Source organism: Podarcis pityusensis (genome assembly GCF_964106645.2).
Source record: "Podarcis pityusensis genome assembly, chromosome: 12".
In the NCBI taxonomy this organism is placed as follows: Eukaryota; Metazoa; Chordata; class Lepidosauria; order Squamata; family Lacertidae; genus Podarcis; species Podarcis pityusensis.
The window spans coordinates 42461220-42605398 of record NC_138037.1 but is presented as its reverse complement, the minus strand read 5'-3'; the positions used below and the strand labels follow the sequence as shown (position 1 = coordinate 42605398).

The following is a 144179-nucleotide window of genomic DNA, read 5'->3' as shown; positions in this document are numbered from 1 at the left end:
ACCTGGCTTGAGAGCAGTACATGTGAAAAGGATCTAGGAGTCTTGGTTGACCACAAACTTGACATGAGCCAACAGTGTGACGCGGCAGCTAAAAAAGCCAATGCAATTCTGGGCTGCATCAATAGGAGTATAGCATCTAGATCAAGGGAAGTAATAGTGCCACTGTATTCTGCTCTGGTCAGACCTCACCTGGAGTACTGTGTCCAGTTCTGGGCACCACAGTTCAAGAAGGACATTGACAAACTGGAACGTGTCCAGAGGAGGGCAACCAAAATGGTCAAAGGCCTGGAAATGATGCCTTATGAGGAACGGCTAAGAGAGCTGGGCATGTTTAGCCTGGAGAAGAGGAGGTTAAGGGGTGATATGATAGCCATGTTCAAATATATAAAAGGATGTCACATAGAGGTGGGAGAAAGGTTGTTTTCTGCTGCTCCGAGAAGCGGACACGGAGCAATGGATCCAAACTACAAGAAAGAAGATTCCACCTAAACATTAGGAAGAACTTCCTGACAGTAAGAGCTGTTCGACAGTGGAATTTGCTGCCAAGGAGTGTGGTGGAGTCTCCTTCTTTGGAGGTCTTTAAGCAGAGGCTTGACAACCATATGTCAGGAGTGCTCTGATGGTGTTTCCTGCTTGGCAGGGGGTTGGACTCGATGGCCCTTGTGGTCTCTTCCAACTCTATGATTCTATGATTCTATGATTCTATGACTTGTTTTTGAGAAATGCATGCTGGCTCTTAGTAATCACAGCATTTTCTATGTGCGCACAGACTGTTTAATTATCTGTTCTAGGATCTTTCCTGGTCTTGATGTCAAGTTCACTGATTGGTAGTTACCTGCTGGAACAGCCAGTGGCCCATCTAGACCAACATCCTGCTCTTAACTTGGCCAACTAGATTCTTGTTGGAAACCCTCAAGCAGACCCAAATACAAGAACATTCACCCCTCCTATAGTTTCCAGCAACTGAAATTCAGAGGCCCTGCTGCCTCCAAAGCCACTTCCGACCTTGGGAGGAGGTGGTGTTGCGGGATTGGCACCGGCCATTTGGTTTTTCACCTACCTCGTAGCAAATCATCACAACTTCTTCGGTTTTGGCAGTTAGGCATTGGTATGGGTATTGTTATGTAGATGGGTTGGGGGGTGAGAAGCGCCATCAGCTCCCCCAGATATTGAAGGGCAGTCCGGTAAAGGATTCCGGGTGTGTGTGGCCTCGTCCGAAGTCTATGGAGGCCAGGGCCTAAAGCACGCAATATTCAATTAAAATGCCTGCTGGAATTTTTAAAGAAAGTTTTCAGTAGCTGCTGGAAGTTCAGTGGCTGTGGTGGGAGCAAGGGGCTTGTCTGACCTCAACTGGAAGGCAGTTCCACGAAATTGGACCCACTATGCTAAACACAAGGTTCCTGATGGATACAAGCTGTGCATCTGAGCTACGGGGGACTCTCCTGAATACCTCAGTGATTGGGTAGGGATATAAGGGATTAGGCCATCCTAGAGGGTCTTCACAGAGAGCTCAGTTGATAGAGCATGAGACTCTTCATCTCAGGGTTGTGGATTCACATTGGCCAAAAAGATTCCTGCATTGCAGGAGGTTGGACTAGGTGACCCTCGTGGGTCTAAGATTCTGTGATTCTACATGTGCCCAGTTTGTTCCAATAAGACTCCCTGGAATCCTCCCACAGAATCCAAAATGTGTGTGGCTCTTTCTGCCAGTCAGCAGAGACCATATAAAACTGGTCCTGAAAGACCTACATTGGCTCCCAGTATGTTTCCAAGCACAATTCAAAGTGTTGGTGCTGACCTTCAAAGCCCTGAATGGCCTCGGCCCAGTATAACTGAAGGAGCGTCTCCACCCCCATCGTGCAGCCTGGACACTGAGGTCCAGATCTGAGGGCCTTCTGGCAGTTCCCTCACTGAGAAGTGAGGTTACAGTGAACCAGGCAGAAGGCCTTCTCGGTAGTGGCGCCCGCCCTGTGGAACGCCCTCCCATCAGATGTCAAGGAAATGAACAACTATCTGACTTTTAGAAGACATCTGAAGGCAGCCTTGTTTAGGAAAGCTTTTAATGTTTGATGTTTCATCGTGTTTTTAATATTCTGTTGGGAGCTGCCCAGAGTGGCTGGGGAAACCCAGCCAGACGGGTGGGGTATAAATAATAATAATAATAAACAACAACTATAAGAAGGACCCTAGACCTAACAAGCCATCATGGTTTCTAACAGATTATAATAAAAGTAGACATCCTTTCAGGGAAACCTTTTGCAGAAGTTGTGAATCACTGGCATTCACATTCAAACAAATTCTCACATCCTTATTCAGTAATGGCTCCTTTTTTTGTCACCACTCTAGCACCCGTTGTGAACATTCATACACATTCAGCAGGGTGGAGAAAAGCTCCTGCACCCCCCATCCCCGTGGAATAATTTCTCAGGATTTAAATGGCATAATATGAAGGGAAAGAAAACTGCATCACTTGAGTAACTTGCAAGCTCACTATCAAGGGCAGGTGGGATTCATGCAAAGGTTTTTAGACGCCTGAGGGTTTCTCCAAGTAGCAGACCTGTGGATCAAAAGTGCAGGCAGAGGGCAATGCAGCTGGTGTAAAAGGATTAGAACATATTCTTGGTGGTGTTAATAAGCATACAAGAAGCAAAGGGGAGATGAAAACCTGCTGAGAAGAAGTAGAAGAGAAGTATTAAAGATCAGAATGAAATATACACGAGCATCATGAAATAAACATGCCGTGAGGGCCTTCCCAGGCCTGATCCAAACACCTTTACAGTCAATTTTAAAAGCGCTATGGCTGATATTAGGCTGTGCTTGCATTACCAACTCTTCGGCCAAGCTGGCGTTAAAATGGAACCCTTCCACCGCTTGACAACTCAGTTATGTTTAGTTTTAAAATCCTGAACTTTTCTGTTCTGATTTAGTCAGCCCACCATCAATCCTGGTAGGTCAGGGCTGGGTGTGGCCCTCTGGGCCCCATGTTTTAGTGGCGTAGTGTGGGTTGCCAGCACCTGGGGCCACATGGAAGGAGGCAGGAAGGGAAACAGACGAAGTACACATACGCATTCAGCTGCCTAACAGTGTCTGAGTCACCTAGGAGATCGCGGCTGCAGAGATAAGAAAAGAAGAGTCGTTCCGTTGTCTGGAGGGGTCACTTCCTGGTTTGAATGGAGAAGCTGTTTTCAATGGAGCCCATCAACAGAAGCGCACAGCTGTACTGAGGTAGCACCGGGTGTTGGAATTTTGAGCCCCATTTTGTTCGCCGCAGCCATGGTCATACGAATGGTACACTCATCCAGTTTCCTACCGAGCTGCTTCAAACTGGATGAATCCCCGTAAAGACCTGTCCTGAAGCAGTTCTGGACAGCTGTGAGAGGACTGGCGCTCTGCTCCTCCATTTAACACCAGAAGATATCAGTGGTGGTTGGTGCCCATTGGAACTGTTAGGACACAAAGCCAGGAGACCAACGGTAGTTGGAGCCAAAGCCAATGGCACTCAGAGCCAACGAATTCTAGTTTTGCCCCCGTTCTCCTCCCTGCTTAGTTGCCCAAGGGTGACAGTGAGATCAAGGAGCTGTCAAGCCACCCTATGGAGTGGATGCAAGCACAAAGAAAAAGAAGAAGAGTTTGGATTTGATATCCCGCTTTATCACTACCCGAAGGAGTCTCAAAGCGGCTAACATTCTCCTTTCCCTTCATCCCCCACAACAAACACTCTGTGAGGTGAGTGGGGCTGAGAGACTTCAAAGATGTGCGACTGGCCGAAGGTCACCCAGCAGCTGCATATGGAGGAGCGGAGACGCGAACCTGGTTCACCAGATTACGAGTCTACCGCTCTTAACCACTACACCACACTGGCTCTCAGAGTGTGACCCATTTGCCCCAAGGAACCAGCTTCCACTGCTAGAGCTGCGTCTCTGCAAATACATCAAAAGTATAGAATGGCGCACAAAATGGAGAGGAAGACTTCGCTTCCTTTGAGTCCCCTCCACTTCTTCTCTTTATATGACAATGCTGCGGCTGGCTAAAAGGGAAGCTGCTAGCTGCTCCATTCTCTCACCTCTTTAGTCACCAAAAGAAGAAAGGAACCAGAAGTGGCCTGATGCTGCGCAGACAGTAATCACTTTGCCTTGCTGTTAGACTCGGCATCGGGCAAAACGGAAGGGAGCCTTTGTACAGGGAATGACTTCAGCAGGGATCCCCCGATGAGAATTTTTGTCTGACTTTCGCGGTTGCCTTGCTCTGAGCCACAGTTGCTTCCCCAATGAATGGGAGGCCCTTCTCCATTCTCCCGACATCAAAGTACAGACAAGCAGAGCAAGAGCAGAATTCTGAGTGCTTCTATTTAACGTATGTGCAAATGTTTGCATTATTATTATAATACCTCGGCCTGTGGCTAAGATAGAATTCCCAACAGCCTGGTGTTCGAGGCCTGTTGCTTTTGCTTGTTGTTCAGTTGTTGCTGAGATAGAGGACATTGGTGCAATGCTGAGTTTAGGAAGGGGTCCAATTCTGGTGAGTTTAGTAAATGCATTATTGCTGGACTAAAGGGACACTTTTTCTAATCCTGTTTAGCAGGACAGGAGGTCCTCAGGTGCTAGGTCAAGAGCAGCAAGGGTGGGAAGCTGTCCATAGTCTTATCACATGTATCCTGTTGGATTTATAACCCATAAAACTGAATGTGGCCTGTCAGCTGTGTATGGTGGCCCACTGGGGAATAGAAAGCAGCCTGGTTTTGCTGCCTTTCTGGAACCACAAAATATTGCAGACCCTCCAAGAGTCCTTATTTTCCAGGCACAGTCCCCAGTTTTACAGAAGCTGTCCCAGTTTCTGATCTGATCCCGCAATGTCCCGCTTTTCCTTAAAGGTAAAGGGACCCCTGACCATTAAGTCCCGTCGCGGACGACTCTGGGATTGTGGCGCTCATCTCGCTTTACTGGCCGAGGGAGCCGGTGTTTGTCCGCTGACAGCTTCCGGATCATGTGGCCAGCATGACTAAGCCGCTTCTGGTGAACCAGAGCAGCACACAGAAACACCGTTTACCTTCCCGCCGGAGCGGTACCTATTTATCTACTTGCACTTTGACGTGCTTTCGATCTACTAGGTGGGCAGGAGCTGGGACGGAACAACGGGAGCTCACCCCATTGCGGGGATTCAAACCGCCGACCTTCCGATCGGCAAGCCCATGGCTCTGTGATTTAGACCACAGTGCCACCCGCGTCCCGCATTTCCTTAGGACGCCCTTATTTTCACTGGAGAAATGTTGGAGGGTATGGAGTCATGCGACCTCCGAGCCAAGGAGATAAGTAACTATACAACCTTTGGAAGACATCTGAAGGCAGCCCTTAATAGGGAAGTTTTTTTTAATGTTTAATGTTTTATTCTGTTTTTATATATGTTGGAAGCCGCCCAGAGTGGCTGGGGCAACCCAGTCAGATGGGTGCGGTATTACTACTACTACTACTACTACTACTACTACTATTGAATAGGATGTCCCTATTTTCATCAGAGAAATGTTGACGGGTATGATATTATGTTGGGGCAGGGGAGATACCAAATACCTGGTGAACTGGTGGGGTGCATGCATCATGGTTGGATAACAAGTTATGCAAAGCCAAGCCATCCATCTACATCTCATTACATCCAAATGACTGAACAAATAATCTCTGGGTGCTATTTCCACTTCAGCAGGCAATTTGAAACAGATACAGGTGCTACCACTGTATTTGCCTGTTTAATTAGCATTTACTAATAATTGAAAGATTTTAAACAGACAGCAATGGGGCTAAGTTTATTGATGCTGCCTTCAATAATGAAGAAGGGGAAGCTCTTACATCCCTTAATAGTCACGTGCTGTGGAGTGACAATAGGACAGTTCTTCTTCTTCTTCTTCTTCTTCTTCTTCTTCTTCTTCTTCTTCTTCTTCTTCTTCTTCTTCTTCTTCGTGTGCTATATATTTAAGTCATTGGGCCAGGGCAGATATTTTGCTTGAAGAAACAAGTTCTCTTCATGCTGAGGCATTTGAGGATCTCTGCCACTGAACCGAAGGCTGAAACCATCAGTCCTTTCCACCTGCCTCCCAAAATGAAAACCCTCTTTCCCTATTAATAAATGAAACACCTTACCTTCTTGATATCTGAAACCTCAGCACAAAATAATGCTTTCTCACAGTGGTGGTGCAAAGCTTTTATAGCAGGTTATTTGGCAAAACTCTAATTCCTGCAGCCCATTCTGCACTGGTCTACGGATGTATTTATTCATCAATCATCTGCAAAACAAGCCATCTGTTATCACTCAAAATACTTCAGAGATATCCAACAATGTGATATCACTGCCGAAACACACATTCCGAGATGTCTATGCAGTTACAAAAAATTAACTTCCCTTCACATTTTAAAATTAAAAAGTAATTGTCAAACCTTGACTTGAAAAGATCAAATAATATCACAATGATTTAATTAAGTATTATGCAAAAAGATGAGCTGAGAATGAAACTAAGAAATAAACTGCCTAATGTCAGCTTCTCTGTTATTAATGATGCATACTCAATAGGCTTATAGAAATCCCAGAGGTAAATGATATAATCGTTTCATTCAGAATCGTGCCCTTGATAATTAAAGTAGATGTATAATATAAAAGCAAATGCAGAAAGAGCACTTGAATTTGGAAGGGCACGCTCCATTTGGATGAATGAACTCCATCTGATGAAAACAACAACAACTGGATTTTGCCTATGGTGGTATTAGCATCTCTGTAGGGTGGTCAGGGTTGATATTTGGAGACCAGATTTAATTCCTTTTCCAAGCAGTGGATGTCGTGGTAGGGCTCTACTGCTCACCTGGCCTCTCTTTGCCTGCACCACTGCTGTATAGGTGCTGTGGTCTAAACCACTGAGCCTCTTGGGCTTGCTAATCGGAAGGTTGGCGTTTCGAATCCCCACGATGGGGTGAGATCCCGTTGCTCTGTCCCAGCTCCTGCCAACCTAGCAGTTCGAAAACACGGCAGTGCAAGTAGATAAACAGGTACCACTGTGGCGGGAAGGTAAATGGTGTTTCCGTGCGCTCTGGTTTCTCTGTCCTTGTGGGAATGTTCAGGGAGGCAGGAGAGGATATATTTTTTAATTATATCCTTTCCAACTTGCATTAACAAGTTCTATAATTTAGCAGAGTAACATTCCCTTTTTAAACTTACATAGTGGATAGGTTTGCCAGGCTTGCGTAAGCCTCTAAAATAAGTTTCCTGGTGATTCCCCTTTATTCCCTCCTAAAAGGAATAGACATGACACAGTCTTGTATAAAAAGTATAAAATAGTTTACTCACACATCCTGTTCACAGATGGATCCCAGAAGGCAGACTTAGGTTACAAAATATATACACGTGGAATCTATCCCATAAGGATGCTTCTTTGACGAAAGCAAAATGGAGAAGAGGAGGTGTGGTGGCCAGCCCTGTGCTTTTGTTACCTGCACAGGTAAGGTCACGCCCACCTCTGGTCACATGTAGAGGCGGTTTGTCCCAGCTCGGGAGGAAACAGGAAGTTTATCTACTGGCTGGACAAACATCCCTCTTCATGTCTAAACATGTCCACTCTAGGAATGTTGTATTTGACTGCTCTGTGTTTCACACCCCACAGTCCTGTTGTGCCAGAAGCGGTTTAATCATGCTGGCCACATGACCCAGAAAACACCGGCTCCCTCGGCCTGAAAGCAAGATGAGCGCTGCAACCCCATAGTCGCCTTTGACTGGACTTAACCGTCCAGGGGTCCTTTACCGTTACTGGAATGGAGAGTAGCCGGGGGTGGGGTGGGGCAGGGCAGGCAGTGAGATCAGCACATTGCAAATGTGTTGGTGCATTTACACCACACCAACCTTGCTGCCTCCTTCATACCCTCTATCATTTCTCTGATGAAAATAGGGACGTCCCATTCCATAAATATAATTTTACTTTTTATACCACACACATCTGACTGGGTTGCCCCAGCCACTCTGGGCGTCCTTGTACTCATGGTGGAGTACGGTTCCTGTCTCAGTGCTAGGTAGCTGGCAAGTAGGATCCTGAATAAGTGTGGAGTTAGCACTGTTGTGGTGTGCAAACACTTCAATCCACTTTTGTACCCTGCTTCATTAAAAAAGGTGCATGTAATTCAACATAGCGCCAAGGAGATCATGCCATCAGTGCAAGGATTGCTGCTTACGCAGCAGAATAAGCTCCTCTCTCCTCTGCCTCCTCACACTGTTCTTGGAGGGGGGAGAAGGGTTCGCACAACTCTCTGCACAGATTTGGAAAAGGGGAAAGTCCTGTTGTGCTAGCAGGAGTCTTCGCACTGGCTTCCTCTAGTAGAATGTGTTCACTGAATCTGTCTCAAAGCGCTTTTTCCAGGGCATGGGTGACTTTGCAATGTTTGCAAACAGTGAATCCCATTCCCTGCTCTCTCTCTCTCTCTCTCTCTTTCTCATCACTGTTGTGCTGTTGTGAGAAGAACATCACACTCTTCCTCTGCCTCAATGATTTTAATCAAAGCCAAGTCATGCAGTCAGTTCTTTTTGAGCTCTTTCCACCGGCTCCCATTCCATTTCTGCTTCCAATGTAAAGTGTACATCGAGAAGATTGGGAATCTAGAGTTCAGGTATAAAGCACCAAAACTGCCTGCAGAGATGGGCGGAACGACTCTTTCCTGCTTGCAATAAGCTGTGGCAAAGGCCAGAATGTGACAGTATATATCCCAACCCTCGTTCACAACCAATCACAAGAGCGTCTATGTTTATTTTTAGAAACACTGCATCATGTCTGTATGAGCATTTGCTGGTTAACTGGCGATGCTGAAGGGGTCATTCTTGCTCATCGAATCTTTGCCTGGCAGAAACTCTTCGGCTCTTCTTATATTTTGATAAACCAATGATCCGATAAATCTGATAACTGTTGACGGGGATGAAATGTATTAGTCACCCCACTAAATATTGAGTTATCCTTGAGATGCCTCAGAGTAGCAAACACTTTTCAGAGTTGGACTGAGATGCACAAAACAATCCAAAATATTTACCTCACTTTTTCAGCAGTTAAGGACACAATGACTTCTTAAGCAGCAGCAGCAACAAAATTGCAGTTGATGTCTCACATTGGTTGCAGGATACCCTCCAACATTTATCCAATAAATATAGGGATGTCCTAGTCAATAAAATATAACAACAACAACAACAACAACAACAACAACAACAACACTACCCCACCCACTGGGTGGCCACAGCTACTCTGGGTGGCTTCCTACATATATAAAAACATATTAAAACATTATTATTATTTTTTAAAACTTCCCTATCAGGGCTGCCTTCAGATATCTTCTAAAGGTTGCATAGTTACTTAGCTTATCTCCTTGGCTAAGGGGTTGCATAACTCTATACCCTCCAATATTTCTCTGATGAAAACAGGGATGTCCTAAGCAAAAGCAGAACATTTCAGGATCAAATCAGAAGCCGGAACGGCTTCTGTAAATTTGGGAGTGTCCCTGGAAAATAGGGACACTTAGAGGATCTGATGTTTGCAGGCTGCAGCCCAGTTTCAGACCTTTGTGGCCTGATGCCATGCTGATGTTTTGTACTGTAACTAGGTATGGGGACAAAATTGATTCAGTGCGCATTTAAAAGCAAACTTACCAAATGTGCACTTTCTGAACTGAAACCCAGCCATCCTTCAAAACCCGCACATCTCCAGATTTTGCAGTGTGGCTTCTTCAGCCAAGTCACATGTACTAGGGAGAGGTCTGCAAATGAATGCATGTATCAGGTGCTCAAGGAAACCGTAGTCCGAAGGAGCTAGGGGGGAACAGGTTGTAGAAGGCTGTCACATTTCATGCACGTTGTCAGAAAGCTTAGAGAACCTTCAGTGAAAGCAACAAATGAAAGCACTAAGCATGGACATGCCCCCAGCAGAAGAGATTTGCCATTTTAGAATCAGAGCAGGTGAGCTTTTCATTGAACAGCCATTATAAGTTTATTGAATTTGTTCCTATTTCCATGATGGACAGGCCTTAATGGGAAACGTAGGGTGACTGCAAAGCTTCTTCCTCTATATATCCATGCTGGAAACAAAAGGTAAAGGTTAAATATGCAAGAAGGGTAGAAAAAGCAATGATCTGGTCCTGTGGGCAATTCTACACTTCATTTTGCCATTGACCAAAGCTTTCACCTGCTTATAAAGATACCACTTTCTCGTTCAGAAGGACTGGGTTTAAGATCACAGCAGCAGTCGCCAAATGGATGACAGCTGTCAAATTTCCATGCACACATAATTTTCACCCTTGTGAGAGCAGCATTCTCCCTGACTATAAAGCCAGCAGAGTAATAAAAGATGAATTCGCTCATGCAGAGAGCACTGCAATAATCGGGTACAGTGATGGCTAACTTCTGTATCTTCATGGCCAATCTGTCTTGCAGAGAGTGGTCTGGGAGATGGACATTTTCTTCGTGTGTCGTCAAGCCCAGTGAAGTAGGTGCCACCTAGCATTAATGGCTTCAGGGCTGTGGAGCACATGCATGTGGCTACTAAATACAATACACAGAGATGCCTTATCCAAAACTTGTCTTAAGGCACATAATCCTGTTCCACTGCTGAAGCTAAGCAGGCTGAGGTAAGGGTGTGTGCCGACCATGAGTTTTGCTTCAGATCCTGATACGGTGCTTTGGGATGCAGCCCACTGTGGTCCAAAGAGGTTGCCTGGTTCAGCTCATGATCCAGATCTGTTTCAGAAAAAAACTTTGTTCCTCCTACTCCCCATTCACTATTATGGAGAAGGGGAAATTGCTGCAACACTTTCCTTTTGGCAGAAGTTGGTGGAATTTACCGGTAAAGGAGCCCCCTTAGAGTACAGGTAAATAAGACCATGGGCTGCTGTGCTGAGCACCTTTAAAGTACATCACTAAGGAGTGGCCAGCAGGGAGAGTTATATCCTGCTTACAGCCACCCTGCTGGCACCACTGCCAAGTACCGGGACCATGGGGAGGAGGGACAGGACAGAGTTTCATGGATGACCATCTAAAGCTCTGAACTCACTGCCTCCCCGCCCCTGCATCATCCTGATAGGTGGCTGGGACATGAATGTCAGGAAGGCAGGGCAACCCACCTGTCAGGTTGCTGTCAGCGGCTCCTGGCAGGATGCCCAGGAAAATATAAAGACAAGGAAAGTTTCTTACAGTCCTCTTTTATTTCAAACTTAAAAGAGAGAGGCTATAGCACCCAGTCTCTTGGATAATGGTCTTGTCCTGAGTGAATCTCCATCCCCCGTCTCTCCCACTTCCTCATTCGTCATCATCATCACCTCCTCTACGGGTGCTGCTAACTGTCCTCTGTCTTCGAGTTCTTTGCTCTCCTGCTTTTAAGGCCCGCTGCATTCTGCGAGATGGTGGGTCTGGAATGCTTTCTAATGATGTGTCAGCCAGCTATTCTGGCTCTCCCATGATTTCTCAACTTTTCCCCTCATCTCCCTCAAATCCCTATTGTAAATCTATACAGTGGTACCTCGGGTTAAGTAGTTAATTCGTTCTGGAGGTCCGTTCTTAACCTGAAACTGTTCTTAACCTGAAGCACCACTTTAGCTAATAGGGCCTCCCACTGCCGCCGTGCAGCGGAGCACGATTTCTGTTCACATCCTGAAGCAAAGTTCTTAACCCAAGGTACTATTTCTGGGTTAGCGGAGTCTGTAACCTGAAGCGCATGTAACCTGAAGCGTATGTAACCCGAGGTACCACTGTACTGTCTTCTTCCTCCTCCTCCCTGGAAGGGTCAGGATGGGGAGGGAGTTTCCACCATTCCTTCTCTGCCCAGTCTCTGACACCACCCATCCACCAATTGTTCCCTCTATGCTGCTGGGCAGGGAGGCCACCTTAAGAATGTCAGAGAGCAGGGTTTGTGGTACGTTTGTGCATCTAACTACAGGTTACCTCTCTGATGTAACTGTTTTCTTCTGGAGTGAAACCATGGACGCAGTTGGCATCTCTGATTTCATTGCTTATTTGCTTGTTTGCTTGTTTGTTTAAGAATTGATTTCTGCAGTCCAGAAAAATGCTCGCGGGGAATCTCAAAATCAGAATATCGCTGAAGGCAACTTGGCTTACCAGATTAATTTAGTCTGCAACGGTTTGCCTCCCACTGATTTATAAGCAAAAAGGATGCGAATTCATGTGGTTAGAGATGCACTGGGAAAATCGTGGCATTAACACATATAAAGATAACATTGATAACTTTGTTATCACTGACGGTTATATTTGTTAATATGGCAGAACTGATGGGACGTTGTTATTTGAAACACAACCTGCAGCAGCACAAGGCTGCTTGTATGTTAAGATCCATATCTAAGGCCTTGCCCTCTGGCTCATCACTGAAAGATGCTAGACTGGTAGATACCAGGAGCAGGGCTTTCTTGGTGGTGTCTCCATACCTATAGACTCCACTCCCCCCTCACCTGAAAATATCATATCAATTTAGGCTGAAAACCTGTACCCACTTATCAGTCTGCATTTCATTAAGCCTTGTGCTTTGGATCAATTTGTATCATTCATTGAAACATAAAATTGTAGAATTGAAGAGTTGGAAGGGATGCCGAGGGTCATCTAGTCCAACCCCCTGAATTGCAGGAATCTCAACTAGATCATACATGAGATGTGTATCATGACTTTAACAGGTGCATTGGTTTATATGGGTGATGTACTGTATACAGTGTTACATTTTATTTTACAATTGCACATCACCTTGTGAGGGCTATTATTCCCAGAACACAGTTTAGAAACCTTTCAAAACAAATAGAATGATTTATTAACAACGAGTAGGGTTTTAAAAATAAATAAATAAAGGTACAAAATCATAAGTCATCGCCAGAACCAGCCCAAGGCATTTTGCCGCCTAAGTCGGAGCCTAATGGTGGCCTCTACTTATGTCAAGTCAGGATATATAGGATTCAAGACCAGCCAAGTTATTCTGGCACCTGAGGCAGAAAACCTTACAAACACCTCTCCCACTCCCTAGCAGTAAAAATACAAAAATAGGAAATTAAATAACTTCCCTGACATTGCAAGCTGGCTGCCTGAGGCAGCCTCCTAATGGTAGGGCTGGCTCTGTTCAACAGTTTAAAAAGATTTATCAGCAGCTGCAGTGTTTGAAAAAACAGGCGATGTGACCTGCCCAGTGCACGGATGTGGGTGCCACTGCTCTAGAGATAAGATGCATCCATCACCACCCACTAATTTCAGTGGGTGATGATGGCAGTTGGCACTCCATTGACAAGAGGCTATTGCTGTGGCTAGTGCAACCCTACTGGGCGACTGACTGCTGCAGAGATGTTGGGAAGGGAATTATACCCTGGAAAGTGATAATTTGTGCATTTGACACTAAACTGTTTTTTATACGTAGCTCAGGGCAAGATCCCTATTTGGCCATTCAGCCTCCTCACTTGTAAACAAGCGTGTTAGGAAAAGCACGGATGCATTGCCAAAGCCCTGCCAAATCTGCTGTCATCTGTATGCTGTTGAGAGCCATCCATGAGGTTGAAATAATAATAATAATAATAATAATAATAATAATAATAATAATAATTTATTTATACCCTGCCCATCTGGCTGGGTTTCCCCAGCCACTCTGGGGCAGCTTCCAACTAAATATTGAAAACAATACAGCATCAGACATTAAAAAGGTCCCTAAACAGGGCCTCCTTCAGTTGTCTTTTAAAAGTAAAATAGTTGTTTATTGAAGGTGAAGTCTGGAGCCTCTTCAAGCCTCCACCCTCTATTTAAAATTGAGGTTTTGCCAGACTCTAAATCTCTAAATTGGGTTAAACGACAGAGCCAAGGGCTTGCCGATCAGAAGGTCGGCGGTTCGAATCCCCGCGACGGGGTGAGCTCCCGTTGCTCGGTCCCTGCTCCTGCCAACCTAGCAGTTTGAAAGCATGTCAAAGTGCAAGTAGATAAATAGGTACCGCTTCGGCAGGAAGGTAAACGGCGTTTCCGTGCGCTGCTCTGGTTCACCAGAAGCAGCTTAGTCATGCTCACCACATGACCCGGAAGCTGTACTCGGCCAATAAAGCGAGATGAGCGCCGCAACCCCAGAGTCGGCCACGACTGGACCTAATGGTCAGGGGTCCCTTTACCCTTTACCTAAATATCTACACGGACCTTTCATCCCATGTCAGACCTCGCCCCTCAAACGCATGGATAGATGTCACACCAGAGGGGGCGGGGCTTACATGTGAGGTGACTGAACACCTGGAAAGGGTTTAAGTCAAGCCTTCACTGCTCCTTCTTTGCGGCCAGAGTATCTGGGTGCTACATATCAGCTGCTATTGAATGCAACATTCAGATAACACGGCTTGCACTCCTGTTAAGTTTTCCATAATGGGGCAAAAGGCAGCTGGGGAATCAGGGATCCACAGGGAAAGGGTTAATCCCATTGATCTGGGGGACATCTCCTAAATTTTTGCTCTCTTCTGCCTCTCTCTCACCATCTGAGAACAAGACAACAAGGGGGAAGGCTTTATTTGTTGAATTTTGGCCTGGCATACAGGAAAGATGCTGCAAAGTAAACATCCTCCTGACTTCAGGCAATATCTAATTTCTGCTCTTACCTTGAGCACTGAAAGTCTGCCCAAAAGAACAACAGAACAACAAGTGCTGTAAAAGTTGATCTGCAAGATTTTAAAGCACCTATCCACATCATATATTTAAAGCACTCTTATGCCATGTTAATCGTCATGGAGAATATTGGGAACTGTGCTTGGAATTGTAACTTTGTGAGATCAGCACCATTAACAAACTACAATTCCCATTATTCCTTGGGGGACTCTAAAAACAGTACAGTGGTACCTCGGGTTACAGACGCTTCAGGTTACAGACTCCGCTAACCCAGAAATATTACCTCGGGTTAAGAACTTTGCTTCAGGATGAGAACAGAAATTGTGCGGCGGCAGCAGGAGGCCTCATTACCTAAAGTGGTACCTCAGGTTAAGAACAGTTTCAGGTTAAGAACAGACCTCCAGAACAAATTAAGTTCTTAACCCGAGGTACCACTGTATAAGAGTGCTTGAGATATATGGTATTGATATGAGCAACTTATTGGTCCAATAAAAGGGATTTCTGTTGCAAAAAAAGCTTCTCCTTCCCTGTGACCATTAGAGATACTAGGATTCTGATCCATGCTACTTATAGTTCATTAAGCAATGATTGATGAGGACAGCGTAATAGATAAGTTGTTCTCCATTTCCTCCATCCCATCAATTTCCTTGCCTAGCATCTTCCCCGCCCTCTTCCCACACAAAAGTCCTAGCTACGAAAAAGGTGATCAGGACTGACCTCTGCCTTTTACCACTCTCTCAGTGCTCTGATACCTTAATCTAAATCACCTTGGAGTGAAAAGTTTGCATTGCAGTAATTATTCTTAGCCTTTATGCTTTAAATAAGGTATTAAGGTTGGTTACAATGGCATCTAATTTCCTGTTTATCATCTGCTTAAATGCTGTGACTTCCCCTGCTGTCCTTCAGTCAACTGGTAACTCATCTGTTTTTAATGAGTTGTCAAAAATGATTGATAACTGCCCTGTAATTGTCTCTGCCTGTTCTTTCAGAACCTTGGGGTGAATATTATGTATCAGGGTGATAACTTGCATTTAGTTCCTTTACAAAATCTTAATTCCTTTGCTTACCCCCTGTCATTTCCAGAAACTGCTTGACTTAAGAAGCTGCAAGGAACCCCAGTGCCTACATTTTCCATTTATTTTTTCTCTGACTTAGGATCGTTTCGCATCATTACTGAAAAAAGTCAACCTCCAAATGTTATGAAACAAATTTTGCAATGTAGCAATACACAAAACAGTTTGCAATTTTTTAGCCTCAGTTTTTGGGGTGTGGTGAGTTTTTGTTTGTGTTGTACTTAAGACAGATTTTGATTTTATGGTTTTATGTTTAATTTTATATTTAGATTGGGGGTTTTGTATCTATTGATTTATTGCAACCTGCCCAGAAATTTTTGTGTTATATATCAGCACACAAATGCCTGTATATCTATATCTCTCTCACTCTCTCTCACACTGTCACAGAGTGAAGCACAGTAAATCGCACAGTCCAGAGTTGGAGCAAAACCATGATCTTCACAGACTTGGCTGAGTGAGCACTGACTTGGCCTAATGAGCACAACAGCTCATTCCCCATAGGTCTTACTCCATGAAATCAGTTGCTGAGACTGAAAGCCCCTGCTTCCCCACAGCTGTCTACTCCTCCCCAGGGCTTTTTCCAAGCAATCAGAGACTGAGCCTATCTTGCCTGCCTTGGCTCCTCCCTTTTCATGCCTCTTCTGGTTCTGGGAGTCAGGGGGGAATGGGAGCTTGTCGCAGCAGGACTCTTCACCAGCCTGACTCATCGATGCCTCTTGGCTTCTTCCTTTCCTGTTTCAGCTTCTGCCTCTGATTCTGGGCTTCTCTCTGCCACAGACTCGCCCAGCTCACTAAGCCCTGTTACCTCTGCAGCTTTTCCCTCTGACCACTCATTGTCTCCCGCCACCATTGCCTGGGCTCTGAGTCTTCTTCCCTTGGTGGTTCCCCAGCTGGTTCCTCCCACCATTCCTCTGCATCCAACCAATCCAACACACACACACACACACACACACACACACACACACACACAGAATTAAACCCAGTTAAGGGTCTTATTCAAAGTCATTCAGCAATAATATTGGTGGAACAAGAAGCCGATGTGTGGTACTGAGTGATACAGCCCAAAATGAATGGATCCAGTCACTCCCAAAGCATTTGAGTGTACAAATTTCATGCTTCTGGTCTCTGCTAATTGTGTTCAGCTTTTGGCAGATTGCTGCTGTGACGATTCAGAGAAAACAGACTTTAGAAATGGCGGAGGGGGAGAGTAAATATTGCTTGAAAAGCGACTGTGTTGCTCTGAAAGGACAGCATGTTATTAAACTGTGTATGTGTGATTGAAGTGTTGTTAAACCCAAGCACTTTCTTCTTTAATTAAACATGCTCCTTTCTTTCTTTTAAGATGGAAATGTCAGCCTAGGAGCACAATGATAAAAAATTAATTATTCGGATTTGTCAACCAGGAGGTGATGCAATGGGAGGACAGGGAGGGAATATACTTTGGTTTTCGGTTTGTTTTTTTAATGCAGCTTATAGAAAACTAGTCAGTCCGTGACTTAGCTGGGGAGACCAAGAAGCAGTTGGGAAGAAGAAGAGGAAGAGGAAGAGGAAGAGGAAGAGGAAGAGGAAGAGGAAGAGGAAGAGGAAGAGGAAGAGGAAGAGGAAGAAGAAATTATTTATTTATAAAAGTATTTTTATACTGACCTCATGAAAAACATCAGGGTGGTGTACAATGACGTAAAAAAGACTTAAAAGCAATATGAAGCAATTGTCAAAATGACTAGCTATGCAAGGGACATTTTGAACAACTGCAAAGGCAAGCCAGCATAAAAAGCTCTTCAGGAGATGCTTGAAAGTGAAAAGTGAGGATGCTTCCTGAATCTCTGCTGGAGGAATGTTGCACAACATGGGACTAGTAACACTAAGTACCTGACTTCTAGTTGAGGACAACTGGGCCTTTGTAACACAGGTGGACAACTAGCAATGCTCCTCCACAAGTTCCCAGTGATCGAGCTGAATTAAGGTAGCCTAGACCCAAATTGTTCAGGGCTTTGTATATCCAGCACAAGAATCTTGACCGTGACCCAGGATTATGTGGGAAGCCAGTGCAGATGATTAGCAGAGATGCTACATGTTGTTGGTTGTCTGTCCCCATCACCAGTCTAGGCTCTGTGTTCTTCACCAGTGGGAGTTCTGAACCAGGTGCAAGGGCAGCTCTGCACAAATCCCATTGCGGTAGCCCAGCCTTGAGGTTATCAGTGCATGCTCTAAAGTGAGCAAATTATCCCAATCCAGGTACGGCTGTATTTGGCATACCAGGCAAAGATGGTAAAAGGCACTCCGAGCCACTGAGGACACGTGGTCCTCTATTGACAAAGATGTATTCAGGACATATGCAAGCTGTGCACCTGCTCCTTTAGAGGGAGTGCAACTCCATCAAGGACAGGCAACTGACCCAACTTCCAGACATGGGAAGAATCTAACAACAGAGCCTCCATCTTCCCAGGATTCAAACTCTGTTTATTGGTCCTCAGCTGGTCCACCACTGCATTAAGACACTGATCATGGCTTGCACAGCCTCTCCTGAGTCAGATGTTATGGAGAAGTAGAGTTGTGTGTGATCATGCTCCGAAACTCCTAGTGACTGTTCCCAGTGGCTTCATATAGAGTTGAATAGCACTGGAGACAAAATAGTGTCCCATGGACCCCGAATGCAACTCTCTGGACTTGGCCGTGCCATTAGGAAGGGAACCACTGTAATACAGTGCCTCTGATACCATGGTCAATGATATCAAAATCCCCTGAGAAACTGAGTAATACTAGCAAGCTCACATTCCCCCTGACCTTCTCCTGAGACAGGTCATCTGTCAGGGCAACCAAGGCTGATTCACTGTCAGGGACTGGGCAGAGGAGGAATAGTGGAGACCGCTTCCCCAGCCTGACCCTTCCAGAGATAAAGGAGACAGTTCAGAATTACAGCAGGGGGTTGAGGGAGATCACAACTCTGAGGCAGATGAGGGGGAAAGCTGGGAAATAATGGGAGAGGAGGAGGAGGAGGAAGAAACACCAGGGGAGAGAGAACTGACAGACTCAGTGTCTTTAGAAAGCATTCCAGACCCCCCGCATATGCTCAGAGACTTTGCGCTGTTCATTGGGGGAGATAGGAAGCCCAGAGCACTTGTTCTTTAGATGTCCCTTTTATGAAGAGGCACGTAGTAAGACCATTGATCCCCTACTGGTGAGGCTCGCTGACCTCCCGGAAAAGCAAAACTTCAACATTTTCCTGTTAGGCAAAGATCAGAAGATGACCCGGATGGTCGCTAGATTCTGTGTACAGATCTGTAGGCACAGACCATCTCCCAACTCAAACTAGTTTGCTAAGAAAATCCCGAAACTCAGTTCTATGGGTGACTCTGGGTCAGCTCCCTGCGGTAGTTTATTGTTGTACATTGTTTTTAAATTTATTGTTGTACATTGTTTTAATTGTTTGTTTTCCTTCTGTGACTGTACCCCCAAGTGTGTTTTATAAGCTGGTCTCCGACAGTAATAAATTATCTATCTATCTATCTATCTATCTATCTATCTATCATCATCCATCTATCATCTATCTATCAGACCCCCCCTCCCAGAACCTGGTGGGCATTGAAAGTAGGAGAGCAGAGAGCTCTGAGGCAGAAGGCACAGCTCAGCTACCGTAGGGATAACGCATAATGGGAGAGATGGAGGGGGTGGGGTTTCACTTGGAACAATGCCATTGCTCCAGGAGGCTGCATTTCTAAGCCTCTCTCTGTAAATATTGAATAAACAACATTGGTAAGAACTTTCCTTGTCTTATCGTTTCCTGGCAACCTACCCTGTGGAGGGTTGGAGCATCTGACGCCTGACATGCACTTTCAAAACCAGGCCTAAACCAAGACTGAAGTTTGAACCAGATGAGCTGTGTCATCCAAGAACACTTGCAGTTCCTTCTCCGTCATCCTCTCCAAGAATGAGGGGAGAGGTTCCATAGCTCAATGACAGAGTACATTCTGTGCACACAGAAGGTCCTGGTTTTGCTCCATGGTATTTCCAAGTTTTTTTTTAAAAAGGATCTCAAGATTGGGGGTGGAGAAGAAATTTGATTCAGTTCATATTTTAGGGCCAACCTATCTAATGCACACTGACATTGCTTTCACTAATGTATTCTTTCATATGCATGCTTTCTCCTAATGTATGCACTTTTGTACATCTTAGTTGCTGGTGAAGTGCATTGCAAAAATGGGAAATGTGCAAATTTCACCCAAATTTTTTTTTTGAGAATTTTTGAGATAAACTACAATAAGAATCAAACTAGTGCAAAATTTGGAAATGTGCAAAATTAAGAGAATAGCTATGTTTCGGTTAGCATATTGGCTTGGACTGTATGGATTAGGAAGCTTCTCATTAAAATACAGACAAAATCAGATTTCTCACCTGTCCCTGATGTCAGCCTAGATCCGCCATTCCTGCTAAGCCCTTCAGTTCATAGGGAGAGAAGATCTTAAAAAGGAGTGTGATGAAAAAGGTCAATTCAGGAAACGTGACAGTGAGGGCCAGTCATAGAGACAAACTGGAATCCGTTCCAGGGAAAGGAAACAGTGGAAGGGGGAAGGGTCTGAAAATACACTTGTCTATATGTAGAAAGACAGGTGTTGACTTTACTGGTGCAACTGGATGGAAACTGAGTAGCTATGCTAAGAATAGACGAGAACAAAAGGAAAACATTCAGCCTCTACACAAGCTAGGCTAGCTGCTCTGTTTCCAGGGAGTTTTGAACAACGTAACCCCATCAAAGTCTTTATTACCGAAGTGTTTGTGGCCGCTAAGCCTCTAAGCCAATGTGTCCATGTGAAGAAGAGACAAAAAGAGCCTTTGTGGTTGCAACATTAGCCAAGGCAAATGGGAGACCCCTTAGCGTTATAATTGGCAGTCTTCTAAACAGGTTGCGAGTTCATCCCAACGGCACATAGACTGAACATTTCAAATACATGATCTTGTGAAGACATGTGGCAGCATTGTTACAAGGAGTAAAGTGAATTTGCTTGTGTTGATGTTTTGCTTGAAGGCAGTGCTTCTGAAACCGCAGCTGTTGAAACAAGACATAGCAAGCAGGGTAATCCCCAAGCTGATGAGTGGTGGATCTGTCTGCAGCGATGATTGTTAAAAACTGCATGACCACACACAGGGCATCCCTGCGGGTTAAGCCTATCTGTGGTGGGCCTGAAATTACCCTCTGAATAGGGCAGAGGGTGTTCCAACAAACAGAATTCCCACTCCAGATGATGCAAGTTGATAGCCAATGGGATGCATCCTACTTGTTCTGGAGGAGATACTGGCTACCAGGGATGCACAAATCTGTCAATTGCTCTCTGTTACTCATTTTCCCAAGTCCTCCTGAAAATGCACCAGCATTTTAGTGCTAATTTCTCCTAATGCACACATTTTTGCAAAGCTATTTGCACTATTGCCTGATTACACATTTCCCCAAAGCTATTTTCCCTAACAGAATGCATTTTTGTATTATGGTTTCACTAATATATAGGCACACTTTACAACAGTATTTTGCATTTTTGCATACGTTACTTGGCTAGAGAACTGCTTTGCAAAATTCAGGTGTTGCAGGATGGCTGCTTGTGTCAGCTCGCGTATGGTTTCAGAAAGTGTCAGTCAGGTAGGTTTGCCTTTAAATATGAACTGAATCAAACCCTAACCTTAACCGCAATCTCCGAGTGACGTAAGATTCCTGGGGTTCCAGGGTTTGTGTTTCCTTTGGAATGAGGTACAGGAGAGACTGTGTTGTCTTTATGATATATGGTTTATTCACACAAATATACAACCTGAGCCTATGATGGAGGGGTTCACAGCATTAACACTCCAAGAGGGTCTTGCCACAGCCTTGGATTCCAGCAGAAATTAGGCATGGCTTTGTCACTCAGCTGCCCTGCTCAGCTTTGCTTCTAGCATCTTGCTCACATAACTCCACTCTCAACTCTGGCCTTTGTCCTTCTAACTACCAGCCAGTTGTGGGAAGGGTGCCCACTCATTATCTCACGAGGAAGCTAGCCTGGCTATTCCAGGAATTTAAAGGGTCTTCGGATACAACCTACCCACCCTCCAACTCATAACAGTAGCTTGGGAGGAACTGTATCTAGGTTGAGGAACCTTCTAGATTTTGGAATTGCTCACACTGCGTACAACCTGCGACTCTTTTTCTAAAAGTCAAGGGCCTTTATGCATATTACAAAACCAGCAGCTACAAGTCGATATACAGTATGTTGTATCTGTGATGTACGCTAGACATATGGAAGCACTGCCCATCTTCCCCTCCCCTTCACCACATGTTCACCATGTGCACATGCCAAAGAAAGCAATGATTCATTCAGAATAAATGCACCAAGCAACAACAATGAAGTTTTGCAGTCTCATTGTAGTGGGTGTCTGCAGGGTACAGATGATGTGGCTGCTAATTTCATAGTTTGGTTCAGCTGAGGTTTATTAATAGTCCACAGAGCTTCAAATACACCCCTCCCCTAAATGGTTCCATACAATCAGAGAGGAATAGACTAAATCAGGGGTCAGCAAACTTTTTCAGCAGGGGGCTGGTCCACTGTCCCTCAGACCTTGTGGGGGGCCGGACTATATTTGTGGGGGAATGAACAAATTCCTATGCCCCACAAATAACCCAGAGATGCATTTTAAATAAAAGTGCACATTCAACTCATGTAAAAACACCAGGCAGGCCCCACAAATAACCCAGAAATGCATTTTAAATAAAAGGACACATTCTACTCATGTAAAAACATGCTGATTCCCGGACCGTCCGTGGGCTGGATTCAGAAAGCGATTGGGCCGGATCTGGCCCCCGGGCCTTAGTTTGCCTACCCATGGACTAAATTCACAGGAAGACTCCCTAACAATGCATTTTAAATTATAAATCTGAAATTAAGGGTGGAGAATAACTTCATCTGGTCTATATTTTCCCATTGAACATACCTAATTTGGACCTCCCCTGCTAACATATGGCTCAGGGTGTAATTGTCTTTTGGATTTCACAATTTTTTGAATTTTATAATACAAGTTTCAATTTTTTAAAAAATACCAGAATGTAGGTATTCTAGGATCAAATACATTTGGAAATGTGTATGATGAGCTAAAACATGTATTTATGTATGAATTGTTGTGATAAAACACATATTTGAAAACAGATATTTATGTGGATTTTAAAGAAAATCAGGTTGATGGGAAAAGGAGACAGAACAGACTTATGAGCATGTGAGATCAACACAGACCAGAAATACACTGATCTGTCAATCCTACTCTGAATAGCAAATGCTGGGGACAAACAGCAAGGGAGGGCTATTTCCATCACACTCTGTTTGCAAGTATCCTAAAAAGTGTCTGGCTGACTACTCTTGGGAACAGATGGCTGGACCAGAGGAACGCCTGATCTGATATGTCAAACACTGCAGAGCTGTGCCTGTCCTTATCAAAGATGGCCATGTGAAATGGGGACCACCACACCGCATACTAAACAGGCAGCTTTCAAAGCAGCCAACCAATCATTTAATGAATCTAACACTAGACTGGCATCCCTTAGAATCTGTGTGACTCATGAAGAAGGCGACAGTGCAAGAACTGGCCCACGTGCTAAACTGTGCCAAACAGGAGGACAAAGTGCATTTCACGAAAGGCTCAGCATCAAATATGGCCCCAGAAAGATGTGGATACGATCCTCTACCACAATAATCACCTTTTGCCAAGTAAAGGTGGGCCAAAAACACAAGTTCTTTCACCTGCAAAATGGGGGTGTTGTGCCATTCATGGGGGGGGGGGCGTCCCTGGAATTTTGCTAACATTTTGGTGGTAGTGGTTGTCTACACTAATTATAATTATAATTTATTATTTATACCCCGCCCATCTGGCTGGGTTTCCCCAGTCACTCTGGGCTGCTTCCAACCAAATATTAAAAACAATACAGTGTCAGACATTAAAAACTTCCCTAAACAGGACCGCCTTCAGTTGTCTTTTAAAAGTAAAATAGTTGTTTATTGCCTTGACATCTGCTGGGAGGGTGTTCCACAGGGTGGGCACCACTACCGAGAAGGCCCTCTGCCTGGTGCCCTGTAACCTCACTTCTCTCAATGAGGGAACCACCAGAAGGCCCTCAAAGCTGGACCTCAGTGTCTGGACTGAATGATGGGAGTGGAGACGCTCCTTCTGGTATACAGAACGGAGGCCATTTAGGGCTTTAAAGGTCAGCACCAACACTTTGAATTGTGCTCGGAAATGTACTGGGCTTACTTAACTCCATAAGGTGACCAACTCCATAAGGCTGCTTTTCAAACTTAAATTTAAACTTTAACATCCACTTGTAGCATCACAGTGTCTCTCCAGGAATCTAGGTCAAAATACTCCTGGGAACTACGTTAAGTCATGACATAGCATGTCTCCCAGGGACATTCATATAGAATAATGTTACATGTCAATTAATATATCCCCATGCACTTCAAAAACCCTCCCCGTTTTCTCACTGCAATTACCCCTCCCAGTAGGGGCATGCCTTTCTCATGGGGTGCATTTTCCATTTCAGGGGCACTGAAAAATATTCCAGCAGCACAATCAGATGTTTCAGTGCTACTCTGCTAAGTCCTGCCTTCATCACCAGTTCTGTCCTTGTGGCATCATTCAAAGCGGTTGTCTCACTGAGAGATCTAGGAGACCACCTTTTCTCCCATGAACCTCCTTGCCACTTTAGGCCTCTTCTTTAGCCTTTGAAGTTTGGATTTATGACTATCAGAGAAAGGGCCTTTTCCGCAGCACTGTTGGGCTCCTGGAACTCTGCTCTGACATATTCAGCTGGTGTCAACTTTCTTATCTTCTAGGCAGCAGGCAAAGTCTATCTTGCACTTTTGTGCTTGTGACAGCTTTTGATGGTTTTTATGATCCATCTAAATTACCTTTCACATGGAGCGCTTCCATATGAGTTGTTTATTGAACATTCATCCTGATTTGTTCGCAAGATTAGACCATTTAAAGAGCATTCATTCTGATTTAATTGCAAGAGGTTAGATGATGCTGTGTTAGAGCAATTGATAGTCTACACTTTCCAGAACATCACTTTCCTTACTGCAAAAAGTCCAGAACCTCAATATTAACTATAACAGTGCAACCTGAATTTATTAAGTTTGTGGTTGAATCCCAACCCAAAATAGCAACAGCCAAGAAGTGCTTTTGCTGTCTTTTATCTTGATTGCTACTTGCTGGTTCTACTGATCTTTTTGGCTGATTGTGTAGGTGTATTTTAGTAGCTTTTCCAAGTGTGGTGAATTTTCAGGATTAGTGTACCAGGTTCACTGAGATAATGTGCTTCTATTTGCCTTCGTCCAAAGCACCTCTCTGTGACTTATTATTATTATTAATCCAGGCAGGTGAATTTCACCCCATAGCTGCATCTAAGTATACAAACAGAAAATGTGGAGTCGAGTTAGCATTTTTGCAAGCAAGAGGAGAAGAAGCTTTGCTTTTACGCATTAGGGAACAAGCCCATATTAGAATGAAAGCGCTGCTTTCCACTCTGGCAATTCCTAAGCCAATCCTACTGCAGAATCCTAATCTCCAAGAGCTGACATTTCATGCCTCAGTCAAGAGTAAAAGCTCTGCTTCCATTTGAGAACTTATCACAGAAAGCTGTTATGCACTGCTCACATATTCTATTTAAATATTGGGTACCCGCTGGATGAGGAAGCTCAGTTATCTGAGCTTTTTTTTTTTATAAGACAACCCACTTCCTTGCAATATTCATATTATAAAAACCATCATGTACATTTATCAATGGCTCCTTTGCTAAAGACTCAGAGTGCAGTTCATAAGGCATTGCTTCTCTTGGGTGGCCTACTTTACCACAGCCTTCTATTTGATGTTATTCTCTGCACGGGGCAGAGAATACATAGGGTTATGAGGTTTGAATCCAGCTTTCTCTCTTATTGAAGTCTTGTACTATTTCTAATCATATAAAACCATTGCAGATTCAAGTACCAAGGTAGCCCAGTCCTCCCAAATCTCATGCTTGTTTCTTACTCTCCTACGCATTGCTTTTTTAAAAATATGGGTTTATTTCTCCTCAAACTACAGGTTTTAGTTTTTATTTTATTTTTCATTTTTTAAAATGAATTTTCCACAAAAAATTTTTTGTAGACAAACAAAACAGATACACAAACAAACATAAATCATAACCTTATTAAAACTAATCCAATTAACATTATTAAGTGACTTTCTCGTATTCCCCTGGTGAATTTCAGTGTAAATCATTTTAACAGTTTTCCAAAACCTAAATTCTTAAAAAATTAACTTATTCACTTAACATCTTTCTTGCTTTGCAGTTCAACTTTGAGCATGTTATTTTGTCACCCTACATATTTAAATCCTAAGCCTATCTGGTTTTTGCAAGCTTTTCCCAGTTAAGTTAGTTTAACATATTTAACGAAATAGTCTTTATATTTCTTCCATTCTTCTTGGTGATCCTCCTCCTTCTGGTCACGGACTCTTCCAGTCAGGTCGGCTAGCTCCGAAAAGTCCATCATCTTCATTTGCCAATCTTCCTACAGGTTTTAGTTTTTAATTCCCACCCACCAATGGCTGAATTTTCAAAAGCCAACCTTTGATCACAGTGAATTCAAGGCAAGGTGCCCCCCCCCCCAATGCCTCCTTACTCAAAATGAGAAATGCATGTTAGGATTATTAGCTAGTGGGTGCCGAAGGGCCAACAGAGTTATAGACTGGTTGCGATTTCTGCCTCTGGCATCACCAGCTGCTTCAGTTTTTCTGCAGTTTATGCCACATTCATCTTGCTGTCCACTATTTAACGAAATTTCCGCAATGAGTTATGCAAGATACAAATAATCAACGTAATCTGTGGTGTGATTATTTCCACACCATAAATTCCAATGCAAAGGAAACAATTTATATAGCAGGGTGGGGTGGAGGAATGCAATCAGTTGTGTATTGTTAGCAGGCTGAAAACTACAGCAGAAGCAAATACGGTTTGGAGTCGCTGGATTGATTTCTATTCTGGACCGTAATGTGCCACGTGGTCGCCATTAGTCACGTCTAGGCAGGTGGTAAACAACAGGACTGAGGAATGAGTTGCCTTGCAGATGTTAGAATCACAGAATCATAAAGCTGGAAGGGACCATGCAGGTCATCTAGTCTAGCCCTCTGCAATGCAGGAATTATTTTGCACAAGGTGGGGCTGGAACCCACAACCCTGAGATTAAGAGTCTGATACTCTACCAATTGAGCTATCCCAGTTTTGCCAGACTACAGCTTCCATCCTCCTTGATTGACCATAGTGGCTGGGGCAGATGAGACTTTGAATCCAACAACATCTGGAGGGCCACATGTTTGTCAGGAGTTCAGCCTACACTCGAGTAGGACCCTGGCAAAGACACATGTTCCCTCCCTCCTGGTCTTTCATTCGGGAGCTTCAAAAGCTTTCTTCTGCCCGAACATCACAGCGACCGATGCCAACCGACACCGGCACACTTAGGGATCCGCAGAGTTTGCACACCTTGCGTGACAGACCTCAGCAACTCAGCGTTTTGGCTAATCTACTTTATTTACATATAAACACACACGGAGCGCTGCAACATGGCTCACTCTCTCTCTCTAGCCTCAGACAGCAAAGAGGAAAAAAACAAAACAAAGGACAATAGTCCCACTTCACGGAACACAGTAACACAAACATTCTGTCTCCGTCACTTCCCACTTTGTGGAGTCAAAACATATAACGTCATGTGAAAGACAAAAATCCCATGACTGCAATCATGGAGCAGGAATTCTAACATCGTTCCCCATCCCTGCAAAGACCAGACCTCTATTTCCGTAGGTTATTTACCACTGTATATTTCCTCTGCCTACACTTCTTAAATATTTTCCTCTCCCCCTTTTTTGGTGTTGCTCTCAGTGCTCCAAGTGATAGGGAAGAGAGCAAAAGTACCCACTTTGTGAGAGAGAAAGGGCCACTTCAGTCGGTGGCTGTTTTGCTCTGGGGCTGCCATTACACTTGTTTGTGTGTCTAGAGTCCTCCCTCTCATCCGATTTAAATTCAAAGCTTTCAAACAGGCACAGAATAGTTGCACAGACTGAACAGAAAGGGCGTAACAAGGCAATGCTTTAAGTTTCTTGCAAAGCTCGAGTTGTCTTGAAGAAAGTTGCTGCTCAGGCACTGAACCTTCAAACCTTTGTGTCTAATGCAAGGAAACAAGCGAGCTCTTTAAGCTGCGAAATCCATAACTTCCAGGCACCTGGAGGCAGAAATCTTTTCCCTGAAGCCTGCCCTCAGGCTCTGTGCTATAATAAACTAGGAGTCAATCTGCACTGTGCCTTCTCTGGTTGTACATTTGTCGTTTTCCAAGCAATCTCTTGCGGGCTTGTATTGTATAACCCGTTAACTTGATACACATACTTACCATGTGCATAACTGTAACACCTGATGGCAGTCCAAAAAAAGAGTACACTGCACATCAGTGAATATGCAAAGCATTCTAGGATCTTAGCCTTTGTGACATCATCATCGGCCCTGCTGCTTGACACTCATTTTAAAACAGAGGTTTGAACAGACCATGGGCTGAACGTCACATCCAGCCCACAATTATTATTATTTTTGTGAAACCCCCTAGCTCCCCCTAAAAAAATTGCTGACCCTTCCCAAAGGTTCCAAAGCTATTGTACTGTCATATCCAAATTTTTCTATGGTTCTTCGAAACAACAACAAATTTGCCTAGTTAATACGCTTTTACAAAATTAAACTAAAAAAAACCAAAGTTTCGTTAGTTGTGCCCAGAGATACACTTTATGTAATGCCAAAAAGTTTTTTGTGCCCCCCCATTGTCCATTTTTTAAAAAAAATAAAATTATATGTATGTTTCCTGCTGTGATTTGTTTTGATCCTCTCAAAATACCCTTTAAAAAAGACACCTACTTTTCACTTTTGACACACCCACTTTGACATGCCATGCCCTGCAGCCCCCCGAAGAGTTAACCACATATCTGTGTGTCCCTTGTCCCTTTCTGTCAAATGCTAGTCATCCCTGCTTTATTATATATGCAATATTTCTTGCCTGCCCTTCATCGTAATGTCCCAGTGCAAGTCAACAACCATAAAATATAGAGTTATAAAACCAGGTGTAATTATAAAAAAAACCCAAGTAAAATTGTACCAATGAAGGAAAAGACCCAGAATAAATTCAGCAAAAGAAGTGAGTACAACAAAATAAAACATCTTAACTGCTGAAGACCAGGGTAAAGAGGGGCGCCTTCCGCAAATGGGGAAAGCTATCCTGTACAGTGAAACTGGCAGACACAACTCTGTAGGGAGGGAGCTCCACAATTTTGGGACTGCCACAGGGAAAAGCCTCTCCTGTTTCCCACACTTCTGAGAATGGCAGAACTACCAAGAGAGCCCAATCTTAACACCCAAGAGGATGGTGTTTAAGGGTTTAAAACACTACTATGAATACCTTGAATTGCACCCAGAAACAAACAGGCAACTTGTGTAGCTGTTTTGAAGCAGGGTTTACATGAACTCTGAATGGAACCCAAAATTTTGAAACAAGTTTCCGAATCATCTTCGAGGGCAACCCCTTGTACAGCACATTGCAATTGTCCAATCTGGAGGCTACTATAGCAGGGTTTTTTTTTTTAAAAAAATGTTCCATTATATCCCTCCTTTTTCTCCAAAGAGCTCCAGGTGGTGTACATGGTAATGTCCCCCCCCCCCATTTAATCCCCACAACAACCCTGTGAGGTAAGTCACGCTGAAGAAGAAGAAGAAGAAGAAGAAGAAGAAGAAGAAGAAGAAGAGGAGGAGTTTGGATTTGATATCCCGCCTTTCACTCCTCTTCAGGAGTCTCAAAGCGGCTAACATTCTCCTTTCCCTTCCTCCCCCACAACAAACACTCTGTGAGGTGAGTGGGGCTGAGAGACTTGAAAGAAGTGTGACTGGCCCAAGGTCACCCAGCAGCTGCATGTGGAGGAGCGGAGACGCGAACCCGGTTCCCCAGATTACAAGACTACTGCTCTTAACCACTACACCACACTGGCTGAGAGGCAGAGACTGACCCAAGGTCACCCAGCGGGCTTCGTGGCCAAGTGGGAATTTGAGCCCTGGTTTCCCAAGTCCTAGTCCAAAACTCTAACCGTTACACCACAGTGACCAAGTGGCCTCTGTCTAAGGGGAGCTACAGCTGGCAAACCACTGGAGGTGATCTCCAATGACAGGACCTGTTCCTTCTTAGCGAGTGCTCAGCTCCATCAAAAACTGGCTGCCTCCCACCTCCTGAACTCAAGAACTCGGAATACATAACGCCTCTGCCTTTTCGGGATTCAGCAACAATTTATTGGCTCAGATCCAGCCCATCACCGCCTCTGCAATGATGTTTCCCTGCCCCAGGGGATGAGCAGCTGTTCTGTTTGTCAGCATCATTTGGCTGACCCCTTCTCAGCAATTAGAAAGCTGCGGACATTTCATATTGCTTCAGTTGAGCCAAAGGCTATGGAGGTTCACTGATAAGCAATGTGGAAGTCTCATTACTCTGGCCAGGTACAAACTTAGAAAACACACCTCCTCCTTGTTTGTTTTGAAAAATTAGAGGATTGATTGGTGACCTTTAGCTTTTAATTCCACTTAAGCGCCTTACATTTGTGAATGCCCAAAACTGCATATTTAACTAGCCACGGCGGCACAGATTGTACTACATTCATTATGCACAAGTGTTGGTTTTAAAAAAAATGCTGTTTAGACACTGTTCTCTGTCCCTTGTGGTATCTTCCATACACTCTCGAGACCAGAGGCTTAACTCATTTCCTCTCTTGTGTGATTGCTTGCAAATCATTGCTTGCGCTCAGCCTGTAGGCTCTTGGAGAAGATGAAAAACCACAATACAACAAGTGGTAAAACAGCAGGAAAACATATAAAACTCGTGATGGCCTGCCACCAGCACTAGCTCAAACAGGATCAGCACAGAAATAAACACAAGCTATTTCTGCAAAAGTCAGCTTGTTTCCCAAGCCAACCTGACTTTGGAAGTTAGTCACCCTCTTTCTCTCTCCAACCCAGCCACCTCAATTCTCCTAACATCCCATCAGCCTCTTGATTCTTCAAAGTCTTCCGCCACTTTGCTTTGAACCTGGAATAGACCCTCCAGATGTTGCTGAAATCCCATTGGCTCAAACCAGCATAGCCAGTGATGAGAGTTGCAGTCCAATAAAATTTGGAGGGCCAGAGGTTTCTTGCCCTATTCTAGGTGCCCGAGAACTATGCACAAACGCCATTCCTAAGTTTTTGGAAGTTAGGGAATGGGCCACCAAGCATTGTTCTACTTCCCACTCCAGACGTTCAGTATACACACAGGAGAAGAGGGATGTTTGAAGCTCCCTCGTTTCTCAAGAACTGCAGGGCACAAGGTCCCAACAGGTTGTGGCAGTCACTTGGCAGCAAGAGACAAGGGCAAGAGCCATTGTAATAAAGGACAGTGAGATATAAGGGGCAGTGGGAGCTGATGCTGCTGATGCAATTTACTGCAGGCTTCTTTCTCTCACCCACACCTAGAAGCTAAGCTCTGCTTCTGAGGCTGTTCTGTGTCCCCCTGAAGCAAGGCAATTGGTGAATGGTATAGGGTCTTTTTGGTGGTGGCACACCAGCTAAGTAAGGAACAGCAGCTCGCTGCTCAGAATGTTTCTGTTTCTGTTCTTACACTGCTTCTAATTGGCTCCAGCAAATCTCAAAAGCTCTTACAGGAACTGGATACCCCCAAACACAAAACAAGTTTTCATAAACACCCTCAAATAAGAACCGCAGATTAGTCTGAAACCGTTTTGAACTAACATAACTTGTGGCTGCTATAGAACACAGAATCTCTACACTGTAATAAACAAACAAAGAAACAATAATTTGAGCTAATTTTAGGGTCTTCCGGAGTAGCTGTTTATTGAGCATTCCTGCGGAGAGGCTTGCACAAATTCTCCGGAGAAGTTATACAACACTGCCTGTTTCCTGAGCACCCGCCCTGATACATTCATGCAGAGGCGATATGACATTGCCAGGTTTCACTGCAATTTCCCCATCACTTTTCACTCAGGCAAGTGACAGGATGGAGAGTTTAGGATAGCAATTTAGAAATATCAAGCAGCCCATATGGAAGTGCCCTTAGCCTCAGTTGCACCATATACCTGCTGTTCTAATGCTAAAGTTTCCAGGTTCAATCCTATCTCCTGCTGGAAAAAAAAATCAGGTAGGGGGTGCTGGGGTGGGGGAAAAATCTCCCTACCTGAGACCCTGCAGGGACGTGGTCTGTCAAAGTAGAGTATGTTGCACTAGACAGCACAAACGGTGCTTCTAGACTCTTGCTATTTTGGATGAGATCCAATCACATCCCAGGAAAAAAAGAGGCTATATTGATTAGGAGGTCTTCCACAAGAAAACTGCTTCCCTCAAAGAACAGACTTTTTGTGATAAGGAAAGTGATGAGGAAATGCACTTGAAAAAATAAACGAAAAAAATTAGGATAATCTACATCAGAAAGTTTACAGCCTGCATCAGAAATTTTTCAGATGTCTTAAGAGTCTGATCTCATTTAGCTTGTTTATTTTACTTGCATTTAGTAAACAAAGCTAAAAATCTTTTGAAACTGTCAAGCTTGCCTAATATCATATTTTCAATTGGCATCTGTTCATTGTTACTAATGAAGTTATGAAACGGGGGGGGGGGGGGGGCATGGAAAAATAAGGTACCAGAAAAATTTCCATCGCAGATCTTTGCCAATATGTTTTCATCCTTACTTTAGGAAAACATCCATTCCTTCTTGCCTTCCATCCCTTTGCTGTTCTATGGATTTATTTCTAATTACCTAACTTTTTTCAATAACAATTTTTATTAGTTTTCAATTACAGTCCAATAATAGCCTCATTATAACAATACCAATTTATAATACAATTATTAATATGAATTGTTCAAATACCAAATTATATAATTTAGATAAAGTGCCACCCCTGCGTGCTAGATTTGATGGCTTGATTATTTTCTTTATTTCTGCGTTCCAAAATTACATTCCGGTCATAATAATAATCCCTCGTACAACAACTGCAATATTAATAACTTCTATTAGTGTTGACACATTAAATGATTTATAACATTACAAGTGAGGAACTCAAACTATATCCTTGTTCTTCCTTAGTGTGGCAATTATTCTGTCTGTGGTGTTTCTTCCTGTCCTTGTAAGATGTTATGTCTTTCTTTCCCCCAGTTGTTGCTGTTATCCGTCATGTCTTGGGTGGAGCTGATATACCATTGTTGCTCCATAAATTTCTCCATTGCTCTGTTCCATGCATTGTTGCTTTGCAACTTTAACAACAGCTGCAAAAGTCACTCTGTCCCAGTAAATATTACCTGTTGTCACCATTTTACCTCTCAGCCTGGGAAGAAGAGTGGTCTGTCAAACTACATATGACTCAATAAAGAACCTTATCAGTTCCTTGGCAGTTCACAGACTCCTTTCATCCTTCCTTCCAACTGAAGATATATGAGCAATCATACTTCCAATTAAATTAAATTCCAAGTCTTCTTAGCGTAATTCAGTTCACTTCGTAAACAATAAGGGATGGGGAAGGGTCAGCTCTAGGTTTCCATCATAAACCTTTTGCAAAATTGAGCTTCCCTCCCTTTTTCTTTTTACACACACAGTTTCATTTGATGTTATATTCCATATTTATAATCCAATTTCTTCCATCTTCGCTTGTACAAATATAATTTGAACTAACATTCAGAGGAGGGTTGCCAAATCATAAATGTAGAGAAGAAAACTTTAAATAAAGAAACTGTAGGCTCCCTTCCCCCCACTGTCTTTTGCACCAAATGAAGTCTTATCTCAAATTCAAACGTTAAAGTCCTTGCAGTTGGTTTGTTCCGCAGTTTCTGATCTCATCTCTTCTAGCACATGCCTGTACTTTAGTCCAATTATGCTCTAATTAACAGGAGAACTGCTGCTTCTTAATTATGGAGTTGGGAGGGTTTTTGCCAGGCGAAGTGCTTTTGTACTCAGCACCTCCCTGCCCCCCCCCACATTCAATGCCAGAGCGATAGCCAGGTACCAAGGCGAACTGCAATTGATGCCCGTTCAGGGCCCCCATCGCTGGGGGGAATTTGCAAGGATAATTACCCTCAATCATCCTTGTTTTTCCTTCGCCAACGATCTGCTATTGTGGAGCTGCCTCCATTAAGGCAGAGCGGAACCGGAAACCTATTTTCTAATTACCCAACTAGCAACTTTCCTGAAATTAGACGTTCTCTGGCCCTCTTTCTTTCACCACCAGACATTTTATGTTGATCTGACTAATCCAGCTGTAAATCCCTCTGGTAGCCCTGATTTTTTTTTCCAAAACAAAGCAATGCACCACTTTAGTTGATTGCATTTTTTTTTCAATTGAGCGATTTGCATCATGAATGAATCCGGAGGAAATTAAGCAAATACGCGTTCCATGCAAAGACTTTCACAATCCATTGTGCTTTCCTTTAAAAGTGACTCACAATACATTTCTTCTCAAGAAGGGACTTAGTCTTTTGTATTGATACAAAATGAAACGTTAATATGTTGATACAAAAGCACTGATTTTCTCCTCTTATAGACCTGAGGCGCTCAGTGAACAATGAGTGATGCTCTTTCCCGCTTCCTCTTTCAGCTCTGTGTGCCTTTTGTTGTTGTTGTTGTTGTTGTTGGCATCTGTCAAAGCTTTTTAATATTACTGGATCTGAGTAGAAGTCAGATCCTTGGAAAAACGAAGTCTGTGTGATGCATTTTTTTTGTCTTTCTGTGTGCTTGGTAAGGGAAGATGATCTGGGGGAGGGGAGAGGTTCCCAAAAGGTTGGTGCCCACAACACTCACTGAAAAATCCAAATGTGTCTACAGGCCTTGAACAGAAATTGCTGAATGCACAAAAAAGTAGACATTTCAGGATTGCAGGCTGCATCCTGAGCAGAAGCAATTCAGCCCTGTGCCTTGGGTCCCCCACATCTGGTCGAACTCTGTTATTTTTGCATCCCTTATGAGATGGTTTCCAGGCAAAAATAACCAAGGATGCTGCGGAGGCAGTTTGCAGAGGCCTTGCAATTTGAAGAGAAGGACAAGGGAAAGTTGAAGCTAAAAGAGAGTAGATATATCTACCTGTAGACTTTCCCCCACCCCCATCCCCAGAAGCCAACTCTTTTAAAAAAGCACACAGCCAATTTAACACCTCTGATGGAAATACTGGAGCATGAACATTACAATTTTTAAAACCTGAGGCTAAGAAGGTAATGGAGAAAAATCACACTTCACCAAGGGACTGATGAGGATCAGGGAGGGAAATGCCACACAGCACGGAAAGCTGCTGCCAAGGTAGCGAGATGAAGCAGTTGATTAGCTAAGGAGCCTCCTGGCTTATTCCCAGTCCTCAGCTAGAAGTTGCTCGCCTGCCTGAAGACAGAAGAGCTCTGCTCCTTGAGGCATTTGTTCTTCTGCTAGCCTTGAAAGACAAAGGCTGCCAGATAATAATAATAATAATAATAATAATAATTTATTATTTATACCCCGCCCATCTGGCTGGGTTTCCCCAGCCACTCTGGGCGGCTTCCAAAAGAATATTAAAATACTATGATACATCAAACATTAAAAGCTTCCCTAAACAGGGCTGCCTTCAGATGTCTTCTAAAAGTCTGGTAGTTGTTGTTCTCTTTGACATCTGGTGGGAGGGCGTTCCACAGGGAGGGCGCCACTACCGAGAAGGCCCTCTGCCTGGTTCCCTGTAACTTGGCTTCTCGCAGTGAGGGAACCGCCAGAAGGCCCTCGGTGCTGGACCTCAGTGTCCGGGTAGAACGATGGAGGTGGAGACGCTCCTTCAGGTATACTGGACCGAGGCCGTTTAGGGCTTTAAAGGTCAGCACCAACACTTTGAATTGTGCTTGGAAACGTACTGGGAGCCAATGTAGGTCTTTCAAGACCGGTGTTATATGGTCTCGGCGGCTGTTCCCAGTCACGTGTCTGGCTGCTGCATTCTGGATTAGTTGTAGTTTCCGGGTCACCTTCAAAGGTAGCCCCACGTAGAGCGCATTGCAGTAGTCCAAGCGGGAGATAACCAGAGCATGCACCACTCTGGCGAGGCAGTCCGCGGGCAGATAGGGTCTCAACCTACGTACCAGATGGAGCTGGTACACAGCTGCCCTGGACACGGATTTAACCTGTGCCTCCATGGACAGCTGTGAGTCCAAAATGACTCCCAGGCTGCGCACCTGGTCCTTCAGGGGCACGGTTACCCCATTCAGGACCAGGGAATCCCCCACACCTGCCCGCCTCCTGTCCCCCAGAAACAGTACTTCTGTCTTGTCAGGATTCAACCTCAATCTGTTTGCCGCCATCCATCCTCCAACCGCCTCCAGACACTCACACAGGACCTTCACCGCCTTCACTGGTTCTGATTTAAAGGAGAGGTAGAGCTGGGTGTCATCTGCATACTGATGAGCACCCAGTCCAAACCCCCTGATGATCTCTCCCAGCGGCTTCATATAGATATTAAAAAGCATGGGGGAGAGGACAGAACCCTGAGGCACCCCACAAGTGAGAGCCCAAGGGTCTGAACACTCATCCCCCACCACCACTTTCTGAACACGGCCCAGGAGGAAGGAGCGGAACCACTGTATGACAGTGCCCCCAGCTCCCAGCCCCTCAAGACGGTCCAGAAGGATGTTATGGTCGATGGTATCAAACGCCGCTGAGAGATCCAGCAGAACTAGGAAACAGCTCTCACCTTTGTCCCTAGCCCGCCGGAGATCATCAACCAGTGCGACCAAGGCAGTTTCAGTCCCGTGATGAGGCCTGAATCCCGATTGGAAGGGATCCAAATGGTCCGCTTCTTCCAGGCGTGCCTGGAGTTGTTCAGCAACCACTCGCTCAATCACCTTGCCCAAGAATGGAAGATTTGAGACTGGGCGATAGTTGGCCATCGTGGCCGCATCTAAAGATGGTTTTTTAAGAAGCGGTTTAATAACCGCCTCTTTCAGCGGGTCTGGGAAGGCTCCCTCACGGAGGGAAGCATTCACCACCCCACAAAGCCCATCGCCCAGCCCTTCCCGGCTAGCTTTTATAAGCCAGGATGGGCAAGGATCAAGGAGGCAGGTGGTTGGTTTCACTCGTCCAAGCAGCCTGTCCACATCCTCGGAGGTAACAGATTGGAATTGATCCCACACAATTTGACTAGACAGGACTCTAGCACTCCCCCGCCCCGGCCCTGCTCCCACGGTGGCGTCTACCTCTTCCCGAATCTGAGCGACTTTATCTGCAAAAAACTTTGCAAAATCATTGCAGGAGATCATGTGGCCCGTATTGGGCCCCGATGTAGCAGGTGGTTCCGCTAAATTGCGGACCACCTGAAAAAGTCTCCTGCTGCTGTTTTCTGCAGATGCAATAGAGGCGGCGAAGAAAGCCTTCTTCGCCGTCGCTACCGCCACTTGGTAGGCTCGACACTGAGCTCTAACCTGTGTCCGGTCAGCTTCAGAATGGGTCATCCGCCACCGGCGCTCTAGCCGTCTCAACGATTGTTTCATTGCCCTCAGATTCGTGGAAAACCACGGGGCCGTCCGGGCTCCATGCAATCGGAGAGGGCGCTTCGGAGCCAAACAGTCAATAGCCCTGGTTAACTCCACATTCCAGCGGGCCACCAGGGAATCAGCTGAAAGGCCATCAACATGGGATAAAGCATCCCCTACCGCTCTCTGGAAACCATTTGGATCCATTAAGTGGCGGGGGCGGACCATCCGAATCGGTCCCACCTCCCTGCAGAGGGGAAGGGTCGCAGAGAAGTCAAGTTGCACCAGGAAGTGGTCTGACCATGGCACTTCTTTTGTTTCGCTTTTACTTAGTGTCAGAACACCAACATCCATGGAGGTAAACACCAGGTCCAAGGCATGTCCGTGGCTATGGGTTGGGCCAAACTTATTCAGGGACAGCCCCATGGAGGCCATGCTTTCCACGAAGTCCCGAGCGGCCCCTTGTAAGGTCGTGTCGGCATGGATGTTAAAATCCCCTAGGACAACCAAACTAGGTGTCTCCAGGAGGACATCCGCCACGACCTGAAGCAGCTCGGGCAGGGAATCCTTGGTGCAGCGGGGAGGTCGGTACACCAAAAGGAATCCTGTACTGCCCCTATTGCCCAACTTCCAGAACATGCACTCAGAGAACTGGGTCTTCCCAATAGGATGCCTGGTGCAAACTAATGACTTCCTAAAAATCACTGCAACCCCCCCTCCCCGCCCACAGGGCCTGGGTTGCTGTGCGTAAGAGAAACCTGGTGGACAAGCAGCGGCAAGAACAGGCCCACCTGCTTCATCCAACCAAGTCTCTGTTACACAAGCCAGGTCAAATCCTCCATCCATGATCACGTCATGGATGGCAGTGGTCTTATGAATCATTGACCTGGCATTGCACAGCAGCACCTTCAGGCTATGTGGGTATGCCAGAGTCATCATTTTGGTTGTTATCACAGCAGAAACAAGTCAGGGGAGGAGAGAAGCAGCAAAGGAACGGCAGAGGACTTTGGCCTTCCTCAGCTGAGAGGCAGCCTCACTTAAATTTCATATATATAAAATTTTTATTAATTTTAACATATAAATTATAAGGTGTACCATAAAACTTATCACTTATACAATCTTTTTAGACTTCCATCAGCACCTCTGATGATCTACCGTTTTAACCACTTCTTATGCATTTCTAAACTTTATATTGCCTTTACATCTCTTGACAAATCATCCTTCCCCTTATCCATTTTTGCAGTAATTCCATTAATACTCCTCACAAAACTTCTTGAAAACCTACAAACGTCATCTGCTCTTCACAAATACTTTTCAGATAATCTGTAAATTTACTCCAGTCTTCCGTGAATTTCTGGTCCCGCCAGTTTCGAATCCTTCCTGTTAGTTTGTCTAGTTCCGCATAGTCCATTAGCTTCATCCTCCATTCCTCAATCGTCGGTAATTCTTCTTGCTTCCATTTTTGGGCCAGTAATATTCTTGCTGCTGTTATTGCATATAAACAAAGCTTACATTCCTTTCTATTTATATCCTTCCCAACAATGCCAAGTAAAAATGCTTCTGGTTTCTTTATAAATGTATATTTCAACATTTTTTTCATCTCATTATATATCATCTCCCAGAAGCTTTTCACCTTTTTACATTCCCACCACATGTGATAAAATGTTCCCTCTTTTTCTTTACATTTCCAACATTTATTATTAACTTTATACATTTTCGCTAATTTTACTCTGGTTTCTCTTCAGATCATATAAATCCTTCGGCCTCACTTAAATTTCCATCAGGATCCCATGAAGAAAAAGGCATGGCCTACGGAGTGAGTTCTTAAACCTGACCAGACCTTTGATCCCAACCTGGAACTTTAAAATACTTCACCACATTTGTCTGTCTTCCTCCTTTTCTCTATGAGGAACAGATGGAAATGAGGACAGGAGGACAGGATACCTTCATTAGACAAAGAGCAAGCAATAAGCTACTGACTAGGAGAGCCATCAGAAAAATATGACGCAAGATTTACTAAGAACAGGATCTTCTGAATGGTGGCTCACCGGCTGTGGAATGCTCCCCACGGAGAAATATTCCTAGCACCATCACTATCAACCTTTAGGCAACAGACAGAGATGCTCCCATTCACTCAGGCATTTTGCTATTGTTCTTCATCCTTTAGTTGGGTGGGGTAGGATGTAATAATAATAATAATAATAATAATAATAATAATAATAATTTATACCCTGCCCATCTGGCTGGGTTTCCCCAGCCACTCTGGGCAGCTCCCAACAGAATATTAAAAACACGACAAAAGATCAAACATTAAAAACTTCCCTAAACAGAGCTGTCTTCAGATGTCTTCTAAAAGTCTGATAGTTGTTCTTCTCTTTGACATCTGGTGGGAGGGCGTTCCACAGGGCGGGTGCCACTACCGAGAAGGCCCTCTGCCTGGTTCCCTGTAACCTGGCTTCTCACAGCAAGGGAACCACCAGAAGGCCCTTGGAGCTGGACCTCAGTGTCTGGGCAGAACGATAGGGGTGGAGACGCTCCTTCAGGTATACTGGACCGAGGCCAGTTAGGGCTTTAAAGTCTGCCTCAGTGTCTGGGCTGAACGATGGGGGTGGAGACCCTCCTTCAGGTATACTCCTTCTAGCACACTGTTTGCTTTTTATAACAATAATTACAAAAATGAATACTGGGGTAAAGTGTCAACAAAGCTGTTAGCTTTGTTGACATACAATTAACATACAAAAATTCATTACGTTAGGCAAAATGTATTGTAAATGCTTGTATGTGCATATGTGCATATAAGCCAAAACTGCATGTAAACACGTAGATTGCATTAAAATGCTGATGAATTTTCATGAAGATTTTTTTAAAAAAATGCAAACTGACATGGAAATATCAAGAAATGAATTTAGTGTTGGAAAAATTAGATCTTTTGCATATATGACAAATTGTGTGTGCGTTTGTGTGTACTTTGAATTTCCATGAAAATGGAATGAAAAAACTAAAGACACTCAAAATTGTATCACAGAATCATTAATTGTAGAGTTGGACCCTGAAGAACATCTGGTTCAAACCCCCTGCAATGCTGGAATCTCAACTAAAGCATCCATGACAGATGACCATCCAACCTTTGCTTAAAAACCTCCAAGGAAGGAGAGTCCACCACCTTCTGACAAAGTCCTTTCCACAGTTGAGCAGCTCTTGCTGTAAAAAAGTTCTTCCTGCTGTTTAGTCAGAATCAAAGCACTTCTTTTTTAAAAATCATTTTAAAATCCATTGACAAATCAATTGAAATAGGATCATTTTAATCAAATAGGACACATTGTAATACTTAATGATTATTGCATCGTTCTAATTCTTCAAGTAGTTTATACTCAATATAGCTAAAAAATGGGGACATCCCCCCCAACTTACATTTTTCACTATTCTAAAGGAAATAAGCACCTTTCAATTTCGTTCACACAATACGAAAAGCTCATCTGTTTCCATTTTAGAATAGTTTAATTAAATCCCGAGGCTGGCAAAGAGAGATATGTGTAACTGACACCAGCCACTGAATATAGCATTAGGTTTCAAATATATGATACGGTAACAAAAGAGAAGGGGGAGGCAATGTTGGATTTCATTCCATTTCTTAACTGCAAATTATCCATTTGCGATGTATTACCTCTCTACGGTGCAAGTGGAAAAGCCACTTTTCTTTTGACTATATCCAGGGCTTTTTTCCCCAGCCGGAACTCACTGGAACTCAGTTCCTGCACCTCTCAGGTGGGCGCCATTACCATTATAAGAGAACAAGGGAGGTGTTCATGGTGAGTTCCAGCACCTCTTTCTATAGAAAAAGAGCACTGTCCTTTCTGAAAACTGCTCTTTGTAACAGCCTATGCCACACACATTAGCCCCTTTGTATGTTACATGAAGGGGCAAAAGTAAATAAAATAATAATAATAATAATAATAATAATAATAAATTATTTATACCCCACCCTTCCTAGTTTAAAAACTGGGCTCAGGGCAGCTATCAACAAATTTAAAACACTTAATTGTAAAAGCAGCATAAAATACAGTATAAAAACATGAATAACAATAAAATTCAAAATTCAAAAATCAATTTAGGGGAAATAAGCATTAGATAATCCCCAGGGCTAGCTGGCTGAATTGGTCCTACTTGGGCCAGCAAGGAGGCCAGGGGAGAATTAGCTGTGGGATCCCAGAGCGGGTAATCTTCATAAAAGGGGAGGGGAAGAGAAGAGAAGGGAAATAAAAGATCAGGCTGAATTCATATTAAAGGCCAGGCGGAATAGCTCTGTCTATAGAAAGGGGCTTAAAGTCCCACCTCTGGAAAGCTCCCCTCACTGGGCCGCAATATCTGCACATTAACTTAGAGAGTCTGAGGAAGACAAGCAAGCCTATATGTGCCAGCTTCCCTGGGTCCTAGGACCATGATTCCATGGGATTCCAGGATCCAAGGAACCCTGTACATATTGGCTTCCCCACCTCAGATCTCCACCTCTCATGAGGCTGGCATAGGCAGGACATTTAGGAACGCAAGAAGAGGCTATTCTCTTTGCTGATCTTGATGCAGTGGACAGTGTCTGGGAAAGGATGCAGTGGCTTGGAGACAAGTCCAGAAATATTTAGAAGCGTCCCATGTTCTGGTTTCCTGGTTGTTTGAAAACATCCCAACTGCATGCAACACGTCCTAGGGCGCATTCCTGCTAATCCCCACTCTATACAAATGCCACAGAGCACACACTACCCCTCTGTTATATGGGGGCATATAGAGAAAATGTACAGAGTAATGTACAGTGGTACCTCGGGTTAAGTACTTAATTCGTTCCGGAGGTCCATTCTTAACCTGAAACTGTTCTTAACCTGAAGCACCACTTTAGCTAATGGGGCCTCCCGCTGCCGCCGTGCCGCCGTAGCCCGATTTCTGTTCTTATCCTGAAGCAAAGTTCTTAACCTGAAGCACTATTTCTGGGTTAGCGGAGTCTGTAACCTGAAGCGTATGTAACCCGAGGTACCACTGTATAGAGGTATAGAGAAAACGAAAGTTGGTGCTGATGTTGCCCTCTGTGTTCTATTTGGAACCAAGAAACACAGCTAGTATAGTAAAGGAAACCTGTCTGGTATAGCTGCTTGGCTCTGAGCTCCACACCTTGCAATGGCAGGACGACAGCTAACAGCCAGTAAGTCATGCCATCTCTGCTCAGAGAAGCAGAAAGTCTACGGATTTGCAGGCATTTTAACTGCACACTGCTGTGCCGCCACAATAACCATGTTTTGGAATACTGATCTGAAAAAAACAGGAGGGTTTATGGTGGGTTCCATGCTGCGCTGTTTCTGCAGGGCCCACCCAATGTCACAATCAAATTGCTAGTTGGTACTTTTTCCTTTGTTTGATACCTTACAATGGAGAACCGTGATAAATAAAAATAACCCATTACACATCTGCATCCACGGCTGGCGTAGAAGATCTTTAGTGCTGGTTGCTGTTTTTTCCCCTTTAAATGGATGGTTTATCAAATGCATGGCGATGTGTGATTGGACAGCGTCTAAAGGTATCATCCAATTTCCATTTTCTCCTTCCATGAGCAGACTTGTGCAAGACCTATAATAATACAAAATATTTGGGGCTGCGTAGTGCCGCGTGGGGGCATGTGTGTGCCAATCTTCCTGTAGATTAAGAAAATGCCCCTCTTATTCAATTCAGTACTCATTTAAAGGCAAACTTGTCAAATTTGCCCTTTCCAAAATATTATGAAAACACAGTCATTCTTTGAGATCCTCACTTCTCCTACATTTTGCAATGCAGTTCTTCAGTCAAGCAATATGTACAAAAACAGAGATACTAGGGTGGTGTGCAGAAAGATATGTATATATTAGTGCAAATAACATACAAAAATGCACTTTGGAAAAAATGAAATGGAAATTTTGCATATTAGGAAAAAATGCATCTAATAATGTGTATATTTGGATAAATTTGCACTAAAATAACTGATGGATTTTCACGAGGTCTTTGAAAACAACACAAATAAACTGCAAACTGTTGTGGGAATGTGCAGAACTAAAGAATGGAAAAAATGAGAATCGGAGACAAAGTGAAATTGACAAATTCATCAATTTCTAATCTCTACACAGAAGGAAGCCTTCTTGCTCTCTCTCTCTCTCTGAGTGTGTGTGTGTTTTAAACCCTCTGATGCTGCCGGATTCTCTGGGGAGGTTTGAAAGAACAGCTAGTTATTGGATTTCCTTCCCTCTTCTCAGCAACATGATCGGTTTCCCTTGATACTTTAAGTTAAAGCTTAATGCCAATTGGAGAGGGATGGGAGAGAGGCGAAAGATTACAGAAAGACTGGCACTCTCTCTCTCTCTCTCTCTCTCTCTCTCTCACACACACACACACACACACTCATAGCACTAAGCAGTCACAATGTGTTCTTATCATTACAGATTTTGCCCAATTCTGTGAAATTGTACAAATAATTTTTTTATAAGATAAAGCTGAACAGTGGCAGGATTTTTCAGGATGAAAAACACCCTATTAATTGTACACCGCCTTGATATTTTGTATGAGTTAGTGGTTTATAAATATTCTTATAAATAAAATAAATCATATACCACAGCCATTCTAGACTCCTCCACCCTCTCTCATATTAACACGCACACACGCACACATCAGGCAGACCTTGGTTCAATAAATTAGCCTGTATTTACATGGTTCAAAGTTAAGCTTTTATTTGGTTTTAAATTAAAAAAATAAATTTCATTATTAAAGAGTGGAATGGGTCTAAACTAATGTTTACATATTAGTTTTACTTGGTTGAGAATACCACCAGAGAAACAATAAAGGTGTACTGTTATCACCCCAAACAGAAATTGTTTTGTTAGAAAGTTTTGACAGTGGTATAATTCAGCTTAATTGGGGGGGGGGGGAGTCTTACAGGTTTACAACGAATGTTAGAAGTAAACACCTGGCGTCCGTGCTATGCACATCTAATTTCCACCTCGTAGTCAATCACTGAACCCGGGGCACTATACGACAGTGCTTATGTCATCTGCTTCCTCTGGTTTCTTTTGCCTGCTTGGCAGGGATTTCAAGTACTCGAGGTGCCTGCGAGCATCCTCTTGATTTTGCCGCACGTAGTAAACGACGTAGGATATCACCATGGTGAACCAGCCAAACATGGTGACCAGCATAGCATAATCAGTGGTCTTTTTAGGGAGGTTGCAGAGGTCGGCGTCAGCAGCGTTGAGGAACGGCCTCCCGGCGTGTTCGTCGATTTCCGAAGTCTTACAGATGATGCTGTTGGCCGTTTCGTGGTTGGAGGCCATGCTCCTCAAGACCTGCTGCAGAGTACAATCACAGTGCCAGGGATTGTTTGCGATCCTAGCCCTGGCCTTTAAGTTGTTGAACGCGTTTTTGTGGACACTTTTAATCCGGTTGTCCGACAAGTCCAACATCTGCAAGGTTTCGGCCACCCCTTTGAAGGAGTGTTCGTCTATGAATTCAATAATGTTTTTGGACAAGTTGAGGACTTTCAACTGGTGCAAGTCCTTGAAGATTTCGTTGGGGATGGAGGTGATCTGATTGGAGTCCAGGTAAAGGAGGACAGTTTCAGGAGGCAGGTCTCGGGGTATTTCCTTGAGGTTTGCATTGCTGCAGCTGACATTCAAACCTCCAGAATGGGAGCAAAGGCAACCTTTGGGGCACATACTGGCAGAATGAAAACACAGTATCATGAGGACAAAGCTTTGTAAGAGCAGACACATGGAGAGGGAGCGAGTTAACCACAGGTCTACCAGATGCATGCTGGGATGTCAGCATAATCACACAACCACTTCTCATTTACCCAACAGTGGTGGCAAAGGGTCTCAGGCACAAAACTCCAATCTCATCCTCTTCGGCGACGTTGCTCAAAAATGTGTTAATGCACGGTCGTCCTCATGGCCAGTGTTCTTTTCGAAAGAACATTCCTGGAAAATCAAAACAAAAGAACAACAACCACCAATCAGACTAGAAAAGACACTCATTTCAACAAGGCACAAATGCAATTTAGGGTGCAATCCTTCGCATGTCTACTCAGGAGTAAGCCCCAATGAGGTTCAGTAGGACTTATTCCCAGGTACGTTGCTGTACTCCAATTCCCATCATCTGCAGTGTTCAGGCATGATGGGAGTCCAACACACCTAAAGAGTTCTAAGTTCCCCATCCCTGATGAATGGAATATAATCTTAATTGAAAAATTCAATGGGATAGTCTATTATTTTATTAACGCACAGTGCCAACGTGAATTTCATATGTATTTCCTTCAGAGTACAGACGTCATCCCATCTAATATTACTATTCTTGAGGGACATTGTTTTTTCCCCTTTTCTTTTTTTAAAAAACAGAGGTTTTCTAGAACAATAGTAATAAAACTTAATTACTTTCTTCCTTTTACAGTAGCAGACACATTAATAAGATTTACAGTGGGTCTCCAGCAGCAGTAACAAATTAGGCAAGCATTTCTGTGGTTAATGGCCTTGCAACAAAGTATTCCGTATAGCTTTCAATTCAAATAAAACTATTTAAAGGAGGACACATTCTCACAAGAAGAACACACTCCTTTTCAAGGCAAACCAAAATATTGCTGGATTTCATGGCACAAATACAAGCTTTCTTGCCCAGTTTCCTTTTCCTTCAGAATATTTCAATCTACCTGCATGAAAAGGAATTTTGCTACATGTTTGTGGCAGGGACACTGGAAATAAAAGATCTTAAACAATAATATATTTTATTTTAAAATATCACTAGCACTATAACAGAAATGATGGAATACACTCCACTGTAATAATTAAAAAGCTCTCTACAATTTTACAGTATCTAAGTGTAACAATGAAAACAAATGAATGTATTTTTGTCTTTGAACTCTCTGAAGAAAAATGAAAATATTCAAATGGTCTCCCCTTAATTAAATTTGAACAGAACAGGAGAGCAGACAGTGAAATGTTAACATACAATATTTTGTGACACAATTGCTTTATTGTCCTTTAAGTATGAACTACAGTCCAGTTTTATAAATCAAAGCAGGTTCTTTATATACAGACATTTTCTTTTATGCAGAAGCTGAGAGATTTGCCCACCTTCCACTATATTTACATATAAATTATTCTTATTTTATACACAAAGGGAAGTTACTGCTAATTGAATTCCTAGAATGTAAGCTGTGTGAATCATCTTCAATTTTGATTCCTAAATTTGGGGATAATTTACATATCATCTGTTCTCTTAATTAAGGACTGGGTGCAGTATACTGGATATAAAGTGAGGGACGAGCAAATGAGAAATCTCTAAGAATTTAGCTATAGATATTGTGAATTTTGGCAACTCCCAACATTTTAGTCTTTGCTTCCCATCTGTAAAATGGGAACAATAATGACCCAACTTAAAGAGCAGTTATAGAAGAAGAGAAATGGAACAAACCCAACTTGCACACCTAAAATGCTATATAATATGGAGGTATTAGCAATTTGATTCCCCCCCCCCCCATGAAGGTGTTGCAAGGTAAAGCATTTCTATTCTGAAATCCCTGCTACAATGTAAGTTAGTAGAAGGCCATTTTTAAATAAATACCAACCATGCACAACTTAGTTTTGTGGAAGCACCTCAACAGAAAAACCATGAGTTTTGTGTGTGTGTTTTGGCGCCTGACTGCTTTTCTTTTTAATTAAAAAAAAATCAAGGAAATGTAACATTTATTTATTTAGGCATTTAATTAGTGCTTAATATTTCAAAAAATCTCTAAATGGTGTACAGTCAAGCAAGCAAGCAAACAAACAAACAAACAAACAAACAGAATATCATTAAAACACTAAAAAAAACCCAAACCCCTATAACCTAAAACCAGTAAACAAGCAATATAAAAGCAAATAAAACAAAAATTCAGAGAAAACATGTAAAAAAAATTGTCCAGTCTTATGGGTTGGAGAAAGCTTGGGCAAAAAGACAAATCTTCCCAAGACGTCTGAACATGGAGTTCCAAATCACATGTAGTTTGGCCCCAATCCTTGAGCTTCCATTGTTTCCTACCATAAGTCCATTGATGTGCTAAAGTCAACTAGATGTCACAAAAGAATGACTCTATACTTCAGGAAGCCATTGCCTTGAGGGACTCAACTCATTCCAATACTGAAGGTTCCATGTGGGCGTTTCAGTGGTGTAATCACTGTCTCAAAATTTCACAAAGTACATGTTGTGGCTATAAATCCATAGATGTAGGTTATCACACAGACACAGATGGGGTCACATTAGTGATTGTCCATCTGAATTTGGGTGCAGAAATTTCAGAATCTCATCAATAGGGCTTAAACAAATCTCGGTACTGAATGGGTTTTGTTCTGCTTTCTGCATACTGAATCCTAGTACTAGTTTGGAACAACTGCATGAGAGCTTTTATGGAATACAGTGGTACCTTGGTTTACGAACTTAATCTGTTCTGGAAGTCCGTTCTTAAACCGAGGCATGCTTTCCCTAATGAGGCCTCCCACAGCTGGTGCCCTTCCACCATTCAGCTTCCATTCTTTAGATCGAGGTAAAGTTCACAAACTGGGACACTACTTCTGGTTTTGTGGAGTTCATAAACCGAATAGTTCATAAACAGGGCTGTTCTTAAACCGAGGTACCACTGTATCAGATAGTGCTGGATATAAATGTGATCGATCTTGGTTTATCCCAACCTATGTCACATGGTTTTTCTAAGATAGGAAAATCACAAGGAAGCAGCCCTGAGCTCCTTGGAGGGATGTTGAGATACTTGCTAGGGCTCAGCCAAAACAGACCACCCAACATAAGAAGATAGGAAAAAGCCTGATGGATCAGGATCCAGAATCCTATTCTTATAGTAGCCAACCAGACGCCTTTAAGCAAGACCTGGCCACAACAGTGGTCTTCCCACTTGTGATTCCCAGCATCTGATATTCAGAGGTGGAACATCAGAGGTGGAACACAGCCAACAATATCCTTATTCTCTGCAAATTTGTCTAATTCTGTTTTAAAGTTGGTGGCCATTACTACATTTTGTGGGAGAACATGGCATAGTTAAACTATGCACTGTGTGAAGCTGTACTTACTTTTGCCGAACCTGAATTCTGCAACATTCAGATTCGTTGGATGGCTCTGAGTGCTAGTATTATGGGGTATGTGGGTGTGTGGGTGTTTCTATCCACTTCCTCCACATCGTGCAAAATTGTATACACCTGTGTCATGTTGTTGTTGTTTAGTCATTTAGTTGTGTCCGACTCTTCGTGACTCCATGGACCAGAGCACACCAGGCACTCCTGTCTTCCACTGCCTCCCACAGTTTGGTCAAACTCATGCTGGTAGCTTCGAGAACACTGTCCAACCATCTCGTCCTCTGTCGTCCCCTTCTCCTTGTGCCCTGTGTCATGCCCCTCCTTAATTGCATTATTGGTAAACGAATAATAATAATAATAATAATAATAATAATTTTTATTTATACCCCGCCCTCCCCAGACAAGGCCGGGCTCGGGCAGCTTACAAGCAATAATAAAAACAAGTTGAATGATTACAACTTAAAAACAAAATTAAAATACAACATTAAAATATTGAAACATTAAAATATTAAAATGTAGCCTCATTGCAGGAGAAGGAAAAGAAAAAAGAAAGAGAGGGAATCAAATTGGCTCCAAGCCAAAGGCCAGGTGGAACAACTCGGTCTTACAGGCCCTGCGGAAAGAAATCAGATCCTGCAGGGCCCTGGTCTCATGAGGCAGAGTGTTCCACCAGGCTGGAGCCAGAGTTGAATGAACTAGAAAGGCCCAAATGTTGCAACCTTTCTTCATAGTGGAAATGTCACCACTATGACTAAGACTGAAAAGTTGGGGACTCTTTTCAGCGGTTGGGGTATGGGAGCAGAGATCAAGCACAAGCATACATTTACCATTGGTGCCATTCACGCTTCTCACTACAGTTCTACTCAGAAGACACCAGAGAGAGCAGGAAGTATTTACCCTTAACTCAGATCTGGCTTCATGACAATGGCATGCACCAATAAGGAGCACAATTGTTTTTCCACCAGGTAGCGGTGGCAGTGGAAAAGGTGAGGGGGGGAAATTGTGTGAAACCATTTTTTATGACTTCCCCATATGACTCCCTCTCGACCATTTTGAGCTGAAAATTCATCTCCGTCAAAGTTCTGGCTCAGCTGAGCTCTAAAATAGTTTTACAAATATGACAAATAACAACATAAATAAAATTAACAGTGATGTATGCATGGGGGGCTGGATTCAAACTATTGGTTCTCATGTTAAAAAACCCCCCTGAGTTCTGAGTTTTGGGAAGTAGCTGCTATGCCATCTAAATAATCTTTTCAAAAATTAGAGTTGGGGTTGAGGAAATTCAGAGACACAGTGTGTAATAAAAGAAATCTGAAGAACCTGCCAACTTATCGTAGCTTTGATGTTTTGGTGAGAAGCCTTGGAAGGTTGCCAGGTAGCCTCCTATCTGATGATATCCTCATAGGGCGCTGCTTTTTTCTGACAAAGAGGTAGAAAGAGATCTTGCTGAATGAATCACATGGTGCCATCTCATATCTTATGGGCGAGAGGTCTTGGGGACAAAAAGAAAGAAAATGATTGTAGAAAAGGTTGTGCAAAAATGTTTATTTAATGTTAAAAAACTACTGTTCTCTTCCTTCTAATTTCATAATATGGAACTTATCAAAGCAATTAAGCCAAACAAAAATCGACTGTGCCTTATCCCTGTTGCTAATAATGATGATGGTAAAGGAGGTGATGGGGTGGAACAGTTCTAAATATTTTTAGAGTGAGGAAATGTGGAAGGATGAATACCCCTGGGGCAGACAAATTGAAGCAATGAAAACTGATTTTGATTAACAAAATGTATAGTGCTAGTCCATAAGATATCTCTAAGCAATGAGCGGTTTCTAGTGGGGATCTTAAGTGAAATGCAAATTTTGGCAATGACTTTCCAGAACTTGATAGTAAGAGAAAACAGCCTTGAAAAGGATACTGAAAATAGCAAGTTGAATGCTGAAGAAACTAAGGGTGCATTTACAATGTGCATTTGCAAATTTTCAACAATGAAGCAAAATATTTCTGTAGCTCTGTGAGGAGTAAATTCACTTTTAAACAGAGTTCTTATGATTTGATTCTTGCATTCATACATTAAGCATTACATAACGAAACAGGGGTAAAACTGTTGTCGTACCGAGAACAATAATTTATCCATTCTTGTTCCCCAGTTTCATCTCTTAGGCGTACTTTTTTTGGGGGGGGGGGATAAAAAAAGGAAAAGTATATGGAGATCTTGAACCTCATTGCAAGACTTCCTTGCAAATGATTTGTAAGACCCAGAATCTTATGAATTCATCTCATTTGATGATTTTCCGTTTCCATAATTCAGGAATATCTCAAGAATATGTCCTAAGCTAAAATTGTGACAATAACCTTTTAAAGAAAGCTTTCTATAAAGTCTTTAAAAAGTTTACCAAAGTCATAGTTCTCCTCACTGAAAAACAACATTTCAAAGGCATCAAACCTTTAAGCCTTTAGTAGCCAAGCATCAGAGATTCTGAATTACCCCTATAGTCTTTCCAAATCAGTTCTATTATAAACAGCAGAAGCTGGCTGAGGAACATGCACAGGGAAGCCATTAATCACCATCTGCTACATTTAGCAACAATCCACAATACTATATAAACCCATAAATTCACGACCAAGGAGCCATATACTTCTCTGAACAAAACATTTCTACACTTGAACCTGTATCTTCCTGAATGGTCTGTCTTAACACAAAGTGAGGAGCTATCCTGATAGGATAAAAACAGTGCTTTTATGCTGTCGTTGTTGTTTTATTTTTTAAAATCCCTCACTGTAGAGAAAGTGTTGTTTTCTTAACCATGCATTTCAAAAACCCTAAAGAAAATTCAAAAATCCCTAAAGAAAATGAAAAGCACTCCCAGCCACAGACAGGGTTGGCTAAAGCCAGCCAATCATAAAATGATATATGAAGAATGTACCAGAAAAGAGCCAACGTTGGCAACTGTGGCCAGCAAGGAAGTTGCAGAGATGGGCAAAATATTGGCAAGGTTATGTAGAGGCAAATGGGTAAAAGAGTAATTTGTACTTGAAAACACAGGTGGTAAACTGAAAAAAATATTACAAGTTCTGTGAGTCACTATAAAAGTTCTAGGCCGTATTTTTTCCAGGGAGCATTGTCTCACAAAATGGTTGCCACTTCCGCAGATGGCAACCGACATTTGTGTCCTTGAATTGTAAAGCTGGAAGGGATCATGAGGGTTATCTTCCCCATGCCCTGCAATGCAACAATCTTTTGGCCAACATGGGGCTTGAAGAACATAACATGATGGAAACACACTCTTCTGCAAACTAGCACACACACATACATGTGTTTGTGTGTAAATACATGCATGAATACAACCACAAACACTCATCTAGTTGCTATATAGCTCTTACACATATCTTCAGAATTCGAGGAGGCTTACTCGCAGGTAAGGAAGTACAGAAATGCAGCCTAAAATACCAACTCCGAGTTAAAACTGAACAAAGCTGCTACCTATAGCTCTATCCTGCTAAGGCAACCAAGTGCATTTTGTGGAAACATATAATATGACATAAATATAAAATTTGTGTGTATGTATTAAAGGAGAAAATATTGTTATGTAGTAACTCCATGACTGAAAAATGCAAACAGAGAAAGAACATTAAGGGATTGGGAAAAATCACTAAGAATTTTACTTATTACATCCCTAGTTAAAGGTATCACTGCTAAAGTGATTAAGACAACTAAATCGGAATGTTTTGTTCTATTAAAGAACATCATCAGAAGTCACTTGAATGAAGATAATCTATGCAGGCATGAGAGCAGATCATATTGTTAAAGGGAACAATAGAACCAAATGAGACAAATGCGCTAAAACAAAAGAGGACCAGATAATATATTCGAGACATATATTCAGTGCTTTTTTTCTGGGGGGATGCAGGGGGACGCATACCCCTAAACATTTTGTGAATCTAAGTTTGGCCTCATTGAGGGGCAGTATTTCAATATGAGTAGGAAAATGAGAGTACCCCTAAACATTTTTAAAGAAAAAAAGCACTGCATATATTGCATCATTAAGAAGTGTGGCAATAGGAACATAGATAAAAGGTAAAGGTGCCCCTGCCCGTACGGGCCAGTCTTGACAGACTCTAGGGTTGTGCGCTCATCTCACTCTAGAGGCCGGGAGCCAGCGCTGTCCACAGACACTTCCGGGTCACGTGGCCAGCGTGACGAAGCTGCTCCGGCGAACCGGCACCAGAGCAGCACACGGAAACGCCGTTTACCTTCCCGCTATAAAGCGGTACCTATTTATCTACTTGCATTTAAGGGTGCTTTCGAACTGCTAGGTGGGCAGGAGCTGGGACCGAACGGTGGGAGCTCACCCCGCCGCGGGGATTCGAACCGCCGACCATGCGATCGGCAAGTCCTAGGCGCTGAGGTTTTACCCACAGCGCCACCCGCTTCCCTAGGAACATAGATAGTCACCATCTAAACACAATATTGAACACTTCTGAAATTTTAAAGAAAAGCAGAAAGGCTAAACCACCAACAAGTACAATTAGGAATGCAATATTTCAAGCCACCGTAATAGTCCCTGGCAAAACATAACTTAGAAGGATGCAATTATAAGATTTGTAGCCATTGTCTAAGGCAGGAGATGACAAGAGAGACCATTGCTGCCTTGGCATACAAATCTCCACAGGAAGTATCTGGAACTGAACAGCTAGTAACAATCACAGCCATGCAATTAAATCCAATACCCTCTTAGGAAGCAAATTGCAAAACAAACAACCACAGAAGATATAATTTCAGAAAAGGGAATAATAAAAGAATGGTATGTGGTCCCCAATTACCAGTTAGAAAGCAGCTAATAGGAGAGGTAACACACATACACACTGTACAGAGACCAGTTAAGAACATCAAAATGGAGGCTTGGGGAGAATCCATGCCCCCAATTCATTTATTTAATTTTTAAATAGATAATCCATTCTACTTTGGGGAGTGCTTTGTGGTATTTTGAAAAACTGCAAAGTAAGTATTTCATTTACATAAATAAATAAATAAATCTTGAATCAGTTTACAAAGGATTTGTGCTTGACGTCTCAGCTTGGAACCCTTAGATATTTGGAAGAAATTCAAAACCAACAATTCAGAACCTAAACTGGTGCATTCTAGTAAATTCTCATTCATATACACCCACACGGGCACACACCTCGGTTAATGATCAAAAGAGGAACAATTCCAGAAGTGTATTGCACTGTACTGTACTGTGTGCTCATAGCAGGGAAAGCAGGGAAGTCCCTCCTTCCTGGGATGCTGGTACATTTTTATGTTTGTTTAGTTTGTTTGTTAGTTAGGGGCACAGGTGGCACTGTGGGTTAAACCACAGAGCCTAGGACTTGCTGATCAGAAGGTCGGCGGTTCGAATCCCTGCGACAGGGTGAGCTCCTGTTATTCGGCCCCTGCTCCTGCCAACCTAGCAGTTCGAAAGCACGTCAAGTGCAAGTAGATAAATAGGTACCGCTCCGGCAGGAAGGTAAACGGCATTTCCGTGTGCTGCTCTGGTTCGCCAGAAGTGGCTTAGTCATGCTGGCCACATGACCCGGAAGCTGTATGCCGGCTCCCTTGGCCAATAAAGCGAGATGAGCGCCGCAACCCCAGAGTCGGTCATGACTAGACCTAATGGTCAGGGGTCCCTTTATCTTTACCTAGTTTGTTTGTGCATAGTGAAAATGCAAATACATACACACACAAGAAAAGCAGTGAAGCAGACATGCGCTGAAGCAGGGCTGCTGCCTTGCCCCTGAGACTGAGCGGGCCTGGGGTCCAGTGGAATTGGCATGCACCTATGACATCAGCACGCCTCGTGGTAGGCATGTGTGGCCACCGCAAAACTTTGGGGGCTCTTTCACCGTAAATATTGGGGGTGCCTGTACTTGGCTGCTATGCAGTGAAGTAAAGCCAAGGAAGGGCTACCTTGAGGCTTAATGGTAAAGAGCAGGGGTCAGCAAACTTTTTCAGCAGGGGGCTGGTCCACTGTCCTTCAGACCTTGGTGGGGCCAGACTATATTTTGAAAAAAATATATGAATGAATTCCTATGCCCCACAATTAACCCAGAGATGCACTTAAAATAAAACCACACATTCTACTCATGTAAAAACACACTAATTCCGCGGGCCGGATTTAGAAGGCGATTGGGCCGGATCCGGCCCCTGGGCCTTAGTTTACCTACCCATGGTATAGTGGAACCTCGGTTTTGGAACTTAATCCGTTCCAGAAGACCGTTCGGCTTACAAAAAGTTCAAAAATTGAGGATCAATGGGTTGGCTGCAAAGTCAATGGGGGAGGGGGAAATGAAAAACGAGGATCGGAAGCCATTTGGCTTCCGAAAATTGTTTGGAAACTGAGCAGTTACTTCCGGGTTTTCGGTGTTTGGGAGCCAAAACGTTCCAAAACGGAGGCGTTTGGGAACCAAGGTTTGACTGTAGCATTTTTATATATATTCCTTCTGCTATAGAATGGGAGTTATCCCCTTCACTTTTGCCACTCTTTGGTGGTAAGTTTTATCACCCTGCTACTGCATGAACTGCTTGTAGCTCTTATTTCATCATGGTCTTTTAAGAATATCAAGGTGCTCTGGCACAATAAACCGCGGAGCAGAAACAAAGGGAACAAACAAAGCTATACAGAGCTATAATTGTGGATGCTTCTTCTTGTTGTTTAGTCGTGTCCGACTCTTCGTGACCCCATGGACCAGAGCACGCCAGGCACTCCTGCCTGCAACTGCCCTTGTTGCATGGGGAAAGAGGCATAAGACTGTGGAATACTTGGCCTCACAAAGTCTTAATACTTAGGCCTTGCTCACTCCAAGTGTGGTGTAGTGGTTAAGAGTGGTGGACTCGTAATCTGGTGAACTGGGTTCGCTTCCCCGCTCCTCCACATGCAGCTGCTGGGTGACCTTGGGCTAGTCACACTTCTTTGAAGTCTCTCCGCCCCACTCACCTCACAGAGCGTTTGTTGTGGGGGAGGAAGGGAAAGGAGAATGTTAGCCGCTTTGAGACTCCTTAGGGTAGTGATAAAGCGGGATATCAAATCCAAACTCTTCTTCAAACTCTTCTTCCAAATTGTAGAATACAGCTGAACCACACATAGTAGTAGTAGTAGTAGTAGTAATAATAATAATAATAATAATAATAATAATAATAATAATAATTTATTTCTACCCTGCTCATCCGGCTGGGTTTCCCCAACCATTCTGGGAGGCTTCCAACAAAAGATTAAAAATACATTAAAACATCAGTTATTAAAAACTTCCCTAAACAGGGCTGCCTTCAGATATCTTCTAAATGTCAGATAGTTGTTTATTTCTTTGACATCTGATGGGAGGGCGTTCCACAGGGCGGGCGCCACTACCGAGAAGGCCCTCTGCCTGGTGACTAAGAGGGCCTTTGTCCCCATGCATGGTCCTTTAAGACACAGTGTGGGAGTTCACAAATTGCAATGCTCATCAGACTGGCTCTTGGGACATTTGCATGGTTAATTTTGTATCATGAAAGGAATCCATGCTGTTCTCCCACTGTGGTCCACAGTTCAGCCTAAGCTTCTTTTTAAACGCTACTGATATGTATGCATATATTTAACATTCTATATTTAAAGAAACAAAAATCTAAGATGGAACCTCTGTACAAAGCAAGATGAACCACTGTATCAAGTGCATTTATGAAAAACAGGAACAATATGAACTATTAAGTATTTTATTGTTACCAATGGAAAAAACCAACTATGTTTACTGAGTTGTTATTCGGCTACCATTTACCAGGGAGAAATAATTAGAATTGTAATGGTCTGTGAGCACACACATAAGTGTAATAAAAGGGCTCTATTTCATGTACAACAAGAGCACTAGAGGCTATTTAATGGTTGGCATAATTTGGGAAAGCTGAATCCATGTAATCAGGTTCATCAAAAGCTGAATTTCCAACTTCACTGCCAGATACCCAGCTTTTTAATTGCTATCAAGGTGCATATTCCACTACCTAACCTTGTAAATTTTGTTTCCGATAACATTACACCAAAGACACAACTTAAAAAATAAAAAAGGAAATAATCATTAAGGCAAATGGCTAATCAAACACACACACACACACACACACACACACACACACAACCTCTAAAGGTATAAAAAAAGTCTTCAAGAGATGCCTGAAGGTGGAGAGCGAAGATTCCTGCTGAATTATTATTTATTTTGTATTTCTTAGTCACTTTATCTCGCCCAGGGCAACCCAAAACAACTTACAACCAACCAACCAACCAACCAACCAACCAACCAACCAACAAGACAACGCACTTCCCCCACAGATACATCAAAACCAGGAGGAAAAAGAAATACATTAAAAACATCCCACCTACTTCTAAAAGGCCACAGATAGTTAAAGGCCTGGTGTGGCGTTTGCCCATTCCTTGTGATTATGTTTGTACAGGGGGATGGAAATGGTTAATGGAGACTGACCAATGAGAAAGCTCAGAGGTGGAGGTTACCTGGTTTTGAGGCTCAGCCCAGGGGTTTAACCATGGAGAGATAGAGGAGTGAGAGTCAGACAGAGGCAGTAACAGTTGAACATAGTGGTTGTGACAGTAGAGTGAGAGACAGGGATAGAACTGAGAGAAAAGAGTGTGACAGTGTGAGATAGTGCCACATCTAGTTAAGGGCGCACATTTGAGAAACCCGTTCTGAACATACTTAAAACTTGTTTGTTCTTCAATAAACTTTAATCTTCGTTGTTGACTTACAACCTGACTGAGACTCAGTATTTCACCAGAAGAAACCTGGTTGGTGGCAGCGGAAGAATAAAGCAGTGGTGTACAGGTCAATAGCCTGTGAAACGACCGGGGACTCTGTACGAACACCACATCTGGTTATAGAGGGATGTTTTTGCTTAGCACCTAAAGATATATAACAATGGCTCCAGGTGAGCCTCCCTGGGGGAAAGCATTCCATAAATGGGGAGTCACCATGGAAAAGTCCCCGTTCTTGTGTTGCCACCCTCTTGTGGAGGGGGAACCCAAAGACGGGCCTCCGATGAAGATTGTAGTGTTCAAATCTCCAGTGGAGGAGTGTTCCATGCTCTGGCAACTAGTGCTGGGCGATGTATTGATACATCGTCAAAAAGCAGTTTGAATAATTTTCGACATGGTGATAGATCATGAATCACGATGTGTGTGTGTGCTATGCAAAAAATTGTGATGTGGGGCAACTGTGAAGCCAATCATTACTTCTCTCATGACACCTGCCCCTGTTGCTCTGTACTATAAAATAACAGTCGTCTTAATCTACTAAAGGTAAGTAGAAACTCACCAGTTTTAAATAGTGTGTTGTTGTTGTTGTTTTTAGTCGTTTAGTCGTGACCGACTCTTCGTGACCCCATGGACCAGAGCACGCCAGGCACTCCTGTCTTCCACTGCCTCCTGCAGTTTGGTCAGACTCAATTTAACTGTTACTTAAATAGTAACAGTTGCCAAAACATTGCCCTGTTCGCCTCTATGCAGTTACATCCTTATTTCAGACTTTGTGATATATCGGTACAGCGGTACCTTGGTTGTCGAACGGCTTGGCTCCCGAACAAATCGACTCCAAAGCGCCGCAAACCCGGAAGTGAGTGTTCTGGTTTGCAAATGTTCTTTGGAAGCTGAATGTCTGACACGGCTTCCAATTGAGGGCAGGCAGCTCCTGCAGCCAATCGGAAACCGCACCTTGGTTTTCAAACGGTTCCAGGAGCCAAAGGGACTCCTGGAATGGATTAAGTTTGACAACCAAGGTACCACTGTATATTACGATGTTCAGCTGGTTCGACATGATGATGTTGAAAACCAGACATCACTCAGCCCTACTGGCAACACTAAATGTTTGACACCTGGTTGAGGCCAGTCTGGCTTCTGTAACGCAAAAGGACAACAAAGATAGTGCAATGCATAGAAAACTAGAACTTTAACAAGAAGGGTTCACGCTTCCCTCCTTCTTCATATGCTGTGCAAAGGGATGTTAGTGTCTTGCTAGCTTGCTAGTGCCTCAGTTCTGAGTGGCACCTGGCAACGCACAGAGTGCCATCAATTCCTAATGAATGACCAAAACACCTTGAAGGACGGAACACTAATGGAATAGGAGAAAATAATTTTTAGAAGTGAACAGCAGATTAGGCAGAAAGAAAGAAGTTCAAAAGATCACTGATTCAATGAATAATAGAGATGTCATCATTGAACAGTAAACCTCACCTTCAAATTATGTAATACCATTCTTATCTAATGAAATAGCCCCTGGTACCCCTGGTATCAGGAGTCACATTTAGAAAGGAGACTTGTGGACTCTGGGGAATCTGCCGGGTTGTCTTCTGTAAATTCTTCTTTACTTACGACGGTTTTTCCTAGCGTCTGAAAGGGCTAATGGCCGGATAGAGTTAAGGACCTCACACTATGAACCATTGACTCTTAACAATTATGGAATTATAAAATGCTAAGGAGAGCCACATGAACATTTATAGCCATAATTATGCTATGATTTCACAGTCATTGAATGCATTGCTCCTTATTCCAGATTAAAGACTTACTTAATTATACTCTGTGTGTAAGTGAATCAGCACTCTTCAATTGATGGGTGCACGACATGCTAAAAATGAATTTAACTCTGCTTTCCCTCCTCTCGAGTCAAAATTATTGAGTAAATATTACTTCATTGTTTGACTGTGCAAGTGCCCCCAACCCTCGCATTCTAAAGAATTGGAGCGAGGCAGGAAGTAGCCTCTTTCCTTCAACATGTTTTGTCCTTCAAAGTGCCAATTAAATAAAAATAAGTAGATTTAAGTGAAAGCCTGATTTTCATATAAGAAACAGCCATTAAAAATAATGAACAGCCATAAAGGAAAGCATTCCAGATCACAAAAGGACTTTTTGAAAATTAATTGCTATTCCGTTTCTAAAAGTTCAGAATTTCTGCCATTCAATTTCTTTGCCTTCCTTTTCTTCTTCTTCTATCCTGTCCTTCCCTTACACACTTAGAAACAGAATTAAAGATAAATATACCATGGTCGTGACCTTACCCTGAATTCAAGAAATGTGGGTTCTGAATGTTGAATATAATGATCTCTAGACTCTCTGTTCAGACTTTATTTTCATGGCATATTCCTAACACGCATTAAGAGGAACAGGAATCATGCCCATTGGCCTCTCCTTTTGTATGTCCTTGGCCCCACTGCCAGTGTAAAGGTATTTTGAGCCCAAAGGTGTCATGGACTTTGAAGATGCTCGAACTTAGGATGAAAGGGAGAAACATACTAAGAGGAGGGCACGTTTGGTGAACCCTCACTGTGATCAACTCCTGTCCAGAAATCTATGTCCCCACTGTGGAAGGACGTGTGGATACAGAATTGGCCTCCACAGTCACTCATGGACTCACTGTTAAGACTGTGTTCATGGAAGACAATCTTACTCGGCTACGAGTGATCGCCAAAGAAGAAGATTTTGAGCTATGAGTTGCTGCTACCTATTTATTAAAAATAACACTCCAAACATGCTCAGAGGAAACGCACTTTCTGCTTGTCCCACATGCTCCACCTCAAACTATGCTGAGGAAGGTCTAGGTGTAGGAGGAGCCCCCACAAAGCCTTAGAAGGAGTGGGTCTATGCTGGGCCGTCTTTAGCATACGCACTGCCGAGGTGCAAAGATCCACCCAGTGCCCCCAAATTTAGTTTAGCCGCCCTCAGATTTTTTTTAGTTGTTGAGGTTTTTTGGGGAGGGGGAAAGCCAAAGTTGTTGACTGTTTTGGGGGGAGGAAGATCGCTCACCTGTAACAACGACGCAACGGAAATAACTCCTTTTGTGTCCTGACTTGTCGGGAATATTTGACGCTACAGAGTAACAGAGTGATGGAGGAGGGGGCGGGGATTTTCGCTCCATTGCTTTTCACTGCCATTGGTCGAGAGGGACTGGTATACAAGAGGTATACATCTGGTTCCCCCCAGAATACATTTGGTGCCCCCCAGAATTTGGCGCTCGGACGCACCACATCCCTTGCACCCCTGAGTAAAGACGGCCCTGGGTCTATGCCACTGGTCTACAACATGTGGCTGATGATTTTGAGGAAATTTTGGTGCTTCTTCAAGTTTCTGGAACGTTCCTCTTGGTGTCCATGAAAACACAAGAGCGTTGGCCACTGTCTCCATTTCCCAGTGGTCTGAGAGACCACCGGGGAGCAAAATACTGAAGTGCACAGGCACACACACCAATCTGATGTTGCGCAGGGACACTTCTGGCATCAGTCAGGAGTTCTTTGACCATCAGCCATCACTTGAGAAGGGGAAGCAACTGGACTGGGTACCAATCGTTTTCAGTTAAGGCAGGAGGCACTATTCCAGGAAGTTGAATGCCTTCTATGGTGCTGGCCACCAAGTTCTGCTTGAGAAAGTACCTGACAAAGTTGGGTTTAAGTCACATAAAAGAAAAGTTTATTGTGACCAGTTTATTGTGGCACATGTGCCTGAATTATGCTCTTGCCACTACCATTCTAATGTTTGAAAACGTCCTGAAATGCTATTGACTGTGGATGAAAAAAGTATTTTTATTTAAGGAGCTTATTCCACAGTTTACATACCAGCACATAAGCAGAAGAAACCTAATAGTTTGCTAAACTGCCCACTGCATTGTACAGTTTCTTCCTGTTTAGACAATAGCTTTCTCCTGCATAACATAAATGAATAGGGCTAGCTGACATGTGCTAGGGACTAAAGGGTTCAGGAAATCTCTTTTCTATACCTCATTCAGTGGGCAGCATATAGACTAGGAGTGCTTGAAGAATTTGATCTTTGACAATTCCAACAGAAACAAATCTGATTCTAGCCTTCTGGACTAATGAACAATTAGTGCTTGGCTCTTCACGAGCTTTCAGAGTTTCTAAACATTGTGATGTATTTCTATGCTAAAGAAACACATCAAAATGTGTTTAGAGATGTGTATTTTGGGAGAAAATGCATTTAGAAATAAGGGTTATTTAAAATGTGCATTTTTTAAAAATCAGATTAATGGTGAAACAGAACAAGTTCAATGAATGAATGTATGCAAACCTGACATGGACTGGAGCTAGGCTGATTTACCATTCCCTAGTGCAGCCCCATCACTTTGTCAGAAAACAGAGAATTTCAGGTTTTCGCTTTCTCGTTCCTAGCCTGCATTTTTTATGGAGAAAGGCAGATAAGCAAGGGCACCCAATTTACTATGCTTTTCATCATCTAGTACAGTGCCAGCTCATTTCTTGCAATTAACAATTCCAGATGATGTTTGCCACAAGCAGAAGTTTCAATTTTGCACACCACTGCTCACCTCATATCAAGGAAGACAGAGGATATATTTTTAAAAACACAGCTTTACTCATAGCTAAACCATGTAATTTCTACCCCTGACTTGACTCTGCAGTTCACTTTCATTATTAGGAGTGTTCTGGGAAATGATTTATAATGAGATTTTAAAAATGCTGAAATATACATTTGCAAAAAACCCCCCAGAAGACCTTTTACTTGGTATAGTAGGTACACAGATTTACAAGCATGATAAAAAAATACTTTTTATATGTGACAACTGCAGCATGAATACTATTAGCCCAGCGATGGAAGCAAGAACTACCAACAAAAAGAGAGTGGCAGATGAAACTGATGGACTATGCTGAGTTGGAGAAATTAACTGGGAAAATTCGGAACCAGCAAAACCAGAGTTTCCTGAAAGATTGGAAGAAATTTATGATATACAGTCATACCTCGGGTTGCGAGCGTGATCCATGCGGGAGGCACGTTCGCAACTCACAGCGCTGTGTCTGCGCACGCAAGTGACGCGCTTTGGTCTTCTGTGCATGTGTGAGCACCGAAACTCAGAAGTAACCCATTCCGGTACTTCCGGGTTTGGCGCAGTCCACAACCCAAAAACGCGCAACCCACAGCGTTCATAACCTAAGGTATGACTGTATTTGAAAGACAATTGTAATCAACTGATATCGCTTGTAGGGTTGCAAGAAGTTTTGTAAGGAGAACTATATGAATTATTGCGAAAAAGAACTAAGAAGGAGTTTATTTAAGATTTGGATTTTATAGCAATAACTATTAAAATAAAATGCAAAATCAGAAAGTTAGAAAACCATTAGTCGAGGTTGACGGAAATCCTAGACTGTGATAGCCAAAGGTTTGTTATATTGTATAAGATGGGATGTTATGTTTGGAAAACATGCAAAAACCAATATATATATATATATATATATATATATATATAACCAATTATATATTTATAACCAATTATACACACACACACACACAAGTGTTTTGCATCAGTCCATAACTTGCTTTATTGTTATCAATCTGTAGATGCTAAATGATTTGGTTAAAGAAATGTTAGGATTTAATTAGACTGTTAGGACCAGTAATAGCCAGTCTGATGTGCATTTATGATGTGGGTTAGCTGCTGTTAACCCCCTGGAATTAGCCTCTGTGAAGAGTAAATTAACTTAAGCACACTTCTTGGGTTGTTTGTTGGACACTGTAATCTTAGCCAAATCAACAAGTGTTAAGGAAGTATGACAGACTTCTTTGTAAGGTGACCGCCTAGGGGGATAAATAATTAGGGAGTCCAGAGAATCAAAGGATTATGCATTAATACAACACAGGATCAAAGGACATAGGGTAAGAATGCAAATGTGAGGCCTCTCCCCAGGTAGAAAAGGAAAGCTTAGGAGCAATGGGGTTGGTGTTAAGAGTGAAGTAACCAAGGTGAAGTAACTCTGTGGGTTAAACCACAGAGCCTAGGACTTGCCGATCAGAAGGTCGGCGGTTCGAATCCCTGTGATGAGGTGAGCTCCCGTTGCTCAGTCCCTGCTCCTGCCAACCTAGCAGTTCAAAAGCCCGTCAAAGGGCAAGTAGATAAATAGGTACTGCTCCAGCGGGAAGGTAAACGGCATTTCCGTGCACTGCTCTGGTTCGCCAGAAGCGGCTTAGTCATGCTGGCCACATGACCCAGAAGCTGTACGCCAGCTCCCTCGGCCAATAAAGCAAGATGAGCGCTGCAACCACAGAGTCGGCCACGACTGGACCTAATGGTCAGGGGTCCCTTTACCTTTACCTAACCAGGAAGCAGAGAGAGGCTGCAGAGGAGGGATGATGATACTATGGAATAAGCTGATGTATTTTGGGGTGCTGCTGCTGCAAACCCCTCCATAAGTAAGCTCAGGTTGTATATATGTAAATAAACCACATTATTATTATTATTAATTTGCATACCACCCTTCACCCACAGATCTCAGGGTGGTTCACAACATAAAAATACAATAAAAAATACATAATAAAAGAACACTAAATAAAAACAAAGACACTGTGGCCTCTGTGGTGCCTAGTTTTCCAAAGGAACGCAAACCCTGGAATCTCGCTCCCGCTCAGATTGGGGGTGGCATGTAACAATATTATAGCACCTATTTTATTTGCCTCAATTGCAAATTTTGTTTCCAGCTTATTTGATAAAGGTAAAGGTACCCCTGCCCGTACGGGCCAGTCTTGACAGACTCTAGGGTTGTGCGCTCATCTCACTCTAGAGGCCGGGAGCCAGCGCTGTCTGCAGACACTTCCGGGCCACATGGCCAGCGTGACGAAGCTGCTCTGGCGAGCCTGCACCAGCGCAGCACACGGAACGCCGTTTACCTTCCCTCTAGAAAGCGGTACCTATTTATCTACTTGCACTTTGACGTGCTTTCGAACTGCTAGGTTGGCAGGCGCTGGGACCGAATGACGGGAGCTCACCCCGCCGCGGGGATTCGAACCGCCGACCATGCAATCGGCAAGTCCTAGCCGCTGAGGTTTTACCCACAGTGCCACCCGCGTCCCGCTTATTTGATACAGAGGCTTTAATTCTTTTATGTTAGTACTGCCCATATTTGCTGTTTTTTTTTGGGGGGGGGGGGGAATTGCAAGTGAAAATAAAGAAAACCTTTTGCAAATAAAAAGGAAAAATACAAAAACTAGTTAGTCCATTTGCCACAGGCCAGAGAGAGAGAGAAGTTTTGATCACTATCAGAATCATCTACAGGCTGTTATTTGGCAGCTAACATAGAAGACAACGACAGTAAGGGTAAAAGGCATTACTATTGTGGTTTTTTCAGGGGTTACTCAGGGGCATGCAGTACCGGCGCCTCTTTTGTTGTTGTTAAAACGTGTGGCACTTACTGTAACAACTTCACGGTGAGTACCAGCACCTATTTTTCTAGGAAAAAAGCACCGGTAAAAATCTATGCACATTTATCTGGGAATAAACTCCACTGAACTCAGCTTGCTTCCTTAGTAAACATATATTGTGTTGTGTTGTAAGGTAGGGTTTTTTTTGTGATACTCCTTTCTGTGCATGAAGATTCCAGCCAGGCTTTTAGTGGCAAACAGATTCCCTGGCTATGCTTTAATGAGTGTCTGGGCATAAGATTAATGCTTTCAGCAAGACAGGAGACGTGACGTGATGTGTACATTTTCACAGCTCTATGCAAAGGATGGGCCACTGCTAAGAGATGAAGCTCAGTCTATATTGGGCAGGGGGCAGAGAGTACCGATTCTCTGTTGCTACATCATATCAGCAAATTCACTGTATATTCACATACCACCAGCAATCAAATCTTTTAAAAATGAAGTTTGAAGTCTAGTTTTAATAGCCTGCATTGATGAAAACAAGAGAGTTTAAAAAGCCCATACCAAAAAATAATTTCCCCCTTTTATTTTTGTGACAGTTGTTTCCTTTCTTCTCTGGGTCTCTTCAAAGCTACCTCATGCTTTCTCTAAAACCAGCTGGTGGGAGTTGTGACACCAAACATCAGGTTGGTAAAAGGTACCTTGGATCCCAAACGCCTTGCGAATCAAACGTTTTGGCTCCCAAAAGCCACAAACCCAGAAGTGATTGTTCCAGTTTGCGAACCTTCTTTAGAACCTGAATGTCCAAAGCGGCTTCCGTGGGTTCCGATTGGCTGCAGGAGCTTCCTGCAACCAATCGGAAGCCATACCTTGGTTTCGGAACGTTCTGGAAGTCGAACGGACTTCCGGAACGGATTCCATTCGACTTCTGAGGTACCACTGTACTGCACAATTTATAGATCTATGAATACAGCACACAGGGGAAAATGTCAGAGGTCTTTGGGAATGGACTGCTTGGGGTGAAGAAAGGGAATTCCACCTGTATTGAACTACAAGGCAAAGCCTACCAACGGATGCAGCAAGTCACATAAACAGCCCACAGTTGTGTGACATAGGTAAAAGGTAAAGGTAAAGGACCCCTGGACGATTACCGTATTTTTCGCTCTATAAGACGCACCAGACCACAAGACGCACCTAGTTTTTGGAGGAGGAAAACTAGAAAAAAAATATTCTGAATCTCAGAAGCCAGAACAGCAAGAGGGATCGCTGTGCAGTGAAAGCAGCAATCCCTCTTGCTGTTCTGGCTTCTGGGATAGCTGCGCAGCCTGCATTCGCTCCATAAGACGCACACACATTTCCCCTTACTTTTTAGGAGGGAAAAAGTGAGTCTTATAGAGCAAAAAATACAGTAAGTCCCATCAAAGGCAACTATGGTGTGGAGAGCTCATCTCGCTTTCAGGCCGAGGGAGCCGGCGTTTGTCCACAGACAGCTTTCTGGGTTATGTGGCCAGCATGACTAAACTGCTTCTGGCACAATGGAACACTGTGATGGAAACCAGAGCGCACAGAAATGCCATTTACCTTCCTGCCAGAGCGGTACCTATTTATCTACTTGCACTGGTGTGCTTTCGAACTGCTAGGTTGGCAGGAGCTGGGACAGAGCAATGGGAGCTCACCCCGTTGCGGGGATTTGAACTGCCAACCTTCAGATCAGCAAGTCTAAACCACTTAGCCACCCGCGTCCCTTTTACATAGGGACATAGGGAAACATGCATAAACAAGGAAGCCTCGGGAAGTAATAAGGCAGAGCGCAACATTTCAGCACTTGCTAGCCTCCCCTAATTAACACATGTTTTATACAGTGAGACTGTTTGAAAAGAATAATGAACGAGCTGCACATACCAGGAACTCAAAACAGGAAACACCAAAGAAAGCATCAGGGTAATTAGCCCGAGGAAGATCTGTTGATAATAAGGTCAGCGAGGTGGAAAAGACGTAAACAATGAAGGGATATATTCAGCAAGGAACACATTAGTACATAGTACCTACAAAATGTTAATTCGCCGCGGCAGCACAAATCGTTTAAGAAAGATGCTTCTACCAGCCACCTGAGGATCTCCTGCCAAGAGGGAATTCAGGCGAACGTAAGAGGGAAAAACTGAATCAGAGGCTGCTGTTGAAAAGAATGGCTAAAACGGAATGGCATTGGCATTGCGACATCTGAATTATCGCAACTTGGGGGCCTTATTACTTTGCAGGGCTTACTTGCAGGTAGCTCAGGTGGTGCGTGTTCCAAGGAACTCTGCAACCCTACCCTAGGTATGCATCCTTGGAAGCTAACAGAGTTGAGTAGGATTTAAAGGTAAAGAGACCCCTGACTGTTAGGTCCAGTCACAGACGAATCTGGGGTTGCAGCGCTCATCTCGCTTTACTGGCTGAGGGAGCCGATGTTTGTCCACATACAGTTTTTCTGGGTCATGTGGCCAGCATGACTAAGCCGCTTCTGGCGAACCAGAGCAGCGCATGGAAACACCATTTACCTTCCCGCCGGAGCAGTACCTATTTATCTACTTGCACTGGCATGCTTTCGAACTGCTAGGCTGGCAGGAGCAGGGACCGAGCAATGGGAACTCACCCCATCGCAGGGATTAGAACCGCCGACCTTCTGATCGGCAAGCCCTAGGGCTCTGTGGTTTAACCCACAGTGCCACACCTGCATCCTTCTAAGTAAATGCGCAAACAATCAGGGTTCATAAAAAGGAAGAGGGAGCCGAGTTGGTCCACAAGAAAAAAAACCCCAACTCTAACTTTGGGTATTACCTTTATTTGGGAGGATCAAATGAAGTCTCAGAAATGTGGCAAACCTGTCACAATACTGAAAGCTTCTTGCACTGTTGTCGGCCCTAATAAAGATATTCCTCAAATGTGAAGATCGGGTGCTATCCCTAGCCATTTTGTAAACCCGGGAGCCTGCAGTAGTTTACAGTGCATTTGTGGTTTGTTTGACACTCTCGGTGCAACTGCTGTTTGGTTTATATGTCAACATTTACATGGGGGGAAATGGTCTGTTTCTTCAACGCCACCGGTTGGAAGTAGGGCTGGGTGATGTATCAATACATCATCCAAAATCGGTTTGAAGTCCATGTCGTGGTAATGGATTCATAATGTTCGATATGGCTATATATCGCAAATTGCGCTGTGTGTGTGCTATGTAAAAAATTGTGATGTGGGGAAAACAGTGAAGCCATTCGTCACTTGTCTCATGATTCCTGGAGCCCCCGTTGCTCTGTACTACAGTATAAAATAACAGTTGTAACAATATGTTAAACATTAAGTAAAAATGTATCAGTTTTAGACCCGCCAAGTACATAGTTACAACCTTATTTCATGATATACTGGTATATTGCTGGTGATATATCACAATGTTGAAAACCAGACATCTCTTAGACCTAGTTGGAAGAACCATGCCTACCTTACAACTAACTGGATGAAGAAAAGAGTTTTCTGAGAAAACATTACATTCTTGCAGCAGGCATGCAGCCTTGAGGAAAGGTGTTTATATTCTGCAATGCATAAATCAGTGATCGAAAGAAACTATTGCTGAGAAAGACTGAGCAGTCCAATCCTACGCATGTTTACTTGATTGAATGGCAGGGTTAAATTTCTTAAGCTTTAAAATTTGTACTTAAAAATAAATCTTTTAAAAGATTTTTGCATTTGCTCAGAAAAGCAGCATTTATGTATACATGTGCGTGTTATACTTTAATATGTACTATTTTATATTATAAGAAGCTATGCCATGTTTAATCTAGTTTATGCTCAGGTAGGGATTATAGCTATAAATAGGTCACACTGAATATAGTGGGCTTTATTTCTCCTCCATGCATAGAAGCTTAATTACACTTTTGTGCACTGCTCTACAGTGAAGTCTCTAACTAAATTAAACAAAAAGCCCTCATAACTAGCCTTGTTGATGTTCATGGAAATATATGCACATGGGGTTCATCCTCAGTACCTATCCATCCTAGACTCTACGCTGAAAGGGCTATTTTTGTCTTCCTAAGAAGTACAAACATATCTATTGATGCCAAAAATATAATTAACAACAACAACCCACTGTCTGCTTGCCCAGAGAAACGCAAAGGCAGAACATTTGCTTCTCATACAGAAACCCCAAGATTCAACCCCTGGGATCTCTAGGTAGGCCCGGGAGTAATCCCTGTCTGACACCCTGCCAGTCAATTAGGGCAATGCAGTGGTACCTCGGGTTACAGATGCTTCAGGTTACAGACACTTCAGGTTACAGACCTTCTTTGGCATACATTCCAATTCCCCATTCCTTCTAACTGGAAAAAAACACACACTTTTATTTGAAGTTGACAGACCTGAAAAACGTCTCTCTTTCTTTCCTGAATATTAGGTCAGTTAAATATGCAGTTGGGTCATTTTTAAATGTCCATCATCAGACATTTAATTCTTATACTCTGTAGACAGAAATCTTGTACAGTCGTACCTTGGTTTTCAAATAGCTTAATTCCCGAACGTTTTGGCTTCCGAACATTGCAAACCCAGAAGTGGCTGTTTTTGGAAGCCAAACGTCTGATGGGGCTTCCGTGGCTTCCGATTGGCTGCAGGAGCTTCCTCCAGCCAATGAGAAGCCGCATTTCAGTTTTCGAATGTTTTGGAAGTCGAATGGACTTCCGGAATGGATTCTATTCGACTTCCAAATTACGACTGTACACCATACAGTGGTACCTCGGGTTACAGACACTTCAGGTTACAGACTCCGCTAACCCAGAAACAGTATCTTGGGTTAAGAACTTTACCTAAGGATAAGAACAGAAATCGTGCGGCGGCAGCGAGAGGCCCCATTAGCTAAAGTGGTACCTCAGGTTAAGAACAGTTTTAGGTTAAGAACAGACCTCCAGAACGAATTAAGTTCTTAACCTGAGCTGTCATTCACTGATCTTCTACATTAAAAAATTAAGTCAATCATCTATTCAACATAAATGTTACAAGAGGCTATGCCAAGTGTTTGCAAGCTGACGAGACACACTTATTCACAGCATAATTTGCAGACATTTATTAAGGATTTTGTTTCCACTCAACCATAGCATTTCTTCAAATGTACAAAAGCAACTTTGGACATGTGCTAAAAACCCGAACAAATTTCCTAGGAAAACAAATATTGCAAAGGCTTGCAAGTGCAAACAATATGATTTAATTTGTCTGGCCTTGATGTTGTGGGGGTGGAAGGAGGGGGAGAATAAAAGAGATTAACATGTTTTTGTATATCTAAAGACTTCTACACTGCAATTACAATCATTCCCCAGAGCCATTCAAGGGAAGAGCAAAATATAAACGGGATCTGGTATCTGTGAGGTCATTTGAGGAAGAACTGGGAGATTCATATTCCAAGATCTGCCTTGACAAAGTTCATTGGAGAGCCTGCTACTAATTACTACCTCACTTTTACCTACCTCATGGTGAAGGTAAGCGGAATCTCAACCTAAAATACATTAATTAGCAATGCTTGCAAGGGAAAATTTTCTCGCCATAAGAACTAGGTCAATTCCACAGAGATCCTCTCTTCCTTCTTTGGAATACATTCCAATTCCCCATTCCTTCTAACTGGAAAAAAATCTTTTATTCGAAGTTGATAGACCTGAAAAAGTTTTCTCTTTCTTTTCTGAATATTAGGTCAGTTAAATATGCAGTTGGGTTATTTTAAAACGTCCATCATCTGATGTTTAATTCTCATACTCTATAGACAGAAATCTTGTACAGTCGTACCTTGGTTTTCGAACAGCTTAGTTCCTGAACGTTTTGGCTTCCGAACGTCGCAAACCTGGAAGTGACTGTTCTGGTTTGCAAACCATTTTGGGAAGCCGAACATCCGACGGGGCTTCTGCGGCTTCTGATTGGCTGCTAATCAGAAGCTGCATTTTGGTCTCCAAACGTTTTGGAAGTCGAACGGACTTCCAGAACGGATTCCATTTGACTTCCAAATTATGACTGTACACCATACAGTACTAGCTCGGGTTACAAACACTTCAGGTTACAGATGCTTCAGATTACAGACTCCACTAACCCAGAAATAGTACCTTGGGTTAAGAACTTTGCTTCAGGATGAGAACAGAAATCGTGCGGCGGCAGCAGGAGGCCCCGTTAGCTAAAGTGGTACCTCAGGTTAAGAACAATTTCAGGTTAAGAATGGACCTCCAGAACAAATTAAGTTCTTAACCTGAGGTACCACTGTACAGCAGATGTTGCAAATTGGACACCCACAAAGTCCTTCACTGGAGACTCCAAACTCTCACCACTGTTTTTATGTGATAAAAAAAAGGTAAAGGTAAAAGACCCCTAACAGTTAAGTTCAGTCACAGACGATTCTGGGGTTGTGGCGCTCATCTCACTTTACTGGCCGAGGGAGCTGGCATACAGCTTCCAGGTCATGTGGCCAGCATGACTAAGCCATTTCTGGTGAAACCAGAGCAGCACATGGAAATGCCATTTACCTTCCCGCTGGAGCGACACCTATTTATCTACTTGCAGTTTTTGGCGTGCTTTCGAACTGTTAGGTTGGCAGGAGCTGGGACAGAGGAATGGGCGCTCACCCCGTTGCGGGGATTTGAACTGCCAACCTTCCGATCGGCAAGCCCAAGTGGCTCAGTGGTTTAGACCACAGCGCCACCCGTGTCCCTTTTGTTGTTGTTGTTTAGTTGTTTAGTCGTGTCCGACTCTTCGTGACCCCATGGACCAGAGCACGCCAGGCACTTCTGTCTTCCACTGCCTCCCGCAGTTTGGTCAAACTCATGCTGGTAGCTTCGAGAACACTGTCCAACCATCTCGTCCTAAGTCGTCCCCTTCTCCTTGTGCCCTCCATCTTTCCCAACATCAGGGTCTTCTCCAGGGAGTCTTCTCTTCTCACGAGGTGGCCAAAGTATTGGAGCCTCAGCTTCAGGATCTGTCCTTCCAGTGAGCACTCAGGGCTGATTTCCTTAAGAATGGATAGGTTTGTTCTTCTTGCAGTCCATGGGACTCTCAAGACTCTCCTCCAGCACCATAATTCAAAAGCATCAATTCTTCTGCGATCAACCTTCTTTATGGTTCAGCTCTCACTTCCATACATCACTACTGAGAAAACCATAGCTTTTACTATAGGGACCTTTGTTTGTAAGGTGATGTCTCTACTTTTTAAGATGCTGTCTAGGTTTGTCATCGCCTTTCTCCCAAGAAGCAGGCGTCTTTTAATTTCGTGGCTGCTGTCACCATCTGCAGTGATCATGGAGCCCAAGAAAGTAAAATCTCTCACTGCCTCCATTTCTTCCCCTTCTATTTGCCAGGAGGTGATGGGACCAGTTGCGTCCCTTTTATGTGATAGCAAACCCTTATTAAGAGCAGGGGAGATTCCTGCTCTCTCACCCCCATCCAACTCCCCCGCCCCACAACTATGTCTACAACAACATTTGTGACTGGTACATCTAGTCCACTTTGGATGGATGGTCAATAATTACAGATAACCAGTTCACATGGTCACAGATGCCTTTTGTTCAGAGGATACAGTCGTCCATCATGAAAGCTCAGTCATCATCTGATACTACTAGAAGGAAGCTAACAAATGACCGCAGAAAGAAAAAGGACCATTTGCAATGTCAAACATCAATAACTAAGGAGGAGCGCCAGGCAAGGAAATGAAATTAAAATTTACTGAAGCAAGTAATATGAATTATTTTGATCTTTCAATTAAAAATCTTCCAAAATGTTACTGCAATAAAATAAAATAAAAATAAAACCTTTGGTCTGCAAGCCCACACATACAAATTACAGAAACCTAATATTAACAAAAATTCCTTTATATGCTTTCATCCGCACATGGCTTTACAAAATAAACGAAGTTCATATTTTTGTTAGTTTAAGCAATGAAGTGTAAAGTCGCTTTTCATGAAAATAGCACCTGAAAGGACTGTTTGAGTAAGCACTTCTTTGTCTACAGAATACAGGCCCACATGGTGGTGCGTGTTTTAAATACAGTAGTACCTCGGGTTACATACGCTTCAGGTTACAAACTCCGCTAACCCAGAAATAGTGCTTCAGGTTAAGAACTTTGCTTCAGGATGAGAACAGAAATCATGTTCCGGCGGCGCAGCGGCAGCAGGAGGCCCCATTAGCTAAAGTGGTGCTTCAGGTTAAGAACAGTTTCAGGTTAAGAACAGACCTCCAGAACGAATTAAGTACTTAACCCGAGGTACCACTGTACTGTACAATTTGTAATTCTTTGTGATTAAGAAACCTGAAGATGACTAAGAATATAAGCCTACATGTGCATGCTCAAAATTCAACAGAGCTTATTCCATTGCTTACTCCAGAGCTCAATGGGCCTTATGCCCAGGTAAAGCAGATTTAAGAGTGCAATCCTATGGCACATGGAGTTTGGAGGAAGAGCAGTTGAATAAAATAGGCCTTAGCACATAGGATTTGTCTATGCTTTTGCAATCCTGTGCACACAGGGCAAAACTAAGATGACACCAGAACCCATTTTGGTAAATGTGTGGTTGCTTTCATGAAGTAAGCAGTGGAGGCTCAGGGGCGCCTACATTTGCAAACGGGAAAAATGTTCATGGGCACTCCTCTTACCTTGCAAACTATTCTACTGGCTACAACAGAGTGCTGCTTTCATGCCTAATTTTGGTGGGGCAATCTGGGGGGGGGGGAGGGAGAACCCTGTGGGCACCAGAAAAGGCTGTGGGCCCCCTGGCATACATCACACCACCAACTGGAACAGATCAGCAGGCATGCTGGCACTGTGTTGTCTTTGGTGCTATGGAAATCAGTGTTACTAAAACTTGGGTCTCCAGCTGCTTTTGGACTACAATTCCCATCATCCTTGCCCACTGGTCTTGCTAGCTGGGGACGTTGGGAGTTGTAGTCCAAAAGCAGCTGGCGACCAAAGCTTGGGAAACACTGCTGTAAATGAAAGTAAATGAATAAAATACCATATATGTGTGTGGTATTTTATTCATTTCTTTATTTTACTTTATTTACGTTCATAGATAGATAGATATAGTCAGTCCCTTGGTCTACCAAGGTCAGTGTTGTCTACTTGGACTGGCAGAGGGTCTCCATGGAGCTTTTCAGAGGCCTATATAGAGACACCAAGGGTTGGGCCTGGGACCTTTTCCATGCAAGGCATCTGGTCTACCACTACGGCTGGCTGATGTCTGGTTTTCCACACTGATATATCACCAGCTAAACATCACAATGTCTGAAATGATGGAGTTATGTCCAGGCACCGGCTGGCTTCACAGTTTCCCCCACATTGTAATTTTTGCAAAAGCAAACATACACACATCATGATTCGCGATATATTGGTCAAACATTATGAAACCGATATCACATATATGGACTTCAAATCAGTTTGGGACAGTATTCTGATAGATCACCCAGCCCTATCTATCACTGAGCAATGGTCCTCATAAAAGCAGCTCTGCGTGGGAGGGGAGAGATGTGGACGAGAACTGCAGTGGGCAGGGAAATGTTTTAAGCAAACAAGCGCACTGTTAAGTTGTGGGTGAACATATCAGACGACACAGAGATTCTTCAAACAGCTCTTGTTTATTCACAGGCCAGAACAGAACTGAATTGAAGGGTTCAGCCAGCCTGCTTATATAGAGCTCAACTACAAAGCAACAGTAACAACTTTCTGTAACTATCCAATCACTGAACATCACTTCCAATCCCTGATTTGCATATGTGGACTTGAGTGAAAACTAGCTACAGTATCCCCCTGCTGGCCCAGGGTGAGAACTTCAGTACACGCTGCCTATGTGGCGAGCCCAATTTTCCCCAGACAAAAATAGTAGGGCTGCTGAGGGCTTGTCACACACACATTTTGACCCGAAGTCTAAAGTGTAAACAACCACAGCAGACATGCTGCAGAAGATCTAAGAGCAACAGAGTTGGTGGTGTTCCAGGGAAAAGAAATCATTCTGTGGCAGTACAACATCTACCCTTGGATGCTGTTAACATCTCATTAGAAACCTATTAGACCTTAGGTACGTTAAGCGATAGAATCAGCTACAAAAAGTCAGCAAGGCAAAGGGTGAGTCATCAGTCTGCTTGCTGAATAGCAGCCCGCACTGTATTTTCAGACCAAATGAAGCACTGCATTGAATGAAAAACCAGTTCATAAAAACTACACCTCTGAGGAAGCAATCTAGAGAGAGCAAACACATAAACATAACACGCGCATTGCCCAGGATTAAACCACGCAAAATAAAATCTGCCGTGAACGTTTAAGAAATTTCCCATATGATTTGTATTTCCATACGATTTCCCATAAAAGTCTGAAGAGCTCAAGAGAAACCCACTTGCATACATCTTTCTCCTTCTCTCCCTGTTCAGGTGGAGCCAGCTCTGCCATTAGGCAATTTAAGGCGGCTGCCTCAGGTAGCAGAAGCCCACAAGATGGAAGAGGCGGAACTGGTATTGGTGCCTGAAACTGACATTGAACTACACACATTGCTTGTCGCATATCTAAGTGTGTGCTTAACCTAACTGTTTTTATTTTGGGGGAAAGCTGTAGACCCCCAATCTGGAACATCTTCCTGATCTAGATCGGGGCTTTTTGCCTCTGAAAGTGACATTTGGTATGAACAGCCTCTTGAGGGTCAACCAAGTAGGGAGAGACATACAGCAGAAAATGAGCACAGAGATTCAGATTAGGCTTTGCAGCTGTTTTTCCTCCAGAATTCCATGCTTTAGGCATCTTACCCATCTGCGAAAACGAGACAGAATAAATCTAATTGATTCCATTGATTGAAATGGAGCCTAAAGGCAACTAATTTCATCTCGATCCAAAAATATGATTCCAGCATTCTACTGCTAATGATAAACAAGATGAGGCAAACTCTCCTTTCACGTATCAAATGTTTTAATTCGGAGATTCAATACAGTTTCACGACGAGCAGTCCAGCCCATTAAAAAGTAAAAAAGCCAAACCGCAGATCTTGCAAGCAATACACAACGAAGGTCACAATAAGCAGTCAATGTTCATTCAAGGGTTGCTGTTGTTTTTTGTCACTGAACAGCAGAAACATGACCCCAAAGTACAAGTCTACAGCAGATGTGAATTGCTACCAATAAGAAACCCAGTAAGCCCTTCAGGATACTCTTGTGAATTAAAAACTGAGGCGCAGCCAAGAACATCGTGACACAATGGTACAGGTTTATGTGGCTATTATTGGAGCTTTAGTATCATGTAAAAGGATATAGCTTGTGCTTCCAGGTACCGCTGGAGAGAACCAGAAAACCAATTTTCTCCCAACTTCCTTTCAAGTACAGTGGTACCTCAGGTTACAGATGCTTCAGGTTACAGACGCTTCAGGTTACAGACTCCGCTAACCTAGAAATAGTACCTCGGGTTAAGAACTTTGCTTCAGGATGAGAACAGAAATCGGGCAGCGGCAGCGGGAGGCCCCATTAGCTAAAGTGGTACCTCAGGTTAAGAACAGTTTCAGGTTAAGAATGGGCCTCCAGAACGAATTAAGTTCTTAACCCGAGATACCACTGTACGTCTATTTACAATAGGCCTGGCAGAAGTGTGTGCTATCAAGCTTACTGCACCAAAGTCCTTGCAACAGTATTATGTGTCTGTCTTCCAAATCACTGGGAGGGACATGCATAGAATCTCTTGCTTTAAGCAAAGTGCCCTCTGCTGGGCTCGTTCTTCCATCAATGGGCCCTGGCAGGCTTACCTGGCAGGGGAGGCAAGCAGTAGCACTCCGAGCAACTCAGTCTTGCTGGTATTTAAATTTCCCGGACTCTGGCTCCCAATATCATGCTTTGATAGCATTTTGTTAAATTTAAGTGGCAGGGAGAACTCAAGTCTGTCTGGAGCGCCCAAACCATTGAAGAAGAAGAGTTTGGATTTGATATCCCGCCTTTCACTGCCTTTAAGGAATGTCAAAGCGGCTAACATTCTCCTTTCCCTTCCTCCCCCACAACAAACACTCTGTGAGGTGAGTGAGGGTGAGAGACTTCAAAGAAGTGTGACTGGCCCAAGGTCACCCAGCAGCTGCATGTGGAGGAGCGGAGACGCGAACCCGGTTCCCCAGATTACGAGACTACCGCTCTTAACCACTACACCACACTGGCTCATCAGTGTTGGACTGTTTCTGTTTTGTTTTAAATAGGGGCACTGAGCAAGCATCAGCGTTTGAGCTCTGGAAACTACCTAAGGATGCCACATTCTGACGTTGGCCCTGCCTGATGGTCTCTGTATTAAGGCATTGGACAGATCCAGACCCGCTCAGCTGCAGTGATGTATCTGCACAGTGCGCTTTCAAAATATTTGACCCCTGAAAGTTTGACTTTTGTGTGGGAATGTAGAGAAATTTTTAAAAATTGGGAAATGATATATAATGAATTGGGAAAAAAATGTTTAAAATGTCATTTATAAAGAAGCCGGAAGCATTTTTGTTAGGGCTTATAGGACGAAACCTGCCCACAAAATTAAAGAATCTATTTATGTATGCTACAACAGCGGCAAGAGTCTTATTAGCACAAGGATGGAAGAAGGAGGAAACGAAAGAACAATGGCAAGAAAAATTGATGAGTTATGCAGAGTTGGCAAAACTGACAAACAAGCTATGGGAGAAGGACAATCGGGACTTCAAAGAAGATTGGAAACTTTTTACAGACTATTTAGGAAAAACAACAAAATGATTTGGACTCCGTGGCAGGTTTTGAATAAACATCCACAAATTTATTAATAGAATATAGGACAGATGATGTAATGATATGTACACTTTTTTACATGAAAAAGAGCAATATGTGCAAATAAATCAGAGAGGGAGCTGATGGAAGTCCTGGGCGGGGGGGGCGAGAGGGAGGGATGGGGGGAATAAAAAGGGGGGGTATAATGTAAGTGATTATTTGACTAATCTGTTTGATTGAAATTGTTTAATAAAAATATATTTTTAAAAAACACAAAAGTTTGAGTTTCGTGAGCGCTCTCATGAAGTGCTGACAAAAAGCTCGTAAAAAGGCTCATGCAGAGAGACAGTGTGGTATAGTGGTTAGAGTGCTGGACTAGGACCTTGGAGACCCACTTCAGATGCTTTAATTGGCCACAAAGGAGTTGTGGGGATGCAATGAAGAGGGTGGGAACCATGTTGGGCTCCCTGGAGGGAAAGTGGGATACACTTTAAGAATAAATTAAATTAAATTAAATTAAATTAAAGGCACTCAGATTAAGCTCCACCTCCTTCTCCTTCCCCACCCCCAAAGGCCAAGGACTTACCACCAAATGCAGCAAAGGGGAAAAGCAACGATCAACCTATCCCAGAGAGTAAACACTGCTGCTTACATATTATTTCTACTAGGGAGAAGGCTTTCTAAGTCCCATCTCTGATGATAAAAGAGGCTCCTCTAAGGATAGGGGAATATGTACCATTTCCCTACTGCTCAACCCAATGCCAAGTTCTTGTCTTTGGGGCCAAGGAAAGGGGAGGCAGCAGAATGAGATGAGCAGGCTGTGCTCACCATGGATGCACACATTTGAATTAGGGGTGTTCAGCCCTGGTCAAATGCTCATGATGCTTTTACCGAAGTATTTTTTAGGGGTACAGTGTCCTGAGATGCAATCATGTGACACCATGTCTTTGGGAACTGGGCCCAATTTAAGGTTCTGAAACTTGTAAGTGGAACCTCGGAAGCCGAACACCTTTGAACTTGAACATTTCAGCTCCCGAGCAATTGAAAACCGGAAGCGGTTGTTCCGTTTTTTGAACGATTTTCAGAAGCCGAACGTCCAGTGTGGCTTCCAATTGGTTGCAGGACATTCTTGCAACCAATAAGAAGCCGCGCCTTGGTTTTCAAACTTGTCCGGGATTCAAATGCACTCCCGGAACGGATTAAATTCTAAAAGCAAGGTACAACTGTATTTTAATGGCTTGGGACCCAAATACTTGAAGGAGGCTTCTAGCCCAATATGTACAGGCCCATCCAGGAGGGGGGTGGGTGTCCAACTCTGTGATTCTATCAAGAAGCACAAGATTTTTCTCTCAGGATTTCACTTCTTTGTTCAAGCCTCTGTCACCCAACATCTTCAAAAGGTGTTTTTTGTGTACACTGTGCCAAGCCTCTGACAGGAAATGTAAATGTAGCTAGTGAGAAAAGTTCTATGTGCTTTTCTGGGTGTGTTTTTTCTTTTCATATGAAGGATCAATCCATCACAAACCCCCACGTATAATCTGAAGTAGCACTGCACAGCCCCGTAACATTGTGAGTCAAAGCCTGCAGTGAAACTGTTATGAGGTGACGTGCAAAACTCAGTTGGGAGATACCCACTTTTGCAGCTCACCCAAAGCCTCGTTTTCAATTCCACCTGGGAACCAGAACAATTACAAACCAGCACAGCAAACACAGTCCACATCAACAGAAACCAAGTTACAAGACTCACTCTGCTTTTAATTCATTTGATGAATACGTCGATGCACAAGGCTAACGCACAACATTTTACCAAGAGTTAAGTTTGCCAAGGGACGCGGGTGGCGCTGTGGGTTAAACCACTGAGCCTAGGGCTTGCCAATCGGAAGGTCGGCGGTTCGAATCCCCACAACGGGGTGAGCTCCCATTGCGCAGTCCCAGCTCCTGCCAACCTAGCAGTTCGAAAGCACATCAAAGTGCAAGTAGACAATAATAATAATAAATAATAATAATAATAATAATAATAATAATAATAATATAAGTAGAGAAGTAGATAAATAGGTACTGCTCTGGCAGGTAAACGGTGTTTCCCTGCGCTGCTCTGGTTCACCAGAAGCGGCTTAGTCCTGCTGGCCACATGACCCAGAAGCTGTACGCCGGCTCACTCGGCCAATAAAGCGAGATGAGCGCCGCAACCCCAGAGTCGTTCGTGACTGAACTTAATTGTCAGGGGTCCTTTACCTTATTTAAGTTTGCCATTAACGCGGCTATTGCATTATTCTCAAGCAATTAATTAAAACCAATAGCCCAGACCATCAATGCTTAACTTGTGAGTTCGAAAGAGACTCATGTTTACCTGGGGAAGGAGCAGAGCATCTGTAGAACGTGCCTGGTTCAGACATCTTCAGGTAGGGCTGGGAGAGGCCCTGGTCTGAAACTCTGGTCAACCGCTGCCAGTCAGTGGACAATGCTGAGTTAGATGAGCCAATGGCTCAACATAAGGAAGCTTCCTATGTTTCTTAAGAAGATTGGCAATTTAAACTAAAATGGAATATGCTGAAATGGCAAAATTGACAACGAAACTAAGAGGAAGATATGACAACGAACTTAAAGAAGAATGGAAGATGTTTATTGCCTATATAGAGAAGCATTGTACACAGGTTAATACATTAGCAGGGTTTTAAAACTACTTGTAATTTTCTTATGAATGGATAAAGGTAAAGGGACCCCTGACCATTAGGTCCAGTCGTGGCCGACTCTGGGGTTGCGGCACTCATCTCACTTTATTGGCCGAGGGAGCCGGCATATAGCTTCCGGGTCATGTGGCCAGCATGACTAAGCCGCTTCTGGCAAACCAGAGCAGCGCATGGAAATGCCATTTACCTTCCTGCCAGAGCGGTACCTATTTATCTACTTGCACTCTGACATGCTTTTGAACTGCTAGGTTGGCAGGAGCAGGGATCGAGCAACGGGAACTCACCCCGTTGCGGAGATTCGAACCGCCGACCTTCCGATCGGCAAGTCCTAGGCTCTGTGGTTTAACCCACAGCGCCACCCGTGTCCTAAGAATGGATAATAGCTGGTAATTTAACTGGGTTTCAAATTTAACAATGGACATGCGGTATGTTGATATATAATTGAACCAAGGAAGGGACTAGTGGGAAGTCAATCTATTTGGTTTTGATGTTTGTTTTTATTTCTGTTATTTTTGGAAAATTAATAAAATGTTATCCCAAAAAATACAGAAGATGACAGGGCTCCCGCAACTCTAATAATTGTGTAGAAGGGTACAGCTTGTCGTGCATTTAAGATATTAAAGCAGCACTGGAAACACCTGCTGCCCTAGCTAGGCATGACCAGTTGCTGGGCAGCTCTATAAAGTCTGCCTGTCCTGGGGGCTGGGGCACCCCCCAGCCAGGCCACTCCTGAAGGGCAGACACCAAAGGGAGTTGTCCCTTGGGAGGTGGCACTTCAGGGGCAGAACAAGGGTATGGGCCAGCCCTCTTGCGCTAAAATTATTTAATGGGGCATGGGATTTTAACTTGGGTTGGTGTTGTTTTATTTGAGAGGGTTATTAAATGTTGTATGTTAATTTGGATGTTTGTATTTATGGGCTAGGGTTTTTGGCGGGGAGTGTATTTTTATTAGTTTGTATACCTATAGTCAATTGTTATATTGAAATGTATTTTGTGCTTTTATATTGTGTAATTTTGTGTTGCAAACCGCCCTGAGACCTACGGATAAAGGGCAGTTTACAAATTTAATAAATAATAATAAAAAAGGTAAAGAAGACCTGTTCTCTTTTGAGTAAGGAGTAATTACACAGGAGGCAAATAAAAGTTTCCGACCCATGTACATCCTGTCAGGAGCTCATTCTACACTTGAGTAGGACCCTGGTAGAGAGACATGCCCGACAGGCATGTTCCCTCCCTCCTGGTCGATCATTCAGGAGCTTCAAAAGCTTTCTTCTGCCCGAACATCACAGCGACCGATGCCAACAGACATCGGCACACATAGGGATCCGCAGAGTCTTCGCAGCTTGCGTGACAGACCCCAGCAACTCAGCATTTTGGCTAATCTACTTTATTTACATATAAACACATACGGAGCACTGCAACATGGCTCCCTCTCTCTCTAGCATCAGACAGCAAAGAGAGAGAACAAAGGACAATAGCCCCACTTTACGGAACACAGTAACACAAACGTCCTGTTTCCGTCACTTCCCACTCTGTGGAGTCAAAACATACCACGTCATGTGATATACAAAAATCCCATGACTGCAATCATGGAGCAGGAATTCTAACAGATAGTTGCAGCCAGAGCTTTTTTTCCAGTAGGAGCTCAGTCCTGGCAGTTCTCAGGTGGGCACCATTGCATCTCTTTTTCTAGAAAAATAGAATTGTTTGCAGCCAATCATGATTTTAGATGAGGGTGCCTGTACAATGCAAGCATTTATCATATTCACATTTTACTTTTTAGATGCACATCCTAAATATGGAGCGCAAAACATGGTTTAAGGATGGAGCTTTAGGGCTTTACAGATATCCTGTCTGAACCCTGGTTTATGCTTTCCCATTACCAGCTACTACTGTTGCTTCCATCAAGCTAATTCACATTTTGTCCCCCAGTTGCTGCTTCCCTTTTCAAGGGAAGAGCTAATCCTAGAACCTAATTACTTAAATTTTCTAACAAAATCTTTGCTTGCCGCTTCAAATAAAATGAGTATGCCAAATTACCAGAAAAATATCAGCTGCGGGCATCTTTACTATTGTAAGGTACTGAACACCAAAGAATAGAAATGGGAAAGCTTATGGAACAAAGCAGAATCCAGAGGATTTTAGGTTGACTGTATTTGAATTTATTCCCATATTCTCTTGTTTAAAAAAAAATATCATTTATTACAACATCAATCATAACAAAGCTTAGAAATGAAAACTTGAAAAAAAGGCATGCTAAGAGATAAAAGGGATTATCTTTTCAGGATTGCAGGCAAGACAACTTTAAACGGATGCACGTTTTGAGTGTTTGAAGCTTCAAGCGCATTTACAATAATTATTTCCAACTACATGCTGATTGCAAGATACCAACTTAAATAAAATCTGCTGTTCGGATGCTTCCATTCTTACTAAGACGCCTTGAATATATAAAAAATGAATGGTTATTTAGAAGCATTTGTACACAAGGCATCAAAGCTTTTATTTCATTCTTATGGATATGGAAGAGGTCATAACCAAAAAAAAGTCTTGATGACATCTTTCAGCAGACATAAACCAAGTTGGGCAAAATTCTAGACCTCATTTAAATAAATCAAGTTGCCTTTGGTCTCAAATCACAGCTGCTTCTGCAATATCACAACACTATAATTTGGAGATCCTCTGTCTTCCCTATTTTTTGTTTTGTTTCTGTTTTTTGTTGTATGTCGAAATGTCTCAATAAAATTATATTTAAAAAAAGAGACGTATTATTTGTAACTTCAACTTTAATCTGCAGAGGTGGCAACAACTGAAAACATCCCCACATTTTTCATTTAAGACAAACAGAAGCAAATAGCATCGAAGCTCTGATAAATTTTAATGTATTACACTAGGCACCCATGTCATTTATGCCCATGCTTCATGATTCCCTACACCAGGAATGGGAAACTTACAGCCCTCCAGATCTTGGCCCAGTATACCTGAAGGAGCATCTCCACCCCTATCATTCAGCCCAGACCCTGAGGTCCAGCTCTGAGGGCCTTCTGGTGGTTCCCTCCCTGTGAGAAGTGAGGTTACAGGGAACCAGGCAGAGGGCCTTCTTGGTAGTGGCACCTGCCCTGTGGAACGCCCTCCCTTCAGATGTCAAGGAAATAAACAACTATCTGACTTTTAGAAGACATCTGAAGGCAGCCCTGTTTAGGGAAGCTTTAAATGTCTGATGTTTTGTTTTAACTTTAATATTTTGTTGGGAGCTGCCCAGAGTGACTGGCCAAACCCAGCCAGATGGACGGGGTATAAATAATGAATTTTGTTGTTGTTGTTATTGTTGAACTCCAACTCCCATCAGCCACAGCCAGCATGACCAATGGGTCAGGCATGTAGTCCCACAACATCTGGAGGGCCACAGGTTCTCCAAGCCTGCTGTATACTGCGTTTGCTGAAGACACACATTGCCAGAGCAAGACATTCTCTACTGTCCAAGGAAGACCTGCTGCCCTAGACACCACCACCCCATAAACAGACCACCCCCTGTTGCTGCGGCTCCATCAGTCGCTGCACTACTACTCCAACCCGAGGAACCTTCAGAATGGAGTTGCTTCCACAAGCATTATGTGGATGTGTGTTTTCGTGAGCTGAATAGAATGAAAGATTATGAGTCACAGGGCTGGGGAGAGAGTGTGTATGAACTTGACGGGGCTTAGTTTATTCTTTGGCAGCTGTTTTGTTTACTATTGTTTCTTAGATTATAAATGCCCTATTGATTTGTTAATCGTATCATAAGAATTTTGCTTTAATTGTGATGTTTGGTGGCAGTCAGACACTGGAGAGACCTGTCAGGAGGAAGAATGGACCAATGGTATCAAATAGAATGGGAAACAGCCTCATTAGAAAAACTAACCAATAAATTGAAACTGACATGGGGACAAATAGAAGAGAATGCCTTCACCCCAATATGGTTACCCTTTATCACATACACAGCCCAACAAGACAACAAGAACCCGCCAACAGCATTCGAATCAATCTGGCTAAGCTGACCCAAACACACATACACACACACCCCACTCACACATGAAAACAAAGTTCACTACAGCCAATCACAAACAAATACAGTGGTACCTCTGGTTACGTACTTCATTCGTTCTGGAGGTCCGTTCTTAACCTGAAACCGTTCTTAACCTGAGGTACCACTTTAGCTAATGGGGCCTCCCACTGCCTCCATGCCGCCACCACACGATTTCTGTTCTTATCCTGAGGTAAAGTTCTTAACCCAAGGTATTATTTCTGGGTTAGCGGAGTCTGTAACCTGAAGCGTATGTAACCTAAAGCGTATGTAACCCGAGGTACCACTGTAACCACACCCTAGACGAACCCCAACGTCTCTCACCACCAAAGGGATACAAGTGAATAGTAAAGAGAACCCACGCAAGTGATGCTGACACAAAACCCCACACATACACTAAGCAGAATAGAAGCATTGCCACCCGACCCCAGCCCACTCACCATTTCGCCCTCCACCTCTTTCCCCCTTTTCTTCCTAATGTAACATTAATGTCTCAACAAACGAAACTGATCTGTAGAAAATGTAACTTGAAAAATGAGGTGTTGCACATACTTTTGTAAACCAAGAAATCTTTAATAAAAATATATTTTTTAAAAAAAAAATTGTGATGTTTAGCTTATTCCTTAGTTGTGGCTTTGTTAACAGTGTTTTATATTGTAAATGTTTCACAGAGGATTTGTTAATGATTCTATATTTGTGATGTTCTGTTATGTTCTATCTTGTTGCTGTTATTTATTGTTTGTAAGCTGCTTTGGGATTCATTTGAATGAAATGCGGCATAGAAATATAATCCATCCCTCAGTCAGTATAGGTGTGTAAAGGCTCTACAGGACCGCATACCCAATAATGTCTCCCTCTAGTGAAACCTCCCACAGGAGTGTTTCCCAAACTGGGGTCTCCAGCTACCTTTGAACTACAATTCCCATCAATCCTGACTGCTGGCCTTGCTAGCTAGGGATGATGGGAGTTGTAGTCCAAAAACAGCCGGAGACCGAAATTTGGGGAACACTGCCCTAGAGCTAGGCACTGTTGGTGCGGAAGCCCAGGAGAGTGCCTATGCCAGCTTTGTGCTTTGTTATGAATAGTAAAGGTGAAGGGACCCCTGACCATTAGGTCCAGTCATGGCCGACTCTGGGGTTGCAGCGCTCATCTTGCTTTATTGGCCGAGGGAGCCGGTGTACAGCTTCCGGGTCATGTGGCCAGCATGACTAAGCCATTTCTGGCGAACGAGAGCAGCGCACGGAAACGCCGTTTACCTTCCTGCCGGAGCGGTACCTATTTATCTACTTGCACTTTGACGTGCTTTTGAACTGCTAGGTTGGCAGGAGCAGGGACCGAGCAACGGGAGCTCACCCCGTCGCGGGGATTCGAACCGCCGACCTTCTGATCGGCAAGTCCTAGGCTCTGTGGTTTAACCCACAGCGCCACCCACGTCCCATTCGTTATGCATAAAAGGCCCCAAATTGAACCTAAGGTGCTTCTTCTGACCCTAAGCCAGGGCCAGCTCAATTGTATGCTCTTTCAGAACCTCTAAAAGAGCCGCAGACACAGATGGCGATGTTTGGGGCTGGGTCTGCATGCAGCAGTTTAACCTTTCACCAGACCACTGTCAAGACACGGTCTTAGGTTTTCCCCCCATACAGGGCTAAAGCTCAAGGTCTGCTATTGTGTTTCAGTCCAACCTCTCCAACACTGGCTGTGTGAAACAAAATGGCCTTCTTGGTTGTTCTGCCTAGTGAAAATAGCAGTGGCCCTCCTCTTGGGGCCTTGAGGCTTGTTTCCTGGCCAGGATGAACTGCCTGCTCTCCTCTGCTCGCTGTGGAGTCTGCCCCTTTTCATTTCATATCTCACGTTTTCATAAGGCTGCCAGTATCCTTGTGGTGCAACTGTCTACAGAGAGGAAGCGGAAGTGATGACAAAACTTTAAACAGAATGTTCAGAACCGACAAACGAATTGAAGGAATCTGAATCAGGAACCAGATCCATCTACTAAAACATATATCTTTTTTCCAAACAGTAAAGCATGCTTTCCCCATTCCCAACTACACAAAAAGCCTTTGCGCAGGTACAAATCCCCTGATCATGCTTCCAACTGCCTCAAGATTTGTACAGAACTCTGAAATGTTCAGAGCAGCTCACACACGTGTTATCTAGCTGTAAATCCTTGCGACAACTCTGTGAATATGGCAGTTTTTAAATACAGTGGTACCTCGGGTTAAGTACTTGATTCGTTCTGGAGGTCTGTTCTTAACCTGAAACTGTTCTTAACCTGAAGCACCACTTTAGCTAATGGGGCCTCCCGCTGCCGCCACGCCACCAGAGCACGATTTCTGTTCTCATCCTGAAGCAAAGTTCTTAACCTGAGGTAATATTTCTGGGTTAGTGGAGTCTGTAACCTGAAGCATATGTAACCTGAAGCGTATGTAACCTGAGGTACCACTGTACTGTCTTCCTTTGCTCTTACCCACTGACAATTAAAAACTGAGAATAAAAATAATACAGATCTCAATTTCTATTCCCTGTTCCACAGGTTTAATTAAGGGCTGGTAAAAAAAAGTAGTTCACTATATAAATGGATTCAGCTGGAGTGTGTGGGGGTGGGGAGGAAGAATGCACAAAGAAACAAATTTTTGGATGCCTTTCAAAAAATACAGGAGATAAAAAAAGTATTCATGCTGGTACCAGCAGTTTTGAGATGTTGCATCTTATTACACTTTGTTTCACTTCGTCACCTTCCTTCACAAAAGTCTTGTTTGTTTGAACAGGATCACCATCCATGGAAACTGAAGAATACCATTTTGACTCAAGAGAGCAGGAAACTTTTAATGCACGGCTGATCTCCTCATACGAAAGCAAAACTCCGAAAGGAAGTGGCGCAACGATATGAGACATTCGAAATAAGCTACGGGTAATTTAGGCGAGAACGAAGCGCCCACAGTCCCCGACAGGACAAGACAACTCTATGCTTCACAGTTCTAAATGGCATTTGAAAATGCCAGTCAGCACAACCCTTTGAATAGCTGCTCAGAAGTTAAGTCTGGAATCCTATGCACATTCTTTCACTCCTCAGGAATAAGTCCTACTGAATCCAAGGAACTTACTTATTGGGCTTATTGGGAGGGGAAAAGGAATGGTCCACAGAAGATGGATTTGGAAAGAGATATCATTCTCACAGAAACTGGGATTTTCAGCTATTATATGCAATTTATTTCTGACTTTACACCAGCCTCAGGTCAGGAAAGGTTGTTTATACATGGTTTTCTACCCCAAGTCCATCCCTGCTTGCTGTAGAAGATTTGCTGAAATCTGTCCTCCTGAGATAAGGTGGGCTAGGTACTTTTTTAAAAAAGTAAACAAAAAAGTAAAAGTAAAAATAGCATGCATACCCTCCAGCTACAACATAAACCCAATTTTGACCTTCGTTCTACATCAACTCCCCAAATCAAGCTGAAGCACAAATAGATCCTGGGCTATATGGGAATTGGTTACCATAAATCCCAGATAGAGTTTTTCGTATCCAAATGGCTGGCTGCCTCCAGAGAACCTCTCTACATTGGAGTAACCTTGCTGAACTTGTGGTTAATTAAAAACAGCTTTGCTGGCAAGATCCACAGTGAAACAGGACAAGGACAGGGAGAATTTGACCCCCGCTTAAATATGCAATAATATATCATGATCAATGAAAACCAACTATGTTTTTTTTTATTTAAAAAATAGTACTCTCGATAACAGGGGGGAAAAGGATGCTCTTTTCAAGGGTAAAGTTATATTTCAATCAGACAAGTTCTGAACCTTCTGAAGAAGCTGGTGGCTTATCTGCATAGAATTTGGAATAGGGAAACCTTTGGAAGCTCATACTTTATGCATTTTCATACCAGGAAGATCATGGCGTTTCTGCAGCAGTTTGTCATCTCATCTGCTATGACTTTGCCAAGCCCATAATTGCACTTTAAAAAATGCATTAAGGTCATATGAGCTGCAGTACCAATGCCAACCTTGGATTTAAGCCCTGGCCTGGTAGCCATAGGCGACAAGGAATTCCATGCAGGCAAGTAAGCAAACAACCGGGGCAGAAATTGAGTGTTCTGTTTTCTCTCAGTGGCCAGCACGAAAACTAAGGAGAAAGCCAGAAGAGGAAAGCCCCTTCCCTTGTGTCCATCACAGAAAGGCAGTGGATGAATGCAAGTGAGATCTCAGCCTCTCCTCTGTCAGCCCCCAGTAGGCTAATGACTTTTGTGGGTTTATTCACAAAGCAGAACTACGCAGGTGTCGTAGTTTGCTTTTACGGTAACCCAAATGGTACCAAACATTAACTGCCAAACATACAAAACTCACATTATTGGTAAACAAACACCACAACATTACATACAGAAAGAGGAAATATTTCGGGTATTTTCAACAGAAGCTTGACTGATATCAATCTGCAGGTTCAGATCCCTGACAAAAACCCTAGACAACTTTGCCCTCAGTTAACACTGGTGCCAATGAACGGCTAAATCAATTGGGCTATGAGGAAGACTAACCATGATTTGCAGGAAGTCAACATTACAGTTGCATTAATGCAGGCACAGTTGCATTAATGCAGATGCTTTCAGACTACAATTCCCATCATCCCTGACCACTGGCCCTGTTAGCTAGGGATGATGGGAGTTGTAGTCCCAAAACATCTGGAGGGCCGAGTTTGCCTGTGCCTGCATTAATGCAATTAAGCTGTGGGAGGACAGGCTCAATCAGACTCCAATAACTCGCAACATTAACGCAAATGTAGTACTTTGAACATCTACGGTTTTCCTGTGTGTGTGTTTTTAATCAACTCTTTTTCCCACTTCAGCTACGGCATGATTACTCTCACTCAGATCCAATAGTCAAATACCACTGCAGTTTAAAAATCTTTATGAACTGATTAGCAACTGCCACAGGCCATAAACCCCAGTACAGGTCAATTCATAAACTGCCATATTCCTTTCATTTGCTTGGCCTGCATAGTTTCAAAACCAGATACCAGCATAGCAGACTCAGGTCGGGATATTCTCTCAAGGGCACTTAACGAAGGATTTTTCTTACACAGTTATCACTTCCCTTTGGATGGGCCAAGAAACAACCACATGTTAAAGATGTATTGTAAACAGTCTTTAAGGAAATATACATACAGTGGTACCTTGGTTCTCGAATGGCTTAGTTGTCGAACAAATCAGCTCCCAAACAAACTCGGAAGTGTTCCAGTTTGTGAACGTTTTTTCGGAAGCCGAACGTCCGAGACAGCTTCCATTTGAGTGCAGGAAACTCCGGCAGCCAACTGGAAGCTGTGCCTTGGTTTTCGAATGGTTTCAGGAGCCGAACGGACTCCCGGAACAGATTAAGTTTGAGAACCAAGGTAGATTAATTTCACTGGGTATACACACAACAGGAATCTACAACTGGCAGCAGCTCCCAAGACTTGTACATTCTGCTAATTAAATGTTTTTACTGTTTTCACCCAGATGGCACGCACAAATGTCATGTGTGAAGCCGTCCTCATTCTTGAACACAGACAAAAAAGGCAATTTACCCCACACTTACCTGCAATTACTTTGGAGATTCTGGATTTTCGTTTAGCTATGAGCTAAAAGAAACGAGGGGGAGGAGGAAAAGGCTGGCTCATCAACAGAACAGAACCTTCAAGAAGCTAAAATTAGTGATCTTTCTAAAAAGCAATGAACTCTGAAAAACAAACACACATTTTGGATGGCAATCCAACAGGGCGGCTTCTAATTTCCCATTCATTCACTTGCAGTGAACAGCAATGTCAGTATTCTGATGGCAAAGCCAAGATGCAGGATAGTGACGATGGAAACTTCGCCCCACGATTACAATGCTCTCTCTAGCTTTTTTCCAAGTAAGAAAAGAGAAGAAAATCAGAGAGCCTAACATGGTGGCGACATGGAAACTGGAATGGAATTAGTCCCTATGCTATTTCTGGTCGGGAGAATTGGACTTGTGGGTCCAGGAAAGGCAAGCTGAAGGGGCAGCACAGAGGGAAAGTGAGGCAGAGAGTAGAAGTGACCGCAGGGCCGCAACCTGAGTGGGAATTAGCTACAAGGCTTTGGTATTAGTCACTTATAATCCTGTCCTCTCTCTATGGGGTTCAGACAAGCATAGATAGTTCTCCTCCCACTCAGGTTATTAATCTGGCAACCCTGTGTAAAACAACAACAACAACAACAACACACACACACACACACACACACACTGTAATGGTTCTAGGGGTTGCTCGTGCGTAAATCGGCGCCACACCTGACTGGGTTGCCTGAGTGAACCTTTTCTGTCCAGACAGCCACTCACCTGTGGCTGTCTCAATCGCTGGCAGAATCCGTCAGTGGGCATTTCTTGAACTTCTTCCAGCAAAGAAGTTCTTTGGCGCCTAGTCTCCGCCTAGTCTCCCTGCGCGGAAGCCTTCTGCGCAGGGAGGGTGTGGGCAGCGGAGGACCCGTGCTCTCCCCGCTGGTCCCCGGCGAAGAGTCATGGACCCACCTCGCCGATTCCCCCATCTGCCCCCCTTCTCCACTGGTGCTACGCTGATTTCCTTCCCCAGAAGATGTGCTGCTTCTCTCCCTCCCGGGACGCTCTCTGGAATCGCTCTGGAGCCCTCCCTCTCCTCCTGGCTCCGATGGCAGTTCCCTGACACACACACAAACCAAAAAGTCAGGCTGGGAGAAAGTGACTAGTGCAAAGTCAACTGACGAGCTTTATGATCAAGTAGGGATTTCTATGATTTCTTCTGTCCTAGACCAAAATCTGAAACGCTACGTAGAGGTCAGCAAACCTTTTCAGCAGGGGACTGGTCCACTGTCCCTCATACCTTGTGGGGGGCCGGGCTATATTTTGGAGAAAAAAACAACAGAACAAATTCCTATGCCCCACAAATAACCCAGAGATGCATTTTAAATAAAAGGACATATTCTACTCATGTAAAAACACGCTGATTCCCAGACCATCTGCAGGCCAGATTTAGAAGGCGATTGGGCTGCATCCGGCCCCCGGGCCTTAGTTTGCCTACCCATGCTCTAGAGTAAGAAAGTTGGAAGAGACCTCAAAGATAGTCTATTCCACCCCACTTGCCAATGCGGGAAATCCAGCTGCACTTTGTACTGTATTTTTATTTTATTTTATAATTTTTGATTACCGTATTTTTCGCTCTATAAGACGCACCAGACCACAAAACGCACCTGGTTTTTGGAGGAGGAAAACAAGAAAAAAAATATTCTGAATCTCAGAAGCCAGAACAGCAAGAGGGATCGCTGCGCAGTAAAAGCAGCAATCCCACTTGCTGTTCTGGCTTCTGGGATAGCTGCGCAGCCTGCATTCGCTCCATAAGACACCCACACATTTCCCCTTACTTTTTAGGAGGGAAAAAGTGAGTCTTATAGAGCAAAATATACAGTATCTTAATGTACACTACCTTGACAGTTTATAAATATTCTTATAGATATATAAATCTCCTATTAAAATATCTCTAGAATATCATAAGCAGTATGCTAATCAGAAATCTGCTGCCTGTCCTAAAAACTTTAAACAGATTAGACACTGGACATTCAAAAGCAGTGGCCCCATAGCATCCATACTGCAGTCACCTATCAGAAATAACAGCTGTAGCTTTAAAAAAATTATTATGTCTTTATTATGTATTTTATGTATTACGTATTTTGTGTTCCCATTTTGTATTTTTACCATATTTTTTGCTCTATAAGACTCACTTTTTCCCTCCTAAAAAGTAAGGGGAAATGTGTGTGCGTCTTATGGAGTGAATGCAGGCTGCGCAGCTATCCCAGAAGCCAGAAGATCAAGAGGGATTGCTGCTTTTACTGCGCAGCGATCCCTCTTGCTGTTCTGGCTTCTGAGATTCAGAATATTTTTTTTCTTGTTTTCCTCCTCCAAAAACTAGGTGCGTTTTGTGGTCTGGTGCGTCTTATAGAGCGAAAAATACGGTATGTTGTGAACTACCCACTGATCTTCAGATGAAAGGCAGTTTATTGTTGTTATTGTTATTAAGCCAAAGTTAAACATTTTTCAGCCGCACTGATTTAGGGGAAAGTTTAAGTACATTTAAAAATGTAATTTTTGGAAGTCAACGGGATTTAGAAATGTTTGTTTTTGGTAGAATTGTGCCCATTACTATTATCTTTAAGAAGCTTTCTTCTCTGCTGTTTTATTCTTTCTCCTCTTTCCTCACCTTTCTCGTGTGCTTTTACTACTCTACAGAACCATCAGAGCTTCCCCATTAGTCTCATTTAAATGCCCCAGGGTAAACAGTCAAATATTGGTGCTCCTGTATCTTACTGGAAACCCCTCTGACTGGAGGTGGGTGGGTTTTTTTTCCAAGAGAGCATATACTAAGAAAAGATCCTTCAACATCCCAATCCTACCCTCTGTGGGACTTTTCTGCTGGATATGTTTGCGCCTAGAGACCAATTAGCAGCTAAGGCACAGCTGATGAGAATATAATGAGGAAATGGAAAGAGATAAACCGAGCTCTAGGGGGAGAAAGGAGTTTGACGGGGAACTGGAACTTAAGCTGGTGAAAAAGAAGTCTTCAGAAAACTCCTGATAGACTTGCAGACTGACTCAAATTGAAAATTAACAAAGCAGCAGACTCTTGCAAGGGAGAATTTGTACACTGGCCAAATTCCATGTTTTTCATTATTGCCTCACATTCAAAAGTCTAAAACGACAGATTCACAGTTCAATGGGAACTGTAACAAAAGGTTTCTACAGTTCTAAAAGCTGAACTGTTCCAGTGTGCAATTCTAAATAAGAACAGATCAGGCCAGTGGTCTAGTCCGGCATCCTGTCTGGCCACATCACAGATTGCTACAAATAAGGGCCTACACAATTATTGGGAAGAATGGTTGAATAAATTATAAGAAAATGAAGGCCAACCTTTTCCCTCACAACATCAGCTCATCTTCGCCAAACAAAGCAACCCTATTCAAAGGCCAGACAACCATTCCAGGTTGACATTTCAGCTAACGTACACCATACTGTTCAATCTGCATGCAATTAAGTGTGGACAATTATTCGTTAATCGTGAGTAATCTACTTTGTGGTGCTTTACAGCATGAGCTTTATGTCTATGCCCTCCCCTCCCACAGCCATTTAAAACTCCACTCAGCTGCGGACTCAACACCTCCACTTCCTCTTACTTTTACTATCTGTCAAATGGAGCTGCAAATTTTGGCCTTCCAATTCTTGTTACCAGAATTACAGAGATGATGTATGTGAAGCACATCAAGCACTGAAAATCCATACCCTTTAAAAACACAAAAAACAGTGTTCCCACATAATGTCTGCTGGAGAACCAATAACACCCAAGAATTTGATTTTGTTTTGTTTTAGCAGTAAGAGCAAGCTAATGCTTATTTAAAAAAACGAGACAATACATTGTTAATATTCAGTGCCAAGAAATATATAATACAAATGCATTACTTTTGTCCCAGTATATGTCCAAGTCAGACATGATCCCCTCCTTCCCAAAAACTAATTTCCAAAAACGGAACGTATAACACATAAGTAGGAAAAACAATTAAATCTCAATTAAAATCTGCGGAGCTCTGGACAACTTGGCCACAATAAGGAAATTTTGCCCATGGTATAACTATTTTCTACCTTCCCATTTTGACTCTCTGGCACCCTATCTGCATAACCAAGCAATTCCAAAATATACACGTGCTTTTACTCTCGCAAGATTGAATGTATTGCCCTCGGCTGTACTTGAGGGACGATTCCAACAGATTCCACATGAAAAACACTTATGTCCCTGTGGAGATGGCAGTCCCGAATCGGTGGCACATGCTCTTCTGGCTTGCACTCTTTATAAAGACTTGAGGAATGAGATTATCACCCCTCTTTTATTGTCCATTCCGGGTCGCCCAACCACTGCCACGGTGTCCTTTCTCTTGGCAGATCAAGATGAGCAGGTGACAGCAAAGGTTGCAAGGTTTTTAGCTGGGGCAATTAGAATAAGTTCCACTATGTGACTATTGATTCAAAACCCTAAAATGTATTTTATATAATTGACTTTTTATTTCTATTATTTGTATGCCGTATTGTTGTTTTATTGCTATGGTCGATGACTGATGCAAATAAAGATCCATTCATTCATTCACGAGTAGGAAACACTGTTCAGAATGAGGGCCACATTTCCTTGCGGCAAACCTTGCAGGGACCGCATTCTGGTGATGGGAAGAGCCAGTGTCAAAATTGGGGCAGAACAATGGGCACATTTATTCAGCAATATAGTGGAGGGGGGACAGGGGGACCATGGCCCTGGGTGCAAAATTCTGAGGGGGCACAACCAGGTGCCCCCATTCAGGCACTGACTTCCACAGGGATCCCCACCCCACCTAAGCAAAGGCAGCAGAGCAGCTCAGGCTCACGGTGAGCGGGCACAGATGGGGGTAAGCAAGGGGCAACCCCAGCATGGCCCAGCATGCTGCTCCTCTCTGCAGACGCTGGGTGGATTCACCCGCCAAGGGCCGCATTGGCTGGTTGGGCTCCCTTGGCTCAGGCGGCATTGGCAGCTTGCCTGCCCCAGACGCCGGCAACCGATGCTACACAACTGCATCTATTATCTATTAGATTGGCCTCGACCTTTTCTGCCGTGGCCCCGGCCTGGTGGAATGCTCTCTCACAAGAGGACAGGGCCCTGCGAGATTTGACATCCTTCTGCAGGGCCTGCAAGACGGAGCTCTTCCGCCAGGCCTTTGGTCAGGGTTCAGTCTTCTCTTTTTTTTTCTCTTTGTATAAGAACAAGAACAAAGGAGGTTTCCCAGCCTGCTCATGGGTCCTTATAATATCAGTAGAAACAGTTGGTCCTGGCGAGTATTAACCGCTTTCAATTTTAACCTGAGGATTGTCATTTGTTCAGTTTTAACTTTAATTTTAATTTATTTGAATTAATTTTGGGATGCATTTTAATTGATTGATTGCTTGTTTTTATGCATATTGTATTATTTATATGATGTTAGCCACTCTGAGCCCAGCTCCGGCTGGGGAGGGCAGGGTACAAATAAAATCATCATCATCATCATCATCATCTTTCTACAGTAGGATACATTCCCACCATGCTAAAAGTAGAGGCTTCTTCCTACAGATATACACACACACTGCAAGCAAGAGGCATTATGAAGCTCAATGTTCCATTCCAGACAGGAAAAAGAACTTCAAGTCGAGTGCAGAGCACAACTGAGGGGTGCTACCTGGAAAGGTGATGTGGCCTAGGGAGAGGCCTGAGGGCCAGATAAAGCAGTTTGAAGGGCCACTTCTAGGCCTTGGGCCTGAGGCTCTCCACCCCTGTATATGAGCTCTCCTGGTTCAAGCATGTGCATAAGCAGAACTTTTTTTCCCCAACCAGAACTAGCTGGAATTCAGTTCTGGCACCTCTCAGGTGGGCACCATTGCCATTCTAAGAGAATGAGGGAGATGTTCGTTGTGAGTTCCTCATCAACCTGGATGAGGTTCTACTCTCTGTATTCCTTCATTGTGAGTTCCGGCACCTCTTTTTCTAGGACAACAGCATTGTGTATGAGCTGAAAACACCTATCAACGCATTTCCTCATTTTTAGATGCATACCTTTAACAACCATATGGTCCACCAAGCTGCCCGAGGGCCTCCCTAATCCTCCTGTTTTGCTGCATATCTACAACTACAAAAATGAGACAGCTGTCAAGGTGGCAGGCCACCATGCAAGGCTGGTGGGCTGGGTTCAGTTTTCTTGCTGGAGAGCACTGTTGCAGTGTCATTTTGTGTGTCCTCGCCCAAGGACCTTACTCAAAAAGCTGCATTTTGCCCAGGAAGACAAATGCTCATGAGGACCTAGCAAACTAGGAGAAGGTACATTTGAAAGTTTCCTGTCAAATCCCTTTACTGAAATTGGAGAGGCCAGGGGTCCGGTTTTTACATTGGCTCCCAGTACGTTTCCGAGCACAATTCAAAGTGTTGGTGCTGACCTTTAAAGCCCTAAACGGCCTCGGTCCAGTATATCTGAAGGAGCGTCTCCACCTCCATCGTTCTACCCGGACACTGAGGTCCAGCGCCGAGGGCCTTCTGGCAGTTCCCTCCCTGTGAGAAGCCAAGTTACAGGGAACCAGGCAGCGGGCCTTCTCAGTAGTGGCACCCGCCCTGTGGAACGCCCTCCCACCAGATGTCAAAGAGAACTACTACTACCAGACTTTTAGAAGACATCTGAAGGCAGCCCTGTTTAGGGAAGCTTTTAATGTTTGATGCATTACTGTATTTTAATATTTTGTTGGAAGCTGCCCAGAGTGGCTGGGGAAGCCCAGCCAGATGGGCAGGGTATAAATAATAAATTGTTGTTGTTGTTGTTGTTGTTATTGCCATGCGAGTCAGATGAAGTAATGCAGGTACTGGGCCTGTACTTGGAGGAAGTAATGGGCTGGATGAGGGGTAATAAACTGAGGCTGAATCCCAATGAGATAGATGGAGCTGAATTCCTCTTGAAAGAGCAGGTGTATAGACTAGGAGTACTCCTTGATCCAGGCTTGTCACTAGATGCTCAGGTCACTTCCGAAGTACAGAGTGCCACTGCACCAGCTCTGACTGACTCACCAGCTATGGCCATTTGTAGCCTGAGATAACCTAGCCACAATGACCCATGCTATGATAACCTCCCGCTTGGCTTACTAAGATGCACCTTACACCTTGAAAACAGTCTGGAAGCTACAGCGATTGGAGAACACAGCTGCCAGAACGTTGACCGGAGGAGTTAGCAGGGATCATGACACCGATTCTGAAAGATATACAGTGGCTTCCTATTCATTTAAGATACTGAAAAACAAATTAGGATCCAGATATATGAAGGAACGTATCGCCCTGTATCAGCCTTCCCAGGTCCTTTGCTTTGCCCTACCGCGGTGGATATACACTAGGCGGTGTCACACTGTAGGGTTTACTCTGTGGTGGCATCCTGACTAAGGAATTCTCTCCCCATTCCATTCCTAGAAACATGAGTGGAGTCAACACCTAGGTCTTCTCCCGTTGCCCAAATGCCCAATCTGTTTCACTGGCTTCTGCCACGATTCTGGGTGTCTGTATGGATGGACTTTAAATGCTGTGTTTTTAACCTGTGTTTAACTTAAAATTGTTTAGGGAAGTTTTTAATGTTTGAAGTTTTATTCTGTTTTTAATGTTCTGTTGAAAGCCACCCAGAGTGGCTGAGGAAACCCAGCCAGATGGGCAGGGTAGAAAGAAAAAGTTGTTATTGTTCTTGCTGTTGCTGTTTCAATTATGTTGCAACCAACCCTACGATCACTTTGTGAAACATAAGCTAAAGAAGATATTTAAGAAACAAGCAAACATTAGCAGGAAACATCCTGAAATGCTTAATGACCAGCATTCCTCCAGTTCCTAATCTAGTAAAAGCCACACTTTATCACCTATTGATTAGCTATGAAGAGCCCTGAAATCTCTAGTATGTTTTGTAAAGGTAAAGGGACCCCTGACCATTAGGTCAAGTCACGGACAACTCTGGGGTTGCGGCACTCATCTTGTTTTAGTGGCCGAGGGAGCCAGCGTACAGCTTCCGGGTCACGTGGCCAGCATGACTAAGCCGCTTCTGGTGAACCAGAGCAGCGCACGGAAACACCGTTTACCTTCCCGCCAGAGCGGTACCTATTTATCTACTTGCACTGGCATGCTTTCGAACTGCTAGGTTGGCAGGAGCTGGGACCGAGCAACGGGAGCTCACCCCGCCGCGGGGATTCGAACCGCCGACCTTCTGATCAGCAAGTCCTAGGCTCTGTGGTTTAACCCACAGTGCCACTAACTTAACTCCACCTAAAGCCTAGACCCTTGCTCTGTTAAACAGGTGGAAGAAAATCACCTCCCCTTTCTGTATCTAGAAATCAACAAGGCATGATCGCCCTACTCTTTGGTGAGTCTTTGTCATCAAGGCTATAGTTGGGTCTGTCTCAGACCCCAAGATTCCCCTTAGATATTCCCAGAGAAACTCTACAAGGCAGCACATGGTGATTTGATTTCAGAAGCAGTTTTATATTTCTTTGATGGGTACCTGGTCTTTCATCTCCGAAACCTTGAAGTCCCGGTGTTCCCACAAAAGGATCTTGCTGGAATAAACTCAGCTTGGCTTCATCAGGAGTCCTGGCTTTGGTGCTCTTTTTCTGCACTCCCATTTCAGCAGACTCCATCCAGGAAAGCCTTGCCGTAGCCAATGACAATCTCCTCTTTTTTACTTTCTCTTTTGGAGCTTAGCCTAATGTGAATAGTTCCTGCACTGGACAGAGCGTATGGAAGGAAAGGTACAACCCTCATTTTCTCTTGATGGATTTTCAGTTTCTATGCAATACACCCCATCCAGTTTTCCCCTGTAGCCTCTGTGGCTAAATACAGCATCACTTCTCCTTCTTTTCTTTCCCTTTTATCCCCGAAACAGCCTCCACAGTCAACTATCCACAGTCAACTATCACACTGGAATTTTGCTATTCTCTCCCAATAATCAGTTAATCAATCAATCAATCATGTCATTTGTATGCCAAATAAATAACAAATTATTATAATCAGTGCTATTTTTCTAGAAAAATAGGCGCCAGAGCTCACTATGATCTTATCCCTTGTTCTCTTAGAATGGTACCTGAGAGGTGCCAGAGCTGAGCTCCACTAAGCTCCAGCTGAAAAAAAGAGCCCTGATTATTATTATGCTGCTTTTCCAAAGTTAAAACCATGCTCAAGGCAGCTTACAACATATAAACAATTATATAATTACAAAGATAGCAAAAGTAGTCATTAACAATAAACAATATAGCAGAAGTACACAACCAAATCAAACCGTTTCCACATAAAACATAAGATCCAAAACAAAAATACAAAAAATAATAATAACACCAGCAACAGCAACAAACCCACTCCCAACAAAACCCCAGCCCAAGACTCTGTTCATCAGTCTCTGCTTTTGTAGCTGGAGTCAGTCAAGGCTGCCTTTCCAGGCCAGATCTGCAAGGCAGGGAGCAGGTCTTCTAGGACTCACAGCAAAGTCCCTTTCCAAGAGTTCATTTCTAGAAAAGCTCTGATGTTATCTCAGTCGGTCCTTTACAAGGGAACTCCACTACCTTGACTAAACAATCCGAAGTTACTTGCACTGCATGCCTGCCTATTTGGAAAATGCGTTAATATCTGGGCCAGCAGTGCCTGATATAAGCAGCCTGTCTTCCAGCTGAACAGAGCCAGGGTTGCAGTGGAAATATTTCCCCTAGAACATTTACACTAAATGCCACCCCCCGTTTTTTTGTTTTTGTTTTCCATAAGGGCTTCATCCTTGAACACAGAGCCATAGTCCATATAGAGGGTGACACATGTCAAAGCAAGGGTGGTAACAGTTTGGTGGGTCCTGACATTTTACAAGCTTTCCACACATGAAGTAAGCTTGAGACTAGAGCAGGGAGAAGCAACATTTAAACCACATGGTCCCTCCTCCCTACCCACCTATTTTTGTGTACCTTGGTTTGAAACCCCAGGGCTTCCCCTTTACTGCAAAAGTCTCTGCCCTTTGCGGCTGTCCTCAATCAACATACATAAATTAAATAAAACGTGGCTGTGTTCTATGTCACTGTTAAAAATACACATGCTGCTTGCTGGGCAGGGTGACCACCAGCCAGCAGCAATATGACTTGATCCACAATAGCAGAACATGCCGTCATTCTGCCACAGCGTGACTGAAGGGTAAGCCATCTGTTAAGAAGTGCGGTGCCACAGGAATACATCTTGTAACATTCACATCGGCGTTTAAGAGCTTTCTTTTTCAGTGTTGGGGCGCAAGTCTGCCTAGAAGCCACCGCCTTTAACCCAGAAGCTTTGTGTTTTAATTACAAGTGCATAAAAACTGATAAGTTCTGTAGGAAACAGAGGTGCTTGCTCCACAAGCTCCACAGCTGAGCCTGTGCACTAAAGGGAAAAACCAAGGCACAAAAGCAGGCTGAATTCTCCTTTTTCTTGGCGAGGGACTCCAGAAAGTCAGAAACGCTTTAAGGCTTTCTTGTTATTACCCTGTTGTCTGGAATTTATCCTTCAATAAAAAGAAGAATGAATGTGCATACTAAGGTCTCCAAAGCAGTGCACCACAGAGCAGTTAAAAAAAAAAGTAATATCTCATAAGGTTGTGCTTTCAATTTCTAATAAATCCAATATTGGGGGAAACAGGTCTCTTGGCTCTGTCTTGGCATATCTACCAATGTGACACAGATTCTCCCGTCTTTCATTTGCTAGTTCTGCGGCTTCAAATACTCCAGCCACTACTCTGAAATCCTCAAATATCACCCTCCTGTTGCCAGAATATTGCTCATGGCTGTTCCTTTTTTTACTTGATTTTAGCAGAAACCTACCTGGGGCCCAATCTAAGGAAGGATAATTAAGCAAAACAATTGACTGCAAGCACAGGATCCCAAGGGAAAGGTACTTAACTATGATGGCTAGTCCTCCGATTGCTACTGTGACTTCTTAGCCACAACACATAAATGCCATATTTTCCCCCTTTTCTTCTTACCTAGCCAAGCATTTACTTAATCCTCCTTTTGCCCATCTTTCATACATCCTCCCCTTTACCCTTTTCAAATAATCTCTATCCTGAAAGCAGAACGAGTATTGGTAGATGTCATTTCGCCCACTACTCCCTTGGTAGGGAGACTCAGTGGTTTGGAGTTGTCAGGGGCAGGCCTTGGTAATACAGTGTCCTGTGCAAGGCCAAAATTTGATACACACGCCCCATAGCCCTTGGGGTGCCTCCCCAAAGTCACTTTGGGAAGGAGGCGTGGGGCTCTGGCAGCATCCTAGAGCCCTCCTTCCTCCTTCCTAAAGCTGGGAAAGCTTTGAGATGGAGGCAGGAGGACTCTAGGACCCTGCCAGAGCCCTCCTGCCTCCTTCTGCTTACTAGGCTACCGGTAGGATGTGGGGGAACTGGTCATGCTCCCCTAAATCTGCCCCTGGAGTTGTGATCACTCTGTGCGGGGAGGGGAAGGAATGTAGCACAGCAGGAGAGCATCTGCTTTGCATGCACAAGGTCTCAACTTTCATCCCCAGCATCTCCAGGGAGCCTGGGAAAGATTCCACACTGGAATTGTAGAAAGTAAAGCTAAAGGGAGCCCTGACCATTAGGTCCAGTCGTGGCCGACTCTGGGGTTGCGGCGCTCATCTTGCTTTATTGGCCGAGGGAGCCGGCGTACAGCCTCCAGGTCCTGTGGCCAGCATGACTAAGCCGCTTCTGGCGAACCAGAGCAGGGCACGGAAACACCACTTACCTTCCCGCTGGAGTGGTACCTATTTATCTACTTGCACTTTGACGTGCTTTCAAACTGCTAGGTTGGCAGGAGCAGGGACCGAGCAACGGGAGCTCACCCCGTCGCGGGGATTCAAACCGCCAACCTTCTGATCAGCAAGTCCTAGGCTCTGTGGTTTAACCCACAGTGCCACCCGCGTCCCAGAATTGTAGAAAGCCACTGCCAAACAGTGTAGACCACTGGTTTTCAACTGGTGGGTTGGGACCCACTAACTGAGTTTCAACGGAAGCACTGCCACCATGCAAATATTAAGAAATGGGTCCCCAAAGGCATGCTTGGATTAAAGGCGGGTCTGAAAAGGTTGAAGATACCTGGTGTCCATTTACTGAGCAAAATGGACCAATGAGTGACTAAGCATAAGGCACTTTCATATTTCCTATGAATGAGACATGCCTTCACAATCGTACTCATGACACAGAGCCATCATAATGTGAAGAATGGAAATGTTATCCTTCTGGAGAGGTAGAAGCCAAAAATATGAGGTCCCACCCTATCATTCCAATGCTGTCCCTGTTCAACCAAATACAGACGCCTGTGGTGCAGCTCAGACCATAGAATTGCACTGGCCAGAATTAGAAACAACCATTGTATGCTCTGAACATTGGCATTTTCCCCCCTTAGTCGTTGATGATAACAAGCTTTTGGCTTGACAACGCTCTAAATCAAGACCTGGAATCAAATACTGTATCAGGAAATGTGATCAGGAAAAAAGATGCTTTTCACATCGGTTAATGTTCCCAAATAACTGAAAGCTTAAATTCAAACAGGATGCAGCTTAAATTATATTTCAGTAAGGACTGGATGAACCAAGAATTTCCCTGAACAAAAGCAGGTCCAAGTTGTGTTTGTCAAGAGCTGTACTTGTCCAAGGTTTGCAGCAGTATTTTAACATCAATTTTTATTTGTAGGTAAACACACACACACACACACACACACACACACACTCATATATGTAGTCACAATTGACTGACCCTCAGAAGTATTTTAATTTACTCTCTCTGTGTATTTTCTCTGAATACGGGGGTGGGGGAGGGCAATTCAAAGTTTGTACACGATTTGCCGCGTGCAGGGGTCTTCCCTGCCAAACAGATGGTGCTGTCAGCTCTGACAGGACTTTTCACCGGTGGGATAATGGGAGAGAGGATGACTGGAAATCAGTGGCTTCCTCCCAAAACAGGTGGCTACAGTGCTGGGGAGGGTGAACCAAGATTTATATCTTGTTGCTATTTTAACTAAATGTGAAGAATGGCATAATTGGAAAGTCTGGATCCACTGAAAGCCACAAGCATCCGCAAAACGGTTCCCAATGATTCAGCAAAACTGCACCACCAGGAGCAATAGGTTGCGCCCAGACAAAAGGCTAAAATTCTATACCCGGGCAATCCTGTCCCACTTACCTGGAAGTAATTCCCATGTAAGATAATTATTTGAGCATTGGTGTCAGTGGGAACTAAGTGCAGCTAACTTAGGGATCCAACCCTATGTATTTTTCAAGCATAACATGTTTCAGTTAATGTTGCATCATTGTGAACATGCAAAGCTTAAATCACTGAGTGATATGGAACTCTGTAACAAGGGCCTCATTGGTAAGTGGTTGCCTAAGGAGAGCACTGTTTTCATTAAGAGGAAGCACATTTATCTACACAGAAATAAATGTCTATGAGGCCCTACCTCTTGCTGACACACACTGTACAGAGCCAAATTATAATGCCCATGAAGCAACAGCTGTCTGCTCCGAAATAAATATGATCAGACTTGAACTACTGTTTGCTGTTTTCATTCCTCCATTGAGACAGCTCCAACCAGACATTCTAAATCCATCACAGAGTGGGGAGGAGATTGCTAGCTCAATCCCTCAACCAACTTCGCCATCATCCTTCCTGACTCAGAGGCAAATGTCTGCAGACCAAATGCCTGGTCTTGTGTAGGTTCTCCACAAGATTTAGAACCATGAAGGATCAATCGGATGAATGCTTTAAACAGGTCCCCAGAACACCCAATTAGGTGAACACAAACGTATTTCCTCATCAGATTAAAGCAAATGACTTCTTGCCTTACCAAAGCTTTCAAAATGCATTTGCTAAATAAATTCCAGTGCTTTAGAAATTGTCTTGTATGTTTTTTAAATCACTTGCTAGAAATTCTAGAAACTTCATTGAATTCAGCTGATATTCTGTAGGGCCTCTACCATTTAAAAATTTCACATGACCAATTCCCCATTTTCTTTTTATGGAGAAAACTCCAAGCCCAATGAAATATGTGGAAATATTCTTATTGTTCTGGTCTCTAGAATCAAGGAAATCAGACAAAGGGATACACAAATATTTCAAAAGTGGCATTTAACAACGCTATAGAGTTATTATTCCCCTTTCCCCACACTGCAGTTTGACAACAACAACAAAACCGGCTTCTCATCAAAGGTCTAATCCTGACAAAGCTAAGTACTTGAACTTCCCATATGATTTAAGTATATGTTTGACTCCCACTGAAATCAATGGGATTGAAAAATGCTTCACTTGGTTGGATCATGCCTTCATTTTTTCAAACACTAGCCTTGTTCACAAATAATATTGAGCTATAAACTATGGTTTATAGCATGAATGAGCTCCAAGCAACCCACAAATGATAGCCAAGGTTTGTTCTTGTTTGGGGAAAACAAACTATGAGCCCAGGGTTTACATGCCATGCTAAGCAAACCATGGCTTAGTTCCCTCCAGTGCAGCAGCAACATAGGAGTAGCAAAGTGGCTGTAATTTTCCAAGTGTGCACAAGCATGCTTGCTTGTTCACACTAGGCCAAAGTTTGACTTAGTGTTATGTGCAAACTGAGCCAGTATCTTTTTGATATGCATGGCAAGTTGCTATATCCTTCATTTTTTGGTCAAGTAACTAAACTCATCAAGGCCAAGGAAATTTCCCCATAAATAAGGCAAAGCAGACTTATGTGATTGCAAAAGTAGGCAAACTACATTAAATATGAATTAGTATGCTACTCTTTTTTAGTGTCAAATGGAAATGTGATCATCTTTAATTTTTCAGTAGTTTCCAATATTTTGTCTTCAGATGAGAAAGGACTGAAATTTTCACTTGGCTTCTGTTCACCTTCAAATCGCCGATGGCATGCTAATAAAGCTTCTGAGCTTCTTGAGGGTATTGGCTTAGGACTGTTAACCTGGGATCTTTAGTTGCTGATTGAGCTAATCAGCAATACACCTCACTAATAATTTCAGGTTATTAATGCACCAACATGGGGCTTGCACAGAGCAAAACACTCCACCAGAGTTTGCACAGAACAAATAACGATTCTGTTGTTGTTCATACAATTGCTTATCCTGGGTTAAAAGAGCAGGAAGTCAACAGTTCCTGACTATGTGATTTCACAACTCACTTTATCTTCCAGTTCATCCCTTGAGTGCGTAAACAAACCAAGAGCTAAAGTGAATTAATGGCTTGTGATCCCAGGATAAATGATCACATAAACAAGCCCTCCATTACAGATGGCCTTGCTTTCCAAAGCTGTTTCAGATGCTTCCCATTTGAGCGACTTGCAGTGCAATCTATAATCATTATATTAATATTTATTAATTAATTTATTTATTTATACCCCAACTGTTTGCTTGACAGATCTACTCAGAAGCACATCTTATTGAGTTCAATAGGCTTTACCCTCAGGTAAGCAGTTACAGCTTTAGCTTGGTTCAATATACAATGACAAGCACAAAAGATACAAACTGGCCCAAGACACTTGACACTTTTGAGCCAACTCCCTGTTTAAAGCACTACAAACTCCAAACCCATCTTTATTTTACTCCATCTTAAATCACAGTTCATCATCTGAATATAGACTTATTTCTTGCAGTTAAGGTTAGATTTGAGGCCTTTTTTAAAGCACTATGAAGAGAAAGTCTTGACCAGTCCCATCTTTGTCTAAATATATCCTTACTTCATTTGAATCAAAGCTCATCAGAAATGCTTATTTCATTTATTGCAATTAAATCTTTATTTCCATTGCCTTCTCCTTCTGGCACAACATGTGACTTACTAGTAATCATCTTTCTCAACATCAAAAAGCTACAATTATGATTTCTGCAGTCTCACTCGGAAAATAGATCACTCAAGGCCCAAACAGCACAAAATGTTAAATGTCTCCCGAGAGGTAGAAGTTCTTAGCAACTTAAAGGCAATGGAAATTTATGCTGTAGCTGGTGTGTTTTTTTCTGCTGGAAGACAAACAGAATATTACTCATTGTTTTCAGAGGTCAGAAGGACCAAGTCCAACTTTAATTCTGAGTGTAAGCCCATAGCCTCTTGAGGTCAGTGGCAAAGCTCCCATTCACATTTAGGAACCTGGATCTCGCCCTTTACATTATATCATTACTCTTTTAAGAGAAGATCTTGGATTCTGTAAGCAAAACAAAACCCAGCAAACTTATTTGAACACATATTTCGCTATCAAATATTATTTGAAGCAATAGGGAATGCAGAACTGGTCCAATTATTCTTCCAATTATTCTGGCTGTACTAAACTGGACCTAATACAGAAATATCAGAAACTGATATTGTACTGGTCATGGCTGAAGTAGGAGAGAGTCAGTTTATAAAACAGGTTATATATTCTGGTCTTTGTCAACAAACCACACACTTATTCACATCTGTAATTTACAGTCCAGTAATGGAAGTCAAACACAAAAGTTAAGCATGCAAACCGTCCTGTATCCCATCACAACACATTTCCAAGATTCGAGTTCTCAACAGGCCACAACATACACCACACAAGACATGGAAATATTACAATATCACCAGAATCTGTTCTGCCTCAAGTTTTCGGTTTAATGTTTTCCTTTTGTGGGATCAATATACTTTTGTTTGTATTCTAAAACAGGCTCCCGCTACCTCTTGTGTGGCATTTTAAATTTTATTTTACATTGCCCTATTTCTTACGTAGTTTGCCAGTTTGCTCACCTCTCCCAAGTTAGCAAAACACTGGACCAAAGCACACATTTCATTTGGCACAGCTTAGCTGTGTGCCAATATAATCAATACACCAAGGGTGGGGAGTTTGAGACACATACATAGCAATGCATTACACAGAGAGAGAGCCAGTTCCTACTTGCTGAGAACCTCTTCTATGCACAGCCATAGAATTTCTCTCCCTAGTGCCACATTTTAAGGTCAGGACCACAGTGTCCCAGCCAGGGCATGCCACTATATCACCCATTTCTGATCTTTGGGATACGAACTCCCCACCCTTCCTCCTCTACGACAGGCGTCACCAACCAAGGGAAGAAGGCGTTAGTAGGGGAACTGAACAAATTTTAAGAAAAAGGGGGGGACACACACCACACCTTACCCCCCCTCCCCGCGTATGAAAGTGAAGTTGGGAGAGGGTGGGGGGACCCGAGGGACAGGGGATTCGAGCGCCTTACCGAGTGCAGCGGGGTGACTCAGGCGGCGTGGAAGGCGAGGCGCAGGCGGGCATGGAGAGCTGCGGCGTGCCGAGCCTTTTGCGCCTCACCTGGGAGTCGCTGCTGCTGCTGCTGCTGCTACCGCAGCCCGGATCACAGACCTGGCTGCCATTTGTTGCGCGCCTTCCCGGGGACGACGCAAGCGAGGCATTGGAGGGAGGGAGAGAGAGAGAGAGCCTTTCCTCCCCACGATCCCGGCGGAGAGTCCGCTCCGTAGCAACCGATCCGGATTAAAAGGGTTTCCCCGCTTGGTTTTGGGTCTCCCCCACCACCAGCAGCCTTTTTTTTTCAGTGTGGCCAAATCCCAAGGCAACGCCAAGCGCTCCCCGCCGGCTGCTCGCTCGCTCTTCGCCTCATGGTGCGCGGCGCTGGCCAGCTGGAGGGCACGTCCCGATCGCCCGATCGCTTTCCCCGATCGCCCCCCGAATGCTGATCAGCGGCGGCGGCGGCGGCCCCAGCAGCTCGGCGGCGTCCTGCAAACCCGGGCGTGGCAAACCAAGCAGAGCAGCGCCTTGCGAGAGACAGGAGCACATGCACGACTTCGATTCGCTCTGCGGAGCCGTGGGGAGGTTGCGGGAAAGGGGTGGGATCGAGTGGACTCGATCGCCTCGTGCTCTACAGGTGCTGCCGCCTAGGAGATCGAGGGGGGGCTCTTACACTGGGCAGCCAGCCCCCCTCCCCAGCCATGGGGGGCTTTTTGCCCTTGGCAGGGAGGGCGCTTTGGAGACGCGATCGGGGCGATGACTTGCTTTGGGCGGGCCAGATCCCCCCCTCCCCCAGCTCCACGGCCGCGAGAGTTTCTTGGGACGTGCAGGCGGAGAGTCACGGACTCCGGGTGTCTGGCGCGATCCCCGCCCTCGCCTTGCTCCTGGGAGCCTGGGCGCGAAAGAGGCGCGGGCGTTGTGCCGCTTCCTGAATGGGCACCTGATCTCTCCAGGTCCCTCTACCTCTCCTCCTCCTCCAGCCCGGGAAAGGGTTCTCGATCTCGGGCAGCGATCTCTTCTCTTCCACCCGGGCATGTCAATCCATGACCCGCCCGCCGATCGGCCGCGCTCTCTTCTCCGAGATCACGTCCTCTGCCATGTACTCCGCGGTTACTCCTGATTTACTCAATCTGGGCAGCTCCGTTTTCATTCCAGGCACCCCGGGGGAGGCGAGGGGTGAGTGGGTGGGTGAAAGGATCTCCTCGGAAGTAAAGAGACTGGCTGCTGGGGTTGGGCGTCCGACCCTCTTCCCTCTGCACCTGCTAAGGCCAACCTCCCGTCCCCCCAAAAAAACTCCTGCTCCTGTTGCATTTGCAGCCTTGTCATTCAGTAACACCCCTCCACCCCACCCCACGGTTCCCTCCGGGTGTAGATCCCCGTGGAAAATACTACGTGCTGCCCACCGAACTATAGAATCGGTACCAGCCAGAAAAATGTAGATTTAGCAGCCTCATTTCCCAATGAGGCAGCTTTATCGAGGCTCAGTTCCATTCCGGTTTAAAAACGGGAGTTGTTGGGGTGGGTGGGGGGAGGGGAGGAAAGCGGGAAGGAAATGGGGTTTTGATGGGGGGGGTGGATTTGCCGCCGGATGGGAGAATTCGGTTCCGTGGCGGTGGCGCCTCGTGCGCAATCCTTTGGGCACCGGATTAAATCCGCGCGCATCATGCCCAAGCGCACTGCGCCCGAAGCTTCCCTCCGCGTTTTTCCATTTTTATCAACTTTAAAAGGCGTGTTGTTACGGTGCTGGGGGGGGGGGGCGGAGAGGGGACGACGCCTAGGCAACGACGCCGTTGAATCCTTGCCTGCCACGAATTCCGATCCGCTTGTCTATATAATGCATTCAGAGGCGTCAGGCTCCCCCCAACCCCGACCGACTCCCCAGCCCTTCCCTGGGAATCAATGGTCGCCATGGGGCGGCGGAGAGAGCGCGCCAATCCCGGGCAGGAAATGCAACAGGCGGCGGCGGCTTACCTTCCTTTGCCCAAATCTTGCGCCTGCCCGCCTGACCATATAAGCAGAAGAGAAGGAGTGGGCGCTATTCCCCCCTTCCCCTTCCAAAGGGAAGAAATGGCTACTCGTGCACGGATCCCGCTCGCTTCTGCCTGCCGAAAGAAGCAGCTCCGAGGCTCTCGTGGGGCCAAAGGAGACTCTGCCTTCCAGTGGCTGAAAACCAAAAACCCGCCACGAGGGAGGGCTAGAGGAAGGGCTTAAGCGGGGTATAAGGCCCGGCTCGGGGTCAGCATTTCTAGGACAAATAGGGTCTAAATTCTCCCTCTTCGCTTCTGTGTAGCATTATTACCACAGGCGTATGTAATTAATTAATTTTTTATTTCTACTTTTCAGATACAGCGGTACCTTGGTTCCCAAACTTAATCCGTTCCGGAAGTCCGTTCCAAAACCAAAGCGTTCCAAAACCAAGGCGCGCTTTCCCATAGAAAGTAATGCAAAACGGATTAATCCGTTCCAGGCTTTAAAAAACAACAACCCCTAAAACAGCAATTTAACATAAATTTTACTATCTAACGAGACCATCGATCCATAAAATGAAAGGAATGATCAATGTACTGTACTATAAAATAAATAAGAGTATTGTAAAGGTAAAGGTAAAGGTACCCCTGCCCGTACGGGCCAGTCTTGCCAGACTCTAGGGTTGTGCGCTCATCTCACTCTATAGGCCGGGAGCCAGCGCTGTCCGCAGACACTTCGGGTCACGTGGCCAGCGTGACAAGCTGCATCTGGCGAGCCAGCGCAGCACACGGAACGCCATTTACCTTCCTGCTGGTAAGCGGTCCCTATTTATCTACTTGCACCCGGAGGTGCTTTCGAACTGCTAGGTTGGCAGGCGCTGGGACCGAACGACGGGAGCGCACCCCGCCGTGGGGATTCGAACCGCCGACCATGCGATCGACGAGTCCTAGGCACTGAGGTTTTACCCACAGCGCCACCCGCGTCCCAAGAGTATTGTAGATGATGATAATTAAAATTCATTTTTCCCCCCTTACGTGCACTGATGATAGTCATTGTTTGGATGGGGTGGGGGCTTTTATCCATTTTCGCAGTCACACAATCAGTCAATCAGTAGCTGTACTGGGTTCCACACAGTCTCAAAAACAAGTCATAAAAACAAAGTCACAAGTGAGTCCCGTAAAACGAAGAACAAGTTACAGTCACAAAAACGGAAAAGCCACACAAACAAAAACGTCCCAAAAAGACTCTAATCACAACCATGCCACACATTTAAATCATATTTGAATGAAAGTGCTCATCAACTTGTGGGAGGGGCGCAGCTCAAATATTTTATTGGGGTGAAGGGATCTCAACCCCAGGAGTTGACTCCTATGGGTCACATTCACAACATACCTTTAAATCACATGGCTTCGCCCCAAAAGAATTGTGGGAAGTGTAGTTTGCCCCTCAAAGAAGCTGCAGTTCCCAGCAACTTTGGCAAACCACAGTTTCCAGGATTCTTTGGGGGAAGCCATGTGGCTTTAAAGGTATGGTGTGAATGTGACCAATAGAGGGGCCAACTCCTAGGGGCTGAGGTCCCTTCACACACACCCCATAAAATATTTGAGGGCTCTCCCCCCCACCCCTGAAAAAGTTGATGGGCATTGCTATTCAAGTGGTGTGCGAGTCGCATGTCATGTGATCAATCAGGTCTGGGCCCCCCAATATTTTATACAAGTTGGCACCCCTGAATGTGACCTCACAAAAGAACAAAATATTACAGTACTAGTTAAAAGGACAATAAAAGTGGGCGCAAAAATCAATTCAATCAAAGCACAAACAGCAGCAACTTGAGCGCTTAAGATATTTAGATGTCATAACCTTTAGATTTTTGCTGTTCCTTCAGATGGCTGTAGCTTCTAGACACTAGCATCCTCGGAATTTTAAGACAGAAGGGAATTCTCAAAGGTAAACTGCTGGGTTCAGTTTCAAAGCAAAATGGTTGGTTTTTTACTAATCAAAAGGGTAGCTTTTTTGAAGACACGCTGCACTACAAGCAACAAATATTGTACTGCCCAGGAACCAATTATCGTGCTGGGAACATAATTACTGTATTTGAGTACAGTTCAAGAGTATGATATTGATCATTGCAGGGAGAAATAAAACATAATGTAGGCTAAGGCAGTTCACCAGTTATCTGTAGCGTTCAAGATAATTTTTATTTTGGATAAATACATTTTATATATCAACGTCCTATCCTGCTGTGCTAGGCAAAATAACATTCTGTTACTGCTTCCGTGGTCAAAGTCAAAATGAGGTTTTTGCCACAGTTGTGGGGGTTGGGGAACCAGATGCACCCCCCAATTTGCCTTTAATTAGTTCCTAAACCCAGTATACAAAGTCATTAAAACTTAAGGCACATCAGAGCTATTATGCAAGGTGGGCGATCTCTGGAATGCATGATCCGCCTAGTCCAAATATTCTATCCTCTTCACCCATTGTCTAAGCACAGATAACAACTTCTTCTGCACCTTTAAGAAAAGATAGTCATCAGTTTGGGATGTTAGGCTGTATGTTGAGACTCTTCTAATCCCTGGATTTAGCAAATGTTAAAATTTAATCAAGACTTATGATTCTTGAAATAGCCAAGCTAGCCTCCTGGTGAGGTGATAGCCTGGATGATGTGCAAGGTAGTTAGAAAGACAGAGGCAGAGTTGAGGGCAGAGGGTTTTGCCGTGACGTGAGCTAGAAGCAAAAGCAGCGAGCTGGAGAGCAAGTCAGAACAATGTTTGATTTCTGCTTGAATCCAAAGCTGTGGCTATGGGAGAAACGAGATCCTTTTGAAGTGTTAATGCTGCGAACCCTTCCATAGTAGGCTCAGGTTGTATATATGTGTAAATAAACCATATATCATAAAGACACCGTAGTTTCTGCTGTGCCTCATTTCCAAAAGGGAAAACAGATCCTGGAAACCCTGGAATCTCAAACTGCTCAGAAACTGCAAGCAGAATCAAGTTAAAGAGGTTGAAGATGGAACTAGTGATGGATGAGCAACTGGATGAAATAAAGTGGGAGCATTCCTTCCAAATGTTTGAAGACCTCCAAGGGGAGAGAGCCACGTCTCTCACTGGCCAATGTAATTTTCCACTAGGAATCTCAGTGGGTATGGGTCATAAAAAGATTGCTAGCATCTTGCTTGCCAGGAGTTGAGAAAGAGGCCCAGTAAGCCTTTTCCATATTTGTGGCAGCCTTCCACTTCCTACTACTATGTTCCTGTCCCCAAAATACTTTTTCCTCCCTTTGGCATATAGGGTTGGGGTAAGGTAAAGGTAAAGGGACCCCTGACCTTTAGGTCCAGTCGTAACCGACTCTGGGGTTGCGGCGCTCATCTCCCTTTATTGGCCGAGGGAGCCAGCGTACAGCTTCCGGGTCATGTGGCCAGCATGAATAAGCCGCTTCTGGTGAACCAGAGCAACACACGGAAAGGCCGTTTACCTTCCCGCCGGAGCGGTACCTATTTATCTACTTGCACTTTGACTTGCTTTCGAACTGCTAGGTTGGCAGGAGCAGGGACCGAGCAACGGGAGCTCACCCCGTCACGGGGATTCAAACCACTGACCTTCTGATCGGCAACTCCTAGGCTCTGTGGTTTAACCCACAGCGCCACCCGCGTCCCCACAGGGTTGGGGTAGCAGGGGGCAATGGGAATTGGGTGTGCAAGCAGAATCAAGGCAGGGTGGACTGCTTACAGCAGGCAAAACCTGCTTCAGTCCTGCAAACAATTCAAGCATGGGGCTTACTTCTAATTCTCAGGGCATCCCTCCTTTGATAAATAGTTGGGGTGCAGGAATTACCTCTCCAAATATAGCTATCTGGTCATCAGTTTCTTATGGGGGCAGATTTGCCCCTCTTTCTCCCATTGAAGTTAAGGAAAGTTATTTACTTTCATGAGGAACGGGGACAATACAGTATTAGAGTGCTGGACACATTTGCTTAAAAAACAAAACACAGTTGCAAGTTCAATAGGATACTGTACAAGCATTGAAATCTAGCTCGAGCATCTGGTTTTGTTTTCCAGATTGTGAAACAAAGAAAAGGCTGCAAAATGCATTTGATATGGAAGCTCTGCCCAGCCTGTGCTTCTGTGTTTTTCTGTCTCAGAGCCTGGGAAGCTACTGTTTTCCACATTTGGTTGAGAAGCCAAAGCACCATTATAAAGGGTGAAAAATCAAGTGTCTTCTCAGCTGGCTCCAGGGCAAATGTGTTTGCTACTGAATCAAAAGAAATTCACCTTCCCACACAATTATTCTTCTACAATGGAAGGATTTTAAATATTCTGTCTATGAATCAAGTATAATAATAATAATAATAATAATAATACTGCACACAATGTGTTTGGTCCTTCAAAATTTTACTTATATATTTGTCTGTATTCACAGACTCCCTGTGGCAACATGTGTGCATATACTGTGGTACCTCGGGTTAAGTACTTAATTCGTTCCAGAGGTCTGTTCTTAACCTGAAACTGTTCTTAACCTGAAGCACCACTTTAGCTAATGGGGCCTCCTGCTGCCGCCACGCCGCTGATCAATTTCTGTTCTCATCCTGAAGCAAAGTTCTTAACCCGAGGTACTATTTCTGGGTTAGCAAAGTCTGTAACCTGAAGCATATGTAACCTGAAACGTATATAACCCGAGGTACCACTGTATAGTGAAAGGGTGGGGAGTCCACCCAGGGAAGAAGAAAGAAGATGGCGCCTGAAGCAAGTCTCCTGTGAGCCTCAGCAGAGTGAGTAGGAGCTTTTAAAAAATAATACGGAAAAAAGACACACTCCCAGAAAACAAGCTTATATCCGAGCCAGATAAGGACTCCAGGAGTTGCCGGACGGCATTTTAAACTTCCTCCCTTCCTTTGAGGTTCTTCTAAGCCCCTAGAAGCAATGATAGTAATCAGTGCTCTTTTTCTAGAAAAAGAGGTGCCGGAACTCACCATGAACGCCTCCCTTGTTCTCTTATAATGGCAATGGCGCCCACCTGAGAGGTGCTGAAACTGAGTTCGGGTGAATTTTGGCTGGGGGAAAAGCCCTGGTAATAGAAGTATCAGGAATGTTCCACTGGGCTTACTACCACACATGTCTGTATGCAGTCCAAGACGCTCTGCGTCCATTGATGTCTTAGAAATCACAATGTGAAGAAATCACGTGACCACTCTATCCTCCAGATTCTGCATAACCACCTTCTGTACTTCAGTTTGTGTGAGCTGGCCCCATTCCGTCATGAGGTGTCAATAAGGCACATGTTGCTTGACCAAGTGTATGCCTCAGATTAAAAATGAGAATTCTGCTTCTTTTATTACAGTGTTTGTTGGTGCTTTTGTTCTTTCAGTACGGAATGGGTTTTAACTGGAAGAGTGAGTTAATTTTTGAGGACAGTTCTGTAGATAGCATACCTGGGAGCTTCTGTGCAGTATCGCACTAGCTAGCATGTGATTTTTACACCATTGTTAGAAAATGAAAAGGCTGATCCTCCTTTTAAAAAGAAGAATATGTATTTAATAGGTCAAAAGAAGAGGTCACCTGGCTTCTCAGTGTAGTAAGAAGCAATAATATGCACATAGTCATAAAAATGAGGAAGGAATGCAATATACCTCACAGTTTTCAACTTTCAATATTAAGATAATGTTAATTTATAAATATTTAAGAATCAATTATGAAACTTTTGCTCAATGGAATATCAGGGCTCCATAAATACTTTTTATCTACCAAAGCAAAAGTATCTGTGTCGATGATAGCAGAGACTTAAAAATTATAAATATTCATTAAAATTGTTTAATGGGCTAATTAAGGAACCAAGCAGTGCAGTCCATTCATTTTAGTCACCTTGGCTGTGTGTAGAAGTCAGCAAACATTGCCCATACTCTAGGATGTGAAGAGCAGCCAAATGACCTTCTCTTTTGCTGTTAAGCTTATATTCCTTTTTAATAGAGGATTAATCTGCTCACTTCTAATGGTGCTATAAAATTCATATGCTGGCTGATGCATTAATGAACTAACCCTTCCTATTGACCAGCCCACACACACTGAAGAAAGCTGCAGAGGTTGGGGCCATCTAATAAAATCAACCTAGGCCATAATCTTATATGGAGAAAGATTCCAGTGATATTCATATGGCTGATATGCTTGGTCAGACTAAATCCATGGGTGGAACACATGTATTGGTAACAGAACATGACTCTCTCACACGCATTCAAGTGCTTTCCAGGGGTCAGATACGTGTGAAGATGTCCTCTTTCAACCCAGGCTTATCGCCCCTTTGAGCTGATAAGAAAACATTAAGATTACTTAAAGAGAGAACAGTTTGATAAGAAAACGTATTAAAAATTTCTTAAAGAAAGAACAGTTTGAAAGACTCCCCAGAGTTGCAATGGTAATTAAAGAGATATTTATTGTGTACCCTCAGTCCATGTCAATATTTTTATCTGCTTACAACATGTATCTCAGAAGGGAAAGCAACATGCTTAATCTGTCAAAAGTACTTGTCCAGCAAAAGTGCATTTTGTGTCCAAGGGGGAGCATATTTTTGAATGTTACAAGGGGAGGGGGGGGACAGTTTTATAAAGAACTTGGGGAGCTGCAAAGGTACATTGCTGCTTCTGATGAACTGACACTGCTTTATGATTCCCATGCTAAAGCCAGCTGGTTCCTACCTCCTTGTATATTTTTGTAAAGGAGCAGAGTTAGGGTCCTATGTTGTTGTGGCTCTGTGAATGGAGGGGACTATATGCGTAGAGCAGGAGAGTTGCATTTATGGAAGCACATCTTCCCTGAACAGAAGCTCACCTATTATGAAGAGAAACTCCCATCATTCGTGGACCAGAAGCTTAGGAATCAAGCCCATTTGTCTTTCCTCTGGACTCACCACTCTCCAGTTCTCAAATGCTTTGTGCAATGGCTTCCCCTCCTATGGCTTTGTTCTCAGCCGTCCATAGAACTTGTCCAGGAGGAACATCTTTGAAGTGTCCAAATAACAAGGACATATAGAATGGTATTTTGCTTCTATTAGAGACTTCCAAGGTCTTAGAAGATAGCAAAAAGTGTTTTAAAGACCACCTAATTTATTGCACCGCGAGCTTTTATAAGCAACAGCATTGTGAGATTCAGTCATGCCTGTGCTGGATTACAATTCCAGGGTTAAGCTGCTACTTGGGATTTGTAACAAATGGTTGGTTCCTGTGACATTTCTATCTGTTGGTTTATATGGAGTCGTTTTACAGGCTTTTGGGTTGTTAAAACATAAAACAAAAAACCCCCACCAACCCTACTACAATTTGTGCTAAGCCCCAGAGATAAGATGGAAGAATGATTCAGCCAATCAATCATAGCATTAATCATTTTTATTACTCAACCTAGCCTCTATAGCCAGGTCCCATTATGTTGCAGAGCCAGTGTGGTGTAGTGGTTAAGAGCGGTAGACTCGTAATCTGGTGAACCAGGTTCGCGTCTCCGCTCCTCCACATGCAGCTGCTGGGTGACCTTGGGCTAGTCACACTTCTCTGAAGTCTCTCAGCCCCACTCACCTCACAGAGTATTTGTTGTGGGGGAGGAAAAGAAAGGAGAATGTTAGCCGCTTTGAAACTCCTTCGGATAGTGATAAAGCGGGATATCAAATCCAAACTCTTCTTCTTCTTCTTCTGCACATAAATATGGTGCGGTGGTAAGAACTTCCCAATGCAAATGTCCTGGGAGGTATCAACATTGTGTGTGTATTTCGCTCAACTTATGCAGGGTGGGGGGAAAACATTTAGAATTAATAATAATAATAATAATAAATATAATAATTTATTTATATCCAGCCCTCCCCAGCCAAAGCCGCGCTCAGAGCGGCTAACAACAGTAAAAATAGCACAGTTTACATAAATTCACAGTCAATTAATTGAAATACATTCTAAAATCAGTTCAGAATCAAATTAATGGCAACCACTGTGCTAGAGTTCTATGAAGATTACAGAAGGACAGAGGGGGTCACACTGTGCCTTGGCCAAAGGCCTGGTGGAACAGCTCTGTCTTGCAGGCCCTGCGGAAAGATGTCAAGTCCTGCAGGGCCCTAGTCTCTTGTGACAGAGCGTTCCACCAAATCGGGGCCACAGCCGAAAAAGCCCTGGCTCTGGTTGAGGCCAGCCTAACCTCCCTGTGGCCCGGGTTCTCCAAGATGTTTTTATTTGAAGACCTTAAGGTTCTCCATGGGACATACCAGGAGAGGTGGTCCAGTAGGTACGAGGGTCCTAGGCCGTATAGGGCTTTAAAGGTTAAAACCAGCACCTTAAACCTGATCCTGTACTCCATCGGGAGCCAGTGCAGCTGGTATAGCACCGGATGAATGTGATCCCGTGGAGAGGGCCCTGTAAGGAGTCTTGCTGCAGCATTCTGCACCCGCTGGAGTTTCTGGGTCAGTCTCAAGGGCAGCCCCACGTAGAGTGAGTTACAATAATCAAGCCTAGAGGTGACCGTCGCGTGGATCACATTTTGGATTGGAACAGGTGGCATGATAATGCCTACTGCCTCTACTGTGGACAGCTGCTGATTGAAGTCCCATTATCTCTGCAAATGTCTTTGTCTTTTTTGGGGGGGGATACTATCGAGGTTGTCTATAATAGAATGGCTATGGCTATTTTAAAACAGCAGCATGAACAGTGCAGACAGAATACACACAGCACAGATCAGCGTTTCTGTTGCATGGGCGCACATTTCGTAGTTTACAAGGGCATTTTAAAAAGAATGATTTCCACGCAAAGCTAGGTGCAAAGGAAGCGAGGCTGCAGACCTATACAACGGGCAACATTTTTGGAGCAGAGGCTTCATTTTCAAGGCTGGAGCCAAACTCAATGGTGGGTGACACCAGCACTGGGATTCCCCTTGACTTCCTCTCATTCTTAAACACACGTTCATTCACCAAAACCTCTGCCCCCCTCCTGCTATACACAATGAGGCATAAAGGAAAAGGTAAAGGGACCCCTGACCATTAGGTCCAGTCGTGGCTGACTCTAAGAACGACTGGGGGGTGGAGCTTGCATGCCTTGTGTGTGGCTAGTTAATGCAAGCTGAGGGGTTTTTTGAATGCTGGACGCCATTTTGTTGCACTTGCTGCTGCAAACTTTGCAGTGCAAAGCCAGACCGGGGAGCCATCTTAAGCTGAGGCTGCATAGGCCTTGTGGTGCATGTGATTCAGATTCTATTCAGTTGAACCTCTGGTTACAAAGTTGGTTGGACAGTGTTCTCGAAGCTACCAGCATGAGTTTGACCAGACTGCAGGAGGACAGGAAGACTGGAGTGCCTGGAACAGGTGAGGCTGCAGGTCCCTTATTTTGGCTGCTGGTCCCTTATTTACAAGGCTGCTGGTCCTTTATTTTCGAATTTGTAAGTTGACAGCTATGATCAGCAACCCTAAAACATTGACTAATATTGCCAGTGTGGAAACTATAGAAATTTTCTTGTTGAGAATTCGTTCCCTTTTGGAAATTAATCATACCTTTAAGATCTCAATGAATTGCTTATTGTCTTTGGCTTGGTTCCTTGACTTCCACTGAAAAAAGACCCGTGGAATGCCTCCCACTTCGTTTTGCAATAGATGCCTTTCACCTTCTGCAACATGCCATCCAGCCAGAGAGCACTGACACTCCCGGATTGATGAATTTGGCTCTCTAAATGTGGGCCTGTTAAACTGTGGTTAACCCAAAGCAGGAGCCAAGAAAGGCACACCTGTGCTTCTAAAGTGCTTGGGGAATTGAAATGATGCGTGACGAGGACAGGTTGACACGACACTGGGAAAATGGGGGAGAAGGCTAAAGATTCAGCAGCAGACCGTGAAGATGCAGACGGATGGAATAAACCTTGCCAAAATAAGGATTTGGGCACTGGTCATTGCTCTGGGAAGTTGGTGGAGGAGTTGCAGCAAATGGAATATAGTGAAGAAAAAGAGAAGTTCAGCAGGAATCTAGGAGCAAAAGTGCAGTGATACAGAAACTGTACAACGAATATCCACCAAGAACAAGGAATGACTGATTTGCACCCTGATTCATTCATTGATGTCCACCATATTTTATATATGTTGTGGATTGGTTGACTCTCATTGGGAAAGCTGGTTGGGACACCAAACCATAGTTTAGCGTTACATGAATGAGCTTTAGGCTCATATGCTTCCCTCTCTCCCCTGGCACAGCTAAAAGGAGGAGACGGGAAACATCTATTTCCATTATATAGTTATTGCAATTTCTTATTTCATCTAAACTGCGACAGACTCGGAAATGTTATAAATATCAGAATGTACACTTTCCCCCTCTTGACTGCTGGAATATCATAGAAAATTTATATGTATAGGATTTGGCAAGATCTACTCATTCAGTGTAATAAATCAAGATTCAAGGTTTTCATGAATGAAATATAATTGGAAACATTCTAGAATAAAAGTGCTGTAGTAGTCTAGGAAGTAATGTGATTCTGCTAGCAGTTCCTCTCACCATTCTGTTCACATTTGTTTTATGTTTTTATCTCTCCAACTGCATAGGGCAAACATTATATAATAATTCACAATTATAAAACAAATAGGGGAGGTGTCCTTACGAAGGCAAGTGCTTTTTAATATACATTTTAATAATTCATTGTCTCTTCTCGGGGATTTTTGTAATCATTTTTCCATTTTGAAAAGCATTTTGGATCTTGATTAAAAAGCCTTCTAATGGGTTGAGCCTGACAACCCATCAGTTTGCCAGCAAATCCAATTTTTCTATCACTCTTTGTCTCAAGTGGCTTTGATTAAAACAAAATCAAAGAGAAAGGGGTAGGCAGTTGCTGTCGCTGAAATGAATGAAAAGGAGATCCTCCATTCAGCTGTTTTGCAAGGCCATTCACAATTATTTAGGAATTAAAAGAGAACTACTGCTGTCAGTCAAATACAGCAGTTCTGTTGGAAATACAGAGAAATTGACTCCGATGAATTGTTCTGTTTTTGTACTTGTGTGTGAACCCGTACTAGCCTCCTATAAAACCACATAAAAGCAATTGAGGAGAGCGCAAAATATGGTTTGAAGCTCAATATCAAAAAAACGAAGATCATGGCCACTGGTCCCATCACCTCCTGGCAAATAGAAGGGGAAGAAATGGAGGCAGTGAGATATTTTACTTTCTTGGGCTCCATAATCACTGCAGATGGTGACAGCAGCCACGAAATTAAAAAACGCCTGCTTCTTGGGAGAAAAGTAATGACAAACCTAGACAGCATCTTAAAAAGCAGAGACCTCAACTTGCCAACAAAGGTCCGTATAGTTAAAGCTATGGTTTTCCCAGTAGTGATGTATGGAAGTGAGAGCTGGACCATAAAGAAGGTTGATCGCCGAAGAAGTGATGCTTTTGAATTATGGTGCTGGAGGCGACTCTTGAGAGTCCCATGGACTGCAAGAAGATCAAACCTATCCATCCTTAAGGAAATCAGCCCTGAGTGCTCACTGGAAGGACAGATCCTGAAGCTGAGACTCCAATACTTTGGCCACCTCATGAGAAGAGAAGACTCCCTGGAAAAGACCCTGATGCTGGGAAAGATGGAGGGCACAAGGAGAAGGGGACGACAGAGGACGAGATGGCTGGACAGTGCTCTTGAAGCTGCCAACATGAGTTTCACCAAACTGCAGGAGGCAGTGGAAGACAGGAGTGCCTGGCGTGCTTTGATCCATGGGGTCATGAAGAGTCGGACACGACTAAACGACTAAACAACAACAAATAAACCAATCATTTCAATCTGTAGTTTTTCACCTCTCACACATCTCAGTGAAATTGGAGAGCCACATCACTTATTTTAAGAGCGTACTTGGTTGGGATGCCTGTTGACTCTAAAGTTTATTTGGAACCTCACCACTGGCTATGAAAATTCATAGGATTAATGTTTAAAACACAGGGCAATGTAATTCATTTGATCAGCCTAAGGAACTTGCAGTTGTTCAGATAATGAGAAGTGGCGTTGAATTAAACAGTGTTGGGCCTGTTGTATACCAGGCCAGAATATTTGCTCCCTTCCTAGGTTTCCTAGCAGGACATCAAGCTGAGGTCTTTCACATCACATACCACTGAGTCCTTTTGGAGGGAAAACAACCACCACTTGAAGTTACCAGAAATCAGCCCTGGGACCTACTATCTAACATACACTTTACCACCAAGCAGTTCTCCCGCCCTGAGCAAATGTCTGCTTGGTTTGAGAGCTTTTGGTGTTGATTCATCAGGTTCCTCCCCCAAGCCAGCACTAATGTTCTCCACTACATACAAGGAGCAGAACTGCTACGCTAGCTTCCTGGCAGCTGGGCCACTGTTGCTTACCAGGAGGGGTGCGGGAGAGGTGGCAGGGAGGTCATTGTAGTGCAAACACACTAGCAAAGCCAATCTGCTGCTCAGCAAGATGTGTTTGCACTGCAGCAACCTCCGTGCTGCCTCATCCCTGCGCCTCCCCCTCCTAATAAGCAACAGTGACGCACCTGCCAGGAAATCAGCATAATAGCTCTGCTTCAACTGGCAAGACGTTTCTGGACTCCACCGCCTTACCTGCAAGGCTCCAGCCTCTGAGGCTTCTACATGAAATGCAAATAGTCTACCACTGAAGTCTGGTCCATGTTATTAAAGTATAAGATTATAATGTTTGTTTATGTATTTATTTATTACTTTTCTTGTTTTTAACTTTTTATGATTTTACTGTCTGGTTTTATGTTTTTACATTGTTGTAAACCTCTGCCATCCTCTGTCTCAGCTGCAACAAAACATGTCTGTCCTGTGTCAGTCTCTACAGCCACAGCAGGCGCTGTAACTCTCCAACAGTTTGACTTCACCCTCAAAGGCACATTCTTCTATTGTCTCCTAAAACAGAAGGATGCTGACACCTACATCTATCTGTCTGTCTGTCTGTCTATCTATCTCTATCTATCTATCAATCTATCTATCTATCTATCTAGCATCTAGCATCTATCTAATAAATATTCTGATAAATTAATTAAATAAAAACATAGATAATGGAAATGTTGGAAGTGCCCTTACATTGAATTACAGTGCATTGGATGACAATGCACACAGTGGAATTCAGATATGTTCCTAGGCAGAACAATAAGAACCGCAATGAAGCAGAATGTCAAGACCTGACCCTCGCCACCATTTTATTGCAAATTTCTCCTTATAAACATATTTTCGTATGCAATTTTGCCTAACAGACGAATTTTTGCAAGGCAGTTTCCTCTAATACAATACATTTTGTATACTATTTTCACTGATATATGCTTTTGATGCACATTTATGCCAGTATATGCATTTTTAGACATATTGCTTAGCTGGGGAACTGCATTGCAAAAGATGGAGCAGTGACCATTTGAAAGGACGGCTGAGTTTCAGTTTATGTATTGTTTCAGAAAGCACAAATTAGGGTAGGTTTGTCTTTAACTGCTAATTGAATCAATACCGTGCACCATCCCTACTAACAACAAAACTCTTAAACAACCAAACAGCAGGGTCTTTGCAGCATTAACAGCCCTTGCAATGCTGGCACAACATTATGTTTTATGGCATTGCATTGCACTGAAACAACGGTTATTTGTAAACATCACAAAAGAACTTCAGTGCAGGTTGGTTTACATGTTCTGGTCAGGGGTGTTCATTTGTGTGTGTGCATGTGTGAGAGAAAAAATAGATGTATAATTCCTCTCTAAGATAAGCAGCCTCTGGTGTTCTGTGGGGAAGAAACCTCTGAAAAAGTCACTTCAGTGACAGAGAGAAAAAGCTACACACATTTCTCTCTCTTTAGTTAAAACCTCATTAATCTAATCCACAGTCTAAACTCTCCAGAGTAATTCTGGTAACAGGCTTCTTAAATAAAGCTCCTAAAAAAAAAAAAAAAAACTTTACTAGCTCTGAAAATGAAGAGAATAAACCTTTCCAGTTTCACAAGGGAAAAGAAAGATTGTTTTTCATTGTGGCATCTCCAATCAGATCATCTCCTTTAGGAGGGAAAAAAAGACAAGAGATTAATTAAGATTGCTTGCTAGGAGGTTTTTATTCTTTCATTTTATAAGTCAGCTCAGACAGAAATCTAGAGGAGAGGGCTAGAGGGAAGGAGATGTCTTTCATTAATGTAGTTTCAAATGAATGCTTATCACACCATTAGTTGCAGTACTAATTAGGAATACCATTAATTTCCCAACTATTTCAAATTATTTTTACTTGGGGCTAAAAATGAAGCAGCATTATGGTTCCTCAAAAGTGATGGAATCAAAACAAAACAAAACCAGAAACACTTGTTTTGATTTAGGTCATTTTATCAATAATATTACTGATTTATTTTTTTCCAACTGAGAACAAATACAACAACATGCAAATAAAGTAAATAGTAACAAAGAAAGTGAAGTAACGTTCTGAAAGCTTTCCTGAAACTTTAACATAATGTTTAAATACTTATTTCATTGTTGAGATTCATTAGGAACTTTCCCAACACTGAGGCCACATTCACATCAAACATTTAAAGTGTCACAATACCAATTTAAACAGTCATGATTCCCCCAAACTATCGTGGGAACTGTAGTTTGTTAAGGTTGCTGAGAATCATTAAGGAGACCCCTATTGCCTTCCCAGATCTACAATTCCCAGAGTGGTTGAACAGTCAATCCCTCTAACCCGGGAACGCTTGGAATTGTAGCTCTGGGAAAGGAATAGGGGGTCTCCTAACAGCTCCCAGCACAAACTTAACAAACAACAGCTCCCAGAATTCTTTGGGAGAAGCCATGACTGTTTAAAGTAGCATGTTATTGCTTTAAATGTACAGTGGTACCTCAGGTTACATACGCTTCAGGTTACATACGCTTCAGATTACAGACTCCGCTAACCCAGAAACAGTGCTTCAGGTTAAGAACTTTGCTTCAGGATAAGAACAGAAATTGTGTTCCGGCGGTGCGGTGGCAGCAGGAGGCCCCATTAGCTAAAGTGGTGCTTCAGGTTAAGAACAGTTTCAGGTTAAGAACAGACCTCCGGAACGAATTAAGTACTTAACCCAAGGTACCACTGTATAGTGTAAATGTGGCCTGCGTTAGGCATGCATTAACAGTGTTGACCATACTATTCAACAGAGTAAGGCAGCTGCCTCTTTGCTATGTGTGCATTCTTACACACACACACACACACACACACACACACACACACACCCGGCCATTCCCTTTGCCTACACAGTACCTCCTAAACTAGCAGTTCCCTTCAGCTAGATGCTGTTGCCCAGTTCCTATTGTCGGTGTATGATTCAACTGCCAATGCTGTCAGTTTTTGCATCTGGAATGGGTGGGGTGCGTACACGTCTTTTGCCAACCCTGCAGAAACACATTGATTTAAGCTGGAGATTGTGTGTGCTGTGGCAGTGGCCTAGCATGGTGGTGGTGGAAGCACAGGGTTGGTTGCCCTTGCCACAAAATTGTTAGGGGCACCAAATTCCAACACCCGGTGCTGCCTCAATACAGCTGTGTGCTTCAGTCACTGGGCTGCGTTGAAAATGGCTTCTCCATGCGAACCAGGGAGTGGCCTTTTCAGACAATGGAACGACTCTTCTTATTTCTGTGGCTGTGATCTCCTGGGTGACATAGATGCCATTAGGCAGCTGAATGTGCATATGTACTCTGTCCGTTTCCCTTGACCCCGCGTGGCCCCGGGCACAGGCAACCCATGCTACACCACTGTGTTGTGGACTTGCTACTATGTATATGCCCTGTGTGTTATTTGCTGGTCATTATCATGGAATTTCCTTCTAATGAAGGTTAGTGCTGGCTAGGTGTGCCATCGCAGACTTGATTTGGTTTTCTCCTCCACACACGTGAAGTTTTCTTCTTGTTCATGTTCTAACACATGAAAGCAACAAAGCCCCCCCCCCCTCACACACACACAGTAGATGAGGTGGTTAAACCTGTTCCTGGACTGTATCACTTCAAGCGACAGGTAATAGGTTGCATGAGTTAATGCTCCTTCATACCAAATGACTCCCTTGCAAATAGAAAACTAATATATCGGGCGAGAGGCTACTCTGAAGCCCTTCTCTGCGGCATCCACATATTCTACGTGCCGGGACATTTTTTTAGCTGGGACGGGGGAGTATTCATTCTTGATCCCGGCCTCCCACATATAACTTGTCCCAAACAATTAAATAAATAAATCACAAGAATGTACTGTCCGATTTATTATTCACTCTGGAAGCACGATAGTGTTCAACAGGAATATTCTCTGGGTGAGGACTTAATGATTTGATCTTAAGAGACGGGCAGCAGGATTGATCATTATTAATCCATTCCTATATACAGGCAGCAGGTGGCTGCTGTGCGGGGTCAAAATATTCATATTTAACATTAATGCCAGAGCGCATTTTCTGAGTTATGATGCCACTGTTGTGAAAAGCACAATAAACTGGGGATATATTGCATGCCTTTAGAGGGCTGTTTGTAAGAATACAACTGATTTGTCCTGGCACATGAATTATATTTATAGAATATGAACTCCTTTTTCATTACAGAGTGCATACCAGGGTGTGAACTATTATATTTTTATCCTAGTGGAATCTAGTGAAATAAAAGAGGAGCCTTAAGCAATGTTTAGGAGAAGTAGCGACAGTCACTTGAATGAAAAAATGCTTTCGCCTTCTGCACTGCAAGCTTTCTGAAGAAACCGTAACAGCCTACAAACATGCACATGCATGCCTATTTTTGAATGAATTAATTTTCAATTTGGAATTACTTTCCCCTTAATTTATTGTCTGACAAGGGGTCGTGAGCACTTGTACTTATGTACTAGTACATAAATTAGATTTTATATAAACAACGGCAGAATAAAGTGGATGGAAGCGGGATAGCAAAAATCTGCTATTCAGAATGCACTGTTTCCCCCTAAAATGTTAGCGAACAATTTCTGTATCTTTGAACTAGCCCCGAGTGTATCGTTCTAGCAGCCAAATCTTGCGCTGCTGCTATTCAGCTGAGAAAAAAAACTAACCAAGTGTATGTTCACATTGGCAACTTGAAAAGCTGTGAGGTCGATTTCCTTTGCTGCCTTTCCAGGTTGCTTTCTTCCACTGCTGTTCACACCAGAGGCTTCACCCGATGCCTCCAATTCAGTGAAACATTCATCTGTGCATGCACCATCATCTGTGCATGCGCAAAAGAAGAAGAGTTTGGATTTGATATCCCGCTTTATCACTACCCTAAGGAGTCTCAAAGCGGCTAACATTCTCCTTTCCCTTCCTCCCCCACAACAAACACTCTGTGAGGTGAGTGGGGCTGAGAGACTTCAGAGAAGTGTGACTAGCCCAAGGTCTCCCAGCAGCTTCATGTGGAGGAGCGGGGAAGCGAACCCGGTTCACCAGATTACGAGTCCACCGCTCTTAACCACTACACCACACTGGCTCTATGTGAACTGACCACACCACAACAAAACCACGGCTTCCATTTTCAAATCACATGGAAACTGGTTTCAGAAAAAGCACATCAAAGAAGAGTATTTCTCTAAAAGCTAAAAGATTGTGGCTAATGCTGTGTGAACCTGACTTTAAAAAAACCAATGGTAGGAAGCATGCTGGAGTCACAGTAAGTTGTAATGTGAACATAACCCAAGTTCCGTTCTAGAAATGGTGTACTAAAATAGTTTTCTCAAATCCTGAAGTTAAAAGTGTGTGAATTGTGTACCTGTTGGAGTCTCGCAGGTTGGAATGTACCACTTCCAACTTCTATGAATTCAGCTTGGGAAATATTTCTGTTACACCAAATCCCATGATTTCAGTAGCTTTGGACAAGCTCAGTAGTTCTTGGTACACACTATGCCATTGATATTTCATTGAGGGGGGAAATGGCCTCATCTTGCCCTCTTTATGGTCAAGTTTGGCAGAGAGAGGGAGAAAGCTAGAGAGGGCAATTTGAATCAGTGGTGTGCAGTGATTTTCATAGGCGAACAGTTAGAGTCAGAGGCACCAGTGTGTGATGGTGATTATGGAGGACCGTCACACGAGTGAACATCACACCTCCCTCCATAAGCAGGGCAGAAGCTTCCTGAGCTTTGGGAAGGAGGTGCTAGGGGAACATTTAGGGGATGAACCTAGTCCCCCTGATCCACTGACTACACACCACTGATTTGAATAGGCAACACTAGCCTTGAGAAGAAATTGAAACATAGGCTCCTCCCATGTAGTCAGAAGCATCTCACAGTGGTCTGGTGGAGTGGGTACAAATTAATGTACCACTGGCAAACAGACTCCTGTACCACTAGTGCAAGGGCTAAAGTACTTGCTATGAGAGGAGATCAATGAGTGATTTCTCATTGTTTTTATTTATATTAAATGCAGTCCTGGGGTGCTAATTTGATCAGAAAAGCAACATGGTTTAACCCTTTCCCACTGTTTCAGGTGCATACTCAACAATGCTCCGTGGAAGTGGGGGCAGCGATAATTCAAGTCCCTGTGTTTATCACCTTCGAGCAAATAGCAGCTCAAGTGGGGGCTGATTTATACCTGGAAACAGGGTTAAATTCCTTCAGAACATGTGTTGGCTTTCCTTTAAATTAGGCCACACGTATATCCGTTCTTAGTTCACAAAAAGGTGTTGGGAGATCAGTGACCGGTCTTTCTCTATAATGCGGACTCACACAGGAAAATTTTTTACCACTTCAGACATCTGGGAGATTTTTAAGTAGAGGGGCATTTAAAAATATGACCACCTACTTGCAGTCTGGAGTGGTAAAATTCAGAGCGTACCATCACCTCCATTTAGCACCTCATTCTCTGTAGTGTGTAAAATGGTTCGTTCACTGTGAACATCATATATGCTAAGAGTGAACTCAGCTCTCAGAGTGCAGATCATTATGTAGCCAAAATAGCTCCCACACACAAGAGGGAGGCATCAACAGACTTGGGGAAACTGCAAGGCTTTGCAAAATTACAGTAAAAGAGTTGCAGGGGCCCCAAAATCAGCCCAGTGGGAACTGGGCATGCTCAGTAGCCACTGAATGCTGGACATAAGCAGCTTGCTGGCTGAGGCAAAACCACTACACTAGCTTCCCAGCAGGTGGGTGACTGTTTCTTACCAGGAGAGAGAAGGGTGAGGCGCAGCGCAAAAGCAACAGCAGAGCCAATTGGATGCTCCTGCAAGCGCATTTGAACCATATTGGACTTCCCTCTGCCTTGCCCCCTGCTCCTCCCAATAAGAAAAAGTGACCCACTTGCTGGGAAGTTAGCAGAGTAGCTCTTCAGCCTCACCTGGTGAGCCACAGCTGGAAGAGGGAAATGGAAAAGCGGAGAGAGGGGAATAGAATGGAATGGAGTGTCCTCAAAGAGGGCCTGCCTACCTGGATGGATGGCATCCCAAAGTGGAGCACTCCACACTAGTGGTGTGCAGTGAAATTTTTTGTAGGGGAACAGTTGGGACCAGAGGCACCAGCATGGTGTAGTGGTTAAGAGCGATAGATTCGTAATCTTCGCATCCCCACTTCTCCACATTCAGCTGCTGGGTGACCTTGGGCCAGTCACACTTCTCTGAAGTCTCTCAGCCCCACTCTCCTCACAGAGTGTTTGTTGTGGGGGAGGAAGGGAAGGAGACTGTTAGCCACTTTGAGACTCCTTAAGGGGAGTGAAAGGCGGGATATCAAGTCCAAGTCCAAACCTTTGGGGGATGGAGAAGCACGTGTGATGTCGTGAGGGCTCTTGGACCCATCCTAGTATTGCTCCCCCCTTCCCAAGTTGGGCAGAAGCTTCCTGGGCTGTGAGAAAGAGGCACCAGGGGAACATTTAGGGGACTAGCCTAGTCCCCCTAGTTCACGGACTGCGCACCACTGCTGAACACATTTTGTTGCTAATCCCGCTTGCCTTCTCCTTTGTCTTATAGCGCTGACAGTTTTTCTTGAACGTGAGCCCATGGCACTGAATTCTGCTGGAAAGAAAATGTATCACAACAGCAAGGCACTTACTTGCTATTTCTCCCCTTATGCGTTATTCATGCAAATCTGTCTTCCGAAATTTCAGAAACAAGCAATGGGGGGGGGACCCAACAGATCAGCTCTTGCTCCCTGGCTAGCACAGGGCTGTTGCCTACAGGGTACTTGGCAATGCTTCTTGTCAAATGATTTGATTGTTTCAAGCAACAGGGCCTCTTCAGCATCTCCCCTGGGAGTCTATTTGGAATTCAGCAAAAACTGAATGTGAGGAAGTCTCCCAGTAGGCACTGCAGAATAACCCATAACAAACAACCTCTATGTGAAAAAAAGCAAGCAAGCAGTAAAATCAGCTTTAAGAATATTTTTTAAAAGCTTCTATCAACACACGCCATCTAATTAGAAGCTACCTCTTATTTCATCGCTTGGACATCTTCAGGTAGATCATAGATTAAACATAGTTCTCTGTTTCCATCATCAAAACCATAAAGTGGTTCACTTTAGGAACTAGTTTGATAGGCTCAAATTACGATATCCTTTCCTTTGCATTTTTTAAAGATTCAAAGTAAGCCTAGGCAGGCTGCTAATCCGAAAGCAGGAAGGCTATGGAGAGAAGGAGCTCTAATTCTTTGCCTATTGGAATTTTTCAGCTCAAAACCACCCGCTCCAAGGAACTTTTTAATCCACAGATGGAAAGACACAGGATCCCTGCAGCTTCTCTGTGGGTTTCCCCCTGCAGGATGAAAAAACAACAACAAAACAGATTGGGAAGGGTAATTTTGAACAGAAAAATACCTGGAGGCAAAATGCTTAAGCGGTTTCTCTTCCTGCACTCAGAATTGCACCCAAGTTGTTTGAGTTTGGTTTTTTAAAAAACAATGCTCAGAAGATGGAATAACTGACACCCAACTTATAGTAACCTGTTGCCACCAAAAACAAAACACTGGTGTTCTGCTAGTTGGAAAACTAAAGGCACTGCAATAGAAAAATCAAGGGATTCAGTGATTCAAGGGAATCACTGGGTGCTTGCTTGCTAAGTCCATGGCCCACATTGCTGATTCCAAGAGTCTCCTGGCCCCTGCTTTTACTGCTCTTTCTCTAGCCAAGGAAGTACTGGGAGGAGCAAGGAGAAGGAGCAGCAACCTTCACATGCCTTGTCTTCTCCTCTTTAAGATGGCATGGATTAGGCACAAAGGGACAAGCAAGTGAATGAGCAGCAGGGAAGAAGAGGTGATGGGCACATAGAAAGCAGCCAATGAGAGCATCTTGCCCAAGAGGCCTCAAAAAACTTAACCAGTACTGAATATTTTTAATTCGAGGCTTCATTGCTCTTGTGCTTGACCTTCATATTAACATACCAAGCCACAAAAGACTTAATAAAAACATGCCCAATTTGAAAGAACTCTTGTGTAAAAGTAACTACATTTCTTCCTAAGCTTTATATAGCAATTCTGGTGTTAATGTTCATGGGCTGGTCATCGCAGGATGGGGGAAAGAAGGAAACAGATGGGTAGCAATAAGCCACAGCTTTAAAAGAACATGACACAATAAGCAAGACCAATGCAGAGGTTCTGGTTCTAAATCCCAGGGTGGTTCTCCAGATGTTGGACTACAACTCCCATTATCCTCAGCCAATGGTCAGGAGTAATGGACAGTTGGAGTCAAATAACCTCTATATGTGGGAAAGTTAGCTGAAGCTCTTCCTCTCATTAACTGGCACCGGACTTCGTTGTATCTGAGAAGAGTCAGGAGTTTCCTGTGACTGTTCTGTTCTCATTTTAGGGAGTCAATAAAGTTCTTGTCTAGGTTCCTGACTGGTGCATCCTCTCAGCCTTCCATGACAGTCACGGTGGACAGAGAAGCCTTTTCAGATGGCCTAATCATATAGCCGTAGTTTATAGCCCCTTGCCATGTTTGATATCCAACTGGTGAACTTCTAAGCTGGAATGTTAAAAACAAATGATGGAAGGAAATAATACATACACACACATATAAAAACAAAAACTAAACTAAAACGGTATGGACACACTGGGAAAGGCCTTTGCATTCAGATTATTTCTGGAGCCTGCAGCAAAACATTGCAGTATGGGTTTCTCAGTGCTCCAGCCAGACATGCTTTCTTTCAGGATATTCTATTCATTCCCCCTTCTCCCCTGTTTTCTGTTTGCCACACCCCAAAATACTCAGTGTTCTGTGTTTAGTCCTCACTTGGGTAGTTTTACAGGGGATTTTTTGCCCCATTAAGGGGTTTTTTTCCTGAATCGTTTTTTTCTTCTTCCCCTGCAAATTTTGAGGTTTCCCTGAGCATGCTAACCCTTTCCTCTTGTGTGTGTGTGGGTTGTTTTTTTTACTGATTCAGTGTTGGCAATGTAATTGGTATAACTTGGCACCTGGGTTTGCTATTCGTGTAAGTGATTCTAAATGATGTACACAGTGAAATATAAAAGAGACGTTACATTTATATGTGTATGTTTTTATAGACTAATAGTGCATCCCTCTGACGGGTGGCCCTTTTTTTTTTTCCACTCCTCCATTCACCCACACAGATTACGAATCATTGTTTATCTCAATGATGCATGTCTCCCCAAAGGCTGAGAATTTACTGCAGCTCCCTGTCAATAGAATCTATGTGTCGAATCATTAAGTTGTATTCCTCAGCTATTCTATTCTGCAAGAGAAGCAAATAAAATACTTGAGGATCATTCTTTGAATGTATGTGTCCCAGGATAAATCCCTGCATTATGTGAAACTCTAAAAGCAGCCCACCAGCATCTGTTACACTATAATGACTGTATTATACTTGACGTATTTAATATTCTTATTTTATTAGAGGTCTTGTCAAAGGCTGACTGCAAGGAGATACACACTCAAATTTGTCCCACTGAGGTCTCTCACTACTAGGAATTAGCTGGTCATTTAATATACATCAACAGGGTGGTTTTTACAACAACCCTGTATGGTAAGGTAAAGGTAAAGGGACCCCTTACCATTAGGTCCAGTCGTGGCCGACTCTGGGGTTGCAGCGCTCATCTTGCTTTATTGGCCGAGGGAGCCAGTGTACAGCTTCCAGGTCATGTGGCCAGCATGACTAAGCCGCTTCTGGCGAACCAGAGCAGCACACGGAAACGCTGTTTACCTTCCCACTGGAGCGGTACCTTTTTATCTACTTGCACTTTGATGTGCTTTCAAACTGCTAGGTTGGCAGGTCAGGGACTGAGCAATGGGAGCTCACCCCATTGCGGGGATTCGAACCACCAACCTTCTGATTGGCAAGTCCTAGGCTCTGTGGTTTAACCCACAGCACCACCCGCATCCCCCCCCCCCCGTTATGGTAGGTCAGTATTATTATCCCCAGGCGAACCTCCCTGGAGAGAGCATTCTACAAACAGGGAGCCACCACAGAGAAGGCCCGTTCTCGTGTTGCCACCCTCCAGACTTTACGTGGAGGAGGAACATGAAGAAGGGCCTTAGAGGGTGAATGTCTGGGACAGTTTATATGGGGAGAGGATGGTCCTTCAGGTATTCAGTGCTGAGCCATTTAAGTCCATTGATTTCAGTGGGTCTACCTAGACTATTTCTTAATCCATTGGTTTTAGTTTGCTTATTTTTTAATTCTGCCCTTCAGCATTGGTGGTCTCAGGATGGACCGATAAGTCTTCCTGGAAAGTACATTCCAATGGCAGAGTACCATCACTGAAACGATTCTGTTCTCTGTTGCCATCCACCTGACCTAAGAGATACTAATGGATTAAAGTCCAGAGGTAGCACTATTATCAATTTATGATGGGGTGGAAAGTTCACAGGCTATGAAGGACTTGCTCACAAATTTATTGACAGCTGCGCGAATTATTATAGCTAGGAAATGGAAGGGGCAAGCAGAATATAAATTGGAAGAATGGCATAAAGAGGTGTGGGATATAGCTATTAATGATAAATTAACATGTGCCATTAAGGTAAGACGGGGAATATGCAGGAGAAATTATTTTGAGGAGATACGGAGGGTGCTTTTAGAATTTGTACTGTTAAAACAGAAAGGGGTCAAACCATCGCAAGAGGTGTTGAAATTTTGGGAGGTTGGATGGTTACAATGGAATGGTCTTGACGGTGGCGTGCATATTTTTATTCTTATTTATTTATGATTATTACCTTGTCAAGAGAGAGAGAGATACCCAGAAAGGGACTTCTGAATAACATATACAAACTAAGAAAGGTCTATAATTTTGAAATCATAAGGGTTTTGTTTTTGTTTTTTAATGCAATAGAAACTGACATGAGGGGTCCACCATCAGTACCACCAGTTTCAAGACATTTCAAAGCAGATGAACAACCAGCAGAAGTGAGACCAAGGAAGCCGAACGGATCTGTAGCGACTACAAAGCTGCCAAAATTACGAGAGGAATGAGGCAGCAAACGTCCTCCCACTTTTCATCTGTCTCCCATATATCATCTGTCTCCTAATAATTACAGCTGTGTTCCAAGCCATTCCACTCGCTGGCTTTACAGCTAAGAGAGTACTGTGACCTTTCCCAGAGCAATGAGTTCAGTACGGCACCGGAGAACTTAGAAGCGAAGACCCCAGGCCTTAGCAGGTGAGGGGTGGGTTAAGTCATTGTAATCGCTATATGATTCTGCTAACATGACAGAGTCTGATGGGCACATGTAATGTCAGCACCCTCATTGAAGCAACACAGGTCTGGGTCTAGTTAGTGCCTGATTAGGAAACATATGTTACCTTGATTCCATGGTGGAAGAAAGATGAGATATACATTTAACAAATTATTTGTCCTGCCCTATCATCTAATACAGGGGTAGATCACCACACTGGCTTCCCCGATCTAACCCAATTTAGGTGTGTTTGACTATCTGACTTGAAAACTATTTTTCTTACCATGCGCAAGTTAGTTTCCAGCGATGTCGTTGCCATGGGAACAGTGCTCAAACTATGTCCTTCTATAAATTCTCTCCTATATTTTTAATCGAATGACTACAGTATTTAGCTCCTTCGACAAAAATATGCATATATCAAATAGAAATGCGTAAGCTAATCTCCCTAACGCTACATGTCTAAAGCTATATGTCTTTCTCTGGACAAATGTTAATCTTAGCTCAGTGAAGTTATCTAATGACAATGAGAAATTTGCAGTAACGAGAAATTTAATCCACAAACGAGACCCTGCCTCACTAACGGCTTTTCTCCCCCTAGTGTTCTGCTTAATTTTGTGACCAAAACGAAAAGCTCAGGAACCACAATATCCCAAGGACTGCCTCTCCCCATTTAGTCGTGTCCGACTCTTCGTGACCCCATGGACCAGAGCACGCTAGGCACTTCTGTCTTCCACTGCCTCCCACAGTTTGGTCAAACTCATGCTGGTAGCTTGGAAAACACTATCCAACCTTCTCATCCTCTGTCGTCCCCTTCTCCTTGTGCCCTCCATCTTTCCCAACATCAGGGTCTTTTCCAGGGGATCTTCTCTTCTCATGAGGTGGCCAAAGTATTGGAGCCTCAGCTTCAGGATCTGTCCTTCCAGTGAGCACTCAGGGCTGATTTCCTTAAGGATGGATAGGTTTGATCTTCTTGCAGTCCATGGGACTCTCAAGAGTCTCCTCCAGCACCATAATTCAAAAGCATCAATTCTTCGGCGATCAGCCTTCTTTATGGTCCAGCTCTCACTTCCATACATCACTACTGGGAAAACCATAGCTTTTACTATACGGACCTTTGTTGGCAAGGTGATGTCTCTACTTTTTAAGATGCTGTCTAGGTTTGTCATTGCTTTGTTCCCAAGAAGCAGGTGTCTTTTAATTTCGTGGTTGCTGTCACCATATAGGGCACACCACCCTAAATCTGCCTCCATTGTGGAGGCATAGCATCATCGCGAAACTAACTTCTGCTGTTTGAAAGAATAGTGGGAAGATGGCAGGGATGGAAACAATGGTTTGGGATAGCCAAAGGAGGCAGCGTCAATAACGCAGGAGTATTGGTGAACATTTATGTAGCAGGAAAAGGAGCTCACGGTCCAGTACAAATCTACATGGGAAGTGTAAAACACTTGTTGCTGCATGCAACATCAATAATACACCTGTCTATAGGCGCCTTTGGTATAAAGCAATTTCCCATGTTAACTCTCATCATCCCTGACCATTGGCCATGCTGACTGGGGCTGGTGAAATCTAGAATCCAACAATATCTCAAGGGTCACAGGCTCCACATCACTGGAGAATGTATTTGTTCTGGATACCCTACCAGGAAAAAAGAAACTTATTGTTGACGATTCTGTATTTGTAGTAAGAGATAGTTGCAGATTTACTGTATTACTTGCTTCAGTGCTGTATATATCCAGTACTGTCTCTGCACTGATCCCTGACTATTTCTCAAATTGGGGACAGAATTTCTTTTAGCCAACAGAGAGAAAAGAATAATGAGAAAAGTGGTTTTTTGTGATAAGCGAGTCTTTATCTTCTGTTCTTATTGTAATTTTGTTTTTGTTGCTTCCTGTGGTCTAGACAAACTGATCCAATAGCAATAGGAACTAAAGAATGAACTCAGCAGAGAAAAGGGAAAGAAAAAATGGGTGGGAAACATTTTATTATGCTGTCATCTTTGTAAAAACTAATGCCGATAATGGAAAATTGTTGCTGTCCATAAATTTGCTGTTAGAAGAGAAAAGGTATGAAATCCAATTCAAAAACACCTCCGATTAGAACAATTTGAATACTTTTATTTATATTCATCCTGTTGATAACAGAGGCCATAGATTTTTCTAATTTTAGTCAAGCAAAATTCTCCATCTTACTCATTCCACTCAACTGGTCATACTATATAATTTTGTTTCTCTAAGGTGAGCAGACAATTACGATCTTTATCTCTGGAACGACTAAGGAGCTATTTTGCATACCAGTTCTCAAAAAGACATTGCATAGAAGACATGATGTTCTATCAAAAATCATGGAACTGGAAGGTGGAGAATTTACTTTAAAAGTATAGTTTGTTTGAACAGAAAGAAGTGAGGAGACATGAGTCGGGCAGTCTAGATGAGACTTTTTGGTGATGTTTTGGATGTTACCAAAAGCCAAACTAGGTGTGGTGCCAGATTTCCCATGGTTATTAAAATAAATAGCTTCCAAAGCAGCAGTGGCTTCCAAAATTGAATTGTGGGGGCTAATTTGTTCCCGCACATTCCATTTTCCTGATTAAAATTTCCCCAGAAGCTGTTGTTTGCCCATGGAGGAATCCATACAGGTACGTGGGATTTTGCTTAGCTGTACAAATAACACCTTGGGGTGATTTTAACTGAGAAAACAGGATAGACTCATTTCATTATAAAATGGGGAAAAAAAGTTTAAAAGAAAAAGAAAAGAATGAGGTTGCAAGAATCCTAAGACCATAGAGTGGATTGTGCCATTTAACCCTACAGGAGGTGTCAAGGGTGGGATGGAGGCAGTTTTGAATCAACACCCACCTGAAAATGAGTTCACTGCAAAAAAAAAAATGTGTGTTAGGGAGAGATGGTCCAGCCCAGTTTATTCTCTGTTGTCCTTCCTGCTATTTGCATATGCTTCTTCTGCAGGAAGCATTAAAAATGTGATTACCCTGGTTCTCCAGTTTGATGGCTTACAGACTGTGTATAGATCACAGTCTGCTTTCTCCAGATATACAGTGGTACCTCGGGTTACATACGCTTCAGGTTACATACGCTTCAGGTTACAGACTCCGCTAACCCAGAAATAGTGCTTCAGGTTAAGAACTTTGCTTCAGGATGAGAACAGAAATCGTGCTCCGGTGGCGCAGCAGCAGCAGGAGGCCCCATTAGCTAAAGTGGTGCTTCAGGTTAAGAACAGTTTCAAGTTAAGTAGGGACCTCCAGAACGAATTAAGTACTTAACCCGAGGTACCACTGTACACTGGAAGGCCTTTCTGGGAAGAGAAAGCAGGTCTGCACAATTCCCTCCCCACATATGTAGCAGGGGGCCAGCAGAAGAGGAGAACACAGCTTTTTGCCTGTAGTCTCTTTATGCATACTCAAGAATGCACTTTATTCTGCATTGCATGGTTGGTGATGTTGGCAGTCACTGGATTCTAAACTCCACTGAAGGTATCTTTCCAAGCTTTGTTTACCCCAGAAGCGAGCTATGTTAGGCAGCTTGAAAGCAAATGGGACTAATTTACTGCTGCCCTGTTTTCACTGCACTCCGTCAATACTGCAATAGCTGAGGCTTAGCAGCGGAGCAAAGGAAATCTATTCTGATTTTAATTTGTAACAGGTTTTTCAAAAGGGAATCATTATCATGATTATGATTTAATAAACAGAAACCTGAACCCAGGCCAGGCTCCTTCATGGCTGCCAGAGCGAACAGCAGGGGAAAAGCACAAGAGAGTCCATTTTTTTGAGGCTCAGACGAAGCTTAATGCAGAAGGACATCAAGCAACATATTTACTTGTATGGCGTTTGTTTCTAGCGAACTAAGGAAATATCAACAACCTCAGATATGCAGATGACACAACCTTGATGGCAGAAAGTGAGGAGGAATTAAAGAACCTTTTATTGAGGGTGAAAGCGGAGAGCGCAAAATATGGTCTGAAGCTCAACATCAAAAAAAGAAGATCATGGCCACTGGTCCCATCACCTTCTGGCAAATAGAAGGGGAAGAAATGGAAGCAGTGAGAGATTTTACTTTCTTGGGCTCCATGATCACTGCAGATGGTGACAGCAGCCACGAAATTAAAAGACGCCTGCTTCTTGGGAGAAAAGCGATGACAAACCTAGACAGCATCTTAAAAAGTAGAGACATCACCTTGCCAACAAAGGCAAGGACAGATCGTGAAGCTGAGGCTCCAATACTTTGGCCACCTCATGAGAAGAGAAGACTCCCTGGAAAAGACCCTGATGTTGGGAAAGATGGAGGGCACAAGGAGAAGGGGACGACAGAAGACGAGATGGTTGGATAGTGTTCTCGAAGCTACCAGCATGAGTTTGACCAAACTGCGGGAGGCAGTGGAAGACAGAAGTGCCTGGCGTGCTCTGGTCCATGGGGTCACGAAGAGTCGGACACAACTAAATGACTAAACAACAACAACAACAAGGCAAGTGCATGTTTTGCAACCAGGGTCATAGAACCGTGAGGTTATCTGACCTAACAGTGGATTTTGTTCATCCAAAAACTAGCTGAGTTGGAAACAAGAAGCAAGAACTCATTGATAACTGCTCAGGAGGAGAATACTAAAATAGTCACAGCGAGCATGAAAGAAATTGCCTGCTCCCCCAGTGCGACTGTGCCGATGGCCACCACCCTGGGCCCATCTTTTATTTCAATTAAACAATGACCTTTCTCTAATGCTGTTTAACAAAGCAGCCTGTTTGTTTCTTCAGTGCGGAGTGGGCAAAGATAGCAGCAGAATGAGCTGCAAATCAAAGGACGTGTGTAGTAGCACAAGGCAGCTTTCCTTGACAGGCATTTAAAAATAAAAACTGCACTTATACATGCAGTAACTGGATAAAGCAGAAAGCCAGCCTTCACGGAACACCTCACTCTTTCTCCACGGAGAAATCTCTTTGGCAGATTGTCACACACACAAATCAAGAAGAATACGCCGTATAAGCTGGTGACTGATGGCGTTTCTAAATCCTAGAGGTTGTTTGCAAATGGAAAGGCATTATATGCATTGAAGTCAGTTGTGTTCATCCGTCTTAAGAGTGCATTCTCAGAAGGCTTGCAGACATAAGAAAGGATGCCTTGCTCTTAGGGATAGCTGGTGCACCTTGGATGGTCGATTCTGAGGTACCATTTCCAGTTCTGGCGTTTACTACTCAATTGCTCAAAAATGAGATTGCTGGCTACATGAACACGTAACATAGAAAAGCAAAGTGCATATAAAGTTACCTGAATTAAAGTTGCTGTGGCAAGTAATTGAAAACATTATGTAGTTGGTTGTACTGCAGGATCTCATGTCAAGCTAATCCTTGCGTATTTTCATTAGTTCTTTATGAGGGCTTTGGTGGACCACTTCATGATTTTTCTGCCTGTTGTAGCAATTTAATGTGTTGTGATATATCCTGTATGACTTTTAATTGTATGTTTATTGCTTAAATTTTGTATGTTTCGTTTTATCATATGACAATTTCAATTCCATAGAATTCAGATTGCAAGTGTTCTTCCCAAACATACCATGGACCATCTGAATGAAGTTGCGGACCATTGGTGGTCCATGGACCACATTTTTGGGGGAACTCTTTGTCTATGAGTGGGCAGCCCAGCTAAGAGAGGGCCTCTCATCGTTGTCACCACCCCCACCCACAGTTTGCCCCAATCGCACTATAACTCATCCCAGTTCCAAGAGGCTGATGCTGCTGCTTATAAAGAATAAGAATAAGAATTTATTATTTATACCCCGCCCATCTGGTTGGCTTTCCCCAGCCACTCTGGGCAGCTTCCAACAGGATATTAAAAACAGAATAAAAGGTCAAACATTAAAAACTCCCCTAAACAGGGCTGCCTTCAGATGTCTTCTAAAAGTCAGATAGTTGTTTATTTCCTTGACATCTGATGGGAGGACGTTCCACAGGGCGGGCGCCACTACCAAGAAGGCCCTCTGCCTGGTCCCTGTAACTTCACTTCTCACAGTGAGGGAACCCCCAGAAGGCCCTCAGAGCTAGACCTCAGTGTCCGGGCTGAACGATGGGGTGGAGACGCTCCTTCAGGTATACTGCGCCGAGGCTGTTTAGGGCTTTAAAGGTCAGCAGCAACACTTTGAATTGTGCTTGGAAATGTACTGGAGAGTCAAGAAGAGAAAGTCTATCACCCAGTGTTGGTTCCCTGTTCCTTCTGCCAGCGGCATGGAGAGAAGGGGCAAAAACTTTCACTTAGTGGTTAAGAGTGGTAGTCTCGTAATCTGGTGAACCGGGTTCGCATCTCCGCTCCTCCACATGCAGCTGCTGGGTGACCTTGGGCCAGTCACACTTCTTTGAAGTCTCTCAGCCCCACTCACCTCACAGAGTGTTTGTTGTGGGGGAGGAAGGGAAAGGAGAATGTTAGCCACTTTGAGACTCCTTCAGGTAGTGATAAAGCGGGATATCAAATCCAAACTCTTCTTCTTCTACCTCATGCTCTGCAAGTAGCACTGGGAGCAGGATCATGGGATTGGAGCGATCGGTGAGGGGATGAGGAAGGGGGAGTTTGGGGTCAACTGTGGGGGGATGGGGATTGGCAACAGAGTGGAGGGGTGGTTGGGGGTTGAAGAAACCATGGGGACAGTTGAGGGTGGAAGGACCTGTTGGGGGACATCTAGTGGCCGAAGGAGCCAAAGGGCTGGGAGGATTGGGTGGTGGGCAAAGGGTGGGGGGTTGGCAAGTGGGGTGGGGAGGATAGGTGGGGTTGGTGAGCAATGCAAGCTGCAGCGTCAGCCACTAGTCTTTAAAAAATGTAATGTTACAGGTAAGAGTAATTACGGTATTTCACTGGGAACTTCATATACATGGCAAACTCTGGAATAAGATCATTTTGTTGAGGTATATTAAAACTGAAATTTAAGAACCTGACTTCAGCATTCCACTTTTTATTTCTTTCTGAAAGTGAACTGGCCAATAATTTTCATCTTGCAGCCCTTCGATCTGTCACAATTGCTTTACAAGCAGCTTGTCCATACACCTTGAGCTATTTTAATTTTTACTTAAACTACCACTAAAATCGAAAAGAGCTTAGTGTTCTGGGAAAAAGAAAAAGAAAATTCGAATCTGTCATAAATACTGGGTCAGCAAGGCTTGGCTAGTTGAAGGGTGGATTTCAAGTGAGTGGGGATATCTTTGGCGGGGCAGCCCATCCTGTTTCTCCACCTGAGGCAAAATGCGAAGATGCTGCCCCGCCACCTGAGCCTCCCTTGCCTAGGTTGTGTGGCGATGCCCACAAAATGGTGGTGGAAGGTTCCGGTGAGATATCACTGAAAGTTGCCATTGCTTCTCTGCCAATGGTGGGGTGGCCAGTGCACCCATGGGACCACTGCCTTTTGGGATTCTGCCACCCAAGGCGGCTGCCTCAGACGTGTGTGTGTTTTTTAAAGTTTTTTTTTAATCAAAATTATAACAAGACATATTATCCAAAAACATATCATCCTTGTCCCCCCCCATTTTCCCTCCCTCCCCCCTCCCACACATAGCCCACCCACCCCATCCCCCGACTTCCCTCAGCTCCAGTCTTTGGTTTGTCTAAAAATGCTGTTTTCTGCATGTTACAAAGTTGTATAGATCCTCAAACTATTTAGCTGATTATTATCAATAAAAAGTTTGTGAATGTTTATTCAAAACCTGCCAAGGAGTCCAGTTCGTTTTGTTGCGTCTTCAGATACCTTGTAAAGGGTTCCCATTCATCCTTAAAGTCACAGTTATCCTTGTCCCATAGCTTATATGTCAATTTTGCCAGTTCTGCATAGTCCATCAGTTTTTCTTGCCATGATTCTTTAGTTGGGGTTTCTTCAGTCTTCCATCCTTGTGCTACCAAAACTCTCGCGGCCGTTGTTGCATACATGAAAATGTTTTTCAACTTTTTTGGCAGGTCTTTCCCTACAACCCCCAACAAAAATGGCTCAGGTTTTTAAACAAATGTTAAATGGAACATTTTCTTCAATTCATTGTATATCATTTCTCAAAATTTTTTAATTACCTTACAATCCCACCACATATCATAAAATGTCCCCTCCTTTTCCTTACACTTCCAACATCTATTTGAACTAGTTTTGTACATTTTCCCTAACTGCACTGGTGTTGTGTACCATCTGTACATCATCTTCATGTAATTCTCCTTCAATAGGGAACAATCTGTAAATTTTAAGTCAGTTTTCCATAATTTAACCCAATCTTCCATCATAATGTTGTGACCCACATCTTGTACTTCCTTTGCCAAACCTTTATTAGGCGTTACAAATATAGGCCATCATAGAACATCCATATATTAAAAATTTTTGGGACATGATCTATGAGGAACTGAAAAGAATGCTAAATACACATTTTTAAAGAAACCCAAAGCTTTCCTATTAGGTATTCTAACAATAAGCATTCCCAACAAAAATAAGAGAGTGCTTCTCTGTGTGACAACAGCGGCCAGAGTATTAATAGTGAAATATTGGGAAAGTGAGTTAGCACCAACAAAAGATGAGTGGCAATTAAAGTTGTGCGAGTACCTCAGACTAGCCAAAATGACAGACCTAATGAGAAACCACTCAGGCGATAAGGTAAAAAAGGAATGGGATTGCTTCAAAAACTACCTGATAAAATATGGTTCCAAAAATAATACTTGGTTGCGCTCAGATTATTTTCACAGTTATATGGGATAAATTGATGTTAACAAATGAATACAGAATACTCACTACTAAAGGAAAGTACTGAAACCGCAAAGAGATAGAGGGAAGTCAACCAACATAGAAGGGATTCAAACTAGTTTTCTGGAACAGAAGTGACTAGAAAGAAAGAAAGAAAATAAGGAGTACAAATGTAATCTCTTTCCGGTAACTTGGTGTATAGAATAATCAAATCACTGTTTGTATCCTTTGAATAATTTAGTGTACTTGATCAATTTTTTTTTATAAAAAAATTCTCCTTTTCCTCTTTTTCCAATTTTTTCCTTCTTACTTTCTTCTTATAATTTTATTTTATTTTTATTTCTTGCTTGTTTTTTTGTTTGGTTTTTTTCTTTTCTTTGCTGGTTCTAAAATTTGGATGTAATGTTTAATATATACTTTCTTTGTAAATTTAAAAAAATGCAATAAAACAAAAAAAATCCATATAACATTTTAAAATATATACAAATAAACAGCCATGTAAAAATATGTAATATCGAGGATTTTCATGGGAGTTTCTTCCCGCTAAATAGTGCCATTCACCACTCTAAGAGAAACTGTTGATTAAAACTCAGCCATCTCTGCAGTTACTTCCGGGTTAATGTCGGACAGATAGAATCTAATATTTTCATTGTGCCGCAATGTTGGACTACCAAGAAAAAGAGATAGCACACATTTGCATAGCTGGTTGTACAATGGACAGCACAAAAGAATATGTTCTACTGTGTCCAGCACGTTCAAAAAACATCCACAATGTCTATCATTTCTGAGGATGTTTAAATATCTGCCCTTGACAAAAGATGAGGAGGAAATGTTCAGTCGGGCTAGAATAAAGGCCCTGTATTGGACTGGAATTATAAATTTTGAAATATAAGTGACCCTGTTATCTCTTGTATTTAAACCATAAAACTTAGGGGAGCAAATTTTATTTACAGCTGACTCAATGTTTTGTTTTCAATGTCCCTTAATCTGATTCGAATATTACGATAAATATATTGCTCACTTGAATTATACAAGAGGCACTAGAAATGTAGTGTCAGGGAACTGCCATCGGAAGGAAGGGAAGTGAAAGGGCTCACACAGGTTGGGAGAGACTCAGCAGCTGAAGAGGGAACCAGTAGGGGGAGAGGAGCTGAGCTGAGGGAAAGGGAGCTGGAGGGATGGCTCAGAGACACTTCCAGCGAAAACAGTGGGGAGGTTTCAGGACCTCCTGTAGGGACACCCACTCCTCGCCGGAAACTGTCACGCAGAGAGTCCAGAAGACGTGTTTCCGTTAAGGAGCTTTTATGTTGGAAGCGATTCCGAAAGCAACCACTGTCGGAATCTGCCAGCGACTGACGGAGCCATGTTTAAGGGGCTCCGTTACAGACAGAGGTTTGCAAACTTGACCAAACTCTGAGGGACTTGGATTTTACACACAAGCAGCTCATCGTCCCATCACAGCATTCCGACAGTCTCCGTGAGCAGCTTGTGCAGGAGAAGGCATCATGAGCAACCCAGCCGGAACCGGAGAAGCAGGAGCTGGAGCGGGTCCAAGCCTGGAAGAAAGGTACCGGGTGTTGGAGGTCCAGCTAGCGCTGCAGACGGCGAGGCTTGAGGAGAGGAGGGCTCAGGATGCAGACAAAAAGGGGAAAGACACCCAGCTCGCCAGAAAGGTACCAGGATTGGTGCAGAAGTTTGGGGGGGAGCCCAAAGACTATCATGGCTTTCGGACAGAGATGCAATATGCCCTCAATCTGCAGTTTGATGAATTCCCTGACGAGGAATCACGAGTGGCTTTCGTGATTGGGCATCTTGAAAAGGGGGCGAGAGACTGGGTTAGACCCCTGATGGCAGCGAATAGTGACGTCCTAAAGGACACGATGAAGTTCTTTCGCGCCATGGATCTGATGTTTTCCAGCGATATTGAACAGGGAGTGGTGCGCAGACAGTTAATGGCTTGCAAACAGGGGAGCCGATCTGTCCGTGAGTACTGGACTGAGTTCACCATGTTGATCCATAAATTGGGGTGGGATCTATCGGCGGAACCCATTCAAATGCTCTTTGAAGAAGGGCTTTCTTCGGCTGTGAAAGACGAACTTTCCCGGGCGCCCAGGGCGGAGTCTATGGACCAGCTGACCAAATCAGCGCTGACCATAGGAGCGCGCCAGGAAGCGAGAGCATTGG

The 144179-nt window shown here is 43.6% G+C and overlaps 1 protein-coding gene and 1 long non-coding RNA gene across 6 annotated transcripts; both read right to left on the bottom strand.

The window, feature by feature from the left end:
- Positions 1 to 9054: 9054 nt before the first annotated feature.
- LOC308459622 lies at positions 9055 to 20148 on the bottom strand. Its single transcript, XR_013978234.1, has 3 exons — positions 20082 to 20148; positions 9655 to 9813; positions 9055 to 9169 (listed from the first exon to the last, which is right to left on the bottom strand). It is a non-coding gene; the product is annotated as an uncharacterized lncRNA (long non-coding RNA).
- A 23820-nt stretch (positions 20149 to 43968) lies between these two features.
- On the bottom strand, positions 43969 to 108934 carry LRRC3B (leucine rich repeat containing 3B). 5 transcript variants are annotated; one of them, XM_080975077.1, is made up of 3 exons: positions 108758 to 108934; positions 49695 to 49866; positions 43969 to 45233 (listed from the first exon to the last, which is right to left on the bottom strand). In XM_080975077.1, the coding sequence occupies exon 3, from the start codon at positions 45066 to 45068 to the stop codon at positions 44292 to 44294; it is 777 nt and encodes a 258-aa protein (XP_080831203.1). In that variant the 5' UTR covers positions 45069 to 45233; positions 49695 to 49866; positions 108758 to 108934; the 3' UTR covers positions 43969 to 44291. The 5 variants fall into 5 exon arrangements, with proteins under 5 accessions (XP_080831203.1, XP_080831202.1, XP_080831204.1 ...); XM_080975076.1 differs by lacking the exon at positions 108758 to 108934 and adding an exon at positions 106764 to 108225; XM_080975078.1 differs by lacking the exon at positions 108758 to 108934 and adding an exon at positions 106764 to 108225 and having other exon boundaries at positions 49699 to 49866.
- Positions 108935 to 144179: the final 35245 nt, after the last annotated feature.

Bases quoted from the DNA above. Each gene is read 5' to 3' on its own strand.
- LRRC3B (XM_080975077.1), bottom strand. From the start codon at position 45,068: ATGCATCTGGTAGACCTGTGGTTAACTCGCTCCCTCTCCATGTGTCTG.